Source organism: Sinohyriopsis cumingii, chromosome 2 (genome assembly GCF_028554795.1).
Source record: "Sinohyriopsis cumingii isolate HCF-2022 chromosome 2, ASM2855479v2, whole genome shotgun sequence".
Taxonomy (NCBI): domain Eukaryota; kingdom Metazoa; phylum Mollusca; class Bivalvia; order Unionida; family Unionidae; genus Sinohyriopsis; species Sinohyriopsis cumingii.
This window is the reverse complement of record NC_142962.1, coordinates 145,243,420-145,387,598: the sequence shown is the minus strand read 5'-3', so window position 1 is coordinate 145,387,598 and position 144,179 is coordinate 145,243,420. Positions and strand designations below refer to the sequence as shown.

The window sequence follows — 144,179 nt, the reverse complement described above, 5'->3', positions numbered from 1 at the left end:
AAAAGAATACTATTTCGCCAATATGTTTCTATATTTCAAATTTTAGTTTATAATTAGAGAGAGAACAATACAAGACATAACTGTTATCTTGTCCCATTAATGTTTGAGTCCATAACTGTGGCACCCTTCATCCGCTACTTCTTCTTCTCGGTATATAAATAAAACTGTTAACCCTTGTTTAGGTCAAGGGCAATGATCCTATACAAATTTTCCTATGATAATTTTGTGCCCGTTTTGTATAGTAAACCAGTTGCTTTAGATGGAGAAATCAATAAACGATATTGTTGGCGCTGCAAATACTAAATCCATCTAATGATAATTACTTTGAGTTGAAATAGATCAACATAATTAAATCCTGGTCATCTGCAATACAGAACGTCCGTGTATTATTAAGGGAACTTAATTTGTGTTAAATTAATTTCATTGTTCTCTTTCAGTTTATTTTTTATGTTCCAAATAACCAAAATAATTAAATTTCACGAATTGCAATGTCGGTGCTTGTGACAATATAAATTTATTACCTCGAACTTATTTTGGTTATCCTGTCTAAAACACTGACAGCAAAATGTAAATGTTATAGCATTATTTCTTTTGAATTCAACATATTTATTATACTGAAATTGAATGCTCCAAAATAAGGACTGCATTCTTGAATTAAATAATAGAGACATTAGGCTGTCCCGAACAGTGTACAAGGTTAAAATAAATCATATTAGAGGGACGAAAAGCCAAAAGTACCCAGGATTATATTTTATTCATTCTTGGGATGGGAATGTGGGAGATTGGGTAAAAGGGGAAGAGTACCACGATCTTAAAAACACCTTTTTATGTCCATTCTCTGCCCCTTATATAAACTGAAACAAGAATTAGAGACTTGATAAATGTTTCCCCAAAGATACTCGATGAGTACAATTTCAAGAAATTTGTTCTCACGTAGATTCTATGATATTAAATGTAATGTCGTCAATATCTGGCCCCTTTAGAGATGCCAAGTGATTTTGATTAGTTTTTACTCCGCTTATCAGCGAGGAACTGGATTAATTTCCCCAGAGGTCTAACTACAGTAATGGGCGGAGACATCTCCCAATCTGGAGCTATTGGTAAAAACACATGACCTTGACAGCATTAATTATACCCATTTAATTTCTCTATCCCGTTTGAGTTTCGTTCTGTTGGGAGCTTGGTAAAACTAATCTCCAGATACCAGTAAGGAAAAGTAGAAAACAGACCACTACAGACCATGATTCACCTTTATCATGGAGTCTGATTTAGTTTTAATATACTAAGACCACATTTCCCAACGAATGAAGTACAGTTTAGGGTCTCTCAGCTTCTTAAATTCTTCTTTTTACTCTTCTCTCTCTCTCTCTCTCTCTCTCTCTCTCTCTCTCTACAAATATTACCTTTCTCATTTAAATTTATGTAAATTCTTTTTTCCTAAGATTCTACTTACTTTATGTAGAAATTTAAAATTCATTGACGGGTCTTCAAACTAGTGTTTCATGTCCATATTTATGAATCGTGGCATGTTGCAGTACGAGTAGTTGATGAATAAATCACACAGCAATACTTACCATACATTAAATGACACCTTGACTGACATCTTGAAACTATTATACAATTGCATTCTTTTGATTGTAAGCTTTGTTCAAGTTAAAATCCTTAGATTAAATGTGTCCTAGAATGGAGTAGGATTTGATAACATTTTGAGTAAGAAATGAACTACTAAATTAGCATACCATAGCCTCATTTCAGTCTGAAACAGTACAAATAAGAACAGGCGGAAATAATTTGCAGTATGTCCAACTGTTAGAGAAAGTAATTAAATAGTAATATTGTGTTTTCGCTTAGCTCCGATTAAGCGTTTGCCAAAGTATAACCATCTTCGATCAATACTTTTTGGAAGGAAGATTTTTTTATGGCATTTAAGGTGTAGATCATTCAACAATCAGGATTGAATAGACTTTAGTCAGACTATTTTATAATTAAATTTTAATTCAAATGCCTTACATGACCGCATTGACATACACTTTAGACATGCACATCATTGCAATACACTTTATACATGCGTATCATTGACATACACTTTAGACATGCGTATCATTGACATACATTTTAGACACGCGTATCATTGATACACACTTTAGACATGCGTATCATTGACATACACTTTAGACATGTGTATCATTGACGTACACTTCAGACATGCGTATCATTTACATACATTTTAGACATGCGTATCATTGACATACACTTTAGGGGGCGCTCACCAGTAATTATGTACTCTTGAGAGAGTGACGTATGTAAGGTGAAGTTGTTTGCATTTAAAACATGCACAATGGAGAGAATGTTGGCATGCCTCTATGCTACATTAATGTAATGTGGATGATATTTCTTTGGATATTGTACCTTTGGAAATTGTACATGATCTAAGCACACTGCTAACTATAATGACTGCTCCCTTGTGCTAAAAAATCAGTCTGAATTTGTCTGAAGTACGCTATCCATAGCAGCTATTAAAATAGGGAAAATGAATTTTGCCAGACTAGACAATACCAGCTTCTGAAAGTACAATAAATGAATTACCAAATATATAAAATGTAAAAAAGGATATCGGCTCTTTTTTCTACAATTTACCTCTGGAGCTCAGGAAGTGAAAATAACCAAGTGGAGCTTGCACTTTTTTGTAAGGTGTACATCTGGAGTAAGGCCGAGCTGTATACTCTATAACCCATATTACACCCATCGATCATACACCAAAATAAAGGGAATTAAAGGTTCTTTGAATTATATCTATGATATACAAGGTCTTTTTTAAATAGCCAGTATAACCAGTGAGGAAAACCGGGGAAATTATTTTTGTTTATAATTTCAACCCTATGCAAAATGCGAAACTGTAGAGCGCCACCTTAATACAAATATAAAAATGTTTTCAATTATTTGTTTAATTTTCATATCATTATGAATGATGTTCTAAATAAAATGGTACATTAATATTGATGTTAAGCATGAAAATAAGCTAGTTATGCTCATTTTGCACTTGCTTACATAATTTGCCATGAGGCGTGTGAGTAGTGACCTTGATTATGGGGAAATTAGAAGTCTTAGAATATAGGAATAGAGTCAACTTAAATTTAAAATTGTTGCAATAAGTAAAAGAAATATATAGTGAAAATATTTCTTTCCATTTATTTGCAATGAAATGTATTTTTTAAAAAAAAACGATGAGAAAGCATATTCACTTCTTCCATATTAAACAGTAGGCAAATATTTTACACTTTGACCTTTATAAACCTGATCTGTTCCATCCCTTTTCATACTGTAAAATTTATTGTTGATATCTCAGAAATAATTCTGGCCAGTTTCATGTTCCTATCATTCAGCATAACATTGGTTGCTATGTTGACAAAATGCAATGTGCATTTTTAAAATAGCTCACTTCTTATCATGGGGGGTGCTGGACTTGTTAGAGACTATGACACTCATAAATACTGTTCTATGGGAGGAATTACAGGAGAATTATTCAAAATGACTGTTTTGATGCTTGCGACTTAAATGTTTCAGCCATACAATCAAAATTAACTCATAATAATAATATCTGTGTTCTCACTAGTTACTATGTACTTTTGAGATAGTGACGTATGTAAGGTGAAGTTGTTTGCATTTAAAACATGCACAATGGAGAGAATGTTTGCATACCTATATGCTACATAAATGTAATGTGGATGATATTTCTTTGGATATTGTACTTTTGGTAATTGTACATGATCTAAGCACACTGCTAACTAAAATGACTGCTCCCTTGTGCTAAAAAATCAGTCTGAATTTGTCTAAAATACACTATCCATAGCAGCTATTAAAATAGGGAAAATGAATTTTGCAAGACTAGACAATACTAGCTTCAGAAAGTGCAATGAATGAATTATCAAATATATAAAATATTACAAATGTTATCGGCTCTTTTTATACAATTTACTTTTGAAGTTCAGGAAGTGAAAATAACCAAATGGAAGTAGTGAATGGGGATACTTTAGCGACAATGGGACTTTAATGTTAAAATAGGGGGGTTGTACCCTGGCGACAATGGAAAATTTAACATTAGAGTAAAAAGTTTGTACCCTGGCGACAAGGGGAATTTAACATGGGGAATAAATCGTGGGACTGTTGAGCGCCAAGGGGAATTGAACATGGGGAATAGAGTTTGGGACTGTTGAGTGACAAGGGAAAATGGAACAGGGTCGGGACCCTATTTTAAAAAAATAAAAAAAAATAAAAAAAGGGGTAGGCAATTGAAAGACTATCTCTTTTCGAGAGATTGGAGTGGCCCTGAAAAGGGCATTTGGTTTTATGTTAATGTATCCATTAACATAAGGGGCACCGCATTGGTCTTCTTCTTGTCCTTAGGCTGCGTCTCACTGTAGGACCGTAAATCAGGACTCTTTTGAGGCATCCTTGTCTTTCTACGTAGATGCTACGTATCCACAGACTGGTGTCTGTCCTATGGACAACTGTCCAGTTGGATCGGACATACATGGGTATGTCCGTCCGGAACATCATCGTTGACACAAAGGTGGAAGAGTGTACGTCGGTCCACATGTTGAGGCGCCGAGAACAGGTGAATCAATGCAGTGAACTGCGCTTATTTATAGGTAGAGGTAGGATTGAAACGGATTGAGTTTGTTGACCAATCCAAACACGCGTTACAAAATTCAGTCAGCCCGCATCCAATCCGAAGAGAGCAGTCTGTGACGTCATGTGGTCTATATAGATTCCCTAGCGCCTGTGTGCAGTCAATCTATTCGACAGTTATTCAACATGACGGAAACTCAGAAAACGATCAATTGGGGTGCACCAGCAGTGGAGACCACCCAAGGGAACCCGGACTTACTTTCAGAAAAGGTGAATTGGGATTTTGTGGATTTTCTTATCTCGCAAGAATTTGTTCCGGAACCTTCGTCTCCTTCATTACCGCACGTGGAGAATTTTAGACAGAGACAGAAAGAAGAATTGGAGAAATGTATGCAACAGCAAAAGGAAGCGGAACAAGCTTTTCTCCTACAGCAACAACAGCAAGAAGAAGAGGTAAGAAAAAAACAAGAAGAAGAAGAAGAAGCAGCAAAGAAACGAGGGTGTGAAAATCAAACGGTCACGGTATTGTTAGACATTTTAGCGGAGTTAAGAAGTCTGAAACAAATGTATCAGACTTCTTTATTACGACCGAAGAGAATACGACCTTCCCGAGCTAAACACGCCAACCCTGTGACTTTCTTCCCTTCTTCTTTTCTTCTCCTGTTTCTTTTTCTTTACCTGGCTGCTTTCTTCCTCTGAAGAATCCCTCTCTTCTTCTGAAGAATCCCTCTTTTCTTCTGACTCCTCTTGTTTCTTTTTTGGGCAATCTGGAGACCAATGTCCTTTTTCTTGACAATAATAACAGGTATCTTGACTTTTGTCTTTTCTAGCCCATTTTTTTTCTTTTTAGACGGTCGGGACACTCTGAAGACCAATGCCCTTTCTTCTGACAGATATAGCAAGTATCTTGACTTTTATCTCGCAAGGAAGGAGAGTAGTCCGTCGGCTGGTCTGAAGAGAATTTTCTAATGACCCCTCGCAAAGCTCTGATGAAATGTTAGATTTGTGTAGTATCTTCCATCGTTGTGCTCTGTTTGAGAGTGAAATGAATAGTGAAAGGACAAGACACACACCCTTTTATATACGCTGGTCTGCCATGACTATAAATTAGTCTATGGTGTTTAAACTTTAGTCATTTGACGTTTTGCACTCAAGATGAAACGATCTAATTCATTTGAGAAGAAAGAAGAAGAAAGTAAGAGGCAGAAACGTGACCTATCGCCTCGTACCAGGGCTGAAGTCTTGACACAAATTCATGCCAGTGATTTTGAACAGGACATGAGTGAACCAGAATCCAAACCCTCTAAACAAAGTTCACCACCCTTAGTCAACCCTGAAAAGTACTATTCCATTCGAGAGACGGAAAAGCGCTCCTCTAGAAAATGTAGAACCACGGCTTACAAATACACGGTGAAGTTTAAAGATTTCAAGGCTGAAGTACCGTTAGAGAAAGCAGAAGGGTTCATCACCAGGGTGTGGGATTCTTTGCTCACCACACTCAAGCGACAATGTCAACCCAAAGAAGACAATCGCTTGAGACTTTCCATACAACACGACGGTTTGAAATCCCCTGTTTGGATCGAGTTTAGCACCCCTGCAGAATTGACTGTTTCCAAAGTCATGGACAAGATTCAACACGTACAACAATCCAATGACCAGTTTGACATCACCGATGGAAAAGCCACACTGGACATGACCCACGTCTCTCCTCCTCAAGGGACTGGCCGCAAAAAAGTCTTATTGGTGAACGACCTTCGCAGCACCAAAAAGAGTCTCGTCCGAATTCACAACCCTCAAGACCAGATGTGTTTAGCCCGTGCCATCGTGGTGGGACGAACCTATGCCAACAAGAACGACACGGTAGAATGGAAAAGAACCTGGAAAACTATTCAACGATACGATCGAGCCAAACAACGAAGTAAAGCAGAACTCCTGTTGCAACAAGCCGGCCTGTCCACAGACACAGCCTGTGGCATTCCTGAGATGCAAACATTGCAAGATATTTTAGCTCCACGCTACACCTTGAAAGTGCACCCTCAAGAAATGCGTGGGCCTCTGTTGTTTCGAGGGAAAGACTTTAAGGACTGAAAATACATTCATGTCTATCATCACGATGACCATTTCGATACCATTACCAGTATCACCGGATTCCTGGGATACGGTTATTACTGTGAGAAATGTGACTATGGCTATAACAATCGAGAGCAACACAAGTATTGTGGCTCGAAATGCTCAAGATGTTTGGCCTCTCCACCCTGTCTGAGCGAAGGGCAAGAACCAGTGCATTGTTCAACTTGTCAGCGCACGTTTGTCAGCCCTGCCTGTTACCAACAACATTTGAAGGCGCAAGGTTCACAGAAGAAATGCGCTTGTCAACTGCTTAGATTGTGCCCCGCGTGTGGACAAGGCATACGTGCCAATAGTGCCAAGGCACAGGCATGTTCAGGAAAGAAAAAATGTCACATTTGTCACCACATCGTGGACTTGGAACATCAATGCTACGTGCAAAAATACGAACCCCAACCAGAGAAAGAGTATGGACACAAGAAGAAAGACAATTTCATCTTTTTCGATTTCGAATGCATGCAAGAGACCGGCATTCACATTCCTAATTTCTGCGTGGCTCATCGAGCGTGCGAAAAGTGCATTCAAGAACCTATCGTGAGTCATTGCCCTTACTGCAGCAAGATTCCTGGAGGGCGTGAAAAAATCTTTCGGAGACCGAACACGCTAGCCGATTTCGCCCGATGGGTCTTAGACCCCATCGACAAGACGTGGAGCCAAGAGGACATCGAACGTTACGGAGATTGTCATCGTCATGCCACGGGGATGGCTCACAATTTCTCCGGATACGATGGACAGTTTCTTTTGAGATACTATACGGAACATGGCACCGAATGTCCTAAAATCACTTTGAACGGAGCCAAAATCATTTTCATGCAAGTGGGACAAGTACAGTTTAAAGATTCGATGAGTTACTTGGCCATGCCTTTGAGTCGAATGCCTAAAACGTTTGGAATGACAGAAATGGCTAAAGGGTACTTTCCGCACTTTTTCAATACGGAAGCCAATCAACACGCCGTTCTACCCCATTTGCCTGAGGCTCACTATTACGACCCCGACAACATGCGTACCGAACAACGAGACGCTTTCTACGCTTGGTACCAGACCCATGCCTCGAACCCTTTTGACTTTCAGGAAGAAATGCTAAAGTGTTGTCGTTCCGACGTGGACATTTTACGGCGTTGCTGTGGAAAATTTCGAGAATTGTTCATGGAACACGGAGGGGTCGATCCTTTGAAAGAAGCTTGCACCATTGCCAAAGCGTGTTCTTTAGTGTACCGACAACGATTCATGCCTGAAAACACCGTGGCTGTCATCAGTCCTCAAACGACCAACTATGTCAAACGTCAATACTCGGTCAAAGCCCTACGCTGGTTACATTACTTGTGTGACAAGGAAGACAAATGGATTCAGCATGCCCGCAACGGAGGGGACGAAAAGACCATCGGAACGCATCCGGTCGATGGCTGGGACTTAGAAAACCCCAAGATCGTGTACGAGTTTAACGGTTGCTTATTTCACGGATGTCCCGTCTGTTACCCTGACCGTGGCACTAAAAATCAGTTTTTACAACGAACCATGGAAGACTTGTACCAGGACACTTGTCAGCGACGCCTAAAGTTAGAACAGGAAGGATACCAAGTGGTGGAAATGTGGGAACACGAATACGATCACCGTTTGAAAACTGATCCCGAATTTAAACGCCTCGTGGAAAGTTACCAGTTCATGGACCCCCTGAACCCGAGGGATAGTTTGTACGGAGGAAGGACCAATGCCACCTGTTTGCTATACCAAGCCGACGAAGAGAAAGGAGAAGAAATCAAATACTTGGACGTGTGTTCGCTGTATCCCTACGTGTGCAAATATTGTCACATTCCTGCAGGACACCCGCAATTGCTAACAGAACACATCGACCTGAAAAACATTCGACAATACGAAGGCTTGATCAAGTTCAAAGTTTTGCCTCCCACGGACTTGTACCATCCCGTGTTACCTCACCATTGTCAAGGCAAACTGATGTTTCCTTTGTGCCGTACTTGTGCCGAAACGTGCAACCAAGATCAGCCTTGTCATCACACCCAGGAAGAACGAGCCTTGACGGGGACGTGGGTCAGCGTAGAATTGTTCAAAGCTCTGGACATGGGATACCAACTGTTAGAAGTGTACGAAATTGTCACTTTCCCAAGACAGAACAATACCACAAGGGTGACCCCACGCAGAAAGGCATTTTCGCAGACTACGTGGATGCCTTTTTGAAACTGAAGCAAGAAGCCAGCGGCTATCCGTCCTGGTGTCACACTCCCGAAGACCAAAAGACATTCAAAGAGAAATACTATGAACAAGAAGGCATCCCTTTAGATCACATCGAGAAAAACGGAGGCAGGCGATCGTTTGCCAAAGTGATGTTAAATTGCTTGTGGGGTAAAATGGCACAACAACCGTGTTTACCCAAGACGGAATATTTGACCGAACCTTCCCTCTACTTCCAGATGATTCACGACAAAACCAAATTCATGAAACACGTGGACGTCGTTCGCGAGGATTTGATCTTAGTGAATTACAAAGAAGATCTGGACTTTGTACAAGACGACACCTTTAGAAATGTCATCATTGCGGCTTACGTGACAGCTCATGCTCGCTTAAAATTGCACGAAGCTTTAGAACTGTTAGGGGAACGTGTTCTGTACTTTCACACGGACAGTTACATTTACATCGATCACCCGAGTCAACAGCACCCTGACATCGAAGGAGACCGTTTAGGAGCCTGGACAGACGAGCACCCCGACGACAAGATTCTAAGTTTCGCCAGTGGTGGTCCTAAAAATTACGGTTACGAATACTGGGACAAACAAGGAGAAGTGCACACGACGTGTAAAGTGAAAGGATTGACTCTGAATTATCGTACCAGTCGAGTGGTGAACTTTGGCGTATTGAAAGAAGCTTTGCAGGCTAGGGAAGATGAACACTTTAAAGTGACCACCTATCAACCCAACAAGATTGTACGTTTACCCACTCACCACATCGTCAGTCGACCCTTGGAAAAAGTCTATCAAATCGTGTACCAGAAGGGAGATCGACTGCCCGACCACTTTACTTTGCCGGATGGACATGTTGGTATAAAACATTGGTTGTAAGAGGATAGCCACCCACCAGAAGGATGACTTCCCCACAGCAAGAATAGAGTGAGAAACTCGATGAGAACTCCAAGTTCAAACCCTACCATTTTCCGGTTTTCTTGCCTGACTATCGTGATTGTGCCTGTCGATTGGACACGTTTCAAGCATGGCCTACGGATAGGAAAGGATTGCCTTCTTCGCATGTTTTAGCTAGAACAGGATTTGTCTACTTGGGACCTGAGTCAGCATTGGGATACGAAGTACAGTGTTTCGCTTGCGGACTGAAGTTACGAATGGATCTATGTATCCATATAGATTCAGCTATTCTGGAACATACTCGATTGTCTCCGCACTGCCCTTACCTTTCTATAGCCTTTCCACCCATGACATTACGGTACAATGATGACGGTACCTTAGAAACGGTACCTTTCAAAACAAGACATAAAAAAGGAACGATGTACAAGCTTGAGACTGCATTGCGACTAGTATAAAAAGGGGCTATGGTCAAGATCGATAGTTTATTGTGACTACCAAGACCAAGCGAACAAGATGAATACTTTCAGAGAAACACAAAAAACAAGTTCAGACAGGCACAATTCAAGTTTGGGGCCTCTGAAGTGGAATGCGATTGTGAGCCTTGCGATGGGAACGATGCTGTACGCTGTGACCTTAGCGATGCCGTAAAGCATCATGGGAACTTTGTTTTCACTATCCCTATCATGGAAAGTGATGCTGTGCGTGCCAAACCTGAGGGATGCGAAAGCGATGCCGCTCGTCCTCTTGGACACTTTACTGGGATTCATTTTAAAGGTGGATGTTCACCTTCACGTCTACCCCCCCTACGGATGTCATCCAGCCCTGAGCAAACTCCTGCCCATGTCACCCAACCCTCATCGAAACGAACCTGTGAAAGACGAATATTCGTTTCCTGTGCGTTTGCCGGAATACTGCGACTTTGAAAATCGTCTTCAATCGTTCAAAGGAAAATGGCCTAAGTATCTGGGAGGACAAACCCCCGAAGAATTAGCCAGAGCCGGATTGTTCTACTTGGGCGAAGGGGATAAAGTCAAGTGCTTCAGTTGCGGTGTGTCAATTCACCACTGGGAACCGCAAGATTCGGCCTACGTAGAACATGCTCGATGGTCACCGAATTGTCATTACTTACCCTTAGTGGGACCGAGACATTGAAGTAACTTACCATAACCTGTTTATGGATACTTTACAAGAGAACATTCGTGCTTTGCCTGTAGAGTTGAGAGAAAGGATTTACCGAGAGCTGGTCAAAATACAAGTCAAACGTAAAGAACAATTGCATCCGTTACGTCACCGGTGTTTGAACCACTGGTACCTGAATGCTATACAAGGACTGATTCAGTTGAAAGTGTTCCATTGGACAGACATTGATCAACGATCCCCTAGTTTTAAAAAGGATTGGTTTGCTATTGATGATTCTATCTACTACATTGTAAACTTACTGCATCGAATTCCACAGGAAGAGTTAACGAATTACCAACATCTTGTACACAATGTCAACTTAGTGAAAGAGGAAACTTCTGAACGAATTGTAATGTGTAAATTAGTAACTAAACGATTTAAATTCGACACTGAAGTAAAACCATGTCTGTGCAAACGGTACATTTCTTGTGTCAGACAAAAGAGGATTTAGTATGACCTATTCATGGATACTTTACAAGAGAACATTCGTGCTTTGCCTGTGGAGTTGAGAGAACGCATTTACCGAGAGATGGTCAAAATACAAGTCAAACGTAAAGAACAGCTGCATCCGTTACGTCACAAGATCTTTAACCACTGGTATACGAATGGTATAAGAGAACTGATTCGTCAGAAATTGTTTCAGTGGTCAGACCTTGTTCAATACTTCCAGGCTCCCGATGATCCACGTGTTGATCATTTTGGTTACTTTGAGATTCACCTAGTGCAACGCATTGAGGAAGACAAGTTAAAGGATTACCAACATATTTTACGTGGAATCTACTTAGTGGAAGAGTAAACTTCTAAACAAACTCTGACGTTTAGGTTACAGTATGCAACATTTAGATTCCCCACTGGAGAACGAAGATTTCTGGGTAGAAAGTACGTGTATTGTTTCCGAAACAAAGAGAGTATAAAAACAAGCTGCCATGCCACAACTTTTATCACATGTAATTGAATAGATTCCGTGGAAGGAACTCAATGACCATATTCAAACCATCGATCATTACCATCAGTTATTACAAGAACTGTATCCATTCAATTTGGGTCGACAAGTGGTGTGTGTCTTAGTGACTTGTTTTCTGGGATTTCGTTTACCAGCCGATTCCTTGTGGACTCTTTACGAACAGTACTTACCACCCCAATGGCCTTAAATGGTCACGAAAGCCTCCTTTTGCTCAAAGCCTTGCGTTTTCATCTGGATACTTCTCGACCTCAATAGGAAAAAAAGATTCGTCAACTTTTAGCTACCCAAGACGTGTATGACGATGTGTGTGTAGCTTGTGACTTACACCCCCATTAGACAGATGTCCGTGACTGGAAAAAAGGGGGTTTTGAGGCTTGGACCCAAGAAGTGGCCCAGTATGCACGAGAGTTGTTCAAGAAAAAAAGTTACTTTTCAACCTGTGTTAGTGACAGTGCCAGAAGAACCCGTCACCCAGGACAGGACTGTCGTGGACATGCCTGAAAGACCCTTTAGGGAGGACACTTGTGTGACCTTACCCCCTATAAAACTGGTCAGAACATTACCCAAAACATGTTGTACAGACACTTGTGTTTATTCCACGTTAATGGTTATCATGTGCCTTTTATCGTTGTACTTAAGCCTTTGGCTTTTATGTATTTTTGTCTTTCGTATTCATGTTTAAAACATTCAATAAACGTGTCCTGAAAAAAGTATATAAACTCTTGTCTTGTTTGTTTTCGTGTCACAAGTGACATTCCTGACACTATGGCTACCTCTGCTGTCTCTGCTCCCTCTTCCTCCACTGTCAAAGTCATCGACGAACACTTAGATCGTGCCAATTGGGAGGCTTTGTATCTTCGCCATCCCGTTAACATGGTCATTGCTGGACCTAGCGGTTCAGGCAAAACTGAATTCGTCAAACGCTTGATCGAACATAAACATCATTTGATCGATCGACCACCTCAGCGCATCGTGTGGTGTTACAAAGAGTGGCAATCGGCGTACAGCCTCTTGCAAGAAAGTCAAGGCGATTCCATCGTGTTTGTGGAAGGCATTCCTAAAGAAGACGACGGCATCGTCTCTGACTCCCGTCAAACCCATTTGGTCATTTTCGACGACATGTTAGGAGAAGACGAAGAAGAAATTAAACTGTGGTTCACGCGCAAAGGGCATCATCGTAATGCCAGTGTCGTTTACATCACTCAAAATTTGTTTCAACAAAGTAAAGCCTATCGCACCATCAGTCTCAATGCGCATTACGTGGTCTTGTTTAAAAGCCCTCGAGATAAATCGCAAGTGCAAGTCTTAGCCAAACAGTTAGGAACGCCTTGGCTGACTCAGGCATACAACGATGCCACTCAAACTCCACACGCCTATTTACTCGTCGATTTGAAACCTACGACCCCCGATGATTTGCGATTTCGTACCCACTTGTTCCACCACTGGTGCCAAGACGGAGGGCCTGTCCTGTACACGTCCCCGTGCTCGACTTAACTTCATTCCACAAAAAAAATCTATAAAAACCTCAGACATTTTTCGTCTGTCTCACACAACGTCAACATGACGTCCCTTCAGTCGCATCTTCCCGTCAAATTGATTCGCGCCTTGTATGGCATCAGTCGAGAAAAAAATCCACAAACACGAGCTCGTGTCTTAGAAGCTAGTCTCAAAGAAGTCTTACGATGGTTCACGGTGACAGCACGTCAATTACTCCAAGGGATCATTCAGATTCCTCATCAAACCAAACGCTTTTTTGATCGAAACAAAGTCGCTTTGACCCATCTGGCCGATCCCCGCATCGACACTCAAACCAAAAAACAAATCATTTTGAAACCTGGAGGGAGCGGTACTCTAGGAGGGATTATCATTCGCTCTCTCTTAAGATGGGATCCTAATGCCCCCAAAGAAAAGGAAAGGACTGCCACCACGTTTAGTCAAACATGGGGACATGTTATTTGTCCTGTCCAAAGCTTCTCCACCTCTACGAAAAAAACTCATTCAATCAGCTTCCAAAGAGGTCATCGATACCGTGTGCGAATGTTGTTTGAACGTCTTGAAAGGTACGATCCCTTTGTCCAAACACCAGAAACAATGCTTAAGCAAACATCGTCACGTTCTTCGCCAAATGGTTCAAAAGAAAATTCCCCTTCGTCAAAAGAAGAAGATGTTGGTCCAACGTGGAGGCATTTTACCCCTCTTGTTAGGCCCATTGCTGAAAGGAGTCTTGGGAACCATGTTGGGAGGAATGATGGGAGAAAGATAAAAAGGCCCTCGGAAGTCCCAAGATCTCAGAATAGACCCTTGACAACCCCATGGAAGGACGAAAACTAGCTTTAGTGCCTTACAAACGATGGATGGAATACCATCGTTGGCAAGAACAACGCACCTCGCATTTACCTCCTAATCCCCGTTTGAGCGAAATGTCAAAGTTACAAGACGAATTGCAGTCCTTCATGGATCGGCAAGATTTGTCCGAAACAGAAAAATCGCGAGAGTACGGTCAACTCTTGCAACGACTACAACTCTTTCACCAGAAAGCTTTAGACGAAACAGCTCTACCCACTCTGAAAGATTTTAAGACCTTGATGAAAAGTCCAGCACCATCACCAGTACCACCACCACCACTACCAGTGACCAAGACAGAAAAAGAAGAAGAAGAAGAAGGGTTTCAAACTCCACCAGAAAAAGTACGCAAGTTAACAACACCACCTACCTCCAGAATTGGATGGATTAAAAAGATGATGACCACCCTTCTTCATCACAAGAGAAAAAGAAAGTGAAGACAGAAGTGAAGACAGAAGTGAAACAAGAACCGATATCCCCTGTTCCGACATCCTCCTCTGCGACACCTATTGCTGGTCGCACACGCAAAGCATTGCAATTCAAGAAAGTACCGAAAGAGAAAAAGAGTGGGTGCCTTATTAACACACAAACACAAAATGGAAAAAGTGTTAGCCAGCATTTACTACGATCCCTCCCATCCTGCAGCTTACGCAGGAGTTCAAAAATTGTATCGTGCTGCCAAAATGCGAATGAAAAGTCTCCGTTTACCTCAAGTGCAACGATGGTTACAAGAACAAGCTACCTACACTTTACACAAACCCATTCGACGCAAGTTTGCCAGAAGTCGCACCAGTGTGGAAGGCATCGATCATCAATGGCAAGCCGATTTAGCCGATGTCTCTCATTTGGCCAGCTACAATCGTGGCTACAAATATTTGTTTTGAGTCATCGACGTCTTTTCCAAATTTGCCTGGGTCGTACCCTTGACTTCCAAATCCAGCAGCGAGTTAGTGCGAGCCCTGCAACGGGTGTTGACACAAAGCGGTCGTCACCCTCTTCGATGGCAAACGGACAAAGGCACCGAATTTCTGAACCAAGCTTTCCAAAAAGAATTAAAGAAACGTGACATTCATTTTTTTACCAATGAGAATCCCGAAACCAAAGCCAGCATCGTGGAACGTTTTCAACGCACTTTGAAAGAACGTATGTGGAAATATTTTACGCATCACCACACTCTGAAGTACATCGACATCTTACCGCACCTGGTGCAAGCGTACAACCAATCTTACCATCGAAGCATCGGACGTGCCCCGCAAGAAGTGACTCCCGACAACGAATTGTTGGTGTTTGAGCGCCTGTTTGGTACGTCCCCGACGAGGGCTGTCCCCAAGAAAAGTGGAGAGTTGACCGTAGGAGATTGGGTGCGCATTGGCAAAACCAAACGCACTTTCGACAAAGGTTACTTACCTAACTGGACGACCGAATTGTTTCGTGTCACTGGACGAGTGCATGGCCGTCATCCTGCCGTCTATAAATTGGAAGACATGAACGGAGAAGTGCTCAAAGGAACGTTTTATTTGCCCGAGTTACAACGTGTCACCAAAAAAGAAGACGACGTGTACGACATCGAAAGCATTCTCGAACGCAGAACCCGTAAAGTGGGTAAACGACGTGTCAAAGAAGTCAAAGTACGTTGGAAAGGATATCCACCCAGTTTTGATTCTCGGATCGACGCTTCGCAAGTCATCGACTATAAAAAGAAGTGACCATCATGCCCTTTCACACAGACGCAGCTACGTTGACCACTCCTTCACCTAGTTCTTCTCTGCAAGATTTACAGAAACAACCCTTGTGGGTGTGGTATGGAGAACGTGTGCCTAAAACGCAAATCGTGTTTTTCTGCCAAATCTTTGTGGTATATTGTGTCATCGGTGCAGCCATTGCCAATTTGAGTTTGCAACAAGGAGACAAACAATTGTGGACCATTTTATTGAGCAGTTGCATCGGGTACCTGCTTCCCAATCCCTCCCTGAAATTCTCTTCCAACGGGAACCACGGGAACCTTGTGTCCAGTGCCAGTGTCAGTCACCACTCCAATAACAACAACAACCCTATTTTGGGCGGAGACACGCCTCTGACGTCCAGTAACCCCTCGGACAGCCACAGAACTCTGGAATTATGAGTCACCAAAACCAATTTTACTTAACCTTACCCAGTGACAGTTCCATGGAGGTGTTTCCCAAGAACACGTTGTGCTGTTACACGGCCAAATTGCCTCAGACCATCCCATTAGATCACGAAGCCCATTGGGAAGTGGCTTTAGTAGAAATCATTCACCCGACCCAAGTCCTCAATGTCCTTCCCAATCAAAACTTTTTTGATGTGGAAGTTCATGACGAACAATTGCAACAGTACTTGGATACCCATGGCAAATATGACAAGAAAACCCCTGGCACAAAAAATCAAAAGTACACCACCTATCACTTGTTCGTTCCCCCAGGCTATTATTTTAGTGGTCAACATTTGGTGAGCACCATAGCCTCCAGGTTTAATGTCGTGTTCTGAAAGCTTTGGAAAGTGTCAAAAAAAAGTGTCACCATGGAATACCACAAAGCAGCTCGTCGCTTCTTGATGAAATGTTGGGCGGAGACATGGACATGAGAATGGCCATGATGAAGAAAAACGAATTGCCAGTCATTTACGACAACGATTCTTTTAGCAAGTTATTTCGTGCCCCGGTAGAACTGAACCAAGGACTGAATTTGATCTTTGTGTACTCCGATGTGGTGGAGTATAACGGGGTGGGACACACCTCTGTGCCGTTACTGCGTGTCATTCCTTTCAAAGTGGATTCTGCCACGGTCACTGACGAGGAAGGTGGAAACACTTACCACGTTCACCGCGAATTTGTATATCCTCACAATTTACCTGTCAGCAAGTCGTATTTAGACACGGTCAACATTGCTATAAAAGGAGATCTGGAACAAAATATTCCATTCACCAAAGGAAAAGTCACGGTGAAACTCCATTTTCGAAAACGGTTCTCTCACGATTCGTAAGTCATGTATCCAGTGTACCGAGGGGTTGCTCGACAGCGAGGACACGGTTTAGGAGATATGTTAAAATCGGCCTTTCGTTCGGTGGCCCCGGTGTTGAAACCGATGGTGACACGCGGATTGCACGCCTTGAAAGATGAGGCACTGTTACAAGGCAAAGAATTTCTCCAAAATGTCATCATCGACAAACAAAATCCTAAAGAAGCCTTCATGAGGGCAGGCAAAAATGTTTTGCTGCAAACGGGCAAAGACCTTTTGGGCCGACGAGACACACCTATAAATGCACTGCACGCTACCGAGTCAAGCATTCAGCAAGGACAAGGCAGAAAGAGACGACGAAGAAAACACCCTTTCACCAGACTTCACACGTCTAAAGCTAGAAAGGCAAAGAAAAGAAGAACCGTTCGAGACTTAGACGTTTTCGATTATTGAGAAAGAGAAACAAATGATGCACCGAGAGTCTTGCGCTTGTTCCAAGTCGGAACTGGATCTGTTTGCCATGCCCCCCACCATGATGACCATGCAAGAATCCCAATGGGTGGAATTTCATCCCGTCTCCTCTTTGACTGATTCCGCTCCCATCGAGTTTGAAATCAAAGGACAGCCCGAAGATTACATCGATCTGAATAGCAGTTACCTGTACTTGAAAGTGAAAGTGATCAAAACGGACAACACCAATCCAGGAGGCGATGCTAGAGTAGCTCCTGTCAACAATTTCATGCATTCCTTGTTCAGCGAAGTGGACTTGTACTTGAATAACAAACTGGTCAGCAGCAACATGGATACTTGCCCATATCGTGCCTACCTGGAAAATCTCTTGACGTACGGAAAAGAAGCCAAGAATACTCATCTGGATGCTTGCGTGGTATGGAAACCTGACACGGCAGGTGTAGACACGTTTAACGACACAGACCTAACAGAAGATGAAAATCCTCACAATGTGGGGTTTAACGACCGTCGTAAGAAAATTCTGCAAGGGCGAAGTTTAGAACTGATGGATCGTTTGCATTTGGACATGTGGTTACAAGAAAAGTATTTGCTGAACGGGGTGGATATCCGTCTGAGACTGAATCGTAGCAGTGCCGCTTTCCATTTGATGGCCCATGCCAATGAATACAAAACTATCATTCAAGAAGCCCGACTTTACGTGCGTCGTGTGGAAGTGTTACCTAAAGTGGGAAACGACGTCAGTCAGACGTTGAGCAGAACGACCGCCAAGTATCCAATACGAAGCGTAGAAGTGAAAACGTTCACCATTCCCGCTGGACAGCGATCTAAGATCGAAGATCATCTGTTCCAAGGACAGTTACCCAAGCGTTTGATTGTTAGTATCGTCAGGAATTCAGCCTTCAACGAAACCCACGATCAAAATCCGTTTGAGTTTCAACATTACAATGTGTCCAAGATCGAAGTCAGTCGCGACGGCAAGACCTTGTGTACCCGACCCTTTGAGTCCAACTTTGGTGTCGCGAAGAATTATTTGAGATCGTACTTGTCCCTGTACGAAGCCACCGGACAGTTAGGAACCAACACCAGTCAGGTATTTCGTACGACGATTATGCAGGAGGCTATGCTTTGTGGGGTTTTGATTTCACTCCAGAACCAAGGCAGCGACGAGGGACATTTCCACCCTATAAAATCGGGTCAGATTCGTGTGGAACTTCAGTTTGCAAATCCACCTCCAGATCACACAGTGAACGTCCTCCTGTATGCAGAATTTGACAATACCATAGAAATCAACAGTTTGAGAGAAGTCATTCTAGATTATTAGAAGCCATGGAAGACTGTTATCCCTCTTTACCTAGTGGATAAACTTTAAGATGGAATGTGAGGAGACCGTGGAAGAAGAAGAAGAATCCCAAGACGAAGAAGTTATCATGATGAAGTTAAGATGGCCAGAACAAGAAGCCCATTTAGTCTCCTGTTTTGCTACAGTCCTGGCAGATATAATGAAAGAATTGATCAAGGAAGAGTGCTATGGATGTCATAACGATCATCCCAGTCAAATTCAACACGACAAATGTCTGATGTTAAGTCAAGAAGAAAAATTGGTCGAATATCTGGACAAAGCTTAGGATCACATCGAGATAGAATTCGTGTTGAACGAGTGGTATAAAGGCTTGGATAAACATTCTTCTCCTCCATTAACGTCTCTGGAATGCCGTTGCATCGAATCTCTCTTGGACCAGAGTAGGAAGTCGGATCTAAACGCCTTTTACTTGTCAGACATTTTCAAGCGAAAAGTCAGGATCGAATTGATCACTTATCATTACCTGTGAAGAAGAAAACCACACAAATCAATGGATACCTGGGAACTTTATCACCTTTTGAACCACAGCTCGTACACGGCGTCTTGGAATCCTGTCGTCTGTGCTAAAGATGAATTCCCTCATCGTAAATCTCAAGACCATCTAGCTTATGTGATCAACACGGACGACAGTCATCTCCCAGGAACCCAATGGGTAGCCGTCTACTTTCCTGAAGAAGGATGTGTGGAATATTTCGATTCGTATGGATTGTCTCCTTTGGAAGACGATATCATTGACTTTATGAGAAGAAATGCTCAGACCACCCGATTCAATAATGTGAAATTACAAGGCACAGATTCCTTGGTGTGGACAATATTGTGTGTATTTTCTGCATCATCGCAGCCTGGGCTATACTTTAGAACATTTAGTGACTCATTTTGATCATCGCTCTTCTTCTAGAAACGACGTGAAAGTAGATCAATGGTTTTGTGACCATTATGCTTATCTTTTGTCTCAAGCTAGGAAACGTAGTGTCCATCAATGGCCTAATGACTTCCAACAGTGGAAATCACAATTTCATTCACAACGTTGTCAGCCCTGTCCAAAATAATGTGTTAGTTGGAAAAAAATGTTTGTGATTTGAAAAAATGTTTATATTGTTAAAAATGTTAGAGTTGTTTGTTAGTGTTAAGTGATTTTGAATAACAAATGTTGTGTTTTGAAGAAAAAATGTCTTTGTGGTTTGTTTGACTATAGGAATCTTGATTCATGCTCTTTGACTTCTTACTATCCCTCTCATGACACTCATTGAACGTTCCGGCTCGAAAACCGTGAAGGGATGTTTTCCTTCACGTCCGCGCTTTGACTTTAAAAACCGGGACAGTTTCCAGTCCAACCATCCATTGCCGACTCATCCTCCTACGAAGATGTGCTCCAAACTAGCTAAGCTAAACGAAGCCTACGTGAATTTGCATAGGGTCAGACACAATCTGATACCGAAGCCTGAAGAGACAGAGAATGTGAGAATGTTAAAAGTCACTGAAGACCTGATAGAAGAGCTCTTCAGAGAAGAAGTGAACAGGGAGAAAGAAGAATGGACAGAGAAGTACAGACTTCAGAAACAGCAGAGAGAGCAGCAACAACAGCAGCAACAGAAACTTGAACCTGACAGAGGCTTTGTCGACTGTCGTATCGACACCAAAGAGTTCTTCTTCTCTTTCCGAAGAAGCAGACCTATCGTCAGAAAGTCTATCGTCAGAGGACGTCGCATTCTTAGAAACTAAAAGATTGCCATAGCAAACAAATAAACGGCCCTTTTCAGGGCTACCCAATACTCTAGAAAAGAAATAGTAATCCATTTGCCAATGTGTGTATGTAGTGTGAATATAAATAATGACTCTTTTTTATAGTGTGAGTGTATGTGTTTGTGTATATGATTGTGTGTTTGTAAGTGCTCACGTACGTTTGTGTGGAAGTAGATTAAGATCATGTTTTTTTGCTGTTTGACGTGTGGGGAGAGTAGATTTGGGGTTTGATTTGATTGCTTTGCGTATGTGGATAGTATATTATTGGTTTAATAAATTTTTTAGAATAGTAATGGGTAGTATAAAAAAGTGAGTGAGTGTTTCTTTTAGGTCCGCGCGTTGTTTAGTCATGATCTAGGTAATATCAATTTTGTTTTAGGGGGATGTTTTCCATCACGTCCGCGCTTTTAGTATAAATTGAAACTCGCTTGGCAGTCTAGCTACCCTGTTCATTCGTTAACAAGACAATGTTTACCAGAATAAGCAAACTTCTTGAACTCCAGATACATCTGGAATATGTCAGGCGCCTGTTAAATGAACTGGCAGCGGAGGCCATAGTAGAAGAGGGAAGAATAAAGAAGGAAGAGGAGGAGAGAAGACAGAGGGAAGAGGAGGAAAAGAAAATAGGAGAGATGACGGCTTACAAGATACCAGAGACAGAGGACTGGGGTGCTGAAGCCAATCATCCTCCCTCTGCGCTCTCAAGAAAAAAAGTAAAAGGAGACTGGGGAAGAAGATGTGTGTGTGGAACCAGACCTGGAAGTTGCCATCATTAACCAGGTGTCACTGGAGTTCAAAAACAAACAGCCCTTTTCTGGGCTACCCCAATCTCTAGAAAAGAAATAGTAATCCATTTGCCAATGTGTGTATGTAGAGTAGTGTGAATATAAACACTGACTCTTATGTGGTGTGAGTGTATGTGTTTGTAAGAGCTGACGTACGTTTGTGTGGATAGTAGATTATTGGGCTTTGTAAGTGATCACGTATGTTTGTGTGGATAGTAAATTTGGGGTTTGATTTTAATGCTTTGCGTGTGTGGATAGTATATTTTGGGTTTGTTTATTGTTGCTTCAGGTATGTGGATAGTAGATCATATGAAATGAGAAAAGTACGGGATGTTTTCCTTCACGTCCGCACGTTTTAAGTGATGATCTAGGTAATATAACTTTTGGGCTTTCGGGGGATGTTTTCCATCACGTTCGCGCTTTTGGTATAAGAACCCACAGTATTCGTCGTTCAAACCATTCTACAGAGAATAAAAAAGAAGATGGCTTCAAACCAACTTGATAAAATGAAAACACTGCAAGACGTCCTGGACAATTTGGGTATGATGGAGCAAATGTTAGTTAGGTTAAACGAGGATCACTATTCTTATAGTCCCCATCGAGTGAAGATGGAGATAACAATTTAAGAAAAGTAAAGGACATGATCAGTGCTCTGATGAAAGAAATAAAGGAGGAGAAGGAGGATGAAGAGGAAAGGATAAGGATGAGAGAATGGAACGAAAAAATTGAAAAAGAAGAAGAAAATGAGAAGAGGAAGAAAGAAGAGGAGGAGAAGCAGAAAGAAGAGAAAAAGAAGTAAAAGGAGGAAGAAAAAAGAATTGAAGAGAAAAAGTGTAGGACAGAAAATAAGAAGCTGGTGGAGAAATAGAAGAAATTAGAAGAAGAAGAAGAAAACCAAAGGCCCTTTTCAGGGCCACTCCAATCTCTCGAAAAGAGATAGACTTTCAATTGCCTACCCCTTTTTTTATTTTTTATTTTTTTAAAATAGGGTCCCGACCCTGTTCCATTTTCCCTTGTCACTCAACAGTCCCAAACTCTATTCCCCATGTTCAATTCCCCTTGGCGCTCAACAGTCCCACGATTTATTCCCCATGTTAAATTCCCCTTGTCGCCAGGGTACAAACGTTTTTCTCTAATGTTAAATTTTCCATTGTCGCCAGGGTACAACCCCCCTATTTTAACATTAAAGTCCCATTGTCGCTAAAGTATCCCCATTCACTACTAATGGAGCTAGCACTTTTTTTGAATGGTGCACATCTGGAGTAAGGCCAAGCTGTATACTCTGTAACCCATATTGCATCCATCAATCATACACCAAAATAAAAAGAAATTAAAGGTTCTTTGAATTATACCTAACATATACAAATGTCCTTTTTAAATAGCAAGTATAACCAGTGAAGAATACCGGGGAAATTCTTTTTCTTAAACATTCTAACCCTATGCAAAATGCGAAACTGTAGATCGCCACCTTATAAATGTGTTTCATTGACATACACTTTAGACATGCGTATCATTTACATACATTGCAGACATGCGTATCATTTACATACATTTAACACATTTTGTATCATTGCCATACACTGTAGAGATGCGTATCATCGACATACACTTTAGACATGCATATCATTAACATATAATTTAGACATGCGTATCATTGACATATACTTTGGACATGCATATAATTGTCATACACCTTAGAAATCCCTATCAGTGACAGACACTATAGACATGCATATCATTGACATGCACTTTCTGGGTCTTGTGGCATTATCTCCTGGACTCGACGCATCTTCAAAAGCACTGCTATGTACTTGCGCTAATATTTCACTATTTCTCTGTCACACCAAATGTCGTAGTCTCTTGGTTTCTTCTTCAGGCTCTGTGCAATCGTTTAATCATGATTCCAAAATGTGATTTAACTTTTGTTCTCTCTCTCACACACACATATACATATAAACACACATACATACATACATACATACATACATACATACATACATACATACATACATACATACATACATACATACATACATATTCAAAGAGAGAGATTGGTAGAGACAATGAGACAGACATACAGAGACAGAGAGAGAACGCATCTCCAATTAAGAGTATATATTAATTCAGCTTTGACACTGAGAAGAAGATGGCACAGTCAAAAGAGATCGCCCTTCTCGTAAGAAATCAACAGTCATTCGAAGGTATTCCCCTTCAGATATGACTACGCACTACTCCGTTTGAGGGAATAGTCAAGATACTTGATATATCTGTCACGAGAAATGCCATTAGGCTGCATAATGCCCACAAGGTCAAAGAAAAGGAAAGACATGATAAAAGAGAGACAAGGGTATAAATTTAGCTGTCATTGTCAGGAAAGAGGATATTTGTCATCATAGTACCCTTTGAAAAAAGAAAACAAGCAAAACGATGAACAGGACGAGGAGCATTCTTCAGAATAAGAAGAACCCATACCCGTCAAGAAATTCAAGAATGCCAGAAAACTAGAAGACACTCAACCTATACCAGTCAAGAAATTTAAAAAAATATAGTCTGTAAAAGAAAGAAACAAATTAAAATGAAATGGTCGTTTGTGATTTCGTATGAAATTTTTATTGTGATTCCGATTCAACGAGAATATACAATATAAAAAATTTCAGTGTCTCTGTGATGATTTGTTCAGTTCATATGGATAAAATTTGGCAATCATTGAGTAGAATCTAATTTCTACGAGATAGAAAACATCGTTTTTTTTTAGTCACAAAGATGTTATGGACTTAACACCTTCAGCTTTAGTTATCTTAATTATTTTCCACAGCAAATGCCTACTCGTGTTGCCGCATTTGCTGGTTTGGTAGTGGATATAACTGCTGTTGCTAGCATCTCAGTGGCGGATGAATTTGATGCACCGATTGAAGGCTTAGAAATCTTGGCACGTGAAGACATTGTTCTCTTGGGTTGAGATAAGAAGTCTGATATATTTATCTTAGGTATTTTAACTCTTTTAATATATCCTGCAACTCACCTTTTCGTTTTCACTCCCAATTTTCTGTTCACTGTTTAAAGTTTTTCCTCTTCTCGTCTTTTTTTGTTTTTTGCTTTCTCATTTCCTCTCATTCTTGTTGTCAATCAAATGCTTCTTCTGCTTCTTTCTGATGCTGGAAAATAAAACCCATATTCTTCCTAATGTTTTGTATCAGAAAGCATCCAATATGGTAATGATGCAAGGACGTTTATTCCTCGATGAGTGTACTGCCCTTGTTAGGTAGAGTGTAAAATTTTAGGATAAAAAGTCAACAATTACACAATTATTTGTGATTAAGTCAGTAACTTCTTTGGAAATTTATAACTTGTAAATATTCCTCTGTACCTCTCTGTGTTTGCTACTTTGACAATTGGCAGCCGTCATAGGGCCGCCGTCAACCCCATCGTGCATACTTAAAGCCACTTTGCCACCTCCCCCACCCCCCTTCTCTCGGGGTGTCAGTTTTGGTTCACTATGGGACAATACCCCCAAGAATCCAAAATCCAAAATTGCTAAATTCCGGGTGCCGTAGTGAGGTTGGAGTACTGTGATAATACTCTTTCTTCATACCCCTCCTGACCACTACTCACATTTAAAGACAGTAATGGGGTATAAAAGGAGGATTAACTCAGCTAATCTTTACTCCCAGACGGTGGAGGTTAAAGGATCACAAATATGGCACCTGATTCTTCAGTTATGTTTCTGATCGCTTTGAAAATCAGGCTTGGACCCTCTACCTCTAGCGTCGATTTTTTCCGATTTTTTTGTCCTATTTTCAGCTTTCAGTACATGAATATTCTATCACGTGTACTAACAATGATTTTCTTTATGTTTAGTCTAATCTTTCGGGTTATTTTTCATTAATTTTATTATTTGCTGTTCTTTCGAAAATTGAAACCATGGTGTTTCATCATTTGTGAGCGCATCAGTGCGATTACTTTTCAGAACTAGTTTACTCATGCAGCAAAATCGCTGGTTATGGAACAATTGTAATAAATGTTATCCCGATTAAATGGCAACAAGTCAATTACTTTTACGATCATATTTACGTAAATGCCTATAGATTCATTTATCTAAGATAAAATGTTGACTTCTGGATTGCAATATTGACTTTATGTCTTTAGAAACAGAAAAGAAAATTAGTTTTTGTTGTTTTGATCGGTCTTGAATGACATACCATTCGTTTGAATAAGAATTATCCTGTGCAATGCACCTTGCTGTCAGTTTAGTAATAGTTTAGTGCAGAAGAAGAAAAAACATTTATTCATCCAAGTAACTTGACACATCTTTAACACCCTGACTTTTAGAATCTTTAGACTATGTTAAAATTGATTTAAATTGACAGTAAATGTGTCTAGAGTCTGGAATCTGAGTAGTAACTGCGGTGTTTTTAAATTAAACCATTTTAACACTTCTTTCGGATTAATTTTGTAAAAATTCAACGTATTTGTGGATTGTCATTATAGCGATATGTTCCATGCAGTGCACGAATAATTCGGTAGGAAAATGGTGCTAAAAGGAAGTCAAGGTGAATGATGTTAGAAAGACAAATTAAAAAGTGAATGATGTATTTTTTTTAGATTTAAATGCATGGACATCTTTCTTGTCACTAATCGCGAAACAAATCCATACGAAATCTCAAATAATCAGAAGAGGTATTATTTTTAAATCATTCCGATCTTAGTCTTTAAGCAACGCAAAATAATGGGTATTGAAACTGACGGTGTGTCGGGCTTTACATTGTTAAAATATATTGAAACTGATGGTGTGTTGGGCTTTACGTTGTTGAAATATGGGCATTGAAACTGATGATGTGTTGGGCTTTACTTTGTTTCAATCTATTGATACTAATGGTGTGTTGGGCTTTACGTTGTTGAAATATGGGCATTTAAACTGACAGTGTTTAGGGCTTTACATTGTTGAAATATATTGAAACTGATGGTGTGTTGGGCTTTACGTTGTTGAAATATGGGCATTGAAACTGATGGTGTGTTGGGCTTTACTTTGTTTCAATCTATTGATACTAATGGTGTGTTGGGCTTTACGTTGTTGAAATATGGGCATTTAAACTGACAGTGTTTAGGGCTTTACATTGTTGAAATATATTGAAATTGATGGTGTGTTGGGCTTTACGTTGTTGAAATATTATGAAACTGGCTTTGTGTTGGGCTTTACGTTGTTGAAACATGGGCATTTAAACTGACAGTGCTTAGGGCTTTACATTGTTGAAATATATTGAAACTGATGGTGTGTTGGGCTTTACGTTGTTGAAATATGGGCATTGAAACTGATGGTGTGTTGGGCTTTACTTTGTTTCAATCTATTGATACTATTGGTGTGTTGGGCTTTACGTTGTTGAAATATGGGCATTTAAACTGACAGTGTTTAGGGCTTTACATTGTTGAAATATATTGAAACTGATGGTGTGTTGGGTTTTACGTGGTTGAAATATGGGCATTGAACCTGATGGTGTGTCGGGCTTTACGTTGTTGAAATATGGGCATCGTGACTGATGGTGTGTTGGGCTTTACATTGTTGAAATATATTGAAAGTGGCGGTGTGTTGGGCTTTACGTTGTTGAAATATGGGCATTTAAACTGACGGTGCGTTTGGCTTTACTTTGTTGAAATATATTGAAACTGACGGTGTGTTGGACTTTACGTTGTAGAAATATATTGAAACTGATGTTGTGTTTGGCTTTACGTTGTTGGAATATATTGTGTTGGCCTTTACGTTGTTAAATATATTGAAATTGGTGATGTGTTTGGCTTTACGTTGTTGAAATATGGACATTGAAACTGATGATGTGTCGGGCTTTACGTTGTTGAAATATGGGCATCGAAACTGATGGTGTGTTGGTCTTTATGTTGTTGAAATATATTGAAACCGATGGTGTGCTGGACTTTACTTTGTTGATATATGGGCATTGAAAATGATGGTGTGTTGGGCTTTACGTTTTTGAAATATATTGGAACTAATAGTGTATTGAGCTTTATGTTGTTGAAATATGGGCATTGAAACTGATGATTAGTTAGGCTTTACGTTGTTAAAATATATTGAAAGTGACGGTGTGTTGGGCTTTACGTTGTTGAAATATATTGAAACTGATGTTGTGTTGGGCTTTACTTTGTTGAAATATGGGCATTGAATATGATGGTGTGTTGGGCTTTACGTTTTTGAAATATATTGAAACTAATGGTGTGTTGGGCTTTACGTTGTTGAAATATATTGAAATTGGTGGTGTGCTGGGCGTTACGTTGTTGAAATATAGGCATTGAAACTAAAGATGGTTCGGGCTTGACGTTGTTGAAATATGGACATCGAAACTGATGGTGTGTTGGGCTTTACGTTGCTGAAAAGTATTGAAACTGATGGTGTGTTGAGCTTTGCGTTGTTAAAATATACTGAAATTAATGGTGTGCCGGGTTTTAAATATGGGCATTGAAACTGATGGTGTATTGGGCTTTACGTTGTTGAAATATATTGAAGCTGACGATGTGTTGGGCTTTACGTTGTTGAAATATGGGCATTTAAACTGACAGTGTGTTGGGATTTACGTTGTTGAAATATATTGAAACTGACAGTGTGTCGGGCTTTACGTTGTTGAAATATATTGAAACTGATGTTGTGTTGGACTTTACGTTGGTGAAATATGGGCATTGAAACTGGTGGTGTGTTGGGGTTTACGTTTTTGAAATATATTGAAACTGACGGTGTGTTGGCCTTCACGTTGTTAAATATATTGAAATTGGTGGTGTGTTTGGGCTTTACGTTGTTGAAATACGGACATTGAAACTGATGATGTGTCGGGCTTTATGTTGTTGAAATATGGGAATCAGAACTGATGGTGTGTTGGGCTTTACGTTCTTGAAATATATAGAAACTGATGGTGTGTTGGGCTTTACGTTGTTGATATATATTGAAAGTGATGGTGTGTTGGGCTTTACGTTGTTGAAATATATTGAAAATGATGGTGTTTTGGGCTATACGTTGTTGAAATATGGACATTGAAACTGATGTGTGTTGGACTTTACGTTGTTGAAATATATTGAAATTGGTGGTGTGTTGGGCTTTACGTTGTTGAAATACGGACATTAAAACTGATGATGGTTCGGGCTTTACGTTGTTGAAATATGGGCATCAAAACTGATGGTGTGTTGGGCTTTACGTTCTTGAAATATATAGAAACTGATGTTGTGTTGGGCTTTACGTTGTTAAAATATATTGATGGTGTGTTGGGCTTTACGTTGTTGAAATATGGGCATTGAAACTGATGATGGGTTGGGCTTTACGTTGTTGAAATATGGGCATCGAAACAGTGGTGTGTTGGGCTTTACGTCGTTGAAATATGGTCATTGAAACTGATGGTGTGTTGGGCTTTTCGTGGTTGAAATATATTTTGGGATATGAAAAAAAAATCACTGGCAATACGATGAGGTTTATGTCGTGTACGGCAAAATATAATTTCTTTTAGGTCTCCTCCTAACATGTCGTCCGCAATGATGAGATGTGCTTGACTGAAGTCACATGCAGCCTTCCAGTCGTAAATAAATTGGTTTACATCACAAGCCACACTCGTCTTGGTAAGCAGCGAATTTGTTCGTCACACATTCACACAGATGTAGAGACGTATTAATCATAAATCGCAGCACTTTTAACACAATAAGTGTCGCGTTGACATATAAAGTTTTGGTGGTCATGTCTTTGCCTGTATTTTGCATACATCTGCCATATAGAATCCGCTGATAAACTAACTCCAAGAAATCCAAGAAAGGTCGCGCCCAACATACCACTGGTCGTAAAAAATTTCAAAGGAATCGTCTTGTCTTATAGTATCAATTAATTTATACTCAACAGGAAACGTGTCTTCCTTTTTTGCGTTATAATACTCGATGAGGTTGTTCAGGCAGTGTCCAACGTGATTTGTGAGTACATGGATGACATCCATACAGAGGTACACAAACGGTATCACTTTCGATAGCTGAACGGCAAGGTCATGCTTCATAGTTACTTTGGAGGATACGATCGGTTATTAGAAAAACCAAAATACGCTCAAACACCGAACTAAACAATTATTTATATCCACTGGGTGTATATAATGTGTACACCAATATATTATGAATTTAAATGTTTTAATAATAATAATAATAATAATAATAAGCAAATCAAACAATCTGCATATTATTGTCTCTACCCTCTCATAATCACTTTTATTTTTCTATATTTTGTATGACCGTGCTTTTGATCATTCTAAAGTGCTAACAGTGAATGTTCCAAAGAAGCGTACTGATGCAGAAGAAACAGGTCTTAATCTGTAGCTTGGTTTTTTACTAGGCGCTTCCTTTAGCTGGGTAAACGTGTATAATTGTCTTTACGTTTAAAATTTGTCATTATTGATGCCTTTTGCAGGACTTGACGGATTAGAATACATCACTGCATATCGCATAGTGTCCATTCTTTTTTACAAAATATAGTTTGTAGTTATTAATTGTAGAAAGCAAAAAAGTAGTGAGGTCGTACAAATTTTGTTAATGTTTAGACCTGATATAGTTTTCGTCCTAGGATAAAGTTGCACTGATTTTGGCAAAACTTACAACTAGAGTACAGGATGCTTTTAAACGTAAATCACTATAATTCACAAGTAACGTTTCAAAGTTTCAAATATTAATGTATATTCTTCAGTGGCATATGCAGCAAAACAATATAGACAAATGTGAATAAGATTTTTAGATTGATATGTTTACAGTTATAAAAATGACCCTGATTATCTCTGGAGTTATGTTCATCCATCTTGTGTGAAGTAAACTTCTAAACCGTCAGTATTATCGATACGGTTTGTAACACGAATTTTGCTGATGATGTTTGTTGACGAACTTTTCGGGTTCAGGATTTTATTTACCTACATGGAGGAAAAAAGAAAACAAAAATTCAATTGAATGTCCATTGTGGCAATTCCTTGTTTTGAAATTAAGTGCTGTAGAAACTTTTAAATCAGTTTGCATACGTTAGGCATATACATATCAGCATGTTGATATGCAGACGTTGTGGGACATTGTGTAACTTCAGATGGTCATTGTTTTGAATTGATATTAAAGGTATTAAATGAAATTTTTAGGACCAGTAGGCTGAATTTAGCAACACATGAATAAAATGTCTTACGATTTGATGAAAAACGGCACTTGCGACGGTCCCACTGCAAAAAGGAGATGGGGTATTGGAAATGATTTCACCGCCGCTAGTAGAAAAAAGCTTGAGACACTGTAAAAAAAATACCATCAGAATAGATGACAAATGTATGTTGTCAAGGACCACAAACGGTCTAGTTATTGCTTGCCTCTTGTAAAGGGAAACATGCTAAATGAGAACTGCATATATTTTGATCTCTAATAATCGAAAATTATCTGGATATGACCTTAGTAACAATGTTTAGCTTGTCTTATTTGCTATCATATAATTAATACAATTCATTATTATATGTACATTGACAAGACAAATAGCCTGCTATACGACTATGGGAGGCATATTTTAGAATTAAATGTTCATAGTTAGGTAGTTATCGATTTGTAAACTTTACCTAATCACTCACAAAATATATAAACTCCGAATGACTTTATGTTAACTTTGTGAGTGATTAGGTAACAATTTTCATATCGATAAATACCCAACCATGATCATATAATCCTTATAATTCCAGTATACTTTTTTATGTAATCGTAGCAGCAGATTTCATTAACAAAGTGTTCACTTTTAGGTAGCTCGAAGTTTTCTTTCCTTAGCCTCTTCACTGGGTTAGCCAATAACGGTCGATTTTTACGTAGTAATATAGGGTACAATGTCATGCCAGTTATCTAAGGAGCTTGTCATGACCATTATTTTAATTTTAAACAATGGTTGACGCTTCTTAAATCAGGTTATTCCTGTTTTAACATTACGCTTGCATATGGCACGTGTTGTTATAGCATTCGTTGTTCTAGCTTTCTCCGCATTCGGATCTTTCAAGAGCAAACTCGTGTCCAGTTTAGTGAGATCCCTTGCTAGTCATATGACCCTGACCTTTCATAACAGCTGCTAGAACGTGTTGTCGAAGCGAAATGCAATACTTTCTGAAGATTTGCTTGTAAAGCCTGCCATCTGCCTTTTTCGGCTAGAGGGATAAGTGTTGGATGCAAGAAGGTCTGTGGAATTACATTGTTTTCACTTATAATGGGCTGGTTTAAGCTGAAGTTTGTAAATTTGGATCGAAAATCACAAGCGGGGGGATGGGATTGTTGTTGTTGTTATTATTATGGTGCCAGGCGTCGATATGGATAAAATTTCACGTAAAATGACCTCGAAACAGTGAACTAAAAGTAGTCCGCAGAATTTATCTATGAATTAAAAATTCCATATCAGTATCATGGGACTGTTTACATCCAATCAACTTGTAGAAAACGCGGTCAATTCATAAAAATTGGAATTACATATCTGTAACGACCAAGTAAGGTTCCAAAATTACAGAACACAAAAAAGCACAATGAAAACATAAAGGTTGCGTTGTGATTTAACGGTACATGGCACATTGAACGAAAAATTCGTATGTACGGGTCTTTTGAGAAGTATGAGAAACGCAGTTGAATCAATGCATGGAATTCAAACAGCTCCTTCTGAAATCTGTATCAAAAACAGCTTGTAAGAGAAGTCAGAATTAAGTTGACAATAGGTTATAATCATCTGCTATTGGACGTTTCTAGTTGGAAAATAAATAATATGTACCGTTACTAGAGACGAATAACTCTTACTGGCGTATGGGTCAGGCCGTATTGCAAGAAAAAGAAGATGCTTATTTTCCTGCAGTCTCCCACACTTATTTGTTACTACAAAATGTCGTTGCAGAATAAAGATGCAAGGTTTCGATTTAAATTCGTGTTATTTTTAAACAAAAAATTAAATCCCTTTCTCATGAAAAATTAAAATTAGTCCAAAAACTGAAAACAATTGTGTGGACTCATTTTTATTCAATATTTGCGAAGTAATATTACTAAAGTATTTCATTGAATATTTGTACATAATTTTTTCATTAGTCGCCGCGTAATCTATTTTAACTCATAATCTTCCAAATAGTATGTATTATGTTTGATTAAGGTTTTCAAAGTGTTTAAACCTCAAACCGTAAAAAATTTACTCCATGGTTTACAAAGAAATGCACGTGTTCATACTTATACTGCTCTCTTAATCTAGGTATTACAAACCGTCAACTAAATGATACTATGTTTATTTCATTATTATTACAATCAAATGATCATTAAAACTAAACGATGATCTGTGTTTTATTTCATCATTATTATAATCCGATAATCATTAAAACTAAACGATGATCCGTGTTCTATTTCATCATTATTCCAATAATACTAAATACGGCAAAACTGAACACAGTGTTAAATATGCGACATTAAATCTTACAAGTAGCCAACAAATTTAGCCATGCTCTTCCCAAGATAAAATGAAAACGCATGCGCTGTTCAGGTCCAACAATATCTCGATATCTACTTCGCACTTTATCAGAAATATTGTGGAAAGTCCCATATGTAAAGTAAAAAAAAAAGAAAATTTCAACGATAAAGTATCACTTATTGACAGAAACAGCTTTACAATTCTCCTCTAATGCAAATCTTTTTCAAATATCTAAAGTTGGGGAAAATATTCTTCAAATTGTACCATCAGCCTACTCTGGAATCAGTTTAAATCGAAATGCCCACGCTCATTAAAAATAATAAATTGAAAGCAAAGTTAGTCGACAAGATCTTTAATAACATTTCAGACTAAATTGAAATTTGCATTGTTCATGGAGATTGTGGTCACAAAACTGAAGATAGAAATTGCGAAACCAAGATTAATGGTAATGATAACGCTATGAGCCTCTTATCAAGATGAGATATCAATTTGCAACAGAAAGAATATTTTAAAGAGGTGAAGATATGTGGTGGCTGGAATAATAAAAATGTTTTCAGTCCATCAGAAAGAGAATGATATGGCCTAAATGTACAACATACAACAGGAACAATTTAAAGCGAAATTTGCTTGGTATTTGCCATTACAAATCACGTCGGAAGGATCTAGTATGATTGTATTGGGACGTTTCGAACATATAAGCATGACCTTTTGATTCCAATAACGTGATAGATTTTGCTTAAAATTAATGCACGCAGCACACAAATTATTATCTTCTCGTAACAGCCATGATCTGATTCAGCCTATTCTATTTACATGTGTCATTAATGATCGTAATTATAGTAGATAAAAGCAAAACAGCTTTTAAAGAGATTTGTGTTATTCTAAAAAAGCAGCTTCAAACTTCTTTAGCAAAAACACATTTTGATTCGTAATAGCTGAACTAAGTTTCAAAAGACTCGAAAAGAACTGTTACACTTGCTGATTAGTGTGGTGAAGTGGCCTTTCGGATTCCTTTGTCATTAGTGCTTTTAACGTTATAGGGTGTTCTTGTGCATCTTACATACGTAAAATTAATATTTATTCGTTTCTGTATTGGCATGGGAAAATATGAACGTTTATTTGTTGACCGATACTGCACGTACAAAAAGGAACTTTTCACATTAGTGCCGCCATGAGGTTAGCGCGTGTCACTAACAGTAACGCTCTTCGTAACTGAACATTATATGATCTGACGTCTGAATGTTGCGTCAAAATGAGTCTTAATGTACATAATACTTGCAGACTCTAAAGTGAGACATCTGTTATGAAAGATAAGTACATGGTGTCCTCTAGCGTTGTATAGTGTGAAGAAAAAAAAACATTTGTTAGGTTAGTTTTTGCAAAATAATCGGAAATCTTTATTGGATTGTGTACAAATCTCTGTCTCTTTCATAAACTTAAAACAATCACGATTATTATATTCTATACGAAAATTCTTAACAGTCATATATATATAGATAGATTACTGTGTATATATGTTTATGGAGTAACAAAAATGCAACTATGCTGCAGGATGTTCGCGGCGTGAGTGCTGCGCATGAGGTGAGTGTAGATTTGGAGAAAGCAATAAGAGGCTTTATTTCTACGAATGAAATAAGTGTGGTTCTTATGAAATCGATAAATATTCGCAGCTTGAGTGCTGGTTGCAAATCAAATGAATGCAGCAGTTACTAAACCGGTCAATGAAAGATATGTAAAAGTTTAAAACTAAAACTCGGCTTACTTTTAATATAATTTTATTTCACAAAGTCAGTTACTGAAGAATGGAACTGTATAATGTTTTGCATAGGTAATCATGATTATCATTATTAAAATTGCATTGCAAATCGTATCTATCTTCAACTGATAAAAGCAGTGACATAAAGCTAAAAGGATAAAAAATATAATTAAACCAAAAACCACGCTATATACCATTAAAAATATAATATCGAAAATAAACTGTCTTATATAAAGAGATGTATACCTTCCTAAAAGCCTTAAAATAACTGATCATACAAAATACAGTTTCTTACGCGTGCTTTGCGGTGCCAATTAAGACAGTTATTATACATTCGAGTTTGATAATACTCGTCAGTCATGCTTTGAATTCTGAAGTTTTCCATTTGTAGTATTTATCTCGTTGTGTTTTGGTATTTGCCTTGACATTTTTGGTCTTTGATAGAAGTCCTTGCATTTGAGAAATTATAAAATCTAGTGTTGGTCTTTTCTCTGGACAGCAATTCATGCATTCATTACCTAGGAATAATAACAAGGGTACAGCCTTCTCCGCAATCTTTTTGTAGCAGTATCCTAAACTGTAAATCTCTGATTTTACAGTTGTAAGTTGAGAACGACAAACCTCAGGTGCTAGATATTCGTACTGTTTGAGATAACCATTAGGCGCACAAAATCTGAACCCTTTCTGATAGGTGGACAAGCCGAAGTCAATATATTTTATAGGAGTGTCATTCTTCAAGAAATCAACAATGATGTTGTCTGTTTTTATGTCGTTGTGTAAAATGTGTTTTGAGTGGATTGCCTTCAAACCCAGCGCCATCTGTTGACATATTGAAAGCCAGCGTCGACTTGGAAGACGGGTGCAGTTACCCTTGATCAATGAATGCAACGTTACACCGTTGGCAACGAATTCTTGGACGAGACTAAGAGTTTCTCCTCTGATTAGCCCAAACAGTTTTGGCACAAAGCCAGTGTCTTCTAAGTGAAGTAAAATTCTTGCTTCTTTAAGGACTTCAGTCTCTACCTGAAATTCGGATTCGAATTCCTTGACCACAACTAACCGTCCACTCACCGTCATTTCGGCTACATAAACAGTCCCATATGTTCCTTTGCCAAGAACTCTTTCTGACCCATATTCATCAGGCAAGAAGCAGACACTTCGGACCGAAAGCTCTGGGATTCCGATATTATGGAAGTCTTCGTCCATTTCCATCCCTTCAGTATTTACTTCCGGGTCTTTTTGATTTACAGTGTTGATTGCATGACCTTTATCTTTTATATCATGTATTTGAACGTCAATCAGAACCTTCTGTCTGTTGGATACGTCAGAATGGTAATTGAAGCATGTGTACTTGTTAGAATTCCAACGACAACAAAAGTCTCCCTTTGACCAATCGACATATTTTCGGACACAATCATTCCTCTTGGTTATTACTGTTTCAATTTTTGTGCCGACGTCTCTGCGTATAACTGTTCCATCCTGCAAGGATCCATTTACAGGCGCACTTTTTGTTATTGTTAGACCACTATGTTTTTGGTCATGTCTAGTTTCTTGACAGAACATGTTTTGGTCAAACCCTTCACGACTTTCACTCACTTTGATACATAAGTTGAGAGAATTGCTTTCAATCACAGCGTCTCTTGCATTCATAATGTTTTCATTTCTGATCTGTGAATCACATTTTTTGCCGTTACCAGTTTGTAAATATACTGGTCTGCCTCTGTCTGTACCATAAAGTTTTGACAAATATTCTTGTTGGGCTGGTGTATTACTTTCAACGTCCATTTGTAAGTCTTCATAATTAATTCTGCTATTGCAAAGATAAGTTGCTGCCAGATTCCTTTTCAATACACACTTTGCTGGATGTAGTCCATCTGCAGATACGTTCATTTCATCACTACGTTTTGATCTCTCTTCATCGCCACTGCTAATATAAAAACTAATAACCCTATCAAGTCGTGTCTCTGAATTTATTGATAATGATTCCTTTCTGGAAGACGTGCTGCTATTGACCCTGCTTCGTATATCTTCATCGTCACTGCTGCTAGTGCAAGATGTGTTTATATACTCATTGACTGTGGGTGAATTCGTCGCTGCCAGCGGTTTCAAGAAAGATATTTTAGTTTCATTGCCAGCTGACACATCTTCATCATCACCACTCCTGAAGTAAAAACTAATGCCTCCCATATCTGTTGTGATGGAACCTGATGTCGAATAATTTAATGACCTCCAAGATGATCCTGGACAAAAGGAACAGCATTTGCACATTCTGTTTGCCTTGTCTACTGATGAACTGTCCAGGTGTTTGTATTCTGTGCTAGAAACGCAACTTTGAAGGAAAGATGTTTTATCGCCGTTGCCAGAATATGAAGACAACTTTGCGTTTTCCCTACAATGAGAGACGTTAAAATCTGATGCTTTAATTTCTCCACTGTGAAGATCTTGCCTTTCTTCTGTATGATTACTGTTTGAATCGTTTCGGTCTCCCTCTCGATTTTCAAAAATGTTCTCGATATTTGTTTCTGCTTCTGTCTCATTGGATGCAACAGAAGAAAACATTGAAGACACTTGTTGAGAACTGCATTCGTAACAAACAATCTTGGAACTGGGTTTATAAGAAAATAAACTTGAATATCCGAGAGCATACAATAACTTGTCAATTTTCGTGCATGTTGTATTTAGTATATTTTCGTATTTCAGATACTTTTGGTCGTGAAGCACGTTTTTCTCACACTCTATTTCCAAGTAATTTACTTCAATCTTTCGTTCTCCATCCTTATTCTCTTGATTAGTATACATCGATGCTGAATGAAATCCGGTAGAATTGCAGTCATCGGTCGATTTCTCTGTCTTTGGATTCATGGCACTTTGCACTGCTTCATTCGTTTGTGAATCATCGTCAGATAAATGATTTCCAGGAACAACTGCGGAGAGACATGCAACAATGCTATTTCTACTGATGTCTTCCAAAAATATACGAAATCCAGAAAACGTCTCTCTATGCAGACTTTTACTTTGATGACTGATATCGCCCCTTCGACTCTTCGAACTACTTTGTCTTTGTAAACTGGGTGATAACTTTTCGGTAACTAGATAAATAGCAGATTTATTTGCCCCATAGTGCGAAAACAATGATTTACTCATCTTTTGAAGAGTGGAGCCAAACAGAAGATACGTGGGAAGACTGATATTGTCAGAACCCAATTCTTCTGTGCATAATCGGGTTGTTCCTAGTTTGCCTCCCTGATTTCTATAAACCAAAGATGTGACTTCTCTCTCTTTATCAGCCTTAATATATGCGTGAAGAAATGTTTGGCCTTTTCTGCCAGTACTTAAAACAAATTGAGTGTCAATGCTATGACTGCGTACCAGTTCTCTGAAGCGTCTTAAGGAGTCATCGAGAATAACACCTCCTATTCGAGACCAGGGATCGGCCTCTTCCTTCCACTTTTGGGTTTCTGATAACACATTTGCACCATAAACAATGGGAACATGATTGTAAATCATTAGTCGTGTATATTTATTGTGAAGATGATTTGTTAGCACAGATGAATGTTGCTTATTTTGGTAAACTGTTCTTGCTGCAGGCATAACATGTTTTACCTCTATTCTATTCACTTCTTCAAGACTGGCATGCAAGGACAGTCCCTTTTTTCTTTGGCTATGATACAATTCTAAGACACTATACTTATTATTAAAAGTATTATTATTAAAAGTATTACAACCCCTGCTCCTTGCAAACAACTCTGACAAAACTCGAAGACCTGGGTACCGCACACTGATGGACCTTGGCTGGTTCTCTGCCTTCAATATGTCAAACACCGTTCTACCATCAATAAACTGTACCATAATGTGTTGCCAATTTCCTGAAAACAAATACAGAGATTGACTCATTAGTCGAAATACGGTTTTTGAAAATAAATTCTGACACAAATATAAGTCCAGCAACAAAGAGTTATATGGAGAGTTTTACATATTAGTGTTGGAGCCCTGAGTGGCCAAGTGGTCTAAAGCGCTCTTCGTTACGGATCACTGCCATCTCACCTCTCTCTGCGGCGGTTCGAGTCTAAGATTCAGCCAATGTAGGCATGTGAGAAAGCTTGCCATTAGCTTATCGTGGGTCGGTGGTTCTTTCCGGGGTTTTCCCGGGTTCTTCCTCCACCATTAATACTGGCCGCCATGTATAGCCTATCGTGTGCTGAAAAATGGCGTTAAACCCCACAACAACAACAACAACATATTGGTGTTACAGTTCGTGTTGAAACTCGACTTTGCCAGTGGCATCGTACAAACGACCTCTACCAGATCAATAGCACCAATGTATTTTGTAATAATTATTATTACAATCGGGAAACAATGAATGTTGTGAGAATTTAAATTAATTGCTTCCAAGAACTATAACTGAAAATTGAATTTTAGTTTGATTTGTGATATTTACGGTGTCCACTATTTCTTACTAGAAAGTTCATATTTATTTCAGTGGTTCGTGCCTTCCTTTGTTCCATTCATCCAATGCTTGAATCACACTATGTGATGAGAAAATGGTCCAAATTTTGGAAGGTGTTGCTTGTACAGCTGACGATTATTCATTGACTAACAAAATTTCATTTGTCAGTAAGTCTTTCTCTCATCAAACGTTTGGTACCAATGCACATCAGTCTCATACGATTACTTCCCAATCTCAATCTAGCACAACTTATAGGAATCAAACCTTCTGAATCTATATTTTATTTAAACACCGTATCGCTCTGAAAAGCCATTTTTCATTCCAGGGAAACACATAAACTTTAAGCATTATAAATATATGTTATAATAAAACAGTCACTTATTATGCCATTCTTTAAAGACATGAGCCGACGTCTAAGTCATCTGCCTCTGTCAAAGTCCAAACTGTGCCGCATCAAACATGAGTCGGCGTTTGTTGACCTATATTTCATAACCAAGGATTCATAGAACTGTGTGACAAGACACATTTTGCTACCTTAATTGAAAATCAATTAAATATTTGATAATGTTTTAACTTTTAAATCACATACACAACAAATATAGAAAGTTAATCAGAAACTTTCGTCCTTGTACTAAGGACTTCATCAGCAGACTGATTTAGTCTCTACTGACTGTTAACATCACCCGAGGAAATAGTGAGCAATGTTAACATATTGTCCCAGATATGCAGCAAGTTGTAACGAACCCCGTTCCTGTTTAGCGTCGGTCTGTGCGCAAGAATCTAGGCATATTCTTTAACCCAGCCCCACCACCGCCCAAACCAGGGTGGTTCTTGATCTAAGATTTTTACTGAGTCCCAATATACAGTATGGCCAGTGCAAACATTGTGGATGTGCCGTGATACCTCAGACGAGCTTGAACTTGGTCTTCTGTGTTCATTAAATCTCGCTTTCAATATCCTTTCCGTTTGCCCGTTATAGTCGTGATGGCACTGCCTTTCTTCATGTCCTTCATATTTAATATGATTAATAGGTCCACAAAAAACTTTCATATCAATCTATTTTTGTGGTGAACTAGCATATTCATATAGTCCATTATGGTTTTAAGCACATTAATTTCGTGTCTTTGAAACACGCACTTCAACCTTTTGTAAATCCCTTTCACATATGGTAGGATGATGCAACCTCTCGAGTATATTTTCCAAGTTACTGTCTGACTCTTCCTTGTAATGTGTTCAGCCTGTTGGAAACCGTCTTAGAGGAATATTCCGGATAATGACATCTCTTGAGGTCAGCAATGACATGATCGAGTTCTTGCTTTAAATCTATGGGGTAAAATGCATCGATTTTGTCTCTATCACGTAATGTTCTGATATCCCAAGTTTCAGATCTAATTGATGATGCGAGTGAAAATCATGGTCCTGGTCAGAATGCGTAGGTTCATGATCAGTAGTAATTTGCAACGTGCCGTCGATGTTTCTGACGGTGTGTATGTTCAAAATTGCTAATCCACCCTATTTCTCCTTCTCTATGGTAAAAGTAGTATTTGGACCAATGCTTCTAGTGAAAGTGTTCAAAGTCAAAGCACCTGTGACTGTCGGAACAACGATTTCTTTAACCACCGAGGGTATTCATTTATTAATAGACAAAGACTTAGCTGGAGATACGGTTGTGGTTAATTCACAAGGAATGCTCTTGGGAATGATGTTGATCAGGGACTAGTTCCTTAGTAACTGACATATGTATGGGTCAGTCTTTTGATGGGTCACATTTGCTCCTCGTATTGATCATATTAAACCTTATTTAACTATATATACTCTGTAATCTAATTATAGTGGCAAAAGACAGTCACTCATTTTCTAATAGGAGCAAGATCCCGAGATCTCCTGTTTGGTTCAAATATGTTAACGGAGTAGTTTGATAGAGACAGCAATATTAATTATTCAACCAATTCAGTTAAACCTATCCCACACATTCATAATGCAAACGATGTAATGCAGTCTGACTTCAGAATCTCTGGTTCAACAAAGCTATGGAATACAGAAATATTAAACAGTCTGCACCAGAAACTTTCACATCTACAACAATAAGAAAGGAGTAAACTCACACAGCGGTGCTATGAATATGAGCACTTGTTTCTTAATATTCCAACACGAACAAATATAATTTACCGAACCATGAAATTATAGGCTCTACACATTTGAAACATCATTCTTATAAAAAGAATCCTCTCAAGGGAGACTATTTGATAGAGAAATTAAATATTTGATGCAGGATGTTTTCATTGAACCCATGAAATTAAAGGAAATTCACCATGCATTCCTGTGGCGAAACACGATAGTACTTTCGGCATTAGGAATTGACTCTGGAAAAAAACAAAGTTTCACCAAAATCGAATCATTTCAAATTCCGAGAATCGATGACTGTATTGACAAAATTGAATATACAGAATAGGTCACCAAGTTTGAACTTTTCTAAGGGTCCTGGAAAATTCCACTCAATGATAGAGCAAAAAACATTGGCATTCATAACTTCAGATCGACTTTATCAATATAAAGGTTTCCCGTTTAATATGAAGGTTCCCCTCAACTTTCCAGCATTTAATTAAGATGATAACAAATGGAATAGTTAATTTGTGACGCTTACATCGACGACGTCATCATTTACAAAGATACATTGAAAGATCACTTGGAAACCATTTGAAAATTCGTTGATAGACTCAGTGATGCAAATTGGACAACTATTTTAGGTAAAGGTGAGGGTTTTTAATGTCTGTGTTACATTTTAGGACACATTATGGGAAACGGTCAACTGAAAACTATGGAAGGTAATGTCAACGTTATCGCTGTATTTCCTGTACCAATTAATAAAAAGCAACTGATGCGATTTGTGGGCATGGTTGACATTGTCTGAAATGTTGCTCAAATCGTTCCATAATTTCTGAAGCTCTGACAAATATGCTGAGTAAGAAGACCACGTTTCATCGGTCTGACAAATGTCAGCCGGCTTTTGAGACCATAGGATCGTAACAATATCAAAAGTCTGAATAGTCACATTGCTCCCTCTATTACTATTCTGTATATACTTGAAAAGACACCCTGTAATATGACAAGTTAGCCAAGAATATACTATAAAAATATGGGTCATATAAAGGTCAACAATTCTTTAAGTATCAAGCAACCAGAATTTTTTAAACTATTGTCGGACATTCGTTTTGTCACCTGTAGTCAATCCGCAAACCAGAACCAGCCCCACACGCAAAACTATCACAACACCTTGGAAATTTAACTCCAATATACTTCTACGTTTTCCCTTTTATTGAAATTTTGAAGTCATTACACATCCGCGGAATTACAAATATGCTTGAAATCTGACACTATACTTTTATTTTATTAAAGTCAGTAATGCAACTGTCACATTTGTTTACAAAGGTAATACATGGACCACTTGGAATACGTACGGAAAACAATTAATTAAAGTTGTAGTGATCGATAATTTGTTGTTACAATAACGATCGCTTCTCTGTGTTTGCTGTTCATTAGTACAAAACGTAGCTAACAGCGTGTATTTCAGTTTGTGAAGGGATTAATTCACTTTTTCTTTTCCAAGCCTTTTTGAAAATGGCTCAACTGTTGGCAATTCCTCTTTACCCTTGAAACCGAATCGCCTACTCCAAAACATGATTAGGTGGGGAACTAGTTCCCAGGTAGGTGGCTTTGGTAGAGAATTACGTTAATCTGTTTACAGACGCCACAAGACCATTTCACGACTATTGCAAAGTACGTGTTACATTACGATGATGTCGATACGTGTGTATGGATTTCAGTGAAAGTAATTATTTATCTGATCTGGATGGGAGTTTTCTTGTGGTTTAGAAACAATCCCAATGTCTCATTTTGATTGTAAACAAATCACTTTCCGCGGGCGTTGTTGAGATCTTTTCCGTATTCAACTGAAGAGATGATGGAATTTATATAATTTACAGGCCATCGTCAGTATTAGTGGAAGGTTGGTACTCCGTTTGAAACAAAACAGGGAAAATATAACCTAAATTGATTTGATTGTCGCCTAAATCTTCGATTAGTTTATTCAAGATCACTACAGTTTCATTGAGTTAGGTTTAGATAACTAATTTCACATAGTTTATAACGCAGTATAACCACAATAAACCGCGGGTTTTGTATACTTTTAATACAACTGTTCCTTTTATTTTGTCAATGTGGACTTAAGTTTTTGATGATTTTAGCCTCGAGAGAAAGTTAAACGCGAAAACAGATAAATCAGGTTTTATATAAGCCATAAATTTAAAGCATCAATTGCTGTTTTAGTTTCAGCAGCATAAATGTCTTACATGTATGAAACTAAATTGTTATGTCCATTGCGTGTAGCATGTTACCGCTGTGAAGTAATCGACCTTGTCACATCACGGATAAGCACGAATTGCGGCCGACATTGACAGTAATAATACGAAACTTTCTAGCAATTCATTTTGTGGAAATGCAACACTTTCTCAGCCTAATGTAGAGATTTTATAAAGCATGTATCATACAATACTCCATGTAATAAATAAAATGCAACATCGACAGTTAGATTATTTATCTTCATGTCCGATAATTATTACGAGTCACCTTATTCGTGTGGCCTAGTGTAAACAATGAAACTAAAAATTCCTCAGATCTTGGAAAGGTCTATCTTTAGCGCATGGGTGCAGTTTCTTGGGCCTCACAAAATTCTTAGAATGGTACATTTAAGTGGTTTTAACGAGAATTAACATTGCCCGGTAGGTTTACATAGCGGGACCGTACAGTGTAGGATTGCAATGTTCCACGAATCCGAATACGTATAACATATTTCAGTCATTGCGTGTGGTCCTCCCTCTAATTAAAAAAGAGTGGTCTCAAGGTTTTGTCAGCGGTTGTACTACCTTCACCCCCTTCTCTAGAATACCCAGTGGGCTCAAGGTTTTGTCAGTGGTAGTACTACCTTCACCCCCTTTTCTAGCATAACCAGCGAATGATGATTTCAGAAAGGAACGGAAGGATGAGAGATTTTAGCTCTTTTTAAAACTTTAGAAAGAAGAAGAGCAAAAATGTGTTCAACAGCAACAGCAATAACAAGAGGAAAAAAGAAAGCAAGAAGATAAGGGAAAAGGAAAACTACCTAAAATGTCTTAAGAAACTTTCCAGCGAAGGCTTACATATACACGATGACATTTAAACAGTTCCGCCAGAGACAATAGCGGGTTTCACTACAGCTTTACGGGAATCCTTATTAGACACAATGAAACGACAGTTCCAATCTAAAGATGACGATAGTTTGCGACTCTCCATGACTCATAAAAATTTAAATCTCCTGCGTTGATCGAATCGAGTTTAGTATATCTGCAAAATTAAATTCTTCCAAAAGCTTGGACAAAATTAAACATGTCAAACAACTGAACCATCAGTTGGACATGACCCATGGAAACGCTACTATTCACATCAAGCACGTTTTACCTGGCAGCAGCAGCAGACGTCGCCTTGTTTTACTGGTGAATGAACGTCGCAGTACCAAATGAAGCCTCGTCCAAATTGGCAACCATCCAGATCAGATGTGTTAACTCGTGCTATTGTGGTTGCTTAATGATACAGAGGAAAAGATTATGTGAGAACATGATTAGCCAATCGGACAGAGCAAATCAACGGAGAGATACAGAACTCCGTTTGCAGCGAGCGGTTCTTTCCAAAAATACCATGTACGTAGTTCTAAAATGTAAAACTCAAGACGTGTTGATACGTCGTTGTACTTTGAAGGTATACCCTCAAGTCACTCGTTGAGCTCTCGTGTTTCGAAAACTTCCTAGACCAAAAAATACATTCACGCTTATCATCATCAAGATTATTTCGGTATTATTACAATAATCACACGATTACTCAGATACCTAAGGGTACCTATTTAGAACAGAAAACCATAAACAGGATAATAACTGGAAAAACTAAACTAGCAAGCAGTTTTGGAAGGTTTCTAGGACCCAAACCAGCAACCATTAACTTCTTTAACTGCCACACCACCGAAGATCTACACCACATATTCAATATATGCCCAAAATATCAACCCGCTCGGAAAATGTTTATCAAAAACCAAAAAGAGATTGGATCACCACACACATACCCAGAGTTACTTATGGACTCTAATAAAAATAAACAATCAGCATATAAAATATAAATAAATTCATAGACTCAGCAGGACTTAGGAACAAAATATAATTACTATCCCCACAAAACCAAAAGACCCAGTAACTAGCTAAATAAATTTAGAAGCCACCACATAAAAACCCATGACATATTCAATTTTATAAAAGTATTAATAAATAATTCACTTACGAAGCACCTATAAAAAAACTAAGGAAACCGCAAAATCGGATGACCTACATGTCCTTAACTAACCGAGTAATCAGCTAGGATTCCGGTCCTAGATGTCCTTAACGAACCGTGTAATCGGCCAGGGCTCCGGTCTCTTGCTAAATAAAGTATAAATAACATTCAATCTCAAAAAACATTAATTAATAAATAACTTAAAGAGGTCATATCTAAAAACTTATAAATAACATAACGTAGGAAGCACACCCTAAACACCTCGACTAGTAATACCATAATAACCTTGAAAATCTCTCTTCATACATGATTTCTACTAAGAACCTCTATCAACAGCATAGGACATCCCCCCCCCTTTTAGAACATTTTGAAGAAGAAAAAAAATCGAAAAAAATAATCGCAAGAAACACCAGGCAAATGCAACAAGAAACCAGCTATGTAAAGCAAGCAGGATCGTTCCCGAGCTCTCCTTCCCACTAATGACAGCCAACCATTCAACTGTAAGGGACCTTTATGCACCCACAGATTGAGGCCAAACTATCAGGGTTCCTTGAATCCATAAATGCCTGGGGAAGGTGGCACCATTCCCTTCCCCAGGAACAACTAACAGGCTGCGGTGCAGTCAGAAAAAAGTGGCACATGCACAATTGTGCGCACGCCACTATAATTAAACTCAACAACAACAACCGATATTATTACAAGAAATGTGACCACGTATTTACCAGTCCAGAACAACATATCCATTATGTACAGAAACAAGTATTTACCAGTAGGAAACAACATATTTGTTGTGGACAGAAATGATTCCAAGAAGAGAAAAGTGTACGTAAATTATTAAATGTGTTCCACTTGTGGACTTCGTGTTCGAACAATAACCAAAAATCACTCATTTGTCCAGAAAAGAAAAGTTATTGCGTTTGGGACCAAATTGTCGACTTCGTCATCCATATTACTTTACATTCAAAGATATGGCAATGAACTCAAAAAGCATAAAAGGCAGACAAAACAAGAAAAATACCAAACGTGTGGATTTTATAGTTTTTTCACTCTGTTCTAAAGAGGCTGGATTTCACATACTTAATTTTTGAGGAGCTAATCGTGCTGTAAACAAATGAATTCAGTAACCTCTATTCTTTTCACTGTACAAATTGTAGTGTTATTCCATGAGGAATAGAAAAGATGTTTCTTGGACCCCATACACAATCTTACTGATTTTGCAGAATGGATTTTAGACACCGCCAACAACCCTTGGAGCGAAGAGGAGAACCAGCATTCCAAGAACTGCCTTCGACATGCTACAGTCAAAGCCCACAATTTTCCCGTTGGTGATTGACAATTTATTTTGAAATATTATTCACAACAAGGCACAGAATTTGCAGCAATGACAATGATCGCATTTAAAATCGAACAATTAAAAGAATTAATGCGTTATTTGGTTATTTCTTTGAGTAGAATACTCAAAACGTTTGGCATGACAGCGACATCTCAAGTCTATCTTGCAAACGCTTTGATACCGAAGCCAATCAGTACATCGTGCTCCCACATTTGCCTGAAATTCACTACTTAGACCCGACGGTATGCACACAGAACAATGAGAAGCTTTCTACACCTGGTACCAATTGCACTCTTTAGATCATCTCGATCTTCGATCCCTTGAGGGAAGCTTCAACCATTGGTAGAGCGTGTGGATTATGCTACCGAAAGAAGTTATTGTCAGAGTACATTCTAGAAAGCATACCACCTTAATCGTATCTATATCTTACGCCGATATTCCACAAAAGCATTACTTGTGTGAAACCGTATACAACTGGATACAACATGCGTGAAACAGTGGAGAAAGAAAACTGAATCCTTTTTCGTGGATGGTGGTATTTAGGAAACCGACACGTAATCTATGAATGTTAGAGATGTTTATTTCACGGATGCCACGCTTCTTTTCCTTGACGATATATGAAAATTCCACTCTCACAGTTCATCATGGAAGAATTGTACGACCCAGATATATCAACGATGCCACAGTTTGGAAAGGCAATGATACCAAGAGATAGAAGTGTGTGAACATGACAATGATCGATGTTTGACAACTGATCAAGAATTAAAACGTATTTCGAAGAGAAGATTGAGACGTGGCGACATTTTCATTGGAGGTCGAACCAGTACTAACACGTACTGTACGACGTGGACGAATCTCAAAGAAACCAAATCAATTACACCAAGCTTGTTCCTTTCATCACTGGGTGTACTAATATGCATGACTCCTTACCGGTCCACCTGAAATGTTGACAGAACACATCAACGCAGAACACGTTCGTCAGTACAACGATTAATACTATCCTGTTGTATCATATCATTGCCATGGAAAACTGATATTACATTTATGAAGCATGTGTGCTGAAACGTGTAATCAAGATCAACCCTATCGCCACGATGATTAAGAACGAACCTTGAGAGGAACGTTGAGTGTGAACATGTTTCATGGTCTCGATCGCAGATACCGCTTGTTAAAATTATAAGAAATTGGCACTTTCCTACCGGAGACAAATATAAACAAGATGATTACGATGACTTCAGTGAAAGGATTTTTGTCATGACACCTTAAAGAATTTATACGCTTGAAGCAAAAAGCTAGTGGCTATCTTTGTATCAAACTCCAAAGGACAAAGTGGCCTTCGAACAATCTCTAGAAGGCATTACCTTGGAACTCGTGGAATAGGACGAGAAAAGAAGATTAAATGCAATAATCATGTTGAAATGTTTGTGGGGAAAATGACTCAAGGTCTGACATTTGCCAAAATTGGAGCACTTAATTGATTCAAGTTGTTACATTCAACGCATTGAGGATCAAAGAAAACTTTAAACAGGTAGAAAACATACTTGATGAATTACGAAGAACCCACAGAGTTTGCACCCCTCCTTTGTATGAGTCGGATAATATCATCATTGTAGATTATGTGATAATAGACATCCGCTTAGAATTGCTTGGATATGTTAAAGACACTATTTAGAGTGTTGACAGTGGTGGAACAAAATCTTGCCGTCACCTCACCTGAGGAAAAGAAGTGCAACTTCATAAAACAAATTAAAAAGTGAAAGGATGGGCTTTAAACTATCGTTCTAGTCAAGTGGTGAACTCAGGACAAGATTAAGACTAACGCGTGGAAACGTTAGGTTCTTAGACAATTCACAACATCACCAAATCGTCACCAAATCGTCATTCGACCCTGGAAAAGCATATAATATAATTTACCAGAAACGAGTGCGACCACCGGATTACACCACCCTACCTTACGAACACGCCGTTCTTTAGTATAAAAATAATGGAGTTCCATGACAGAATGTCATTGCGAGTAGAAGTGGTGACCTAGAATGATGAATTCGACACCACAATATGGACTCCAGTTCAAAAACCTCAAGTGCGATGCTGTGCCTACCTACCAGGGTGATTATATTACCTTGCCGCTCTCCTATGGAAAGCAATACAGCACGACAATAGGGCAGGTTAGAAATTAGGCGGATACGACGCCACGCGTACTGACCTCATACGAAAAACAAAACTCCACGTGGGCAGTGTCTTAACCCTAAGGGAAAAACTTTGTAACATGGTTGCTAAGTTTCAATAGGTAGCGGTAACTGGAGCGAAATTACCTAACATCCCAATAGTAAGTGCTATTTTGCACACATTGATATGAACATCGTACAGCATACGCATCCCAATTTGTACACTCCTGTCTTGTTCTGTTTCTCCGTAAGCAATATCGCGGTGCGCGTCAGGTCTTGTGGCTAAATTATATGCATAGCAACAAGGCGAACTCGTAACCTTCCCGATTCCGCTTTACTGCAGAACGCGGTGCATCACGATTTTGCCGCCCTACTACCCATGGGTGTCATCCGTGCATACTTATGCCACTCTAGATACCACTAGATCATTGAGATTTGCAAATCGAAATAGAAAATAAATTTCCTGTTGTTTTGCTAGTCTACTGTGCCTTCGGAAGTCGGTTGAGGACGTTCAAACAATAAGTTAATTGTATGGATGGATTACTACTTGCAACACTTTAGCCAGAACTGTACTTGTCTAATAGGTACGGAGAGATAAAACAGTGTTTCAGTGATGGTTCTAAGATCCACCCATGGGAATATAAAGATTCAGCTTTCCTGGCACAGGCCAGATATTCTCCGTGTTGTCAATACTTTCTTGGTAGGCCATGATTATTATCCTCATGGATATTTTAGAAAAAAGAATTCGTAGTTTACCTCCTGATCTGCGAGAACGCATTTGGTGTTACGAAGAATAGGCAATAGGTTTACATATTACCGAAAGAAAGTCAAGGAAAATACATTTCGTGTGCAGAATGAATTCCTCGCGAAGACAATGTGATCGTGTCTGACTTTAGTCCAACATATCTTGTCAACTTGAATGACATATTAGGAGAAGACGAAGAAGAAATTCAGTTTGCACGAAATGGAACCTATTATGATAAATCACTCAAACTCTATTTCAATAACGCAAAGCGCTGAGACCCATCAGTCTCCATGCACATTATGTGGTGTCGTTTAGCAATCCAACAGACAAATATCAAGTATAAGTGTTAACCAAAACGTTAGGAACGCCTCAGATAAATTATGTGTAAGCTGATATCAATCAATCACCACAATGCGTATGTACTCCTCAATTGAAAACTGAACATACCCGATTATTTGCGATACGTAATTAAAATGTGCTATGTGTGCACATTTTTAACCCCTGTTTCAGGGTATATTAACATACATGGCTGAAAAGCCGCACACATCGTTAAATCAAGCTCAGTCAGTTATTTAGTTTTGTCATTCATCATCGACTCGTTCAAAAAGAGGAATGACTAGCTAGCATTGCAGAATTGGAAAATTGATGTGAGCTATCAGTTTGATGGAGAGCGTGGAGCACCTTTAGCTTTTGGATCAGGTTGGGTAAATGGGGGTGTTGTCCCCACAAGAGACATCTTGAGGGTGAGAAGACCTCACTGAAAATATTAAAGAGGTTCGTTAGAGAGGTCAGGAAGATGAAAGCAGTCGGTGCTGGAAATAAGAAAGCTACAGAAGTACGAGTGGCACTTTGAGCACCCAAATGCGATTCTGATGATGATGCAAGAGGGAATAAGACCGGGGGCTGAAAAAGATTAGAGGAGCTACCGCATCAGCAGCTATAACAAGAAAACTCATCCACAAGTGATTCCACATATGGAAGATTGGGAGATGAAGCTGATGAGACTGATTTTAGGTTCAATCTCTGCGTCATCCTCACAAGGAGTACTTGGACGAGATGTGGCTTTGTTGCCGAGATGGCGTGAGAGGTATCGATGTCCTGAATATAAATAAACATCTTTGAAATAGGACAAAACTCAACGGCCCTTTCAGAACTTTTGAAAAGCTGAAATCTACTAATGCATTGATACTCTATGTGTTTTATGTTATGTGTTTGTGCATGTCTATGTCGATGTTCACAACCAAACAAAAACTAAAAAATTCACTCTTGTGTTTCATAGCATACGTGTGGGTATATTGTGTCTATCGACACTCCTACCTTTGTTTGTATGTCTGTGTGTGCATGTGAAATTCATGTCAGACCCGATAACTCTCTCATGTTTGATTCTTATTCGACCATACGATTTTTCCCATGGTAAATTTCCGTTTGAGCCTATAGTGTCTCCGCAATGTAAACCTATGAACAATTTTAAAATAGGATTTCCCATATGATCCTAGAGTGTCCCCCCTCCACAACGTAAACCTCCAGTGTAATGTTAATTTCCTTTATGACACCCAAGTGCCTAATGTTGCAACTCACATACATAGACGGTAAAGCAATGTATCGTCTGCATCCACTTTTTGCAATGTCTAACTTCAATAAGTCTCGAAACAATTAACACAAATAAAAGAACAATCTGTATAACTTTTATATTCATGGGTTCAGTTGGGTGTAATTTCCAAAGTTACGGAATTATTCGATAACGATGAACTACATTACATGTGTTGTCAAAAATAGCAAACTCGCCCACGCAAACAAACTCATGTTGGTTTGAAGCTCGAACAACATGAAAGTATTAGGAATCCTCCGGCGACAATCAGGCTAGAAATTATAAATTATTAAATGAAATTACAATGTTTTGTGCAATTTGTTTTACAACATTGAGGATTTTCATTTTAAAATCGGTGGAATTGGGTGTGGTACAAGCTTTCTTATACATGTATGGTGTGGGAAGGCGTGAACTATATAAAATATTTTTTTCAGTGCCACTTTTGCTTCCAGCGTGGTTTGAGTTACATGCATGCCTTGTTACAAAAGTTTATTCCTTGTATTTTGTTGATTTTCACGCACAGGATGATAAGTGTGTCTTGGTAACACATTCAATGATGTTAATACTTAAAAATTCTTGCATTTTATAATTTGAATTCCTTATCTTTTCTTACCCGAAGATATTAATTGAAGCTCTTTGTGTCTCATCATTCTTAAGCGAAGAACAATTATCATTATTTCTGTCATAATCAGTATGATTAAGTACCTTCATCATTTGCAGGTGAGCGTCAATTTAGATGGATATATTACATCTTAAACATTCGGTACACTGATTTCAATCCATCTTTTAGACCAGTATTCCATACATTGCTGTCTCATTGAGGGATGTTTGAGAATTTGTGCCTATCATTGTTTTATTTAATATATGGTGCTAAATTTCCACCAATTTTAGTAGAGAATAGCTCCTTAAAATAACAATCCGCCACCCTAGTCCATACTGTTCAAAAATACAGTACGGTTCCAGGTAACATGGTCTATATACAAATAATTGCTAATTATAATCAAAATATAAGAGCATTACTACTTCCATTTATGGCGTTATATTTGTCTTCTTGGCTTCATGGATACGATTGCTGTTCCACTTCCATTACTCTAAAAGAATACATTTATTTAACATGCTACCATTTAAAATCACTACAGACCGACTCCAAGAAATATGTAAGACCGTCCCACTCCAAGAAATATGTAACACCGTCCACCTCCCAGAAATATGCAACATAACATGTAAACAAGAGTAATTGTGTTTAAATGGAGATAACTCTTTTTTCATAATTTATACAGTGATTTGAAGGGATAGTATATATACTTTTCAAAATGATGGCGAAAGTCACATCTGATTGGTTGCTGGATCTAACCATGAAATTCGAAATGCTGACAGGAAGTAGGGTTGTGTTAATCCGCATGGACTACGAGTTGTAAGACATGGGACTTTTGATGTGTGTACCAATCAACGTCTATGTTCACTGTTTCATTGTTTACGGATGGGGTAAGGGTGAGTGTGGGTGCAACAAACGAAAAGTTAAGTAAACGTACTGTAAATAAAACACTGTGTGTTGTGAAAACGGATACCTGCAATGTAGCACTTTTAATGTGTAAATAATCTGTTGTTAGTTGACAAATATAACAGAACACCTCTTTGTTTTCTTCCCGAACGCTAGTTCTTGTATCCTGTATCTTCCAGAGCTGCATGCCTTTTATTAACACATTCCTTCAGTACAATATTTAAAACACGAACCAATGCAACACTTGATTTAAAGTTTAACTTTTTATTTTCTGTAATAAATTTATTTGATCCATACAATTTCTTTTGTATCAGCATTGTCATTTTAAAAAAGCTATTTTGTTCATATTAGATACAGTGACTATAGAAATGTTGCTTTAGGAAAGGTCAAGGATGACAAATGTTCATTCTTGTCGCAACATTACCCAAAAGTATGACAATTAACCAATCTACCTCGGTTGTAGATAGTGGCAATTTCATCATCAGTAAAAGCGTATGCATTAGTCTGAGGCTGTTGAAACTTACTAATTTCTTCAATTCGTCTTAGTCATTCAAAAGTTCCCGGAATCAGATTAAAAATTTAAAGGACATATATTTCAATTATTGTACAAACATCGTGAAATGTTATTTCCAACGACCATCGTTTATTATGGGGATCTATTAAGGTTAATGAAAAGTGTGAAGGTATTTTTATAAAACTAGAGTGTAATCTTATGGCAGTTAACATGTCCACCTTGTACGTACGATATATTTTTCTAGCATAAGACGGAAAAGACCGAAGCTTTTCTGATTTTTTCACACCAGAGCTTCAAACAAAAGACAATGCTACACGAAAGGCGCTCTGGCTTTTCTCGAATCGCTACTACCACCATAAGTTGATATCTGCAACTTTCATACCGAAACGAGTGCTCTTGCTTTTACCTATTTTATGAGGGTTCCCGGACTAGTACACATAAAATCTGTATTGAGCCATATAGAAAACACTGTTGTTGGTAAAGTCTAATATTTTAATAGCTAAGCGAGGCTGACACGACAGGCAGTGGAATTGTTTAGGTGGCCCTCTACAATTCCGTGTTATCCCTAGGGTTGCTTTTTGAAGAAAATGAAAGGTGAGTAGTTCGCTCAAAATAATGTACGAATAACTTCTGAGCCTCATTCTGAGACGAGTGTGTCAAAAAGTAGACTTTGTGAAATGGTCCGATTATGTAGGCGAAAATTTCGACGAATAAAGGAAGAAATAAAAAAGAGAGAATCTGAATAATTGCAAATGGTATGAGAAAGTCTAGGTAGCTCACCATATTTGGTCTTTGAGAATGGTTCCAAACTCATTTACGAGGTAAAATCACTTATTAAAATAGTTTATTTGGGATTGAACTTTGGATAGAATACACTTATAGAGTAGTCATTTTTTCTTAGGCTTAATGAGTTTTCTTGATCCGTACTCCCATATTTCAATTCATATTCGCCATCTTTCTTTTTTTTCCCTCCGTACAAAAGCTACCTGTACCAATTATGTGCGATACGTATGCAAAATTGTGAGTGTTGTGTTCTGAGTCGGTGGAAAGAACGAGGCGGTATACTAAATTTCCAACAAAACACCAATGCAATATTGTATTCGTACCCTCACCACCAATTTATAACTTGACTATCGCCAAGGGGTGTACACTGTTAACTTCTTAGAGTTTCAAAGCAAACTGAAGCTCCAAGGAAACGAGGCGGCAGACTGCTCACTATCCTTTTCTGGCTTCTAGGATAGCCCATTTCAGTAGAAACTGTGTTGTCTATGCCCAATGTATGCAATGTCTAGTTTTAATATTTCAAAACAAACTAAACAAATAAAAAGGAGGAACTCCAACTCCAAATTTTAAGGGAATATTAAGATCATCAAAGACGGCGAACATCACACCTGTTACTTGAAAACAGAGACTGGCCCATGCAAATATGGCGACCATGTTACTAAAGGAATTCCCGTTGGATTCAAAACACCAACAAGTTGACTATTTGGGACCCACTGGTGACAATCGGGTTCGAGCTTATGACTTATGAATGAATTGGCTAAGCTTTGTGCATTTTTATGTATCGAAACCCTTTGTTTTAAAATTGGTAAGCGGGGTACAAGCAAACGGGATGGTATACGAATAATTAATGGTCTTTACTAAGAAACGGCACTAAGCGACTACATTTCAGAGCATGAGGTACACAAATTCGAAAGAAAAAAAAAGAATTAAGGCCCCCCTAATGAAATAAATTGATTGAATTCTCTTTCACTTTTTGTATTCATTTTGAAGATAAATCAAAATCTGTTAAGTTCTGTATGAAAAACAAACTTTTTTCAAGTCCAACTAAGAGAGTATAAACCATGAACACCTATATAGTACAAGTCACATGGGTCATGTATGCGCATTTACTCATTTTAAATTAAATATAAATTGTTCTTTTAAAATTTAACACTGATTTTCATTAACCAAAGTCTATTCAATCTTGATTATTGAAAATGCTCTGCACCTTTACTGTCACCAAGAAATTTCCAGACGAAAATTATCTACCGTTATGGACTTGTACAATGGTAGCCATGAACTAAACTTGGATCAAAATAAGATCGCGTCGAGTAGAATCGCCACAATCGAGGGTAGTACTAATTTGTTTATCAATATGCGTAGCTTTCATTGTGACATCACAGCGCGCGTCATTCAATCCAGATTGTACTGTATCACACCTTTAGGTTCATTTCGTCCCAAAATGTCTTTAACATTTAAAATTGATTTTGCCGTATGCTCCTATCGAGGCGTCTAAATGATGACCTTCGAAAGGAATATGGATGTATACAAATCCAAATGAAGTGAATATTTGCCACTTAAAGGTATGTAGAATCAAATTCGAAATAAAAATGACACCCATTACTGAAATAGTCGGTGTTGAATGCCTACATGACCCATGTGACTTGTACTATAGCTGAAGTCACACAGGTCCTGTACGCATTCAGCACCGACCATTTCAGTAATAGATGTCACTTTTTAGAATTTGATTCTATATACCTTTAGTTGTACCAGTGTACAGAAAATGTACCAATGAATCCCATTCAGACTTTTTTCCTATATAAAACATCATATTAACTCATCGCTTAAAATTTGGCTAGTAGAAGAATATGGAAACGGGATGTGAGATATATTTAGCAGACAGAGGAATATTGAAATGGGTTATAAGAGAAATTTGCAGTGTACAATGTAAAATATTGAGAGACTGTGCATTTTACCAGAAAGTCTATGGATACTTTGATATCACGAAAAGACTTTTATGAGGGCCCAAATATACCCCCGTTTTGTATTAGTTTTTAAATCTAAACTGCTAAGTATTTGTGAAGTCTTTTGCCTAACCCGCACACGGTAATCAATAATGATTGCAATAAATAGTTGGGTTTTTTTTAAAGTCCGAACAATTTAGTCACAAACAGTCTGCCACTCCTCGGGAATACAGAAAACGGCTTTCTTTACATAAAGAAACTGCTGGTACTAACCTTGTCTTATTCCACGTCCTCCTGAAGGTCCACCTCTGTAAATAAAGATGGAGTCATGTATTTTTCTAAACACTCCTCCAGTTTTATATGGAAACTGTTTAGCAACGCCAGAAAACTACAACGTCAGCATGTGTATCTATGTGACGTCATAACTTAGTAAATTGTGTACAAACTCGTGATTCCAACCCCTGCATTACTTGGCTCTTAAACATAGGGACTAGTTAATCGATAGTAATTACAAGAAATCCAATATTTCAATTGGTATAAAATATGTTAATGTATAGTAACAACAAATCACATAATCCAGAACAGATAAAATTCGACGAATACTTTGAACCATTTAAGAATGTTGCATTTTTTTCTTTTTTTTGGGGGGGGGGCTTAATTTTGTTGATATACATCTGATTGGGAATATACAGATGATGAGTTTTTAACTTGTGGTGTGAAGCAACAACGAAAACCTAGAAAATTACAACGCCACATTCAACGCCACGAATGTGGATTCAAAATATTTCATCTGGAACAGGCTGAAGTTCAACAAATATCTATATTCGGAACTGATATAAATTTCGAAAGAACTACTTATCGACCAGAAAAGGATATCATCGCATGCAATTCAGTGTTGTTTATCAAAGAGATACATACTGAATTTTGTTGTGACAAAGGAGCGAATGTAGGCGTTGTAGCACCAGGTCAAGCTTGAAGTCCCTCGCCAAGTGGAATGTCCGTATTTAAAATGTCCCGTATTGTTTCCTCTACAGTTGACAACTGCAACTTCATTCTTCCACACAGTTCGTTTAATGCTTCATTAAGTTTATCTCGCTTCTCGGTTTTAGTTTTGTGTTCTAATCCAAGATGTTCTCGGTGAACTGAGGACATTGTTTCTAAATTTGTTTTTAAAGATCTTTTACTTCTTCTTTGATTTGATAAGCTTTTCAGACTTGCGTTTAAATGGCCTCACTCAAGGTTCATAATTGCCTATCTGCTACAAATTAAATTGGGTGAGGCTATTTCTAGTACTTCATAACAGTTTCCATTTCGTTAATACTCATATTTAATTTTTGAAATTCCACTTCTCATATTATGGTCATTACTATTTCTTATGGAATTTCTTCCAGTAGCTCTGTTGCATATTTTAGCCCATTTGGTTATGGTCTTCTAACTTATGAATTCCTGATATCGATGTAGGCCCCAAATAGTCTCAAAAATAATAATTTTTTTTGGTGCCATGTCCAGTTTCTATTTATTTTAACCACAAGAGTTTCATCATTTTTAATGTAAAACGAGTTATAGTTTCATTCATTTCTCCTAATATCCATTTCTTTTTTTAAAAGGAACATAAACTGAGTTACTTTTTTCCTTGTCTTTGCAGGGGTATCGCATTGGATTTTGATATTCCTTTTTATCAAGCTGCACTCTCAGGTACATTATCCTATGATCTAACCTTTAATAATTACGGTCGGATCGTGAAAAAACTCAAGCGTCACAGTGAGATACGTCATTACCGGCCTAACTCTAGAATTATATGTCGTAATCCACCCCAGCTGGCTCGGAATATTCGTAATTACTACATAAACAATGTTATTATGTTTTATACTTGAATTGTAAGGCATCGAAGTCTCGTTCGGAACAAAAGCGACACCGTATGGAATATATATAATAACTTACCAGCGTGCAGCACAGCAGATATTGTCATTCTGTTAGAAGACATTACCGCAAATAATAATTATGAAAGACATATTATTATACAATAAAAAACAAGGTTGTAGTTACAATGGAAGGTGTACCTGATCAGATATAGGCGCGGAGATTGTCACTTTACCAACAGTGAGAGGGACCTTGTAAGATAATATTTGCAGACTGACTGTGAGAGTAACTTACATCATTGATCGACGTAGGCCAGTTTTATCGCTCACAGTGCACTAAGGTCCTTGACATGCGAACGACCCAAAACCACAGTCGACATCGGTCGGGTAGATGAATAAGAAACACCCGCAAGGGTATTAATCTTCTAGTTTAAAAATCAGCAGACGATACCGGCTCATTGAATGCATGCACATATCTGCTCGTGGATATGCTGGGGAAGCGAACTTTTGTATTTTTATGTTTTCCGGGTTGTTCCCTTTTCCTGTGATAAAATGTTAGGACGATATAATGAAATGTGAAATGATGTAGTGACGTGCGAGTATAGGAAGAAAGGATAGAAAAAAGAAAGAAACGTATGATTTAATGAATGGTGAAATGGAGAATAAATTAACTAACGGGGATGAAAGAAGAAAGATGTTAGAGAGCGGAACGAAGAAAGAAAGATGAATTAAAGAACGATTTTGTAACGGTTTAATGCCATTTTCGTCACAAAATAGGCTATACATGGTATACTTGGTGTAAGAAGAATCCGAGAGAACCCAGAGAAGAACCACCAACCCAAGGGAACTACTGGCAAGCTTTTTACATACCCACATTGACCAAGACCGAGACTCGAACCCACGAGGATGTGAGATTGCAGCAATCTTGTAAAGGTGAGCGAAAGAGAAAGTAAGAAAGAGAAAGAAAGAAAGAGAAAAAACGAAAATAAGAATAGATGATCTGAGATAAGTTGAATTGTCTGTTTTGCATTTGTTTTCATTTTTCTGACACCAACTTGAAGAAACGAGTGCGAGTATTCTGTGGGAATATCTCGTGCAAATATAACAACATTGCTTATCTGTCACCTTATAATCTAATTGTCTCTGATCGCAATTGCAATATAACTTTCACCTTTCGCCGTGATCCCTAGGCTCCAGCACCCTATATGGACCTATTCTGTTGGATCACTCTAACTAAACGCATGACAGTCGCTAATGACCCAAATTCTCCCGATTACCAACTGGATCTTGTAACAGAGTTGCAGACTATACTTACAACTTTTGCCGTTGATCCATTTCGATCCGACCTAGGACATACTCGTTGAATTACGCTATGTTTAATTGCTGGTGATTTCAAATAGTCTCCGGAACCATAACTGAACCTACTCATGAGATCACTTCTTCTCAACTCATACCAGCCATTCTTGATCCAATGGCCACCAGACTCGGATCTCGACCTATACTTTAACCTCAGTAATACCCTATGTCTATGCATCACCATATTATCTTCTCGGTCATGAAGATATATCATACCCCATACGACTGAGGTTGGGGGCCTCACGTCACCTTGATGCAGCATACAGAACAAGTATAAGATGCATCAACATATTATCTTCTCGGTCATGAAAATATATCATACCCCATACGACTGAGGTTGGGGGCCTCACGTCACCTTGATGCAGCATACAGAACAAGTATAAGATGCATCAACATATTATCTTCTCGTTCATGAAAATATATCATACCCCATACGACTGAGGTTGGGGGCCTCACGTCACCTTGATGCAGCATACAGAACAAGTATAAGATGCATCAACATATTATCTTCTCGGTCATGAAAATATATCATACCCCATACGTCTGAGGTTGGGGGCCTCACGTCACCTTGATGCAGCATACAGAACAAGTATAAGATGCATCAACATATTATCTTCTCGGTCATGAAAATATATCATACCCCATACGACTGAGGTTGGGGGCCTCACGTCACCTTGATGCAGCATACAGAACAAGTATAAGATGCATCAACATATTATCTTCTCGGTCATGAAAATATATCATACCCCATACGACTGAGGTTGGGGGCCTCACGTCACCTTGATGCAGCATATCAAACAACTATCAGAAGCCGAATGGTCAATATTCGTTCGATAAATGTTTGGACACTGATAATTCCATTTCCTTTATAAATGGAGTAAATCGGAAATATTCAGGTTTAGGGGTGATGAGACTCATGCGGATCAGAATTATAAAATGCCTTTTAAAAATTAAGTTAAAGCATTCTCATATAATTCGAAAGCTGACCAAATTACACAGGATCATGTGTTACTTCATAACTTCTCCATAAAATGAATGTAATGTCAACGCAGTTTCACAGCATGTCATAACCAAAGACTATTTTCCTCATCACCCAAACTCTACACTGTTTGACTGGAAGCTTGTTATAATCAGGGTTCAATTAAGAAGTTAAAAAAAATGTTATGTAACACCAAATCTTATTAAATGTTAAAAAATAATTTAAAACCTTAATAAAACGTTACCAAAAGAACAGTTCCTTGAGTAAATTAACATACTATTTACACATGGCGGACGTTATCACGTTACAGTTTCTATCTTATCTAAATTACATGCACACAAATTTAATTCACATTTGTGCATAATTTGACCGCTAAACTTGCATTGATCAATACAGAATTCTTATGCTATATTTTAAACACTGAATTACCATTAATTCAATGTGCAGAACCAGCATCGGTTATTATAAAATAATGCTAACTACTGCAGAAACCTTTGAAATTGTACATTCAATTAGAGAGACCGGCAAAGACTAATGACACTACATATTCAATCAGAGAGACCGACAAAGTTTAATGCTACATTCAGAAACTCTCAGTGTTATTTCAGATCTTACATGACATGATAAGTAAATTCAGACATGTTTCCAGCAATTCACACGAACAGATTAGTTGAATCAATTGAAGTATTATTCTAATATCCTGTCGAGAATCAACTAAAATGCTATAATTATTGTATTGTAATTTTCATTTAATGAATTACATCTATCTTCACTAAGAAATTTAGAAATTTACAGCATTTATTTATAAAAGTGGTTAAATCGGCAGTGAATTCATATTTTCAAGCAACATACAACTGTACAGTTATTTACGAAATGAATTAGCTCAATAAACTGACTTCCATGCTACAAGGTGGTGCAATCGGATTAAAGTACACGTGAGAACCGCCACACTGAATAAATGGAAAAATTGCACCTTTTTGGGGTTGCATCAATTACACAACGTGCTTACATAAGCTTTTTTGACAGATAACGCCACTTTATGTTATTAGTACTTCAGGAAAACGTTTGGTACAAATAAAAAATATAATTCCACCTACTAACCACAGAAATAGTACAAACCATATCACCACTGCACTTAATCAAATGGTGAGAAACAAATATTTACACAGTTGTCATCGGTCATGAACCTGCGCATAACTGCTCTACGGAAATTTAAGATATACATGGAAGTTACACGTTTCACAGAGAGCAAGTCTAAAATGTTCTTTACAATATAAATGGGAGAGAATTCGCTTGGCAAAGACTTCGCATTATAAATTAACTAAAGTCACCGTCGTTGGCGATTTAACGTCGTTGGCGATTTAAACAATTTCGTTATGCAGCAACTTTGCCAAACCATAAATAATGTATTGCTATTCCACATTTTGTCTACTATAAAATAATGGATGCCGTGGTCTATTTAAAAACGATATATGTTATTCAACATTACTCCTATATAAAATTATTGAAGTTATGCAGCAACGTAACCTATTTTAATACGATATAAGCATTGCATCAGTTCGTCTATCATGCACTCAGTAATTGTTGAGTCGCATTTTTGCGCAAATTATTTTCATCTATGAACTGTGTGTTCACTATGAAGTGATTATAATAAATATAATAAAAAATATTGCATTGCATTCTGGAAACTTTGAATTAGTCTCGAACTATTTAAGTTAAGCAATTTAAGAAATCAATTGCTGCATGAAAATCCTAGTATAACTCTAAAAAGTTTCCTGACCATAGTTCATTCACAATAATCAAAGTTACCCAAATAAAATTTAAAACATTATTTTCCATATTTATTATAGTTAGTGGTAATAAATTCATTACTTGAATATACAACAATATGAAAGATCTGCATGCCTAAAATTGCTATTCAGCAATGCAGTATGAAATGCCTTTTGGCAGTGATGACTATGTTATTTAGCAGCTAAGCGATTTATTTAGAATTCCGAACAGTTTCTACTTACAACAAGGACGTGCTATTTTGAGATCAATTGTTAGTTCCATTCACATTTCATGAAATACAAAGATCTGCTTATTCCTTATTAAAATCGAACATGAAAGCAAGGACAAATACTGTAAATAATAAAGTATACGTGATAATTATTGGCTTGAATTAAGACAAATTATTAACAAAGCGTGCCAAAACTCATCTCATATTGCCTAAAACTGCTCGATTTTCATACCCAAAGACTATGGCTATATTTATATACTCACTTCTTTATTTCCTTTGTTGAAATAAATTGAGCTTCGTAATGTTGCTAAGTATAAAAATATAATCTTGTTTGTATTGCAAGTGCAGAACTATATATAATCAGTTTTGTGATAGTTTATACTCGTGTCAAACTTTCTCTCGTTCTGATCATAATCCACTAAAATTCACTTCCAGCTGATAAATAAACATCACAAATTCCAGCAATAGACATTTTTAGCACTCTAATAACTCATCTTTCAAAGTAAAATATATCCAATGAACAACTGAACGAAGTCTGGCTTCTTCAGCAGCATGTCAGTTAATGTGTTTTGTTCTCATTCAGCCTGATTTCTTGACAGGCATATCAATAAGATGTGTCAAGTGAGTCAGCCTGGTTTCTTGGCAGTCATGTCAGTAACACGTGTCTAGTTGTCGCTCAGCCTGGTTTCTTGGCAGGCATGTCAGCAACATGTGTCTAGTTTTCAGTCAGCCTGGTGTCTTAGCAGGCATGTCAGTAACACGTGTCTAGTCAAATTAGTTTATTGGCAGGCATATCAGTAACATGTGTCTAGTCAAATTAGTTTATTGGCAGGCATATCAGTAACATGTGTCTACTTGTCAATCAGCCTGGTTTCTTGGCAGACATGTCAATTAGATGTGTCTAGTTGTCAAACAGTCTGGTTTCTTGGATACTTTTCAATAGGAGGTGTCTAGTTTTCAATCAGTGGCGTACTAAAAGCATATGGCGCCAGGGACGATGATGATGGCCTGTCAACCATTTTCCTGCAATTTAATGTTTAACAGCTTTTTCGGCGCCCCCAGACTTCAGGCGTTAAGAGCAACCGCCCCCACCCCCACCCCCACCCCCACCCCGTAAATACGCTTCTGTTCTTAATCAAATAAATATCACTACTATTAGCAATTATCACATTGCTCACTGCCTCCTTCTGACTCCTTTACAAACCCTTGCCTCAATAGACTTATACAACACAGTAATAAAAAAATACGCAAATAAATCATATCAGTAGATTCTTCTTTCAAAAAGGGCGATCAAAATATAAAAACTCTAGATAAAAACTACCGCTTGTGTACCATAAATGTTTATTATTCTTGCAGTTCAAAAGATTTATTATTTTCCAAGATCTGTAAACAAAGTTACCTCAGAATCCACTAGTATCGAGAGGTTTTCTTCTTTACTGGTTAACATAGGTGTAATTGTTATCGTTCATGTCCCTGTGGGACGTTTAAGCTAATCTCATCTCTTAATGAGTCTTAACATTATTGGTGTCACTTGCATGTGTGTATGGTACCTGCAATACAACGTAAAAGGCTGTACATGTCTAGTTTTCCTTGAAACATGCATCTCTTCAGCATGAACCAGAGCTCAAAATCAATAAATTTTGTTTTTCTTAGAATCGATATACACGCGGATGGTGAGTTCATTTTTGGAGATATATCATTAGTAGACAGGCACATAATGCAGAGCTGACAACATTGGAATGAGGCAGATGCTGTTCAAGCTTCATAACATCATAACGCTTTTCATGCAATTCTAGAATTGGAGAAATCCTTGCATTCAGGAAACTTCAAAATGGATGCTAAACAATTCTCAAAGTTCACATGCAATAGAATATTCTTCACTGAAACTTAAACACCATCCATGATTTATGTTTGGCTCTAGGTCTTAAATGATGTAACAGAAAAAATGTGAAAAACAACAGTTTTAGTAAAATTAACAAGCAATTTATTAATACAATACAAACTGTAAATTCTTCAGACACAGTATTGTGAATTAAATCCCAAATAATCCTGAGTGTCCTATCACAAGTCCAAACGTATAGAATGTTCCTAACCAATAATCTTGAATGTCCTGATATATCACAATGATGTGATCCATGTCTTTGAATAAGATCACACAAGTCCGAAGTAATGTGCTCATTAATTTTTGGATTAATACATTACTTCAGATTTTTGTGATCTTATTCAAAGACATTCTGGATTATATCATTGAGCACTTTAATAATTCCAAAGAATATTTTAAATAAATAATTCCTCTCACGGAACATAAATTGAATATGCATAACACTGAGTACCGTCGGGTTCGATTGCAGCCATAGGCATGTAACAAGCTTGCTGACTGTTATGTATATTTGATTTAATTATATCTGATTTAATATATATTTATTTCAATTTAATTGTTTATCAGTTTTAATCATTTTTTATTTTTCATTACATGATATTGTAATGTAAATTTATTCACTAGAGATGATACTTTTTTAGAAAATAGTTTGACCTTGACTGTTAGTTTATAAACACCAGTGTTGATCTAAATCCTGACCTTGTTTTATAATTTGTAGCAACCTTCGTAAACAAGTTCTATTTTATTTTAAAATTATTGGTTGTTTCCATGGTCATGATGGGATCTTGTCTTTAAGATGTGAACAATTTTTTTTTCTTAGAGTAAAAATGATTGGTATTCGTCAGGGTTACACTGGGTAAATGTGATTTGTAACAAGTATTTACTTCTACAAACTTCTAGATGATCACGTGACCTTTGTTTACGTTTCAGAAAGCCTATATAACCCATGTTTTGGAGAATTAATCTCAGTAGAAGTTGGGCCGTTAAACTGTTCGTTTTATGTTGTGATGTTTGGAGTTATTTAAAATTACTTGGATTCAAAAATATTGATTCTGTTATTTTTCTGGAAAATATGTGTGCTCATGTAATGTTGTGGAACAAGGACAGTTTTTTTATATAATTTATTCAGCTATCAGAAACCGGAGTGATAGTTCTTATTTCTACAAGGAACTGTAGACTTCAACACTACACATTGTAGCATACGTCATCGTCTTCCATCTTGGATTCTTTGTCGGGATTTGAACGTGAAATCAGTAGAACATTTTGTTATTAGGACTACTAAAATTTTATTCTCAAATTATTTTTGGATCACTTTTGGATTTGATTCTACAAAATCGTAAGTTCATATTTTATTTTTATTTTTACAGAATATTTCCAGGGAAATAAATTATTGTATTTTTAAAAGCTTGTTGTTTTCACTCTTTCTTGTGTTACTGTTTATTCGAACCTAAACAAGTGACATAAGACTGACATAATGCTCATTCATAAAGCCTGATCAATAGATATGTTATTAAAATGGATGATCAAGTCTTTATACTCAGCCTCACTGAACAGTTTCTTGCTTCAAATTCAAATTGGTTGGAATTTATGACAATGTAGAAAATCGTAACTGAAAATACATGATTCTTTTCAATGACCTTGCTAAGTCTCAGTCCATCCAAGTTAAATGATTTTGGAGGCCAGAACAACAGAACATGATTCGAGTTAGATTCCTTAGTCACATCTAATATATGGAATATCTTCATCTTTTGATTAAGACCAGACCACAGGACATCAAAGCTGGATGGAAGAAGGGAATCTTTACAACAGTAGCAGGTAAATATTACATAGTTAAAATTAGTTTTAACTCCCCCTAACCCCCATGTTAATATCAGTATCACATTACCTAACGGTAGGTCAATATGATTCCAGTGCACTATTAGCTGCAAAAAAAATGCAGTTTTGTGTGTGGATGTCTACAACACTCTTTTGTTTTGTCACCATGACCTATATTTTTTTTATTTACTTGTGTCGAATTTGCATGTTAAAGCCAAACCAGCCTGTTGCTAGAAAGGACTTGGTACCTAAAACTAAATCAATTATGGCTTGTTGATCAGCTGTAACTTAGTTACCTACCCACATAAAATAAGCTAGAAATAGGAAAACACCTATTGTCAATCTGATGGTGTACTAAATAAGTATGCTGATTTGCCTTCCTTAATATCTAATTAACACTGACAGGATATGAATAAGATCGTAAGCTCACTTGTCAGTCATCATGTCTCATGGTTTGAAATATCAAATAACCAGTCACATAGTTTGAAATATCAAATAACCAGTAAGATAGTTTGAAATATCACATAACCAGTCAGATTATGATAATGAGCATGGTCATGTGAAGGAAAGGGGGATCCCTTTTTTGCATACTGAGACCTCATTCTTCTTCAGACTATGAACACATTTCTAGTTTATATTTTTTTTCAATTGTTAATTTTGCTTATAATAAAATATATTTATAACTATAGAACATTAAGCTATATTGGAATAAATAAAAGAAGACATATATACAAGAGGCAGTTATAAGCAATTTAAAAAATGTTCAATTTCAAACTAGCTGCAAAATGAAATGGTGAAATAACATCAAAATATTGCATAATAATTGGAAATAAGACAAGGAGACAAACATAACTTAAGAGTATTTTATTTATGATATTTAATATCATTCATAAATGCTCTAATGTAGTCTAAAGATTTGTTTAAAAATGGAATATTACTATTTTCTTCTTGCTGATGTTGTATATACTATTAAAAGAACTTGCAGTACGTGTAAGAATCTGTAACAAAATAGTTTTGCTAAATATTCCCTTCATTCAGTTGAAACATCTCCAACTGTAATTACAAATCTACATTTATTTTCATATCTGCTGATTTCTCAACCATAAAAATTGACAACTTCTGCATTAATTCAAAAACTATAATCTTACACTTAACTGTTACATAATATTTGTTTAAAAAACTATTAAAATGTCAGAATATCATTTAATTCTTTTCTTAATGTTAGCTATTGATTAAGGATAAATGCAAAATATACAATAATAAGCAAAACTTTGATGACATGACCAGCTTTGTACAAGCTCAAATACATGTCAAAACACAGCTTTTCATGGTTTTCAAATTTTCATTTTTTTGTCAAGTTGTGCTGTTTTAGTGATGTTTTGACATGCTCATGATAGTGGTTCCTTGTGTTTTGTCATGTTCATTAACAATTATTATTTGTTTTGTCATGTTCATTAACCTGTATTAATGTGTTTTGTCATGTTCATGAACTCTTATTGTTTTGTCATGTTCATTAACCTGTATTGTGTTTTGTCATGTTCATTAACCCTTATTGTTTTGTCATGTTCTTTAACCTGTATTAATGTGTTTTGTCATGTTCATTAACCCTTATTGTTTTGACATGTTCATTAGCCTGTATTAATGTTTTGTCATGTTCATGAACCCTTATTGTTTTGTCATGTTCATGAACTTTTATTTGTTTTGTCATATTCATTAGCCAGTATTATTGTTCTTTGTCATGTTCATGAACCCTTATTATATGTTTTGTCATATTCATTAGCCTGTATTATTGTGTTTTGTCATGTTCATGAATCCATATTTGTCATGTTCATGAACTGTTATTATATGTTTGGTCATGTTCATGAACCCATATTAGTCATGTGTATGAACCTTTTTTGTGCTTTTTCATGTTCATAAACTAACATTATTTTGTTCTGTGACATGTGTGTCACATTCATAAACACATATTATTTTGTTCTGTGACATGTTTGTCACATTCATAAACACATTATTTTTTTCTGTGATTGTCAAATTCATAAACCTGCATTAAATCTGTTTCATGTTCATGAACCTGGTTTGTGTTTTGTCATATTCATGAATTCATGAGCCTGTTTTGTTTTGTCATATGAATTCATGAGCCTGTTTTGTTTTGTCATATTCATGAATTCATGAGCCTGTTTTATTGTTTTGTCATATTCATGAATTCACAAGCCTGTTTTATTGTGTTTTGTTATATTCATGAATTGATGAGACTGTTTTATTGTGTTTTGTCATATTCATGAATTCATGAGCCTGTTTTGTCATATTCATGAATTCATGAGCCTGGTTTATTGTTTTGTCATATTCATGAATTCATGAGCCTGTTTTGTCATATTCATGAATTCATGAGCCTGTTTTATTGTTTTGTGATATTCATGAATTCATGAGCCTGTTTTATTGTTTTGTGATATTCATGAATTCATGAGCCTGTTTTATTGTTTTGTGATATTCATGAATTCATGAGCCTGTTTTATTTTGTCATATTCATGAATTCATGAGCCTGTTTTATTGTTTTGACATATTCATGAATTCATGAGCCTGTTTTATTGTGTTTTGTCATATTCATGAATTCATGAGACTGTTTTATTTTGTTTTGTCATATTCATGAATTCATGAGCCTGTTTTATTGTATTTTGTATTGTGCATAAACCTGTATTATTTTGTTTTGTCACATTTATAAACCTGCTTTTGTTTTGTTACGTTTGTGAACCTGTTTTTTGCTTTGTCATGTTCATTAACCTGTTTTATTAGGTTCTATTCTGTTTATAAACTTGTATTATTTTGTTTCATCATGTTCATAAATGTATTTTATGTTTAGTCACATTCATGAACCTGTTTTGACATTTTCATATACCTGTATTACTTTGTTTTGTCATGTTCGTGAACCTGTTTTGCTTGAATCGAATGCTGGTACCCCTGGTTTTGGTTGCTTGTCTTATAGACTGGTACCCCACTAATAAGGCCATGTTTTTATACCCTGCTTTAACATTATACCTGGACTGGTTGCTTGTCTTATAGACTGGTACCCCACTAATACGTCATGTTTTTATACCCTGTTTTAACATTATACCTGGATTGGTTGCTTGTCTTATAGACTGGTACACCACTAATAAGCCATGTTTTTATACCCTGCTTGAGCATTATACATGTACCTAGATTTGGTTGTTTGTCTTATAGAATGATGACCACCATTACTTATACTGTATATATTCCAAACTGTAATTTCTGGGGAGGAATTATGAAAATACATGACATGTTAAGAAAACTTTTATGTACCATAGAACTACAAAGACATGGTTTCAAGTGAGGTTAATTACCAATTAAAATTATCCTTTATGTCATAAAAACCTAGAATATCATAAAATTATAAATTATGAAGGATAACGTATGTGAATATCACAGAATATGAAACAAAAAATGTTTAACTTTATGTTAACATAAATAAAGTTACAAAAATAAATACTGTATATATTTGCTTATAAGCAGTATTTTTTTATACAAAAAATATGATTCATGTATATTAGGGGTCATTTTATAAGGTGTGACATAAGCAAAATTGGATAATCCTAGATGTAATGTAGGAAACTAAATATTTTTGTAAAAGGTACAAAAATACAGCCAATTCAAATATTTTTATGTTTCATGCAACTATTCCCATTCATAAATACATATGTGGTATGTACTATGTTTATTCATTTCATTACAGTATTCATTACACAATACTTATATCTACATCTATTAAATCTACATTAATAATTTTAAAATATAAAATTAGTAAATATTACTCACTGCAAAGTGAAGTGTCCAACAGTGTTTACTGCAAGTGTTTACAAGTATATTGGTTCAATTTTCATGCAAGTGTGAACAACCCATATTTGTATGTTTTGTGGTTTTGTTTATATATTTTTCTGTATAAACATGATTTGCATCTGATGCAATAAAAGTTCTGTTTAGATTCATATTTGCCTTTTTCATAAGCTTGATTTAATTCCCATGTAATATTCCCAAAAAGTATCTGCCATCACACATGGGGTCAATATATTTGTTTTCCCAATTGACAATTATCTCAGCAAGCTGCAATTCTGATACTATTTCAGTGCCAACTAGAGTCTTACAACTCCCTGTGTGCATCTGACTATTCCTTAGCTTGTAATGGTAGCACTTACATTGTTTTCCAACTTGACAACTCTTTTATCAAGCCATGATTTATTTTCAGCCCCAAGTCGAGTCATATATGTACAGTTAGCGGAAGTTGCTTTTTTGAACTCCCTGTGATCATTCTGTACAACTGACACCCCTTTAGTTATGGCAAAATTAGCTAAATTTCACCAAGGCATGATGGAAGTGTCACTTACAGAGCTCTAGCTCAGTTCCCACACAAGCACCCATAGATGACAGTAAAGATAAGAATTGGAGTTGGACAATGTTTATGATGACCAGGATTAACCATCAGGCTTGTATCAGATGACAGTGACATTTTTCGGATATTGTGAATCACCTAAGTACGAACTTTACTTTCAATATTTGTAAGTAAGATGGATAGAATTGATGTATTATAGAATACTGTGCATTGGATCATTCTGGTCTATGGTATTCATTTTGTATTAGTATGTGACCTATTACAGAATTCATTGATAGCATTGATTAATAATATAGGTGGTTTTTAAATGTAAAGCATTATTGATTTCCATGGATCTTAATACATGCAAATGGACAAAATGTAAAATTTTATTTTTTATTTTTCCTATCTATTCATCCATCTATCTAGTTTTGCTTACTTTTCTTCCAAAGTGCAAGTCAGTCTCACTTTAATGGCAATGTCACCCATTATTGAAAAATCAAATCTATAAAATATACCCTGACTTAAAGTCATCTTATAAACAAGTATATACAGTGCATATAAATGATGATCAAACAGTGAACATATAAATTATACAAAAATACAAAGAAAAAAAAACTGACCATCTGACTGATAGAAAACAGTGACAAAGAATAACACCTGTGCAATGTATTAAAAACAATGACAAACAATAACAACTGTACATTGTAATAAAAACAATGACAAACAATAACACCTGTGCATTGTATTAAAACAATGACAAATAATAACAACTGTGCATTGTCTTAAAATAATGACAAACAATAACACCTGCTCACTGTATTAAAAACAATGACAAACAATAACACCTGTTCACTGTATTAAAAACAATGACAAATAATAATACCTGTGCTTTGTATTAAAACAATGACAAACAATTACACCTGTGCATTGTATTAAAAACAATGACAAATAATAACACCTGTGCATTGTATTAAAGCAATGACAAATAATAACACCTGTGCATTGTATTAAAACAATGACAAATAATAACACCTGTGGATTGTATTAAAACAATGACAAATAATAAACACCTGTGCATTGTATTAAAAACAATGACAAATAATAACACATGTGCATTGTATTAATAACAAATAATAACACCTGTGCACTGTATTAAAAACAAAAATGCTTATCACTACCATATATATTTACTTATAAATCAGGTCCAAATACAAACTGCATGGACAAATTGCATAGATACAGATCTGCCAGCACATGATGCAACAGCAGATCTTGGTCTATTCAAATGTTGTTAGTAGTAATCAACAAAACCAGCAACATAGACCTGATTTGTTAATGAGTATACCAGGTATATATACAGCACTTAATAAATGCAGGAGGTAATATTTCACAAAAATGCCCTTGCCATTGCTAAATGAAAGAAAAACAAGAACTCTTGTCATAATTTGTAGTAAATATGTTGAACAGAAAAAGAGGAGGTGTCAAATTTGGTATCCACTACTGCAACTATTGGGAGAAGTTCAAAGGCCAGATTCACAAAATATGTGATTGCAATATATATATATATATATATATATATATATATATATATATATATATATATATATAAATTTCAAACCAAGCTTTGTATATGAAGTCAAGCAGAAAAATACATCATATATGTATGCGATGGATCTGGCATCACCCTTGGTTAATGCCTTGGGGTAGAAGTGAGTTTTCTTTATTAAGTTTTCTAACTGATGTTCAAACAGAAAAAACGTCCAAATCTTGAGATGTAGAATTTTTTTTCACAAAAAATTATACTTCCTGCTTTGGACCTGCCTCCTCACCTGAATTTTTCAGAATCCAACAGTTTTGAGCAAAATAATTTTCTTCAATAATCTGAAGACTGCTGTGCCACTTTAAAAGCTCCTCAACCCAAATACAGTATCAGTCTAACAGCTTAACATAATTAATAAAGAATGCCTTAATATCCTAAATGTTAAAATTTACTACTCTTTATTTAAATGAAAAATTTTCCAAAGTACGACACACCTATATTCACTTAGCAACTCTGGTTTTTCTTTCCATTTAGTGCAAACAGTATTTCTGATTAAGCATAAATACAGTATTTCTGATTTAAGCATGAATACAGTATTTTGGATTTAAGTATGAATACAGTATTTTGGAATTAAGTATAAATACAGTATTTTGGATTTAAGTATAAATACAGTATTTGGATTTAAGAATAAATACCAGCTTTCAATCAGTGTGAAAATGAGGCTTGGCAGTGCTGTAAAAAGTCTGATAGCCAGACACTCAGGACACTACAATTCCATATCAGACCTCTCTTATATTTTAAGGGACATGTCCATCAGTCTTGTCAAAAATAAATTTGCCTGAGAAAACTTTGATCATGCTGATGAAATGCGAATTATTTTTGAACTGTTGAAAGGCTAATTATTTACATTTATTCCCATGTATGCCACTTAGCCTTAAGAAGATTGCATACTTATCATATAAAAGTTCTATCGAATGCTGTAAGCTTTGCATACAAAGTGAAGTATGTGAGCTGTGAATGGGGAAAGAATTGCCTGATTCCTCTTACTAGTACTCACATGACTTTAACATACATTTGAGTCTAAAATACCATTTTGGATATTTATGTACAGTACCAAACTAGCCAAAACCAGTCTAGTAGGTACCAGAACTGTTCCAGTAATCATTCCAACCAGTGTGATGATGCATGGCCACATAATGGGATTAAGGTTTGTGTGTATACAGGACAGTCAAGCTGTTAATTGATTACTTTACTGTTGTAATCTGGAGAGTTTATGCCAAATGTAAGATGTTTTTTGCAGTATTATTAGCATTAAAGGGTTCAAATGTGGTCATGTTGGCTTCTGAGTATTTGAATAAAACTTAACCATCTTTCATCAGAGGTAAGATAAGATGGAAAGAAAGACCAAAAAATCATTTTGGTAAAAACACAAGTATTTTGATTTATCTTTTTAATGGTCTTGTTTAACTGCTAATGAATTGTTCAAGTTAAATGAATAATAATTCAGGTGACCCTTGTTCAACCTTACACTAGTTTAATGATCAACACTGGTTAAACATATTAAGGGGCACATATAAACATAAACTGTATAAATCAAGACACACTTTGGATGCTAATGAACATAAACACTCTTGATCCACTAAGCAAGAATGACATTGTTAAAGCAATCAGAGAATGGCTGACCTCAGGACCTAAAGGAAAAGATTGCTTTACATGAAATTTTTTGAGCTCCAAATAAGCATACAAGTCAATTTAAAATGATATGGTTTTAGTCCTTTCACATCTGAAGTGTAGCAACTGCAGTGGGACAAATAATATCAAAAAAGGAGCAATTTTGGGCATAAGGAAATTCAAGGCATCTGGGCTTGTAAAATTTGAGTACAGGTTGATAATTATTTTAAAACTCACAAACTCACCAGCTCTAGGCTCATACTTAAAACATTTTTCTCCAAGCACTGCTTAGTATGAGTGTTGCTTAGTTTGGGTGTTGGAACAGTTGGGCACATCAAATAGTTATAAGATTTGTATAACAAAAATCAAATACAATAACAATAACAATACCAATAACAAAGAGAGGAAAGAGAAAAAAAGATGATGAATGAGAATAACAACAGTAACAAATGACTACTAATCTACCAGCGTGACTTTCCTATACATTCCTTGTGTCACAATGCATCGGTATGAAAAACTTTGGATCAACAACAATTAATCAATAAGAAATGGTCAGAAAAATCTGTAAACAAATGGCAGCCATGAAAATTGTACAAAATATTGAGTGAAACCCAAAAAGCCAAAAGTTTCTTCATTTACTGTGTCAACTCTAAGCAATGATGATTAACATGATGAGCTTTAAGCATCTAGTATTCCTTTCATGATTATCATGTTGAACATCCTGTTAGAGTTGCAAAAACATGGACTATAAAACATAAATGGACTATTTGGCACTGTTGCAACTTTTAAAACCAATTTATTAAATGTTATTATAGCTTTTAAGCATTAATGGACTTATTCTGTTCGCAGATGACCATCCTGAAAGTTACAATAAGACTTCTTTTTCTAAGTACAATACTCTAAAATCAAATATCTGTTCAATGTTTATTGAAAACTATATGGTCCAGAAAGGTATGTAAATAAATATGTATCAAGCTGAATCTATCCATGACAACATTACCTCCCTTTCAAACTTTATTTCTTTTTTGTTTGAATCCCAAAACTGTTAATATAAACAAGTTTTAATCTTCTTTATTTTATTTTAAACATATTTGCTGCATATATTAGAAAACCAAATGGGCAGGCACAAGTTCTTCCGACCCAGAATAGCCATTCCCACTAAAAATACAAAACACATTGCATCGGATGATATTTGAAAAAGTGTAAGAACTAAAATCATCGAAAGCCATCACTGTTTGTGGTGCAAATCATAAAGGAATAAATAAAGGTGAAGTACCATTAGAGAATGAATCATAAACACATAAATTCATGTACATAAAATATATGAAACAGTTCTTATATTACTGAACTTCTCACTTGCATTTCTAATTTTACTCCTATTTGAATTGTATAAATGCTTGGAATACATGTAAACTTATATGCATATAGATAAACAGACATATAAACACATAGATAGTCATGCATATACCTACACACACAGCTAAGTCAATAAACATATAAGCATACAGAAAAACAGACATATAAACACAGTCATGCATATACCTACACACACAGCTAAGTCAATAAACATATATGCATACAGATAAAGACATATAAACACATAGATACCTACACACACAGCTAAGTCAATAACATATATGCATACAGAAAAACAGACATATAAACACACAGATAGTCATGCATATACCTACACACACAGCTAAGTGAAATGATGCTCAGAGAAGACACAATCAAAGAAATCTTTTGCAGAAAATAATGGTAACAATAGTGTTCAAGACTTAAAAACCATGACAAGGAGATCTTAAAAAATACCCACAAATTTGGACTTAACTTTCTTGAACCCTATTGTTAGATTGATAGGCTCAAAAAATGTTTAGTACATTTGATATAAAGATGTAAATACATAAAAACTTCATTATTAATGGAGTCATCAAGAGTACTGTCACCAAAATAAGGAATCTCTACATCAGTATGAACTGAAACTCTCAGTAGGTTATTCAGTCCAAAGCATGTCTAAGTCAGTATAAATTGGAAGTCAAAATTAGGTTACTCAAACCAAAGCAGTATCAAATGGAAGGCTGAATAGGTTATTCAAAGCAAAGCATGTCTAAGTCAGTATGATCTGGAAATCTGAATAGGTTATTCAAATCAAAGCATGTCTAAGTCAGTATGATCTGGAAGTCTGAATAGGTCATTCAAACCAAAGCATGTCTAAGTCAGTATGATTTGGAAGTCTGAATAGGTCGTTCAAACCAAAGCATGTCTAAGTCAGTATGAACTGGAAATCTGAATAGATCATTCAAACCAAAGCATGTCTAAGTCAGTATGATCTGGAAATCTGAATAGGTTATTCAAACCAAAGCATGTCTAAGTCAGTATGATTTGGAAGTCTGAATAGGTCGTTCAAACCAAAGCATGTCTAAGTCAGTATGAACTGGAAATCTGAATAGGTCATTCAAACCAAAGCATGTCTTAAGTCAGTATGATCTGGAAATCTGAATAGGTTATTCAAACCAAAGCATGTCTAAGTCAGTATGAACTGGAAGTCTGAATAGGTCATTCAAACCAAAGCATGTCTAGGTCAGTATGATCTGGAAATCTGAACAGGTTATTCAAACCAAAGCATGTCTAAGTATGAACTGTAAGTCTGAATAGGTCATTCAAACCAAAGTATGTCTAAGTAACTATGAACTGGAAGTCTAAGTAGCTATTTATTAAGAGGATTCTAGAATTATTATGTAGTTTCCAGTCAAAGAAATAAAGGGAGGCTGTTTCATATGATTTAGAGCAACTACACAACGTACAGCAATAATGTGTTTCAAATAAAGATCCACTTTAAGTAATGAACAGTTTATCCTCTGTATAGCAAGTATGAGATACATGATTCTTTCTCCCATAAAGTATTAGAATGGCCCTTGCTTGTTTAAATGTAATTACTTTTAGAAGACAGATATGGAATTGGAGTTTCTTACATGATGAGGTAAAACTGTCATAAAATACGGTTGTCAGTGTAAAACAAATTACTCTTTTGTTAGCTGTATTAACAAAATTGACAAAATATTACTTCAAAATTTAAACCATTTCTCAATGACTATCTCTGACCCCTATGCTGAGCAACTGTTAGTAGTATAATTAGTAAGTGTGGTGATAAATTACTAACCATTTTATAAAACATTTTAAAATTTTGGAAACCAAATTCATATTTTGTGATGAGTCAGGGGAAAGAACTCATCTGATATGACATATGAATATGTCTCTGAGAGCCCTGACATATCAATCAACCATATCAAACTTATTCATTCCGCTGACTGACAGCCCTGACATATCCCTCAACCATACCAAACTTATTCATTCCACTGACACAGCCCTGACATATCCCTCAACTATATCAAACTTATTCATTCCTCTGACACAGCCCTGACATATCCCTCAACCATATCAAACTTATTCATTCTGCTGACTGACAGCCCTGACATATTCCTCAACCATATCAAACTTATTCATTCTGCTGACTGACAGCCCTGACATATCTCTCAACCATATCAGACTTATTCGTTCTGCTGACTAACAGCCCTGACATATCCCTAAACCATATAAAACTTATTTATTATGCTGACACAGAACAAAACCAATATGCAGTTTTGTGTATAAATAAAGACTATGGAAGAAAAAATCCCAACCATAAAAGTTAGAACAAAACTGAATGTTTCAAAAATGCAATTACAATTTACGGATGACATTGATTGTTCAATGAATGCTAACATTCATTAAAGAAGGTACAGTATCTTCCATAAATAGGACTAGATGAAAAATATCACAAATAGTTCTTGAACTATGGAAGAAATCCTATGCACCTGGGTGAATCTTGAACAGCAGAAGTCGGGTTGCTTGTGACCCTGTGAATACAGCAACATATTTAGAGTCACATGTGAAATTAATTTTCTGCACTTCAGAATCAACTCGTAAACTAAACTGCTCCTTTGCAGATGCTGAGTCCCACAACTTCAGTGTGTTGTTACGGCAAGCTGATACTACCCACCTGCTATCTGGGGAAATGCCTATCTGCATCACCTGGAAATAAACAGGATCAATTTCATTAATGTTTAGCATATCATCTGTATTCATACTGCTTTCATACTGCATTCATACTGCTTTTACATACAATGTCATGGCACAACAAAGAATGTATAGACTTTTTACAAAGTTATGATTCAACTGTTTGCTCCTTATACTTTATCTTATGCATTATCTATTCTTGCCTTGGCAAATACAACCCCCCCCCCCCCAACTCTTTAGTCAAAACTCTATAAAACAAATGTCTGTGGCATGATGACCCAGAGCTAGACATCACTTTAAACTGCCACACTGCAGACATCATAGAAATATGACTGGAAAATTGTTAAAGCTACATTAAAAATCCAAATTACAGACAGACACACACACCAATTGCCCTAACAAAAAGTCATTCATGTGTTTCACAATTGTAGTTAAGTTGTCAATTAGTAATTTCATTTAGGAGAAATTTCTACTAATAATTAGATAAAGTGTTTGCATGTGCATGAGAGAGAGATACATATAAATGAGTGCATGTACAAAGTTGAACTTTTCATGACTTTACTTGACCTCTGAACTAAATATACGTATACTAATGCTATAAATAATAATAATAATAATAATAATAATACATGCAAAATAATAATAATGAAACTACTAATAACAATGCCAATGATATTCAGTTCATAGTACATCAATTTGCCACAAACCAAGTTTGAAAGCTGAACCTGCCTTCGGAGTTGACCTGTCTACAAAGGCTAATTTTGCATTTTCCCATGTTGACAGGTTCCACTGTATGTAATGAACAGTTCATTGTGTGTGTGCTGTGTTGTTAGGATTTGTTACATTACTGAAGCTGACCTCTAAGCTCATCAGCTTACATGAAATAACAATTCAAGGACCCTTGATATCAGACAGTACACATACAATAACCTTGATATCAGACAGTATACATACAATAACCCTGATAACAGAGAGTACACATACAATAACCTTGATATCAGACAGTATACACACAATAACTCTGATATCAGATAGTACATACACAATAATCCTGATATCAGACACTACACATAAAATAACCTTGATATCAAACAGAACACATACAATAACCTAAAAATAAAGGATATAGACAAATGTAATCATTTTAAATTTGATGAATTTCATGCATTCAAAATGTATGTAGACTTTACAACTATTTATCTATATTCTTTTTTCACATACCTCAGCAGTATGACAGCTATATGGTTTCATGTGTCCTAATGGAAGCCCTGTTGTTGTGTTATACAGGAACATATACCCATCCTGTGATCCAACAGCCAAAAACTCCGTATTGGGCGATTGCACAATTGCTCGACTGGTGCCTTGACATTCTTGCCCAAGCCAGTCTGGCCGATAGAACATCCCCTTTTTTCTGTCCACCTTGCTGGGCTTCTGGTCACATTTGCCAGTTGGAATATCCCAGAATACAACCCATCTGAAAAGAGACAAAAATTGAGCTATTTTCTAAGACCACACATGCAGTGCACATTAACTGTAGTGGTCAATCACTGCAGCAAATCATATTGGGTCTATATGAAGTATTTTTATTACCAAGTATTCCTTTTTATGGAATATTTTATAGTTAAACTTGACTCCAACATTGGTATTTCATTATAGTGGATAATTTTGTAATAGCAAAGTTCATTATGACAGGTTATCACTGTATTTAATGTATGACTACACTATGCACAAGGACCATGTGAAATGTATGACTACACAATGCACAGGGGCCACATCAAATGTATGATCACACAATGTACAGGGACCATGTAAAATGTATGACAGTACAGCACACTGGGACCACATAAAATGTATAACCACACAATGCACAGGAACCACATAAAATGTTTGACCACAAAATGAACTGGGACCACATAAAATGTATGACTACACAATCAACAGAGACCACATAAAATGTATGACTACACAATGCACAGGGACCACATAACATGTATGACTACACAATGCACAGGGACCACATAATATGTATGATTACACAATGCACAGGGACCACATAAAATGTATGACTACACAATGCACAGGGACCATATAAAATGTATGACTACACAATGCACAGGGACCACATAAATTGTATGATTACACAATGCACAGGGACCACATAAAATGTATGACTACACAATCAACAGAGACCACATAAAATGTATGACAACACAATGCACAGGGACCACATAAATTGTATGATTACACAATGCACAGGGACCACATAAAATGTATGACTACACAATGCACAGGGACCACATAAAATGTATGACTATACAATGCACAGGGACCACATAAAATGTATGACTACACAATGCACAGGAACCACATAAAATGTATGATTACACAATGCACAGGGACCACATAAAATGTATGACTACACAATACTTAGATGGACTTTACCAACCACTGCTTCACTGAAACTGACTTAATAATGTCAAGTGCTTCTGGGAAGCTTTGTTTTTCAGTCTCAGAGGATTTGGATACCAGTCTGCATGAATTTCATGGTCATTACAAACCCCAAACCCCACCAAGATGAAATTGAGATGTAAGCAGTCAAAAAATTGGAATCTGAACATAAAAAGGAACACTTCTAATCTGTATCCAACAGTTTATGTTAAGCAGTAAATGTTAATCATAAAAATTCAAACATGCCTCCCACAACTTTCTGTTATACTATGTGTTGTGCTGAAGTCTACAGACAAAAAGCTGCAAAGGCATTGTATTCATCTAGCATATATTCCTTGTGTATCCCATTTTTAATGTATGTGGCACACATTTTTATCTCTTTGTCAAAATATAATCTGCATGTATCCATCACTTTTGGTTCAAGATCCTTCATTGATGTTTTCAGGTGAATTATAGCACAATACTGCTATGACTTCAGGTGAATTATAGCACAATATTGCTATGACTTCTGATTGGTCAATATTCAGTTGCTTTTGTGATGCAAGTGCTTAGGTTTGTTTTACTAAAGAATTGCAGTCAGACAAAATACAAACAGTTCATTAATCTAGACATACAGAAGTTTAAGAGGCAGATCACCTACATAAAATAATATCTGACCAGAAAATCAGAATCTGACAGAATCATGTTAAAACAATGTATCTGTATTTATTCTTAGTGCAAGCATCAAGTTTTGCTTTTACAAAAATGGTTTAAAAAGTAGTTTTTGATAGATAAAGCTAATTTTAATGATGAAATACTTACCTGTCACTTAGCTTATATTTCTGGGACAGAAACAACCTTGTTGATACATAAAAATTCCATCATCCTGTTAGATGGAAGTTCTAGAAAGTTTAGAACTAGACTTAAGACAGATCCATTTGCTCCCCACATAATACTAGGCCCAAACGCAGTAGTCATCCTCCTTTTTAGGGACACATACTTGTGGGACATCTGGCAATAGGAACAGGTAAGTATTACACTGTTAAAATTAGTTTTACATTGCCAAAAACTAGATTCTGATATCATATTGTTACCTTCATTAATGGCTTGCTGAATTTGCCAGTGCAGAAAGAGGCTGATGGCCTCAAAACTGATATATAAATAAATATACTCAAATTATGGTAGGAATGTTTGCTACTGTAAGTTGGTATTAGCTTGGGTCAATTCTTACCTTGTGACCATGGGCCCTAAAGAAAATATAAAGTAAGGTATGGTGCATCGAAGAGCAAAGGTAAATGGAAAAGAAGGTGGTCTGTGACTGCAAAAACAGCTTTTGTAGCATGTTCCAATGATGAATGAGTTAGACAGACCCATGATGTAGCAAACACATGAACCTTGATGGGCTTTAATGTTATGAAAAAAATGTCCCTCTTAGTGAGCCAAGAAACATCCCCATGAGGTGGAGTAGCTTTGTTGACAGAACCATGATAAAGACAAGGCATGCCTAGATGTTTTGGCACAAGTTCTGTAGCATGGCTGGATATATAGATTGCTCCGACTGACGATGACTGCTGAGACAAGATCTGTATGCAAGGCTATTGTGACAAGGCACCTAGTCTTAAGTTCCAATGCCTCCAGCATCTTAGTTGTAATGGGGGACCAAGTCACCATTGAAATGCCCACTTCTTATGGCCCTGCATCGTAGAAAGGGGGGTATGTCTTAAGGGGCCATGCAGGGGTGCATACCCTGTAACTAGCCACATGAACTCTTTGTTTTCTAGGCATTTGGGCTTGGGATGCAAATTCTGGGAAAGATGTGGTAATCTTCATTTACCGCCTTATCAAAAGACCAGATGTCTTCATCCTCTACCAACCCATCCACCAAGCATCATCTCAGCTTGTTCTTCAGTAAACTCTGTGGAGTTCACTAACACTTACAGGATATTATTGTCCTGTTCTCCCTTCTAGAAGGCAAGACTTTACAACTCTGTGTCTTTCTAATGCATGGGAACCTGGGTGAAGGGAAGCATCAAACTCCTCGTGTGGAGCAAGAGGATGGTTCCAAGTGGCAGACTTGATTGGAGGACAAGATTGCCCTGCCCCTCATCCTTCCTTGACAGTCTGTTGAAAGAAGACTGGCCCCTCATTCCTTTTTGTCTAAATACTGATGATGTCACGCCGTAACCAACAACATCAAATCTGCTTTGAGGCCAAGGCCTTGATGTTCACTGCTGCATAAATGGAATGGACAAATGAATTCCTTGAAGAGGATGTCCCCACATCATGTAGTCATTAAAAGTGATTATAAAGAAGCTGGGATGCTGATCTGATCCCTGTACCTAATATGGCACATGTATGCCTACTCCATTTTCCAATATGGGTTCACTGATAGCCTGGCAAGAGGGGAGGTGGTGACTAGTATTTGTATACCATGACCAGTGAATGCTCACCAGTGACGAGTGACCAGTGGCTCAGAACTGTAGAAGGATCTTGGTCATAGGTCTCTCCTTTAAGGGTGGCTCAATCTGCTTTTCCTGCACCATGGACACTATACAATCACTATGCAGTGAATATGGAGAGGGTATTGCTCCTCCCTCATGGAGGCATGACTCACTCTCTTCACTAGAAAAAATGTCCTTCCATTGGAGGATCCCTTGAATTAAACTTAACAGGTGCGTTTAAGTCAAATGCAATCTATATTCAGCAAAACATTACCTGACCCTATAGAATTAATGATGAGTGATGTGAGACCTGTATCAAACACAATGCAAGATCAGCAATAATTAACCTGCATATTGATCACAATGAATGTTGTGAAACCCGCAAAAACACAATATTATTATAATCAATAACAAGAGTGGAATTGGATCCCAACTCATTAATTAGATGATTATGAGTGGTGTGCAACCTCTGGTCAAGATTGATGTAACATCAGAAATACTTAACCTGAGTAGCGATGACAATGAATATTTTGAAACCAAAAAATTAAATATAAATGAATGGCATGCAACCACCTGAACACATAACAGAAGTTAATGCTGATGGGCAACCCATTAAAGTGACTCTAAATATCAACATACATAGTCATTAAATCATCATTAGGCAAATGATCTCATATTGAATGTAGACTAAAATGGAGGTCACAAGCAAAAGTGGAAATGACTAGTAAGATTGTGCCACACTTAGAGTCTGTGAAAAAACATCTATAACTGAATTACTGGTATGATAAAAAAAGCAGAATTAAGATTACCCAATCACTGAATGGGAAAGGGTAATACATCGGCCTGCTGACAAATGAAACGCAATGTCCTAAAACCCTAAAAGAGGTCAACAACTACAACTGTGTATGTAGTGGACTTGAGGGTATAATACTTTATAAATATGAAAACCCACATCTGGAAGCCAGGAACACAGGCAAGACATAGGTGAATGCAAAATTTCTTTTGAGCTTGAAAATTCCAATCAATCCAATATGATATCCATAAATGCAGGATGTCCATTGTGCACGAGTCTATGATGTATAGAGCAGACTGTATTAATTCTAGTTAGGAACTTTCTGGAACTTTTTATCTAATGGGAGAATGGAATTTATCAAAACAGACCAGAGCATTTTCCATCCTGGAAATGAAAAAGTGACAGATAATGTATAACTTAATCAAATTTCTCTTCACACATCGTGAAAAGATTAAAAATGTTGTAGTCTAATTAAAATTGAAAGTCTTACCTGCGAGTTGTGATTAGCATTACATTTCCTGAAAATGGTATGCATTTCTCTCCCAGGGTGGGAATCTTGGACAGCTGTCGTAGACAAGGCATCAGGCCCCCAGTTCCTTGGGTCAGGTCAACTGCTGTAAACCGATAGCGATGATGCTGGGGTTGAAAAGATCCTGTCTTCTTCCACATGGCTACAATAGTTTCATACTCCTCATTTGTGATCTGTGTCCGCAACACGACGAATCTCTCTGAGGTAGAAAGAACAGCATCGATACTCAAAAACCTTTCAATACCTTTCTTAAGGTTTAGGGATTTGGTGATTTTTCTTAGCTTAAGATCTATAACTTCCACAGCTAAGCTTCCTTCCATTTGAGAGTTAACAGTGTAGATCTTATCTCGGTCATTATTGACAACAAATGCCAGGACATTTGGTGAGGTTTTCAGAATTTGTTTTCCATAGTCTTGGTCCAGTATTTCCAGTCGCTGTTTTGATTTCTCAAAAACTGCAATGCAACGGTCAGCCAGACACTGGACCGTGTCCACCACAAGGTCCACTTTGAACTCACGCTGAAGCTCCTGATTTGCAACTGACCAGATCCTGACAAAGTTCTCTTCTGTGCATGTAATTAGGTCCTTTCCATCCAAAGAAAGGTCTGCTGCTGAACTGGACTTCTGCTCCAAAAGTGAGGGAAGAGTCAATTGCTTCTCCTTCTTAGCTTTCTTTTCCCTCTGCATATCATCATATATTCCCCTGAAGGACCATATTTTGGTCTCTAACTTTTCGCCCATTGAGACCATATGCTCCTCTAGAACGACAATTCTTTTCACAGATACTGCATGAGCAAAGAAAGACCCAAGGTTTTTATTCAATTTGATGTCATAAACAGTTATGTAACCTTGTGAATCTCCAAGCAGAACTGTGTTTTCCTCCCATTTTACCCCCAATTGTGTAACAGGATTGTTCAATTTGATCTCTGACAGGATTTTTGTGTTGGATCCTTCTGCAATAAAAACCATTCCTTGTTCTGACAACACAGCTAGCCTTGATGATAATGATAAAGTTTCAGCAGAAATCTGAACTATTTTTTGTGGGAAGATTATTGCTGGCTCAATTGGATTCAACGATTTTGTTTCATACCTCATTAATTGTGATCCTCCATTGGCAGATTCTAATGAATTTTCAGTACCAATAACAATCATCTCCTCTTTATGAAGAAAACTACTGAGCTCTGGCTTGAGTGATGCATCAAGAATGAGTGTTTTAACTGGATTTTCTTTTCCAACATGAAACTGAGCCAGAAAAGATTGGCTACATGGGACTTTGTCTGTTTTAGCTATTTCCCCAACCACTATGATAACTGGACTGGTCTCATCATTAGTACAATGTACTCTGGATACTTTATAGTTTTTGGATTCTTCAAAAGAAAATATGCCCATTTTTTTTAATGTCATCAAATCATAAAGCAATAATTTCTCATCAGAAAGATGGATCACTCCAAACTTTCTGTCATCATTTACTACAAATGCCAATGGTTGAGAAGGAGTTTCAAAACCAACTTTCTTAAATTTCCAGTCTTCATAATAAAGGCAAACTAAACTGGACTTTGTGGTAAAGAAAATTTCCTTGCCAGACTTAGAGATCTTAGGAATGTTGCAAAAGTTTGCAAGTGTTACTTGTTGGAGATCTTCAGTCAGTGTGTTGACAACAGCAAACCTGTCTCTCTGATCTTCATCATCAATGGCATGAAGTGTCTTCAGAAGGACATATTCACTGTTCTCTGTGACAATATTTGAGAACCCCTTTAGAGTTGCATCTAAAGCTTCTGAGATATCTCTCCTGGGAGCCAGACAGGAGAAAGCCGGTAGAAGAAGTGGTGACTTATTGGTGATGAGATACTCCCTTGCCTGATCTAACAACTCCTTTAGGTGGAAATGGCCTTCTTCACAGTTGATGTAGGCCAGAAGACATACAGCCAGACGAACAGGTAGGCGCAAATTATCTTTGGAAGTCGAGAGAAAATTTCTCAGAAGTAGGAGCTCTTCATCTTCAAACTTTTCTAAATAGCTGCTCAAGTCATCAGTAACATGTGAAACAGAGAAAGCAGCAATTTTGGTCTGAAGAAATTTGAAGTTGCAGAACACTAAAGATTTGGTATTGCTTGGTTCAATGAGAGACTTTGCATTCACCACATGGTAGGCTAGACATGATAACTTCCTCTTGTTGGTGACAGTACATGGCTGTGGTGTAATTTGCCGATCAGCATTTGGGATCTTCAAATTTTTCCTCTGAGACAAAGTGATGTCTCTCCGAAGACCATCCTCATGTAAAAAGACATCAACAAGGATTTTGTGGAGGTATGAAGCTTTCTCATCAGATGCATATCTTTTAGTGGCAGCAGCAATAAACTGTCGATGGTACCAATGTAGGGTGGTCTTGCCATGAGACATTCTTTCAACAATGTACTCTTGTATGTCATGGCGGATTCTTGCCCAGAGTACAGGAGGGATGCGTACAATGCCAGTTACTGGAGGATCATGGAACCTGTACACTTCATCTAGAACCTTGTCATCACATGATAGAGCATCTTCAATTTCAATATCTGTAATACCATTCAATCCTACTGAGATAAAACCCAAAGCACTGCTTATCAATTGTAGACCATACTTCTTCTCTAGCTGTTGAAACAAGGTGTTAATTGATTCTACAACAGTATTGGTGAGATGCAGCTCCGATACCTGTGTGAAGGAATGCCATTTCTCTGCCCTATCTAGTAGCAGCTTCAAGAACAATGGGCTTGGATCATTCTTTAGGATCGATAAAAGAAATTTCACTTGTTCCTCTGTGAGGGTACGATTTTTTAATCCCAGGTATTTCTTGATGATCTCTCTTCCTGTTGTTTCTGGTAGAATTGGTACAGCAACCATACAATTCTTTGGCAGGAGTTTCTGAAGGTTCTCCCTAATGTTATGTTCTTCTGGAAGAGTTGAAAGGATTAGCTTAATGTTGGGTGGAAGTAGAGTTGGAACCCACTCCATAGCATAAGCGTTATTAGCAGGTGACAACTGATCAAGGGAATCAAGAAGAATCACCACTGGTATTTTGAGAGCATTAGAAACTACCCGCAAAAACTGTGGGAAGTACTCAATCAAATTTTTCATGTTCTTGTATCTGACAGGTTCCATAATCAACTCAGCTGCATCTGCTAGCTGCCCAAGGACAGTGAACAAGACATCGTAAATGTTAATGCTGTCAGGGCTGGTTCCAAGAAATCTGATGACCTTGAGGTGATTTTCTCCTTTGAACCATTTACCTACACTGCTCATAATCATGGCCATTATGGAGGTTTTGCCGGCTCCTGAGGGGGCATGGATCACAAGAGGTGACCTGTTGTCCTTATCCAGAATGTAGGACCTGGCTTTCTCCAGAGTCTGCAAATAATGTGAGGAATAGAAGAATTAAACACAATTCATACAATATGATCACATGTAACTAATGCATTTAAAAGAGGCACACTGAACAGCCTATTCTAATATAGGCCCTTCCCACCTTTATCCACAAAATAAAGAAGTTCCTACCATATCAAGGCTTACAGATCTGTACATATTCATTATGTTATGTCCATATAATTAAAACAGAACATGAGTAATCTAACAACTGTTAGAAAAATCAAAACAACTTAATTTACAAACATTTTCAGTCAAACAGTGATGTATGTTATAAAAAATATCAACACAGACACCAATAACAAACAGTACATGTGCGTAATAAATTTTAAACAGTTCCACTTCCAAGACATCACAGATATCCACTTCACGTAACTAATATAGTCTGTTTTACTTCTATTATTGTTAATACTGATTGAGTTAGTACTGTCACAATCATTCTCCAATCCAGAATATGTCCTCGTCAATTTTGTTAGCATTGGCAGATATGGTCTCTAGGGCCTGTTTACCCACTGTGATCTCATCAGCATTCAATCCCTCAAACAGATCCTCTACATTGATGAAACAAGTAGTCCTTTGTACCATCAAGTGCATTAATTGACTTGCAACTGATATAATAATAATAATAATAATAATGAGGACTTTGTATAGTGCCTAATCTTTAGAAGCTCTAAGCACTTTACAACATTAGACAACACCTATAACATAAAAAATATATATAATGATATCATTACAAAAACAAACACCATGAAAAAAGATGCTGAAACATTTAAGGTAGGAAATATTATTAGGCTTTAAGTTTGTTCTTGCAGTCGAAATAAGTGAGTTTTGAGAGCCCTCTTGAATGTGATCACTGTGTCTTTGTGTGTAAGTTCAGTGGGCAATTCATTCCACGTTGCTGGGCCCTGGTATGCAAAAGAACGCTGTCCATATGACTTTGTTTTCATAGTGGGAATAATGAGTATACGATTGTCAGAAGAGGAGCGTAAGTATCTTGCTGGCATGTACGCATGGGTGAGGTCGGATAGGTATGTTGGACTGGAGTCCATCAGTGAAATGTAGCACAGAGAACAAATTTTGTGTTTGATTCTGGATCGAATGGATAGCCAGTGTTGGATACAGAGCAGCGGGGAGGTGTGCTCTGATCGTGGTACTCTAAGTATGACCCAAGCAGCTGTGTTTTGAACTTTTTGAAGTTTCTGGAGTAGATACTGAGATGAACCAGACAGAATTGAGTTACAATAGTCCAGTCTTGAAAGTACTAATGAACACACAAGTGTTTTAGTGGCATTAACTGAAAGATATTTGCGAATGGAGCTGATACATCTCAGCTCAAGATATCCAGCCTTGCATATGTTCATGACATGTTGGTGCAATGTGAGAGTACTGTCCAGAGTAACACCTAGGTTTTGTACTGATTGTGTGAATTTAATGTTAGTGTTGCTGATTGTTTGAGGTAAAGGATGTGAATGAGAAAGTCTTTGTGTAATTGTGATCGGAATGGCCTCAGTTTTATCATCATTCATCTGCAGCTTGTTATATGTCATCCATGATTTCACATCAGAAATGCACCTCTCTACACCTTGGATGGTAGCATCAACTTCAGTTGGGTGGCTAGATTTGTATATTTGGGTGTCATCAGCGTACATCAGGTGAAATGCATTCCCAAGCTTATTTAATCCATAGCAACAACACTACTTTTGACAAGCATTTCCACTTTCTACCTTTTGTACATTCAACAGGGTCTGAAAAAACCCATTCATCATAAAGTTCTGTGAATTTTACTTTAAATGGTTTATTCCAAGACAAGCCTGCAGGATGCATATTTGATGTGCAGCCCCTCCCCTCCTCCAGATAACACCTAGATTCATATTATAACAGTTCTTACTTGTTCCGTTGAATCATCCCCAGTGAGTGCATTTCATATGTCCTTGTACATGCAGTAACCATGAATCGAGCCATTGAATTTATATTCCATAGCGCAAAACACCTACCGAGTCCAGTCTACATGACAGGTCAGTCTAATGTAAACGCATGTCATCACTGACACCGAGTGGAAAGTTACAGCACTGGATCAGCTGTTACACTCGTCATTAAATATAACTGGTATGTTGCTAGCTTGTTGTTGGTGTCCAAGTCTATTTTTAGACTGTTTTCTGCAGGAGTTTTATAGTACTAATAAATGCATATTCCTCCCTTTGGAAACTGTACCACCCCTGGAGTGTCTATGAGAAATAACTATGGTATATAATAAAACATGCTTTGGCATGCAAAAGTTACTTATTGTACCCTATCTTCATTAGTCTTTGAGCCTTAAATTCGTAAAGTTTTTTTATTTGAGCCTAACTGAACATGACACTTTGCAAAGAATAGACACATTATAATGCTTATGAGTCACTCATAACAAAACTCAAACAAAAATTGGGGAGACATTAGCCTATTTACCACGGTCATAAATACCATCTCTTGAGTGATAAGCAGTTCATCCAATCAAATGCATAATTACCTCATAGATCTCGCTCATTACAGAATGTGTCCAAGATCTTCATGATAAAATTTTCTAAGTCTGATTGAACTCAAACCAGAAATTTGGCCTCCATAGTGGTAATGTTCAACTGTTGATGAACAGAGAAATAACATCTTTATACCTGGAATTTTTTCAATCAATGAATCCATTCATGTTACGCTGCCGCACTTATGTACTCTATCATCTATACTCATAAAATTCAGATTCACATAGTCAATGAACAGCTGTATCTTGTATCTATGAGTGCATCACATATGGCTGAACCCTCTCTAATTTATTTTACAGGACCTTAAACAGAAGAACTTCAGTTGGAAACCAAAGTTTGAAGAAGATGGACAACAAGTGGCCATAACCATTCTTAATGATAATGTGGAATGCTAAAACTCCATCTCATTTTAGATCTCAACAAAATAAAAATGTAACTATGACCAAAAAACAATATTACAAGTAAAGTTATGCTGCAGATGGCAGAGTTAGAAGGATGGATAATCAGGGGCCATAACTCTTCCAAAACATAATCTAGAACACTTGAAATTAAACTTAGGGGGCGCTCACCAGTTTTTATGTACTTTTGAAAGAGTGACTTATGTAAGGTGAAGTTGTTTACATTTAAAACATGCACAGTGGAGACAATGTTGGCATACCCCTATGCTACTTTAATGTAATGTGGCTGACATTTCTTTGGATATTGTACTTTTGGAAACTGTACATGATCTAAGCACAAGCTAACTAAAATGACTGCTCCCTTGTGCTCAAAAAATCAGCCTGAATTAGTCTAAAGTACACTATCCGTAGTAGCTACCAAAATAGGGAAAATGAATTTTGCCAGACTAGACAATGCCAGCTTCTGAAACTGCAATGAATGAATCACCAAATATATAAAATGTAAAAAAAGTTATCAGCTCTCTTTTACACAATTTACCTCTGAAGTTCAGGAAATGAAAATGACCAAGTGGAGCTAGCACATTTTTGAAAGGTGCTCATCTGGAGAAAGGCCAAGCTGTATACTCTATAACCCATATTACACCCATCAATCATACTCCAAACTAAAGGGAACGAAAGGTTCTTTGAACTATACCTAAGATATACAAAGTCTTTTTTAAATAGCCAGTATAACCAGTGAGGAAAGCCAGGGAAATTCTTTTTCTTTAAAATTCTAACCCTATGCAAAATAAAAAACTGTAGGGTGCCACCTTAATCAATATAAAATTACATGCCAAATTTGGTGAAATGCCAAATGACTTACTAAAATTATGTTGTGGAAGTCAGGAAGGCAGGCAATCTGGGGCAATAACTCCCTGTAAATGATGTTGTGGAATGCTGGAAATCAATCTCACACATACTGTGATGTATCTTAAGCCATCTGACATATTAGTTAAAAGCAAACTAAGTTCAGTGAAGTTATCATGTAGACGCCAATAGACAGGGGAGCAAAATTTCAGGGGGCAATGACTCTTCTAAACATGACTAAACCCCAAAAAGTGACATGAAATTTTATGAAACAATATTCATATCAAATTGCATCAGAATATGTTGAATTTTCTTGAGCCATGCATGTTAGAAGCATCATTCCAGCTGAAAATATTAAGCTGATTGTCAAGGACCCTAACTCCACCTCAAGAAACCAAACTCAGTTAGTTATGTCAAGGTCATCTTTGAACTCAGAGGACAAACAAAACTGCTACAAAATATAAATAAATTGACAAAGTGGAGAAAAGAATATTCTGGTAGTCTTAGTCAGTGTAAAATTTTCTTGATCGATTTGGCAATGAGAGATAAAATCTGTGCATGATATAATAATACTGATAATCTATAAGAGTAGCAAATATGTTTTGTCATGCTAAAATACCATATTGATGGTAAATGTCCAGTTTTCATTTTAATAATTTAGTTTAAGTTTTCAATTCATCATTCAGTTGGGAAAATGATTTTAAGTTTTGCCTGAAAGCTTCTGTCACCTTTCATCCTTTATAGTCACTGGATCAGTAGAAAACTCTTTCTTATCCCTCTTTCTCCTTACATTTACCCAAATCAGAAATATCTGTGAAATTGTCTAAGTAATAAATTGATCAGTTTTAACAGTCGTTACATCCACATGTTACAATGCAGCACCCATGTAGTCTGTTTCACCTATACCCATATGTAAGCTGATGGACATTATCTCCAGTAAGACAAAAACCTTGAACAAGATCACACTGTGTAATTATGAAATAAAATACTGTTTTAAAATATGTAATAGAAACAAATGAAAAAGGTTTGATGAGCATTAATGACTCATATGTGCATACATGTATATATAGTACCTTGTCAAGTGTTTCAGCAACTTTTTTGGTGATAGTAGAAGAATACTGTATATAATCGCATAACCTCTGCGGTCAGAATTAACTTGATGGCTATTGACAGCAATGAGATACCCTGATGGATTGCAGGATTGTCTGTTGCCTTTTTGCTTGTATAAGTGGACAATAGATGCATCCCTATACTCCTGGTGCATACTTCATAGAGTCCACATTGATTGGAAGAGTTTAGTAAGTTTCTGTGCCATGTGTGAGCCTCAGGTTTTGTAAATTTCTGCTGGTATAGCATCTGCTCCAGGTGCTTGCCATCTGACAGCAGGTCAATAGCTTGCCATCTGATAGCAGGTCAATAGCTTGCCATCTGACAGCAGGTCAATAGCTTGCCATCTGATAGCAGGTCAATAGCTTGCCATCTGATAGCAGGTCAATAGCTTGCCATCGGACAGCAGGTCAATAGCTTGGACAGTTTCAGTCAGCTTTGGGGGTTCATCAAGTGTTATGTTGGTTTCCACTTGGGGCAGTCAATAAAATGCCTCCTCACTAAAGAAGACTGTTGACTGAGGATGATATTGAAATATTCTGCCCATCTTTGAAACATGTTTTCTTTGCCAATGAGTAACGTGGCACTGTCTGCACTCAGTACTGGAGATATTCCTAATAACTGTGGCCCATAAATAGTATTCAAATTAGCATCATAGAAGTTCATCATGTTGTTCCTGTCTACAAAGGACTGAATCTCATCTGCCTTACTGCTCAGCCATGAGTCTTGCAACTCTCTGAGATTGCATTGGACAGTCCTCTTAATGTTGTTAAAAGCCGTCCACATAAACGATAAAAAGCTGTCTACTAAGCCAACTGTTTTTAGCTGATGTTTCTCATTCAGAAGTCTTTGTATGGCATTATTATTCTCATCAAACACATCTTGTAGCAGTTAATTACATACTGGCCATTGTAACTCATTCCAGTCTTTAAGATCAACCAGTGGCATCATTTCCCACTGTAAAAATAACCCAAGTATGTAGCATAACTTTGCCATTATATCCATTTTAATTAATAAAGCTTAATAAAACAGTTAACCAACTTAGCCTCTTTTTAAAATGACCTTCATTTCATGTTGGCTTGCTCACAAAATACGTTTGTATAATTATTAATCGTCAGAACTGTTTAACTATCAAAACATGCATATTCCTAAAATGTTTAATCCTTTCCATTCCAATTATATAAATAATTTCTTCTATCTTATAAAACAGTACACTTTCTAATTTTTTGTACATGCACTGCCTCACTGTGTGAATGTCCTGAGGCATATTTTGTGAGAATTTACTTATAGGTGCCAATGATGTACAGACAAAATTGCAGCCCATTCAGTTTGGTTATATGGCATTGAATAAGTAGGAGCAAATGAAGTTGAAAGCACAACCATAATACAGGAATATATTCGATAGTGAATCAGCATACATATGCAGAATATATTGTTAGATTTGGTTCTGCAGAAATGGACAAAATTTTAAAGAATCTACCTAAAATTACACATATTTTGAAGGGAATCTAAATACATATAAGTAAACATTACCTCCACTTGTCCACATAACAAAAAATTACCTCCTCTTAGCCACATATAAAAAAATTACCTCCTCTTAGCCACATAACTCAAAATTACCTCCTCTTGTCCACAGAAGGTCTGGCACTTAATGTTACAGAACTGAAGATGATGTATAACTTCACTGTATCTACTGTAATATTCCCCTTGTCGTATCTGGTTCCTCCGCTTTGACAAACCAGCTTCGATCAATCGCTGACAGTCTGCAACAAAGGTTTCACAAAATTGGGTCAGATATGTCTTGTGCTCAAGGTGTGCTTCTGGGTCAAGACCACCTGGTTTCCATGGCACCGAGAAAGATCTGATATTAGAGGCTGGTAGCACCTTTGCTATTCTTGCTGATAGTTCCTTTCTCAGCTTCACAATTTCCTGATTGATTTCAGGCTGTAAAACAACACAGAAAATGTGAAAAGAAATCGAACATGTGACTAGAATAAGACATCAGTGAAATATTCCAAGGATTGTTGTTTCTTTCTCTTAACCCTTTACCTCACAGAGTGTATGGCTTTTTAGCCCTCCAATACACATGTAGCTAAGTTACCCAGTGCAGTGCGCTATAAACACCTGTTACCTATTTGACTCCATACACATAGGCCTACCTGTTAACTGTTAAGCAGTGTAGTGTATGATACGTTTAACAGCAATTTTAATCATTTTACATTTTTGGTACATATCTATTATGTATGAAAAAATTTAAGAGTAATGTCCGATCATTATAGCTGTGTAATTATTTTTCACGGAAGAATTTTTTATGTGCTTTAAAATCTTGAGAGAACTTGTTCACCGTCAAGTCAGTGAAGCCGCATGACCAACCGTAGCAGCCATTTCATATACTTGAAATTTACAAGTTCTTTGTCTGCGTCTACATTATTAAGTCATTTGAATTTGATAATTTATAAAAACTAATTGCTACCTACATCAATATCAGAGCCTTTACCTAAGTTATTGAAGCTTTCATAGTTGTGATTCTAATCATGAAAAGTACTGAACGAAATCCGTGACCTCCATTTTGGAGAGTGGAGAATATGACCCAGTTACTTTAAATAGCAGGTTTCTACCAGAGCATAAACAGCAACTACATGATCTGACATAATGGTAATTCACAGCAATGAATGAGATATCTAATAGGGGTTTTCCCCAAAGGTGGTTCTACGAAAAGCTGCTAAAAATGGCCGATGTTTACAGCAGACATCAAAAGGTGCTTCCATGCGAAATGGAGTAGAAACGTCAAAAGGCACTTCCATGCGAATGGAGTAGAGGCGTCCAAAGGTGCTTACATGAGGTAAAGGGTTAAACATTATCATAATACAAAGGTCAGCAATCACTGATTCATTGTCCAAGGTTTTTACAATTCATTCAGGCATAAAACATTACTTAATAGTTTGATTAATAAGCCCTGATCTGTAAATCTTTCCCCAGATGTAAAAATTCAGTGTTTTGATTGGTCCAAATTCATCACTGATTGGTCCAAATGTGCAACTGCATGATTGACTGATCCAAATGTTCAAATTCAGTGTTTTGATTTGTATGGATGTCTTATAATAAGATCTGGAGTCAAGCAAAGTTTTATCATGGCATGACCTGGATATCATCAACTACAAGTCTACTTACAACTACCACATGTGACTTCAATGGAATGGAAAACTAATTAACCAAAACTGCTAGTCAATAGTTTAAATTCAAAACTCTATCAAATGGTGCCAATCTGTGACAAAAGGTAGTTGCAAATTCTACATAGTTGTACCATTCAGTACAGGTAAGTTATAAACTATATTGGATTTCTGATGATGTCAGGTGAGTGCTCCATGCAGACAAGTGTTTGATATAAATGTCATGTTGTTAAGGTTTGATCCTTGCATATTTAACACTTACATGAATCTAATGTGGAACTTTACATTTTCATTACAACTAAGAAAGCACATTTGAGGACCTCTTTTTGTCCAAATTCATTGTCTCCAAGTTATACAAATCAAGAAAAAGAACATCATTGGATGCAGTAACTACCTTGACATTGAATTTATACTGTATGGACTGGTTCCCAGTTCAAAACAATCCTTTAGACTTCCCTAGTAACTGATACTTTTAAAACTGTTAACTGTCAGTGCATGATTTTTAGTGACACTTTAAACACATTATTGGCTATATTATACAGAGAAAATGGGAGTTAAGTGACTTTATTAATGATTTGCCATGGAAGCCAACCCAGGCTGGTCTGGGCAGGAATCAAACCTGTGATGCTTGGATTTTGAGTCCAATGTTCTACCACCAGATATATTGTGGTATGTGGGTAACACCCAATGAATTTATTCTTATTTTCTAGGAAAAATATTTTAAAGAAACAAGTATGTTGTGTATGTTGGATGGGTTATGTAAAAAAGCACTAAAAACTGTGAACCTTAGGCAGCTAAACCCTCACAGGCCTGTATTTTAAATATCTGTGAAATCATTTGCAGTTACATTCATGTCACTTCTATTATTATTTGTGCTTTTTCAGAACTGTACTCGGTGGTAGACTCCTGATGCTAACTAGCAATTTAGTATATAACTCAAATACAAAGTTCACAATGTAAATTCCACAGCCTTAATATATAATTCAAGTATAAAGTTCACAATATAAATTCAACTGTTTTTCCAGAAAGTGTCAATGCTATAGAAGTCTACAGGATGTTTTAGAAAGTAAACTTATTCATGTACTGTTATTTGTAGCTAATAGTGTATTTCTATCAGATATACAAGTGCTCAGACCTGCCCTTTCCAATAATGTACCATGTCATTAATTTCAATTCCAGTAATGGAAAAGTATATATATAGGTGTGTGTGTGCGTGTGTGTGTGTGTGTGTGTGTGTGTGTGAAGTGTCGAATTTTGAATTGCTGTTAACTTTAAAGTTGAATGCATTGAGCATTAAAATTTTATTGCATTTAAGCAAGAAAAGTAATTGTGAAGGATCAGTGTAAACTTCAAAGGGGCAGCATTCCAACTTAACGAAATTGATTGGGGTATCTTAACATGCTCCTTAGAAAGTAAACATTTGAGCTACCAACCCTAACCACTTGGTAGAAACCTATGTTCACTTATCATTTTTTTCAAAGGGAAATTGTTATGCATGGTCGTTCACAGATTCTGAGCTGTCTAAACCTGATGAAATGAATTATTTCTTTGGGAAAAATTAGGGACCTCTGCCTACGATTGGGCAGAATAAATTAAGGCATAAACTTTAGAGCAATCAGGCTTTAAAGTGACGACCTTAGCCGAAATTCTTTAGTCTGAATATTTCTGGAAGAGGAAATGTAGTTGACTCCATGGAAAGCCTAAGGATAATAGTGCTTTCCTTGTTAAGCAAGAAAGGGACTAGATGGCCATCTTGTAACAAGAAAGACAGGTTTTAGTGCTAAGACAAACAAGTTCTGTAAGAGAACAACAATAAGCTTTCTGAGAGTGAGATGGGACAGTCTGAAGACAGAAGTCCGTGGAAAAGAAAGACGAGGTCAGAATAAAAGGACCAGGAAGTCCATGAAAGGGCAAAGCATAGAGCTTAGGAATGATGAACTAGGAGACATTGATATACGGTTAAAAGGAAGGAAGGTGATGCACATCAATCATGGACATTGCGCTCTTTTCACCTCTTGTTATGATGATGAAATAAATCCAAATTGAACACACATGTTAAGTTCTACTGATATAATCTAACTTGAATTGGAACAGCCGTTATTAATTTGTTCTGATTAAATTTGTTATTTTCTTGTCAAAGGGCCTCATATTGCTTTATCCAGTATTCTCGCTCAGTTCTCTGTTGAAATTCTATTCTTCTTCCACTTCCATGTGGCTATAATATCGAGGAGGGTCATCCTCTAGATAATGCCAGCCAAATCCAATTAACCATCCCTCTTACTAAGAGGGCGACATTACAAAGTGGGGTCTATCATCCGGTGTGAGTAACCAAGGCTGAGTAGGATATTGGATAGAAATTAGAGTACCATAGCAGTGATAAATTTGCTTATTGTTTAAGCAAGGAATTAGGAGAGTGGATCGAGTCAGTATCTATGCATTTTGTAGTTAGTGCATACCATTTTTTGATATTTCTTTAATGTATGTTATGACATTGTTGAAATTAAGATTCTGTACCTGAATTGCTGTGATAGCATGGTCGTTGTCTGAATTAAAGTAATTGAGAAAAAAATATTGCCTTTAGTTACTCTTGTGAGAATAGATAATTAAGGAGGTCCCAAGGGAGCAATTGCACATTGTTGGTGCGAGCAAGCTGAATTTAGAGAGAAATTCAGAATTTTGTACTGCCAAATGCTATTAGGTTGCATTACAGTAATTTAAGTAAGTCCGTAGGTTAAGACTTATTGGATTAGAATATGGGTAAGTATTCTTAATGAAGCTGTTTCTTGTAAGGCAGTAAGTGTTAGTAGATACTTAAGATAAGTAAATTGGTTGGTGATACAGTCAAGTATACTATAATGGCAACTGATAGGGAGTTGGTCAAAGAGTTTAAATCTATTGGTAGAGATGAATTAGGTTATGAAGGGACCCAATTAGCAGAATTTGTAGAGAATACAGAGAACAACGGGTGGCTGAAAGGGAAAGAATCAGACAATCCAAGGAGAAAGAAAGAATCAGACAAGCCGAGGACAGAAAAAGAATCAGACAAGCCAAGGAGAGACAAAGAATCAGACAAACTGAGGAGAGAGAAAGAATAGAGTTAGCCAGATTGCAGGCAGAAGAAAGAGCCAGGGAGAGAGAACATACATTAGCCATGGAGAGACTAAGGATCGAAGCAGAATCTAGGAGGGGTAAAGGACTGAACAAACATTCAGGACCCATAAGCGAAAGATCAGAGGATATGCGCATTGTCCAGATAACAATGCCAATGTTTAACGACAGAGACGAAATCATCGATAACTTTTTTTTAACTCAATTTGAAAAGTTAGCTTTAATCCATCATATACCCAAAGACAGCAGATCTGGGTCTGTGCAGTTTGCAGTAGGACTCATCTTATAAGCAAGTACACAGGGTATATGCTAAAGTATTAGTGTGATGCATTTAAGTCTAAGGTGTTTGATAATTACCTTTCCTGATTGAGTGATCACATCAATGTGCCTTTCGGCATTTTTTTCCACAAGGTTTGCATCTGTCAGGCCTTGAAATGTCCTATCATATAAAACTGCATGAAGCTGAGGGTCCTTTGCTTTCAGAATGCCTTTATCAATCTCAAATTCAGTAACTAGGAACAAAACAAAACAATTCATAAAGAAAAATTATATATTAACAAATTTGTTCCTTATTTTCATAAAAAGGAATTAAAAAAATTATTGCTTATTTATAAAAGTATGTATTGCTATTTCTTGCTACTCTTTCACCCTAGAAAACTTTCATACCAGACAATCCTTATACCAGCTTCTTACAGATCCAAGATCCTGGATTCCTGATGTAATCTAATCTAAGTTACTGACAGATCCAAAATCCAGGATTCCTATAGCATTTTGATATAGGTTTCTCACAGATCTAGGTTCCTGTATTCCTGAAGCAATTTATTGTTATGATTACATGAGTTTTACAGGAATTGGACATAGATTCTATCTTAATCCACTACTAAATAAAAAATATCAAATTTTACATACAAATATTACCTACATAAGATACATATTACCCCACTGCAGACAAAAATGTTTTGAAGCTTTGAAAATATAAAACCCTGGCTTCTCTGTAAAGCTCACTGACTTATCCCTTTATTAATGGTCAGAAAAATCATTTCTCCAAATTTTGTGACTCTGATTAAAGCCCAGTAGAAATGACTATCATCAACTAAATAGTGTATTCTAAGGACAATGACAAAATGAATCAAAGACATGTTGGCACTGGACTCTTCACTGACCAGAATTTGTAAAAAGTCAATGTACTCAGCTCTTGAATAGTCAAAATACAGTAAAACGTACCTCGAAAGACCCTCCCTTCTGCCTTGTGAATTTCTTGGGCTTTGTATCCGCTGATATTAGTGTGAATCACAAAAGTATTGACTTTACTTTGTTTATTACAATACTTTTTGTTATAAATACATTATGTGATATTATGAATCTCATCATTCTCAATTACCATTTTTATACCCATATTTGACATATAAATTCAATGCATTTATTTATTATATAAATGAATCACAAATATTAAGCATCATGGATTTCATATGATGATGGACTTTATTGTGTACAAATTCAGCACAATAACACAAATCTATTTATTCTACATATGTGTGTGTGTGTGATATTTGAATTTTTAAAGTAGATTAAACAATTTTTCAATCAAATCACTCTGATGTCTGCAGTGTGGCCATTTTTAGTGATGTCTAATACTGGGGAATCATGTCATAGACATATAGCATCATGTTCCACCCAGTCACATTATCCTGACACCAGGCCAACCAGACTTAACACTAACCTCTTAATGCTGAGTGCCAAGCAAGGCAGATGCCAGTACCATTTTGTATGACTTAGCTAGGGTTTGAACCCATAACCTCCTGCATTGGTGGCAGACGCTCTAACCACTTAGGCCACCTAAGTGGTATAGTTATACTACATTGGTTTTGTTTTTATGTGTCCTATTTCTATGTATATCCGTCTATCCAGTTTGACTTGTTTATTTTTCTGCAATTGCAACTCCAACTCACTGACCACGAGTCACCTCTTGCATATGGATTTGACTTGCAAAAAAACACCTCAACTTATAGGAAGTCAAAGAGAAGTATGCATTTTGCAGTCCTAAAATGGATGAATCGACTTCTAAGTGAGTATATATGGTAAATGGCATCTATAGGGACATAAATATTGTGAATATTTCAACTTTGAAACTGAAGGAATATAGTATGTATTTTAATGGTTTCTATTACCTATGTCATTTATTATTGTTTTCTCTCTTTGACAAAAACTTCAGCTAAATAAGGGCAGTAAGGTTCAAAATAGCATGAGGAAGGACTGAAATCTCTATTATATATATTTTTATTTTGTTCATAAGGTTCAGGAAGAAAAATGTGATGGAATACATAAGCCTCCTTCACTCTCTCTTCAAAACAAAACTGGAAAACACATTTTAGCATCGGTAATGCATTTTCCCAATTGCTGGTAATCTGAAATAGCATACAGTGATACCATTAATATTCATGAAACCAGAAGTTACTGGAATTTAATTCTATACAAAATCAAAATATTATCCTATTTTGAACTAAATTTTCAGGCCAGCATCATTAAATGTACCTAAAAGTAATTCCTTTAAAATACTTCATACGAAATGAACTAGGTACTTTTAGTACATTTAATGATGCTGACCTGAACACTTACTGAGTTACAGATAGGATAAAATTAGAAATGCTGTGTGGAATGAACTATAGTGTAAAAGACAAAGCCAAAGTATTGATCTAGCTTTGTCTTATACACAGCATCAATTTATATATGGAGATGAAGGTTGGAAAATGTACAAAATTAGCAAATTTGATTTATACTCTGCATTGACTTATATGACAGTAAATATGGCAAATGTGAATACACATGTAAATCAGAAAAAAACTCAATCATCCAGAAATAAAATATGGTGATTAGTAACATATACCAATGGTGATTAGTGACATATACCAATGATGAGAAGTGACATATACCAATGGTGAGTAGTGACATATACCAATAGTGAGTAGTGACATATATCATAGTGAGTAGTGACATATACCAATAGTGAGTAGTGACATATACCATAGTGAGTAGTGACATATACCAATGGTGAGTAGTGACATATACCATAGTGAGTAGTGACATATACCAATGGTGAGTAGTGACATATATCATAATGAGTAGTGACATATACCAATAGTGAGTAGTGACATATACCATAGTGAGTAGTGACATATATCATAATGAGTAGTGACATATATCATAGTGAGTAGTGACATATATCATAGTGAGTAGTGACATATATCATAATGAGTAGTGACATATACCAATAGTGAGTAGTGACATATACCATAGTGAGTAGTGACATATACCAATGGTGAATAGTGATATATACCAATGATGAGTAGTGACATATGCCAATGGTGATTAGTGATATATACCAATGGTGATTAGTGACATATACCAATGGCAATTAGTGACATATACCATGGTCAATAGTGACATATACCAATGGGGAGTAGTGACATATACCAATGGTGAGTGTAGTCAGAACAATCTGTACACCCTTTGAAGATGTTCCTTAGTGATTGTAATTACAAATGATTGAACAAATGTCAGTAGTGTTTACATCTGGTTTTGCAACAGTAGTAGTGAAACACATATTTTGCCTAAAAAATCAGGACTTCTGGTTGCATTCAACAAGTGGTTCTCACAACAGTGCATTTATGAAATAAACTGATCCAAGCTTGATGAATTGGGGGATATATGACTGGTGGTTGTTCACAGCAGTGGTTACCCAAATCACATTTTAGTGTACCAACCTGACTTGTGGAAATCATGATATCTCTCATCAGAAATTTTCTCCTTTTTCAGCAATGAATGAGCTGCAGTCTGAAGCAGTTTCTTTAAAGCCTGAAATGTTTTCCACCAGTTTGCTGTATCTCTTGCTCTGGGTTCATCACACCCAGGGGAGTAGTCTCCAAAAAAAGGAAACATGGATCGAACTGTCTAAAAGAGTAATAAAAGATGAATGGTAAACTTTACTGATGCTGCCAAAGGCATACAAAATATTATTTTGCAAATGGAATACAAGGAACTATAAAATTTCAACCTATTTTATTATCAGTCGGTAAAACCTCTATATTGGGAAACCACCCACCCCGTCTGCAAACAAAAAACTGGTCTCAAGATGAAGGTTTCTCATTAGAGATCAACCAATATAAAACAGAATAATCTGATTTCTACATGAAAAGTGTTATGATCTGCCTAGTTCCTGCACACAGATTTTGATTTGAAAGTTGGGATTTCCCTGTCTCATACAAATGCATACGATGGATTTTTCTTTTGTCTCACAAATATGGATACAGCTTAGAAATGCAGAGAAATCATTAGAAAGAGCATAAAAATGTTTAATTTACAAAAAAATATATTGTAAACAAGAGTTCCTCTTTATGAGCCTTACAAATGTCTCTTTTTAATATTTCAAAGATTTTGGTGGCATCATAAGCATAAGCATAATAATGACACATAGAGTGTTACTGATTAGACTCATGTGAGACAGATATATCTCCTATGACTTTCTCAATGACTGCACTCATATGGCATAGACATATCCCATTTGGCTTTCTCAATGATTGCATTCATGTGGGATGGACATATTCCATATGGCTTTCTCACTGATTGCACTCATGTGGGATGAATAGAATCTATGTGGGGGTTCGCACTGGACAAGAAAATCCCAGTCATGGGGTTACATTATTTGTCTCCCCACAAGGTATATATACAGTTACAGTAAAAAAGATGGCATGTAAAGTAGCTGCAGTAACAAACTAAAGGTAGATTAACAACCAACTGTCAGGTTTTATGATTAACTGAAATTTAATTATAATTTCAGGTTCTTGTCAGCAATACCAAGTGATTCTGTAACTAACATGGTATGAAATTGCTTAATTAGGTGTTTGTTTACCAAAAAAGGTTCCACTGAAAGTCTGATTATACTAACTCCATAGAAAGCATCATTTCTTTCAAAATGATGATAGCATCAAGGTAAATGCTCATGTTTAGATCTGGTGGAGCAAATTATTCAGAGGTATATCTCTCATTAGCGATCCATGAATAATAAGTATTCTATCAACCACTCATGCAATATGAAACAAAGTTTTTAATCTCGTCAATACAGTACTACCCATTTATCTTGACATCCTCTGGACCAAAGTAATATTGTCAATATAAGTGGATGTTGCGATAAGTGTTGGGGGGAAGGGCTGAACCTTATTTTTTGCATAAAAGTGAAATGTGTAGGAGGTGACCTGTCATTAGTGGGTATCATTTACACTGACAGAAAATAATCAATGGAAATTGTGATATATATATATAAAATGGTAGCCCTTGTTTGATCTATATCTCATTGTTGCCAGTAGGATGTGAATGTATATGTAATTAAATTGGCCTAGATTTTGGTCTGCCTGAGGCAACTGTCTTCTTGCTGAGACTAAAAAATGGGATGAGGCTATTCATGAGGAAATGAAAATATGTGAACAAAATTTAAAACAAATTCACAAACATCTTTGCGAAATGTCCCACTTCAAATTAACTTAACAGCCAGATACATGTATTTAGTTTCAAAGATTGCTAATTTAGATTACATTTTACACTGCCCCTGGTAGCCATCATATGTATACAGTTGCTCTTTTCCGGTCAAAAAGAAACTTTCACAGTACAATAAACGTTTTCCAATCACTTTGGAAAATGCAAAAATCTATCATATTCCTTTGCTTTTATTCAAGTTTGGCATGGACTTGTTTTGATGATGGGTGCATTCTTTTATTGAACATTGTAGCCAGCCAATGCTTTGGTGAAGGGTGTAATTGTTATTGAAGTCACTGCAAAAGGCCAACTTTAGAGAACCAAACAAATGCCCATTTGTTATTGCAGTGGCAACATCAAACAAATGTGGAACAAAGTATGGGTTGGAACTGGCAGCTTGCTAACATAAACATTTAGAAAACAATGGATTTGTTCAATTTTAGGGACCTAGGGCTTGGTAGTAACAACAGACCATGGGCCCAGGACTTTGCGTTTGCATCAACAAAGCCAGTTTGTCAACATAAGTAATGTCAATGTAAGTGGGTAGGACTGCAATAATTGTCAGAAGCACATAATTGTTGAAGTGATGTCTCTCTGGCTAAACGGATCACAATTAATCATTGACGTATGACAAATTCACAAAATTACATGTAAAATCCAAGTCATAAAAAACAAAAGTTCATCTCTCAGCGTTATAAACTCCAAGTCATGGAATAAGGAAAGCTCATCCGCCCCAGCATCATAAATCCCAAGTCATGAAAGGAGGAAAGTTCATCCCCCAACATTATAAAATCCAAGGTACAAAATAAGAAAGTTAATCGCACAGCATTGTAAAATCCAAGTCATGGAATAAAAAAAGTTAATCCCTCAGCATTATAAAATCCAAGTCATGGAATAAGGACAGTTAATCCCTCAGCATTGTAAAATCCAAGTCATGGAATAGGGAAAGTTAATCCCTCAGCATTGTAAATTCCAAGTCATGGAATAAGGAAAGCTAACCCCTCAGCACTGTAAAATCCAAGTCATGGAATAAGGGAAGTTAATCCCTCAGCACTGTAAAATCCAAATCATGGAATAAAGGAAGTTAATCCCTCAGCATTGTAAAATCCAAGTCACGGAATAAGGGAAGTTAACCCCTCAGCATTATAAAATCCAAGGAATGGAACAAGGAAAATTCACACCTCAGTATTATAAAATCCAAGTCATGGAATAAGGAAAGATGATGCCTCTGCATTATAAAATCCAATTCATGACTTAAAGAAAGTTAATCCCTCAGCATTATAAAATCAAAAGTCATGGAATAAGGAAAGTCTTTTCTTTTCAAACAGAGTGAGTGTGTTTCTTTTTATTGTGGGGAATCTCAATAGTTCTGAAGTTATGATCCAGAGGCTAAATCCCAGGATCAATGCCATTTGCATGTATAAATTTATCTTTTCATGCCCAGTAACTGCATATATTGAGATGGGGGATGGAACATCAAATGTTTATATTTTGTGGCCCAGAGAAAAAGTTTTTGTGGGCAGGGAAAAACTCAGGGGCATCAGCCAAGGGTCCCAGTCTAATGTCTTGACATTTGGGTCACCGATGACATATATTTATTCTCAGGCATGCAATGTGCACAGGAGTTATTTGATATGTATTTGACATGATCCAAATTTCAAGTGTTGGCACAATCTACACCAATATGATTGTCAGTTACCCAAGTTTCATGTGTGTGGCTTTTATGGTGTAGGAGCTTAAGAATATTATACACATAAAACTTTACCCAGGTATGGACTGTATCAGTGTAGAAAAGGGATAATAATTACTGATATTTATTTCAAGGTAAATTCATTGAGACATACACCTCACCCTCAATAACTCATGCACAATGGGGTCCAAAAACATAGACCACCCTATAAGCAAGGGCACGAGTTATTGAGTGACCTCCATAACAATATAAAATGATGCCATCCTTGCTCAATATAGAGCGATGGGGGGGGGGGAACTGGTATGTTTAATGGCTGAATATTCATTTTAAAATTGCATTGGGAATAATTGTCAATAAAGCACTTTTTCTAACCAAGTTATTCATTTTTATGTAAAAATGACCTTTATTTTCAAGATGCCCAACCAATGAGAGATTCTTAACATTATGCCAAATGGTTTCAACAACCATCACGTGTATGCAAAAACTTTGTGTATTACATCACTGCTTTATGCTGTTGTTGAGTAGTCTGGTTCCCTGATCTATATGCTCCCTGCTTTGCTCTCTGCTATAGGGGACGCTCACCAGTTATTATGTACTTTGGAGAGAGTGACGTATGTAAGGTGAAGTTGTTTGCATTTAAAACATGCACAATGGAGAGAATGGTGGCATACCTCTATGCTACATTAATGTAATGTGGATGATATTTCTTTGGATATTGTACTTTTGGAAATTGTTCATGATTTAAACAGACTGCTAACTAAAATGAATGCTCCCTTGTGCTAAAAAATCAGCCTGAATTAGTCTAAAGTAGACTATCCATAGCAGCTATTAAAATAGGGAAAATGAATTTTGCCAGACTAGACTATACCAGCTTCTGAAAGTGAAATGAATGAATTACCAAATATATAAAATGTTAAAAAAAGTTATCGACTCTTTTTTATACAATTTACCTCTTAAGTTCAGGAAGTGAAAATGACCAAGTAGAGCTAGCACTTTTTTGAAAGGTGCACATCTGGAGTAAGGCCAAGCTGTATACTCTATAACCCATATTACGCCCATCAATCATATACCAAAATAAAGAGAATTAAAGGTTCTTTGAATTATACCTAAGATATACAAGGTGTTTTTTAAATAGCCAGTATAACCAGTGAGGAAAGCCAGGGAAATTCTTTTTCTTTAAAATCCCAACCCTATGCAAAATACAAAACTGTAGAGCGCCACCATAGTGGAATGCAATGCAAGGAGCATACTAATCAGGGAACTAGACTACTTATCAATTCAAATTCACAATCAAACAAGATTTCTATTATATAAAAAAATATAAAAAATGGAACACTTGGTTCCTGAAACAGCCACCATCATCGAAAGTAAAAAAATGTAAAATATTGATGCATGATATCACTGCTAGTAACAGTGAAACTTCTCATCAATGAGAAAATCACCAAATGCAAATTCAATAATTACAAATTAGCTACAAACTCTTAAACTAGCTTCTCATTAAAAATATGTATCTGTGAAATGGAATTTTATGTCATTGAGTATTCATTTCGCTTTGTTGTCTTTCTATCTTTGACATTTGTAAATATGTATGCTAATTTAAGGTAGTTTAATTATATTACATTCAATACACCAAAATTTTTTAACAGTGTTTGATTGATCACTTGAAATGAATTGACTTGTCACTTGACAGGGGATGCTAGTTTTGACGTATGTAGGATTTACATGCTTTTTAACTTTTAATTTATTCCCTCCCCTTTTCTTGATACAAAAGACTAATTACCGTGGTAATACAAGGAGGTAAACTTTAATTCAATGCAGTAATACAACAAAATACTTACTCAAAATTAGGTATCAAAACATCCTCAGCACATAATTAGGTTCTCTCAGAAAGACTCACAGTCATAGCTGTTATGGTAGATTGACATATTTCATGTTTGAATACAACTGGAACCATTATATTTATGACCATTACACTTAAACCAAACTAAAAGATCTAACTAAAACACACATTTCACTTGATAAAAACTTATTTAATTGGTATTTATTTATTATAGTGCTGCCTCAAGCAGGTGTTAGTGACATTTTCATTGACTGAAATTTTCTTGCATACTGTTATTTACGGTGTACCAAGAATGTTATTTGGAAATAAATTTTAACAAAATACATGATTTCTTATTAAAAGTTGATAATTTCATAATGTTGATTCAAATTTCTAGGACATATCAACTGTTTTAGATGATAAAACAAGCAATATATGAAGGTTTCTTTTATTAGTTTTGATCACGATATTCTTCATTTTCAACAAGGGGTTAAATTATTGGTACTTTCTAATAAACAAAAAATTTGGGATCCACTAGTGACCCCACATTATAAGCGGGTTCATGAGTTTTTATCAGGGAATGAGTTATCGAGGGAATGGTGTATGTACAATAGCCAAAATAGTCAAAATGTCAATAAAAATGTAATGTATCTTAAAAACCGGTTAAAAGAGGCAAATAATATTATCAATAATTTCATCTCTCACAGTCATAAATATTAATAATATATATGTTTATCAGTGTAAATTTGTTACCTGGAGAATGTACACAGGTTGGATGGCATTATCATCCCGTTTATACCATGTGTCCAACAGATCTTTGTTTTCAAGGTTCATCTCTTGAATTTCTTTCCTGATCATTGAGAATTCATCCACACTCAGTTCTGTAGTGATTGGCTGAAACCCATACCTGTCTCCAGTGATCAACTGAAAGTATCATTCCACAATATTATACCCTATCTATTACCATATAGGCTCATTTATAAAGTTCAGACAAACTGCAAACAACAAATATCCTGACCCGCTGTAGCATAATGTGCCTGCCAATCAGGGTTCATATTGTTTGTTCTACTGATTACTCCTTTACAGACCAAAATCTGCCAGTGCATTATGCAACAGCAGATCTGGGTCTGTGCAGTTTGCAATTGGACTTGTCTTATAAGTGAGCAGATATGGTATTAGACCCAGTCAGACACTGTCCACACTATTGTTATACCCTGACAGACACTGTTCACATTATTATACCCTGTCCACACCAATATACCCAGTCAGACACAGTCCACACTATCATATCCAGTCAGACACTGTCCACATTATCATACCCTATAAAATACCATCAACACTATTATATCATTTCAGACACTGTCAACACTATTATACTATCAGATACTGTCAACACTATTATAATCTGTCACTCTCTATACTATCATACCCTGTCAGACACTGTCATTACAATCATATCCTGTCAGACATGATCCACTGTATCATACCCTGCCAGACTCTGTCAACACTATTATAACCTGTCAGAAACTATCATTACTATCATACCCTGTCCACACTGTTTATACCCTGTCAGACACTGTCCAATTATCATACCCTGTCAGACACTGTCCATACTATCATACCCTGTAAAACACTGTCAACACTATTATACCCTGTCAGACACTGTTCACATTACGATACCATGTCAGACACTTTTCACACTATTATACCATATCACTGTCCACACTATTATATCCTGTCAGACTGTTAACACTATTATACCCTCTCACTCTCCACAGTGTCATACCCTGTCAGACACTGTTGTTACTATCATACCATCAGACACTGTTGTAACTATCACACCCTGTCAGACACTGTCCACACTATCAATACTAATCAGACACTATCAACAATATCATACCCTGTCAGGCACTGTCAACACTCATACCCTATCAGACACTGTTCATACCTTGTTAGACACTGTTCATGATATCATACCCTGTCAGACACTAATTATCTACTACACTACTGACTACATACTGTACAACATACATGAACACAATATAGAGTAACTGAAATGCAAACAAGTTTCTTAATGTTAGCTTGGAAAAAAATCCAGTTTAAAACAAAGGCTTGAAGTTTCCACTGCTTTCTGGTAGACGATATTACTAATGCTAATTAGTAACTGAAATTCAAACATGTTTAACATCTATGGAGTATAGCATGTATATATACATATTTACTATAATTCTTACCTATCTTCAGTGATTAGCTGTAAAGATACATCATATTATTGTTGATATTTGCTGTGGAAATGGGAAATGTCTGTCTTGCAGTTATAATCTGGTAACCCTAATGTTCTGGCTGCAAAACTCTAGCTGTCTTATATTGGGAATTCTCCTCCCAACAACTTTATATACAAATCTTACATAGCTTATCCTAGTTAATGGAAATATGTACACAAATGAAAATAATATACAATTAATGAAGGCATTTTTTGTTGTGACCTATTATGTAAATTTCTTCACCACCAGAGAAAAAGTATTTGTAAATTTGTGCATTGTCTGTGTAGGTAAGTGCAAAAAACTTCAGAGGCAAATCTCACTACAACAAATATATTGTCCAGGTAACCATCTGGTGGTCTAGTGTTTAGAACACCTGCCGCATCCGCAGGTTTGAACCCCAGCTGAGCCATACTGAAGACTTATAAAAATAGTACTAACAGCTACCTCGCTATGTGCACAGCATTAAGAGGTTAGTGTTAGGACTGGTTGGCCTGGTGTCAGGATAATGTGACTGTGTCTGCAGCATGATGCCCCAGTGCTAGACATCACTATAAACTGCCACATTGTATTCATCACAGTGATATGATTGAAAAATAGTTAAAGCTACATTAAAAATCCAGATCACTCACTCACTAATTCAATCACTTGTCCAGGTGCAGCAATACATTTTTAAATATCTCCATTGCAATCCATGATAAAGAAATCACAGCTTTTTTATTAACAGAAGAATTTCTGTACCTATCATTTACATATAACAGAATATTAATATTTTCTTGACTATCACCATAAAATTTGGCCCCAAGGAATCTTTCTGGCAGTTTTCCACTTCCAGCAAACATAGCTTCTCCACTGAGTGGTCATTCTGACTGTCATCAGTAACTCCCCATCTCATGTCCACTACTTGAAACTCAAGGTCTTGGTCAGCACAAATCTTCTGTAACCGTGGATACACCACCCTAGCAAGCATGTTCCTTTCTTCTCTCATATCTGTGTATAACATAAAAACACATGAAACTTACTAATGAAAAAAAGAAACACAATGACTAAATTTTGTATTTACCTATCCACTTTTGCAAATTGTTGTATGTTATCTACATTACAATCATCATAAATTAATGGATAAACACATATGAGATCGTGACTGCTGTAACCTTATAAAAACCTGGACAACAATATTTATAGTATAAGAATCTACTACGTTTTCTATGGAAGAAAAAAAACTTGGTTCTTAGTTTTATTTCTCATTTTAAATCCCAGTATTTGATTGATAGATTTGTGACTATACAGTCATCAATGCTTCACTGATTCAGTGTGTTCTTTTCAAGGTAATCAATGAAAGCTTTGACGTGGAAAACATAATAACAATTCTTTGTCCAGGTAAATGTGCAATTTATTTACTTTTCTTCAGAAAATAAACTTGGTTCTTTGTTTTATTTCTCATCTTAAATCACAGTATTTGATACTTCTATGTTACAATACAGTGATCATTATTTAAATGACATCGGAGGTATTTCTGAAGGTAATCAGTACTGGCTAAAGCTTTGATGTGCCAAACATAAATTATCATGAATTGCCTTCGTAAATCCTAACTTGGACACTAAGCTATATTTCAGAGGTGTCATGGTAGTGCAAATACCGGTAAGTATAAATATTGGACCTGAACAGCATCTTGTGTTTGATCTTGAATCTAAACTAATGTAGCCAAAGTATCAACATGGTCCCTGTAAAAAAACTTGTACACACCGATAGACAAGGAAAGAAAATCATTGCCTACACATATGAACTTATTGAAAGACCCACTAGGAAGGATTTAAATGTAGGAATTTTCTCTTTGAGAGTTGAGAAGAATGACAGACAAGGATATACAGTGACCTTTTGAGAGTGACAACAACAAAGGAATTTTATAAATTTGATGCAACCGACTTAACTCCATCAACAAGGTAAACCTTAAAATGACCATTATAATGGACAATCTTAAAACTGGTAAGATATACTTCCAATATTGACACTTCTTCAATCATTCTATTATGTGATAAGAAAATATTATGGGTCATGATGGTGCTACATTCTGACAGGAAAGATCAAAGATACAGCCAAGCACTGGTTTCATGTAAACAATTCAAATGCTGTGTAACAAATGAGTTCAAATTTATATTATATCACATGCATGTTATATACCACAACTAAATTTTTAATTCATTTTTGGTCAAAAATCTGGGTGCATGTTAAAAACATAAAAATATGATATGTGATCATGAACTCAACCCAAAAGTTTAAATCAAGATATTAAAATGTTAAATGAAGATCCAGTGACCCTGGTTCTAAAAGAAATGTATGCAATCATCTAGTTTAACAATTCAGCACTGAATGTTTAAAACACAAAGTGTAACCAAAGATTTTAAGCATGAAGTGAAGGTTACACTGACTTCTTGTCGTAAGGTTGAGGTACTAATAGGGGTGCATTTCTTCTTCTAGTCTGATGCTTCTAACATAATCAGATCTTGAGAAATAAACTTTAAACAATCAATTTAACCAAAGCCAGTGAAACCTGAAATATGGATCAAGGTGATATTTTTGTGATTGTGTAATATTCATCAAGATAGATTTCCTCACCAAGTTTTATTAATCTAGGTATACCAGTCTATATACAGGAGACAAATGACCTATTTGGTCATTAGCTCAATTCAGGAACATAAACTAAAGCCAGTAAAATGTGAGACAATAGGTCACCTTGACCTTTTCAATGAAAATATGGTCAAACTGACATAAGGTTTTCACCAAATGACTTCTTATCATGTCTGTTGGTTCTTAAACGAAGAGGGTTCTGACTGGACAATCCAATATGGCCACCACAGTGTCAATCTTGTTACTGCTACTCAACCTGAATGGATTATCATATCAACATGGATTTTTCACTAAAAGACTTCTTATGATGACCTCACATCCAATATGGCCACCACAGTATACTGAATCTTGTTATTGATACTCCTCATGAATCTAAAGTCATATCATCACAGTTTTCACTTGAAGACTTCTAACAATGTCTTAAATAATACCTGTGCTGATCTGATACCCAATATGTCTGCCAGAGTGGCCATATTTAAAATCTTATTACTACTCCTCCAGATGGAAAGTCATGTAAACATTGGAATTTCACCAGAAGACTTCTTATGATGTCTACTTCAAACTAACTGAAAATGGTGCCTATCTGACATCCAGTATGGCTACCATGGCCACCATTTTGAATCTTTTTTTGTTGTTATTATTCTTTTCCTAAATAGAAAGTCATATCAGAATGAGGCTTTGACCAGAAGACAGACAGATGATCTTGAATGAAAATAGTGCAAATCTGACCTCAAATATGGCTGCCACAAGAAACATACTGAAAATCACTATTTCTCCTTGACAGATGGTCATATCAAAATGGAGTTTTCACCAAGTGACTTCTAACAGTGTCTACTTAGTTCTAAATGAAAATTGTGTCAATCTTGCATCCAATATGGCTGCAACAGTACCTATCTTAAAAATCTTACAGCTTCAGAATATTAGAGATGGTTTCTTCTTATCTTTAAATTCATGGAAATTTTGAGGGACAGTAAAATGACAGTTCCTTTGCAGGAATCTTTTTTTATTGAACTATACCTGTAAATGTGGAGCTCAGGAACACTTTGACAATGGACTTGGGCAGGGGAGGTAAATCTACAAGGTCTCCCTTAATCATAGCATCAAATTTATCTTCTGCTTCTTTGTCAAATTGAGGCTTTTCTGAAAAAGAAATCATATCAAATTAAATGAATTCACATCAAACACTATATTACCATAAAAACAAAAGCCAGATGCAAGACTCATCATGGCAAATTCTCATGCCTTTTATTACATAAGTATTTTGTAAATATTTCAGCTGGCTACTTGCCATGCAGGACAAGTGACTTGAAACTTTACTTGTCCTGCATCAGTTTTACTCATCCAACACTGTACATGATACTGAACGTGCCTAAAATGTGACTTGTCCAATTGGATGAGCATTCTGAAAAAGTGAATTGTACCTTCATCTTATTTAAATACAAATGGATGTATAGATTTTGTTAGCGCTTTTAATAGTTGCCTCTCTCCTATGGTACATGAAGAGGAATGGAAGATAATTAAATAAACACTGTTAAAAATGTATTTTTGCTATGACTACACATACAAAGATTGGTTATAAAAATGTTATGTCACTTTAATTACAATATTTGTGTATTTGACCTAAAAAAAGATCATTTATAACCAAAAAAAAGGATCTAATGTACTTTTTACCAATATTACATGAAACAATAAAGACATTAAATCAACATGCTTCACAAGACATGCAAACATGGTGTAAGACATTAATACAATGAGACAAATCACATAGCTCACAACTTAACATATAAGTGAGAAAGCGAGTACTTTAATAAAGGCAGTATTTAAAAGTGAATTTAATGTTTATGTAACTAAACCAAGCATATGATAGAACTTGAAGAAGTTGATAAAGCTCTAAACAAATTTAGTGAAGTCAATAAATCAATAGGAAGTAACAGTTAGTAGCATTCTTATAACTGCAGAAACAGCAGCTAAGGGACAGTAGCTTAATAAGTTGGTAAGGATAGAGGTAAGTAAAAGAGTCAGTTTGTTAATTTTTGTTAACTTTTGACCAATATATTTTAAGACAGGAGTCTCAAAGCTTTCCAACAAAGATCTTTTATATGTTTATTGAATTGAAGTTGGTAGTCAATATCAATTCCAAGCAGTCTGACTTTTTTCACACTTTAAGACATCACTGTTAAGTAGATGTTTGATACTGAATGTCTTTATACCCACAGTTAGTGCTTGAAACTTCTTTTCAAGGCTGGCTTGCATTTTGTTTATAGTAAACCAGTTTATCATATCAACAGACTCTTTTTTTGCAAGTGTGTCAATCTGAATTGACAATCCAGGAAGGAAAAGGACAACGTGCTGCTATCAGCAATGTTATACAGAGAACCATATTTAATAACTAAAATAATTTAACATAATTTATAAATCATTAAGAAGGAAAGTTCCAAAGACTGACCCCTGTGGAACTCCTTTCAGCTACTAAAGACACCCTTGGTCTTAATTTGCTGTTTACAATTCGATAGATAACTCAGCATAAGACTTTACCTAAGTTATCTGACAAACTGACACCTCTAGGCTTGCAGATGACAAGCCTTAGATAAGTCCATCAGAACTGCAACTCCATATCTGTTTCATCAAGAGACCTTTTCTGTTCTTTGAGTAAATGTTAAAAAATGGTATGGCATCTATGAACCTTTCAAAAGCACGCAAATATCTTTCAGAAATATTCTCAAAAACTGTGTCAACTGGGTATCAATTAATTTCTGAAATGGTCTGGATATGATGGGTAAAGTGATAACTGGTCTGTGGTTACTTTTATAAGAGGATTGTTCTTTCTGAAACCTGGAATTACTTGTGCTTCCTTAAAATGATCAAGACAAATATTAGCCTGTAGTGTTTCGTTACTGTAATTAGAAGATTAACATGGCCAACAAGGATTAGTGCCTCAGTTATTAACAGATTAACAAGCATTTGATTCCCTGTAGATTTTCTTGAATTCAGATATCTTATCATTTTATAAACAACACTCTTAACCTGTTTAAATTTAACACATTAACTATGTTATAATTGTCCTTAACAGCCATAATGAGTTAAAAGTTGGAATTTAGGAACATCTTTAACAATGACACATTCAAATGAAGTATTTTGTAAATCATTCACAAATTCATTTAATATAAAAAAAATTGAAACTTCTGTGAGATTTTTTCTGGCTGTAGCATGTGCAGTGTCTCTCAGCACAACACAAATCATATGAAAATCACATATTCCAGTAGATAGATTCAAAGTATACATTATAATACTGATTTTGTCCACTTATAAGCATTAGATCAAAACCAGATTAATTACAACCATTATTAAAACATGTAGATTCTTTAAATAAGCACGTACGGTAAGAATACATCACAAATGTCACTTAGGCAACAAGATCTGGGACAGTCCTGCGAATCGAAATTTGTGTCAAAACTGATAATAAGGCCAGCTTTCCCATTTAACCAGTCTATTGTCAAATACTGTTAGAAAATTTATTGAAATGAGGTTTTCATTTTTTGATGAAGGCCTTTATAGACAAATAATTCATTTCCAATACAACTTAATGTAATATGCATTAAAAAATAAAAATGATTTATGCATTAGATTGGCATAAAAACCACAAATGCTTCCATTCATCAGAGTTATAAACAAACTGTCATCTGAAAAACAGGTGTTTCATGGCTTTTTTTAGCCTTGAGTTGTTAATTATGGGTACTCCCTGATCAGTACCTAATAACATAGCCTTGCATCAAGATCTCATACGCTATGCTGTCAGCAGTAATGTAATAGTACAGTGCCAGGATATGAAAATAAAAACAAATATTTTGTTCTTCAATAAACACACTAAATGAAGTTTATGAAATGAATAATGGAATTAATTTATATCCATTTACTAGCGAGCACATCTCAAATATTTAGCACAAGTACTATGTTTTTTTATTCCCCCACAAGTAAACTAATTCTCTGGCTGTAAAATAATTAGTGGTCTGATAACTATACTGAACATAAATTTTGTAGATTTGTGTGTATTGACAACTTTACACACCATGTACTACTAATCTGGCAATATTCTCAGTGAAAATAATTAATACTTATGAAATACTAACAGATGATAATGCACCTTGCATTTCAAGAAATGTTTATTGTGCTCACACACTAGAAGTATACCTTGAACACATGCAATGATTTGTCTCACATATATTTTACTATCCAGTGTGTTGGCTATTTAGATGTACATGTATGAAATATGCATCTATGAAGAGATATCAAATGACCCAATCCTGTTTCTTCAATTTTATGTGTAAAAATTATATCTGAAATGCCTAAAATGTTTCTAATATGAGTTTTTGTTTATTTGATTCATATATTGAGGCTTTGTGGCAGATAAAAGGTTCATTCAGCTTTGCATCACTGGCCACTTCAGAAATTCATGAATGCAGAGGTCTGGAACCTAAACAGCTAAAAGTGTGCTTAGCTACACTCTCACTGATTCTAACTCCACTTCACTCAAAAATATAACATAAATTATGCAGAAATATAACTCTAAACAGTACAAAAGAGATACTGCAGTCACACTTAGAAATTCATATCATAAACTACAGTGACAAAAATGACAAAAGTAAAGACTAGAACCAATAGTTTTAGGTTTTTTAATAGGAGACATTTTCAGTTCAAACTAGGAAAACAAATTTCTTAGCAAGGATGTGGCAAATGAGAAAAATGGTAAAATACAATCTTGTTACAAACAATAACAGATTCTCTGTCTGGTCCTAAAATAGAGGAATAAGTTCAATACAAGTTCCCAAGGCTGATTAATATCAACTATTTTTAGGCTGATCTGCATGCTGGTGACTCCAAACAAAGGAGGTAGAGAGAAATTCAACGTTATTCTATCTTACAAAACAGAATTAGCATTATGTTTGTCTGTTACTTGCATGTATTGATTCATGAAGCAGAGTAATCTCAGCCAAAAATTTAAAATATAGATGACATGATATATCCACAAAAATTAAATTTTTTTATGAAAGACTGAGTTCTTCACACAGTTCCTAATTATAATACAAATGTAAAAAATACATGTACCATTTAAATGTTAAAGTTCAACTGGGATGAGCACCTCATTCTCAAACAATTGAATGGGAGAGACAACCTATTCACTCCGACAAATACCAAAGACATTTAAAAAACACCTTGCAAAATAACATATGACAAACGTTAAACTATAAGTGACAAAAACTGTAAAACATTCATAAATTTCATGTCAGGTGCAATGAGAAGAGTAAATGCAGAAAAGATATGGCAAAGATCTGAGATGAAAAAAAGTGAATTTGTTGTGAGGTAACAGACAAAACATTATAGACATTCAATGTGATGATATGTATACACCATTCCAACCCAGCCAATTCATTTAGAAAAGGTAACTCAAAATAACAAGGTGGTTAATGTGGTGACCAAAACCATAGTCTATAGTCAATTTCACACATCTCGGGAAGTGGCTGACTATTCCTCTGCAGAGCAAATGTAACTGTTGAAATGGATATTTGTGATGAAAAATCATGGTCAATAGAGGGTCTGTTAGAAAAGGAATTTAACCCTGCAAACTTACATCAAGTTTCAGTCATTGTTTCTTATAATACATTTTGTGGTTTAGTACATGGCTATATATCCGATTCATTTGTTGTGGGACAATCTTGAAACAGAAACTGTTATTGACTACACATTCTAATCTGAAATGTTCTTTAGTTCCGGGGCCCCGAGTGGCCGAGTGGTCTAAAGCTCTCTCCGTTACGGATCACTGCCATCTCACCTCTGCCTGCGTGGGTTTGAGTCCAGGATTCGGCCAATGTGGGTATGTGAGAAAGCTTGCCAGTAGCTTCTCGTGGGTCAGTGGTTCTTTCCGGGTTTTCCCAGGTTCTTCCTCCACCATTAATACTGGCCACCATGTATAGTCTATCGTGTGCTGAAAAATGGTGTTAAACCCTACAACAAGAACAACAACAATCTTTAGTTCCATTCAGTAATGGCCATAAGTGAACCTAGAAAAAACTGAATTTTGCCCTGGAAAAACCTGGAATTTTTCCTTAAAAGGCATGGGAACCATGTACTAAAATCAGGATCAGTTGTCACTGCCCTGTTTGGTCACCACATTAAACACCTTGTTATTTTGAGTTACAGGCATTATCAAAATACAGTTTCGATAACTTTAGATATCAAAACATAAACTGATGAATATAAACTGTATTATTTGCCTCTCAAACTTACTGAGATCACACATCACATACATGTTGGCTTGTTGTGACACTAGACTGGTCTTCATAAATAAGAAAAGATAACAATATGGAATTGTCTGTGGACTAATAGTCTATTAAACAAATCTAATCAACTGAGCTTTTGGATTGATCATGCAAATATGCTCACAGCAAGCATCCAAATGATCCATACTTCAACCTACAACTGTTCTGGTTGTTACTGTCATCATGTGGTGGCAGAAAATTCCTAGTTTTTTCCTGACTTTCATCAATATTTACAAAATTCACAATATTTACAAAATTCAAGGACTTTTCCTAGCTGGAGAAATAATATATCATTTCTCTCAACTTTTTCACAATTTCCTGGTAGTATGGGAATCCTAGTACAGTAGTAGCTACTGGGCAGCAGTAAAGCCTCACAAGTCTTTTTTTCCATACTTAATCACATTTTCACTTGTATTTGTTCTAAAAGACCAGAAAAATAATCAAATGTATTGCAATTTCTCATCATCTAATGACTCTAAAATGAATGCAGAGGTGCACATAGTTGTCATGGATACACACACTACCCCAACACCAACTAATTCATTTCCATAGAACTTTATGCCAACATATTAAAAAATAACAATAATTCTGCATTAGACTGGCATACAAACCACACTTTTTTCCATTGATTAGAGTTAGAAAGAAAAACAAATTCAGCCTGGAAAAACAGCTGTTCCTGAGTAACTTTTTGAGCCTCATGCTGTTAAACAGGATTACTCCCTGGTCTGCACCTAATAACATAGCCTCACACCTAAAGTTAATATGCTATTTTGTCAGTAGGCAATTAAATACAGGATACCAAAATAAAAGTCAATATTTTGTTGTCAACAACAGTACACAGACTGAAGTTATTGAAATGAATAAGGGAAGATTACTTAATTCATTTCCTAGCCAATGGCCAATGGGTGCATCTCAAAATGAGTACTCTGGTTTTTATTCCCTCACTAGTAGACTGGTTCTCTGGCTGTGTTCCTGGATCTGACTAATTCTTTAATTCTATTTGCTGGGATATCTGAATGACTGAAAGCTATAATCCCACTATCACAGGCATAGTGTGATCCCATATCTCAGTCTGCTTTCCAGTGTGGTGAGGAAATCAACAATTGTATTAGCCAGAAATTCATGAACTTCTGTAACCTTGTATCTCACATAATTTTATGCTAATATGGGCAAATGTGTTAAGTTTTGGGGATGTTTGTTATGAGTATCTAAAAAAAGAAAAACACATCCTTTTGGGTCACTAAATCCAGAAGTACAGTATGCTGTGTAGGTAAGGGAAAACTACTTATGTTGATACTGTTGCAACAATAGAGAAGTAAAAGTCTCCTGAAAAAAAAGAATCTTTAAAAACCTATGTGCCCCTGCTGAGGACTCCCTGGAGAATGGACCAAAATTGATACCACTTTTCACAGCTTGTTGCCTATCAACCAAGTTTGGTGAATTTCAACCCTAGTGTTTTGGAGGTGTGTTAGCATCCGTTAGTCTCAAGAGACGATGGAACTACGCCCATGAGAGATGTCCCGGTTGGTGGTTGTGCAGCGTCTGCTGTGGCTAAGTAGTCCAATGTGGGAGTGGCAGTCCCTGCTGTACTTGCTGCACTTGAAGTTTGCGTCTGGTGTTGGTTGGAGCTGCTTCTTCTTCCTCTGCAATCGTCTTTCATCAGCTAGCAAGCGATGCTTGTCCTCTCCGGCTTTCAGACCAGTGATCAGAGCATGTCGCCAGCTTGATCTGTCTAGAGCGAGCTCTTCCCAGGTGTTGACATCGATATCAAGGGCTTTCATGTCGTGCTTACAGACATCCTTGAGCAGAGATGTGGCCATCCGATTGACCTTTTGCCAGAGGCGAGTTCCGAATAAAGGATGTCTTTGGGGTTCCATCTGTCATCCATCCAACGTACATGGCCCAGCCATCTGATGCGGCGTTGGCGGAGGAGTGTGATCATGCTGGGAATCTTGGCACGCTCGAGCACCTCATTGTTTGTTACTCGATCGCTCCAGTGATCCTGAGTATGCGTTGGAGGCATTGCATGTGAAAGGCACTCAGTCTTTTCTCTTGTGAGGCATACAGAGTCCAGGTTTCAATGGCGTACATGAGAGTGCTTAGCACGCATGCACAGTACACGGTGATCTTAGTGTTCATGGTCAGCATGCTGTTGTTCCACACTCTCTGCGACAACCTGAAGAGAGTTGTTGATGCCTTTCCGATCCGCTTGTTGAGCTCAGCATCAAGCGAGAGGTTGTTGGTGATGGTAGAGCCGAGGTACATGAACTGACTCACCACCTCAAGTTCGTAGTTGTTGATGATGATGCTTGGGGGGTCCGCATCCTGAACCATCATGTTTGTTTTCTTTAGGCTAATGGTTAACCCAAACTCATCGCATGCTTTAGCAAAGCTGGCCATCAGGCACTGAAGCTCAGCTTCTGTGTGGGTGGCTAGACCAGCATCATCTGTGAAAAGCATGTCCCTGATGGTTACTTCACGCACTTTGCTCTTTGCCTTCAGTTGTGCCAGGTTGAACAGTCTGCCATCTTATCATGTGTGCTTGATAATTCCTTTCTGTGGACGTCCCAAAGGCGTGCTTGAGCAGGACTGCGAAGAAGATGCCAAAGAGCATGGGGGCAATAACACAGCCCTGTTTAACTCCACTGCGGATGTCAAAGGGGTCGGATGTTGAGCCATCATACTGCACTGTGCCTTTCATGTCATCATGGAAGGACTGGATCATGCTTAGCAGCTTTGAAGGGCAACCAATTTTCGCCAAGATTGTGAAGAGTCCATCTCTGCTGACCAGATCGAATGCCTTGGTGAGGTCTATAAAGGCCAGGAAGAGGGGTCTGAGTTGTTCTCTGCATTTTTCCTGCAGCTGCCTGACAGAGAAGATCATGTCGATTGTGGACCACTCTGCACGGAACCCGCACTGCGACTCTGGGTAAACTCTATCAGCAAGCGTCTGCAGTCTGTTCAGGATGACATGTGCGAAAACTTTACCCACGATGCTGAGAAGTGATATGCCCCTGTAGTTGTTGCAGTCGCTTCTGTCACCCTTGTTCTTGTACAGGGTTATGATGTTAGCATCTCTCATGTCCTGAGGCACTGCAGCCTCATCCCAGCACTGGCAGAGGAGGTCGTGCAGGTGTGTGAGCAGCACGCTACATCCGCACTTGATGAGTTCTGCTGTGATGCCATCCTTCCCTGGGGCTTTACCTAAGGACAGTTTCTCTAAGGCCTTCTTTAGTTCGTCTACAGTAGGTTTCTCGTCCAGTTCAGCCATGAGAGGGAGGTTTTCAATGGTGTTGAGGGCATCATTGGTCCCATCTTTCTTTGGCACTGCCGTTGGGGGGATCTGAATCAAATGTCTTGGAAAGAGCATAGGTGAATTCCTCAGCCTTGTCTTGATACGATGTCTTACTCACATCAATGCGTGGTTGACCCTCTTGCCTAGAGTGGTGGATCTTCTTCAGCTGAAGCTTCATTTTGCAGCACACCAGCGAGTAGTCAGTGTTGCAGTCAGCACTGTGGAAGGTACGGGTAAGAAGCACACCCTTCATGGCTGACCGTCTTGTAATGATCAAGTCCAGCTGGTGCCAGTGTTTAGACCGGGGATGCCTCCAAGACACTTTGTGCTGTGGCTTTGTCTGAAAGAATGAATTGGTGATGCTGAGGTCGTGGTATGAGCACATCTCTAGAAGGTGCAGCCCATTCTCATTCATCTTCCCAATGCCAAACTTGTCAAGACAGGAGGGCCAAGAGTCATGGCTGGCACCCACCCTAGCATTGAAGTCACCCAGCAAAATCAAGTTCTCTTCCTTGGGAATTTTGTCGATGAGCGAGTTTAACTCATCGTAAAACTCATCCTTGGTATCTGTGGAGGATCTTAGTGTGGGAGCATAAACACTGATCAGGTTGACAGGCCTGTTTGTGGTGTGGAGGCAGAGGGATAGCAGTCTTCCATTTCCTTGTTGGCAGGGTTCTATCATCCCCAGCAGAGTGTTTCTGACAGCGAATCCAACACCAAACTCTCTGGCTTCATCAGCGCTCTTTCCTTGCCAGAAAAATGTGTAGTTCTTTTCTCTGAGGGAGCCAGAATCTGGTAGTCATGTCTCCTGTAGTGAGGCGATGTCGACCTGGAGCCTTGCAAGTTCGTTGTTGATGACTGAAGTCTTTCGAACATCACTGATTGTCTGGAGATCATCTGAAAGCCCAGTCAGCATGGTCTGGACATTCCAGGTACACCACTCCCTCGATAACTCACGTACATAGGGGTCCAGAAACCTAATTAAGTGCCAGAAACATCAACCGCACTATAAGTGAGGCGCGGGTTATCGAGGGACCTATAAACTAAGCCCAAAACCAATATAGTGATTGACGACATAACGAAGAAATAAGGGGGGGGGGGTAGGCAGATTATACTGTTGAATACTCACTTTATAATCGTTCTGAGACTAACTGTTAATAAATATCTCTTCATAATGGTGTACTTTATTATTTCCTCATAGGACAACATTAATTTCAGGATAAATTACAGTATATTAAGGTGATCATCGAAAACGTTATTCCACGTGGTTTCCATTCGCTTAACATGTGTACCACTTCACACATTGTGTACTACGTCACTAATTTTTAAGTTGAATTGGATACATTCTAGTTTTATTGTTTGATCCAAATTAGACGTTTTTTTATATACAAAAGATCGACTCTTTTCGAGAAACAGTGTCGATCGAACGATAGATAGATAGATAGATTTGAATGTGATAGAAGTAAAATGGAAACCAAAAAAAACAAGGGTTAATCAGTACTAACATGTTTAATTAGTCTACAAATTTAAAACAACATAAATTAGAACAAGTTCATACTTGCCGTTTGTGCCACGCTTGACAAATATCAATTCACTTTTTGAAAAAATCAGTTATTTTTTATGTGTGTGTGTTACTCCTTGGTTTCTCTGCCGCCGAGCAAAATCCCTCAGATTTCGCAACTGCATTAGCTTTATGTAATCAACAATTTGGATCTCCAGCCACCTTATGGCAATATCAAAATATTTGATTGCTTCCTGTGCAGAGGGGTGGGGGTGCAACATCTGCGTCTGCATCACTTTCAACACTTGTGTTACTCCAGTTAGAATCGTCTTCTGCTGCAAATTTGTTCGCTACAGAAATAATTATAATTTCATCTGACATGTATTCGGCTGTGGGGCAATCATTGTCAGCACAAATCCACTCCTCCATATCATCAAAAGAAACGCCCATCTCAGCACCATGAGTCTGTATGAATTTCTCCCAAACAGCCTCGACATTAATGACATCAGTTTCACTGAAACATTCGAAGTCACTATCATCGTCGTTGTCTCTGTTACTGTTTTGCTTTACATCAAAGGCAGCTCCAAGACCCTTAATCCAGCACCCGAGGTCTCTTGTAATCGATTTTTTTTATTGCAACAAACACTTCCCCAAGTTGTTGATCAAAACAAAGCCGGCATGTACATGTAATTAGGTTCTCACAGAAGTACTCACGGGTTTCGATGTGACGGTCGATTGACTCTTTTCATGTTTTCAATGAACAGAATATGTTGTGATTATAATGTTTACACTGAAACGGAATTAAAGGATTAGAACGTGACTTTCACACAGGAAGACGTTTAATTGGTGTTTATTTCATTCTCTGTTGCCACCTGTTAGCATTTACCAGAAGTTTTCATTGATCGCTATTTCACCAGACTGTTTATTTACAGTATACTGACAACTATTTATCATAAAAAGTTACATAATATATGATATCTTTAAACAGAGGTCTCGCTAGGATTTTAAAACTGGGTCTTTCTGCCTCTGAATTCAATCACTAAATATCAGTACATTTTCTCACTCGGTCGCCAGTCAAAGCCTTTGAACTAGCCGCCTAGCTGTCGCATCATGTTCTTCTTTTTTTTAATGTACTCATAAAATGGCAACAGTACATCAAAGAGTCTTTCAGTCACCTATTACATGCGTACGGAGGACTCCCACCTCAGTGATTTTCTGCGTCCCAGATCAAAAATTGGCGTCCAAATATGCGTAATTAAGCATTTTCGAGATCTCTGCAATTAATTCTTCTTTAGAACTTGCAAATTTCAAAATATGGATTATATTTTTATGGGCATTAATCACCATTTTCGATGATAAAACGAGCAATGTATCAAGGTTTAATTTATCAATTCTTATCGTAATTTTTTCATGTTCAGCATATTTGAAAGATATTTTAAATACATTTTCTCTGGAAAAAATCGGGAACCAAGACGGACACCGCGTTATAAGCGGGATCGCGAGTTATCCGGGCACAAGTTATCGAGGGAGCGGTGTACCTAGCTTGAGGATTGAAGTCTTCTTTTTTATTTTTATTTTGTTCTTTCTTGGTGCAGTAGTTGCAGTCCACTTGTCAGGTATTTGTGTACCTTAAGCCTTACGCACCCAGTAAGGCAGGCAAACTGTGGCGGAATGGTACCTTACTGGCTGGGGGCTGCCTAGTTTGAGGCGGGCAGTAGCTGTCCAGTGAAACATGTTGGTCTCTCCCACCATCAGAAGCAACCCCTGGCGTCTGGCTCTACGCCAGTCGAGCAGTGACTTATAACCAGTAAACTGCTGCTTCCCGTGTTGTGTCTACGCTGTGGAGCAAAGCTGGAGTGTCCTCTTCAGGGCACAAGCCTGGGCAGGGTGATATGGAGAATCAACTGTTGCCCATGCAGCTGATCCCCCATCTCCACGCAGCTGATGGATCCAAGGGAAAGGACAAGCCAATACGTCATGGCACCAGCTGTGTCACAGGAGTTGCCGAGATAACACTGAAATCAATGCCAAGTCACCTTAGTGACTCCGTCTCCGGATTTTCTGTTGGGGCTTACTCCCTTAGCCTTTCCCATGAGAGGGTATAGTTGCAAGGCAGCGAAGGTTTGAAATCGGAGTTTACCGTCTCCTAGATGGGTGACCACCCAAGGTTAACGAGCCCCATCTGCCCAAAGCATCTGGTTTTGAGGCTCCAGAAACTCGCCTGTCATCCCTTCTCCAGTCAGTTTAAACAGGTCCCACCACTCATGAAGGCCTGGAGCTGGATTTGGTTGTCAGAGGCTCTATCAAAAGCAAGCTATTGGGAGATTTCCAAAGGAAGTGGGTGCTTATCTCCCACATCTGCCCCCGGCGATGACAACCCTTGAAACCCTGTTTAGGAGGAGGGTAGAGGTAACAAGTCATGGACATAGGCATAAGGAAAGAATGGATGAAGTGGGATTCACTATATCCCTGATAATAAAGCATGAAGATAATAAAATGAAAATGCACCCTAATAAGAAAAATACACTAGTGTATACATATGTATATATATGTTATGTATGTACTCATACACACAAAATACACATAAGCACAAATAAAAACAGTACAATATCATAAGCTTGGACACCATTGGCTTAACAGATGGCCAAGGTTGTATTTTTACTAACTTGCAAAAAGTACATACAAACTTTAATATCAAGGTCAATCTGGGGTGTAGACATGAATGGATGTGCACAAGAGCATAAAAATGATTAATGTAATGAGATTCACTCAAAAATCATTATACTGAAGTTGATCAACTCCTACTATGTGTCTGTCAAAGGTTTTAGAGACCATTTTTACTCACCCCTCTGTGTGTCCCTAAGTGTGAGTGTAAATCTATGTATCTCTCAAAATGAGGTTTACACACCATGTGTGTGTCCCTATGTATGAATGTAAATCTATGTATTGCTCAAACTGAGGTTTTAGATTCTATTCTCACTATACTTTTTGTTTGTTTGATGTTTTAAAGCGTATCATATGCATGAAGGTTATTTAGTGCTGAGACAACACAGGAAACAATAAATAAAATATAAATAGCCTTTAATTCTAACAGTTATGATAATTAGTCAATGAAAATGGTATGAAAAGTATCATGTTTTCATTTTTTCAATAAGAAAACATTTCCTTTACAAGCTACAACAAGCAGCCATCTGGACTGAAAAAAAAACAAAGCTTGATGTAGCAACACAGGTTAGTGATAAACTTTACTTGGCAAGAAAAAAATTATATTAACTGCAGAAGATTTTATTCAAGTATTGCGAAAAGTTTGGATTTTACTGCAATTTTATAAAAGTGTTAGCTATGGTCAACAAGCAAACTGATTTATTACTTTTGCACCCCTGATGGCATGTGACTGTTAATCTGAATAAATGCTAACAATAATACAACTTGCGAGGTAAATTATTTATTATATTTACCCTTTTTTGCTCCCTTGGGATCCGTCAATAATGGTTTAGTGATCACTGCTTGTTTCTTTGTCATGGTACTCCTGAATATACATGCAAAATATACAATATTTACCGCAACAACAAAAAAAAGAGATAGAATCTGAAGAAAGATCTTTACAGATATACACCACTCCCTCGATAACTTGCACCCTGACAACATATGAACCCGCTTATAACATGGGGTCAGGCGTGAATTCCATTTTTTAAACCAGAAAATACCAAAAAAATTTATCCCTATTTCATGAACCTGAAGAAAATCAAGATCAAAATTGGTAACTGAAACATTGATATATTGCTCATTTTATGGTCGAAAACAGTAGATAGGATCTGGACATTTTAATCAACATTTTGAAAATATCAACTTTCAATTAGAAGTCATATAATTGGTTATATTTTCCTTCCAAACAACATTCTTAGTGCACCCTAATTAAAGACATTCAAGGAAATTTCTGTCAATGAAAATGTCACTTATGCCTTTTGCAAGCTGTACATTAATTTTTAAATGCCAATTAAATAATTTTTATTAAGTGAAATTTGTGTTTTAATTCTATCTTTTTGTTTCTCTTAAATGTAATCATTATAAATGCAACGTGTATTGAAACGTAAAATGTGTCAATCTACCATAACAACTATGTCTGCAAGTGTTTCTCTGAGAACCTAATTAAGTGCCAACCATGTTTTGATAACTGACTTGGGGAAGTATTTGTCGTATTGATGCAGATATAGAAGCAAGCCTCCTTTGCATTACCATGTTAACTGCATCTTTCAAATCAAATAAAGAAGGTGGAATAAAAGAAAAGTTAAAAGGCATGCAAACCCTACATACTTAAAATCAAGCGGCCACGGTTGTGTATCGGGTGAACTCATTTCAGTTGATCAATCGAGCACTGTTACAAATGTTACTGTGTATGTAACATAATTAAACTAGACTCATTCATAACTGTGATCAAAGATAGCAAGGCAACCAAGCGAAATGAATACTCTGGAAAATAAAGAGCTTGGATGCACAGATACGGCCATTATGGGCCACCAAGTTTCAGAGAACTCCTGAACTGGCAATTAGAGATAGCCTCGAGGGTTATAAGAACTTTCACTATTACTTCCAATGAAATCGTGACATCAATATTGTACTAATTGAACAATGCAAAAATTGAGTTTTGACGTGGACAATTGTCTCATTAAATAAATGTTGTTAGATTTTTTTAAAAAAGATACTTGTTTGGCAGTGTATCAACGGTTAGTCTAATTCCATGCTACTTTGACTCCCAACTTGGCACTATATGATTAAATACCACTCCGGGACCCAGACTAATAAAAAAAACAAAAAGCAGTGATGTAATACACTGATGTTTTTGTGTACATGTGATAGTTGTTGAAACCAGGTGAAATGATCTTTCACATGTTGGATATTTTGAAACTAAATGTTATTTATACAGAATAACGAACAACTTCATTAGAAAAAGCACGTTATTAATAATTATTATTGATGGGATTGTACATTTTTGGATGTCTCTCAATAACTCACACCCTCACTTAAAGTGTGGTTTATGTTTGTGGACCTCGTTGTGCACAAGTTATTGAGGGAGAGGTGTGTATGTCATGATTTCCTTTAAAATGACGAATATATTTTATATAGGTAGCCATTGTAGACATGAAAGCAACATCTGACCACCCTTTTCCTGTCTTTTTTGCTGAAAAACTGGGATTGTTGGTCTTTAAATACAACAAGTCATCCCTGCTCAAAAGTGAATCCCTGCAGAAAATATCCTAGACCTGCCACTATTTATCTATCAAACGGTAACAAAATATTAAATTTTGTTCCTTAAATATCCTAATAATAATCATTTATTCAAAGATCTTATACAAAAAGGGAAAACAACTTATTATGACAGTACATGTATTACTGGAAATGCTACAAAACTGACTTTCAATTTGGTAAATCAAAATGACCATGGCAGTTTGCATGCCAAACAAAATCAAAACATAAAAAGTTGCTAACTTTATTGGTCACATGCATGTGCCTACACAAAAATCTTAAACTAATAAGAAAATGAGAGCTACAACTTGGTGAAATGTATTAAACAAGACTGCTCCAGTGGCCTAGTGGTTACAGCATCCGCCTTAGATGCGGGAGGTTGCAGGTTCAAACTCCAGCCGAGTCATACCAAAGACTTATGTGTCTGCGGCATGATGCCCCAGTGCTATACATCACTATAAACTGCCATGTGTGTGCAGACATCGTAGCAATATGACTGAAATTTTTTTAAAAGCTACGTTAACTATGCACAAGAATGGGTCTGAAAAGAGCAACAAGGATAAAAATGACAGCAATACAAACCATGTAAATGTTGTAGAAACAAAACAATGTAAATTTCTGTAGAAATACTTATGTCTCCTTGAATGCCCAAAAGAGTAATTGCAATCCTGTTAAAGTTATGAATTTAAACATTTCAGGAAAAGATGTCAATATAGGTCATATAAATATTCAAGGCCATCTGAGGGATAACAGATCAAGTTAAACTCATCTTAATCGTTCCAAATAATGATGTACATTTGCTTGACATCTCAGAAACAAAACTGACTGAAAGTCAAACTGACAATTTTCTCTGCGCTGATAGATATGACAAAACAGTTCACAGAGACAGGATTCGGCAGGGGGGGTCTCATAGCTTATGTCAAGAATGGTCTTGAATCTGAAAATGTTGAATCTATGGATTCAGATCACCCCAGAAAAAGCCAAATTCTTTCTAGTATTGGAATGAAGAATTTGAATTCAAATAAAAAAAATTATAAATGAAAATGAAAAATATCACATATTAAGTGACATAAATATGGATCTCCTAATTGAACAAATAAAAAAAACATTAGTTGGATTTTGTTCAACCTTTGGAGATTTTGCAATTAGTCAATGAAGCCACTAGATTAATATCCAATTCAACAACACTTACAGACAATACAAATATTTAAAAAATATTTCAAGAATTTCTGTTCCAGAAATTGGTTTAAGCGATCATTTTGCAATTTATCTCAAAAGAAACGTAACATAAATGTGCGAGAAAAGAATCTTCATAAATCTATCACATACAGGACTTTTAAAGCTTTCAATAATGATAATTTCTTATAGGGTTCAGAGCAAATCCCTTGGGATACTACCAAACTTTTGATGACACTGGATATATTTTAAGCATTTGGTTGGATCTGTTTTTGGAAGTTCTTAATAAACATGTACCTTTCAAGGCACATAGAGTAAGATCAACAACCTGGCTGGGTCACCACATAAATTTTATATACTATGAAAAGATGAGACAATTAAAATCTGTAGGTAATGAAGATGAATACAAAATCTGGAGAAATAGAGTATGCAAACAAAGAGAAACAACTACCAAAGAATTCTTGATAACAAAAAAAAAAAACCAACCTTAAAAGTATCTGGAAAATTTTTAAAACATTTAGAACAGGAAGTACAAACATAAGGCAGTCATATCATCCTTAATGAATGATGGTAATCATGTTTATGACATTGCAAATATTTTCAATGAATTCTTTGAAATCGTTGCCTTCATATTACAGAACAAAAGTTAGACTCTGATCATTCCAAACTAAAAAGATTTTGTTCACAAAGAAATTTTAAATCTGGAAAAAACATGGATGCTTCTAAATCTGCAGGACTCGACATTATAGGTTCAAGACTTCTTAAAATAGCTGCATCTGCTATTGCTGATAGTACTACCTTTCTAAGTAATCACAGGCTAAGAACAAATCAATTTCCCCAATCTTGGAAAACTGCCAAAGTAACACCAGTAAATAAAGCTGGACCAAAACAGGATGCAAACAACTTTAGACCAGTATCAATTCTTCCATCCCTTTCCAAATTACTAGAAAAGCATGTATACAGTTCTTTTATGAACTATCTCAATAATCACACTCTACTTCATCAAAATCAGCATGGCTTTCAAAAAGATCATTCTTGTGAAACTGCAGTTATCTCTATGACTGAAAAGTGGATAAAAGCCTTAGATGAAGGAAAGTTAGTTGGTACTGTAATGATTGATTTTTAAAAGGCTTTTAACCTACTAGATCATAAAATTTTTCTTGAAACATTAAAAATCTGTCAATGTAGTCAAAATACTCTTAAGTAGTTCATGTCCTACTTGAGCAATAGGTCTCAACAGGTAACATTAAATGGACACCTACCTGAATCTAAAATAATAAGTTACTGAGTGCCACAAGGTTCTATCTTGAGGCCCTTGTTATTTGTTCTATTCATAAATATTTGTGCAAGGAAAATGGTATGATCCTCAATACAGACAAAACATAAGTCTTACTGATAACTACATGACAGAAAAGAACAAGACTGCAAACTGATATGCTGCATGTTCTCTATGATAACACTCATCTGAAAATGACATGTTTAGATAGAATTCTTGGAATATTAGTTGTCATTAACTTGTAATGGTCCCATTATATAAATTATATTTTAAAGAAAATAAATTCTTATCTCTGACTCCTAGAGAAAATCTAGGCCTTCATTCCATTATATAACAGAATTACTTTGTACAAAAGTTACATTCAACTGCATCTTCACTGTAATATTATTGGGGGAACATAACTGCTGCAAATATGTGAACTTTTTCAAGACTCTAGAAAAGGGTATGTAAAATAACTCTTGATCAGCAAACAGAAAATGTTCAAACTGCAATGCTAACATTCAAAGAATTACCAATACATGAAAGAATATTTTTAAGAAAGGCCAAAATAATATTTGCCTATATACCATTTTCCAGAAAAGAGAATCTACTGGTACATCAAATCTAAGGGCAAAATATTAAAGTACTCACTAACCAAAAAAGAAGATATTCAAAAATAACTTTCAATTTTCAGGTGCTCTTGTTTGGAATAACATTCCACATGTTATGAAATCAGCTCCATGCATCTCTTCCTTCCACAGTAAGTGTATTAGATGGAAGATATTATAAAAAATATCAAACATTTTGTACTTATTAAAGTAATGGTGTACTTAATAAAGTACATGTTACACCACCCACCTCCTGTGCTTCATTTTCATTTCTGCAGCTATGTATCATTTGTGTGAATAATTGTTGGTATACTGTTTATTTGCTTATATTTGTATGTGTGTCTGTATGTGTGAACATAATATTTTCTTGTATTTTATAGGTACATAATAGGACCTCAAGTTAGATTATTTCTCATTTGTAACTAAGTCACCCTCTGAAAATAAAGTCTTTATTATTATTATTATTATTATTAATATTACTGCAAAAATGTAGGAAACAATGATGAAACCCTTACTATTACATATTGTGATGGACACCTGTCACATACAAAAATCTGGACAGAAATACCAATCTAAGAAATGTCTGCATAGATATGCTGGAGAAAAAGTGTGGACAGATAGGTACAGTGATGATAACTGAATGCTTCTGCTGTTATATAAATTTGATTTAATTTATATTTGACTTAATTTGATTGTAAGTTTTACAATCTTTTTATTTTTATTTCATTACATGTTCAGTAATGTAATTTTGTTTACTGGAATTTGATACTTTCCAGAAATTAGTTTGAAATGATTGTTTAGTCGAAAACACCTAAAAATAGAACTTTTTACTTTTTTGCTGACCTAGTTCCTAACCTTGATTGAGAATTAAGTAAACAACACCTTTTTTAAATTCATTCTTAATGTGTGAATGATAATAGTGAAATCAAGGCTGACTGGGACTATGTGACTTTAGATGTAAATACTTTGACAATGTTCTCGAAATTCTGGAGGGTTGACCCTCATCTGAGAATCTGTTTTGCACCTCAGGTTACTGTATAACCTTTGTCTATAGAGAAATTAGTCAGATGGGCCTCTAAACACTGGGACGTAAGGTGTCCGCTTTGTTGTGACCAGTTTAGTTTGGAGTTAATATTTTAATTTTCATGCAAATTATTTGGATTCTAAAAGATTGATTCTTTTCCCTGGAAATATTTGAGTGCTCATATAAAATTCATGGACAAAGACACATCTTTAAATTTTATTTGGAAATTCAAACACTGGAATATTGTTTGTGAATCAACAAAGAACTGTAGACACATCTGTAATATAAAAGGCTTCAGTATAAGTCATCTCCTTCCATTTAGGATTTTTCATAGGGACTCGAACTTGAATTCATTAGAACATTTCATTACTAGGACTTCTAAAATTTAATTTGTGGATTATTCTTGGATTTTTTTTGGACTTGATTCTTAAAAACTAAGTTCTTTTTTTTTATTTTCACAGTGTTTTTCCAGGGAAATAAATTATTTGTTATATTTTTCAAAGCTTGTTGTTTTCACCCTTTCTTTGTTACTTTTTTTTTAGAGCCTAAACACATAACACTGCACAGCAATATACATTTTCCAATTTAAGAAAATTAACAGCCAGTGCATACAATAAGCATTTCTGGATGTACATGTTAAACATCACTAAATGATATCTGTGTGGTATAAAAGTTGCTAAGTGGTACTTTTCTTCATGTCACTAAGAAATTTTCATCCTATATCAATACTCACCCTACAGACTTCTTTGGTGCTTTTAAATTCGTGGATTTTGTCTCTTTTGATGGTGTTGATAAGTTAATCTGTTGAAACAATACAAACAAATTTGATATCCGTTACAGCAGGGTAATTTAATTTAAATTGCTGATTGTTGAATATTCTTCATAGGGTAACAATTATCGGAGATTACCACAAACAAGAATCTAAATCCCATATATACTTGCTTATAAGTTCAAAGGCAAACTGCACAGACCCAGATCTGCCATAATATAATGTATTGGCTGGCTCTGGGTCTATCCAATTTTTAGGAGTAATCAACAAAACAAACAATATTAACCCTGATCTGCAGGCAAATTATGTGATAGCAGATCAGAGTTTATTTTATTTGCAGTTGGACTTAGGAGTCTATAGAGTACCTATCAAGCATTGATCCTTGTGTGAAAACAACCTATTCACAAATTTACATACAGACACAAAGATATGTTTCAGAAAACCATGATGAAAATAAGTAGTTTGTAATGAAAAAATTCTGAATTCTTAAAACAAATGATTTGTCTAAAATTTCCCAGCTACATCACCTTATCAATTAAGAGTGCATGTCTGTATTTGGTGACCTTCCTACCCAGACAAGAAATTAATTAGTTAAGCTTCCTTTTTTAATTTTTTAATATTATTACTGAAAAACTCTAATTATTTTATTGCTGTTTTTACCATTTGTATGCATGAAATTTGATTATTTTAGAATAACCATGTTTCATACCATAATTTTTCTCTGCTGTAAATTATACATAGCATGCATGGTTTGCTACGTGAAGACTTTATACATATTATGCATGGTTTGCTATGTGAAGACTTTATACATATTATGCATGGTTTGCTATGTGAAGACTTTATACATATTATGCATGGTTTGCTACGTGAAGACTTTATACATATTATGCATGGTTTGCTACATGAAGACTTTATACATACATGTATTATGCATGGTTTGCTAAGTGAAGACTTTATACATATTATGCATGGTTTGCTATGTGAAGACTTTATACATAGTATGCATGGTTTGCTACATTAAGACATTATACATATTATGCATGGTTTGCCATGTGAAGACTTTATACATATTATGCATGGTTTGCTACGTGAAGACTTTATACATATTATGCATGGTTTGCTACATGAAGACTTTATACATACATGTATTATGCATGGTTTGCTAAGTGAAGACTTTATACATATTATGCATGGTTTGCCATGTGAAGACTTTATACATATTATGCATGGTTTGCTACATGAAGCCTTTATACATACATGTATTATGCATGGTTTGCTAAGTGAAGACTTTATACATATTATGCATGGTTTGCTAAGTGAAGACTTTATACATATTATGCATGGTTTGCTACATGAAGCCTTTATACATACATGTATTATGCATGGTTTGCTAAGTGAAGACTTTATACATATTATGCATGGTTTGCTATGTGAAGACTTTATACATAGCATGCATGGTTTGCTACATGAAGACATTATACATATTATGCATGGTTTGCTATGTGAAGACTTTATACATATTATGCATGGTTTGCTACATGAAGCCTTTATACATACATGTATTATGCATGGTTTGCTACATGAAGACTTTATACATACATGTATTATGCATGGTTTGCTAAGTGAAGACTTTATACATATTATGCATGGCTTGCTATGTGAAGACTTTATACATATTATGCATGGTTTGCTACATTAAGACATTATACATATTATGCATGGTTTGTTACATGAAGACTTTATACATACATGTATTATGCATGGTTTGCTACGTGAAGACTTTATACATAAATGTATTATGCATGGTTTGCTAAGTGAAGACTTTATACATATTATGCATGGTTTGCTACGTGAAGACTTTATACATATTATGAATGGTTTGCTACGTGAAGACTTTATATATATAATGCATGGTTTGCTATGTGAAGACTTTATACGTATTATGCATGGTCTGTTACATGAAGACTTTTGCTGGGAAGAGTTCTAGCCTTAGTTTAATAGTCAATAGAGATGTAGATTGGAAAAAGAGTGACAAGGAATCCCTCTGTACCCCTCCATGTCCAATTAGTTCAGAAGCAAAAGACGAAATCCTTCTAGGAAGAATTGGCTTCATCTGTTCTGGACCAAGATCTGAAAGAAGTAAATGCATCAGTAATAAAACTTACCAAAAACACTGAATTATTAAAGCAAATGAATTTTTTCAACTTATTACACTTTTCCACAATGTAGGAATAACATGCAAATCAAACCTGTACAAAAAGTCACATACATGTGTGCATGGACAAAGAGAAACATTTCTATACACAATATCAATTTCATCTAAACCTTGATAAGTGTTCAGGCACTGTTACAACTACATGACGATGTAAACAGTTTATATACATAGTGTGCATTTTTCATTAATAACGATTTTCCATTATTTCAGTTATTTGCATAAAAACATGACAACCAAAGATCTTCCTGAGCATGAGCATTATGAATTTGAATAGAGTACTTTATAAAGAACATACATGTCATGCAATTAAAACCACAATCAAGCAACTCATTTTCAGTGTCATTTATTGTAACTGAAATTCAACTTTCTCTGTAGAGGGTCTTACCTTGCTTGACCTTCTGGTTGGCTTTGGATGCCATCTTTCTTGACTAGATTATTTCCTCCAGTAACAGAATTACTACTTATAGGTCCCCAGAATAATCCAGGTTGCCTTGAAAATATGAAAGGAAGCCATTTTGATAAAACCTTTTAATGCTGATTTCATACAATATTTGTATTCATCTCTCATGTATTGCTAACATTACTTTTCACATATGTTTAATAACTGATTAATAACTGGAACCAACATAGCTAATCAGAGACAGGTAAAACTCAACCTCGATACTGAGTATATTACCTTTATTAATATTTATGTCTGCACGTTTTGGTCATCATGCTATGTATTTGGACCATATGCTTTCAAATAAACATGAAACTGTATATTTTTAATTTTCTTAAACAGCTAGTTGTATCTTCTTACATTATTATAATTGCCAATAAAAATGTAGGTAACTGATATTTGATAACTGCTACTAGAACAATTTATTTGTTTGTCAGTTTCTAAAACTTTTCAAAATTTGAGTAAACAATTTTGGAATAAAATATGCTTGTTTGATAATACATACCTGAAAGTAATATTTTAGAGGACAACAACTACTTCACAAATCCAGCATTCACAGGTGTTATGTATATTTGATTTAATTTATATTTGATTTAATTTAATTGTTTGTTTGTTACTTTTTTTAAAATTATTCCATTACATGCTATTATAATGTAAAATATTTACTGGATTTAATATTGTTCAGTTCTGTTTTTTTGTAAACAACTAAAAATAGAAACTTTGTATCTAATGCTGACCTAGTTCCTGACCTTGATTCAGAACCAGTAAGAGTTGTGGTACACAACTTTTTTTTATTTTTATTTTTATTCTTTCTCAGAGTAAGATTCATAAGTGAAATCGAGGCCATACTTGGAGTACGTCACAAATAACATGTATCAATTAGGTTTTTCCAGAGGACTGACCCACATCCAGGCATCTGTTTTACACTGTAGCTAGATTTATTATTGATGTTTTGAGAAAGAATAGTCATTACTTGCCTTAACACTTGAGAAGTTAAAGTGTTTTATGTTATGACCCATTTTTGGGCTAATTATTTTGTTTTCTTCAAATTATTTGGATTCCAACTGATTATTTTTTCCTGGAAATACTTGTGCTCTAAATTAATTCTTGGACAAGGACAGCTATTGAAATTTACACATAATTCAAACACTGGAATATTATCTTCTGTGATTCAACAAGGAACTGTTTACACAGTATGACCACAGCATACATCATCGCCTTCCATTTTGGATTTCATTGGGATTCAAACTCAATTTCATTAGGACTTTTTATTACTAGGACATCTATTTCTTAATTCTTTGATTATTCTTGGATTATTTTTGGATTTGATTCGTAAAATCAAAACTTCTTTTTCTCATTTTTACCTTGTTTTTCTAGAGAAAAAAATCGTTTGTTAACTTTTACAAAGCTTATCATCTTCACTCTTTTCTTGTTACTGTTTGAAAGAGCCTAAACACGTAACACAGGGTAAAATGTGTAGCTATGAAAGTTAAAAGTTATCTTCCCACATGTGGCTGTCAGACAGAGTGACCTCCTCTTGATACAGGACCTGGCACCACATTCCACTAATACAGCAATTACTATTGAGAAGAATACATGCTCTCTTAGTAAGATGTAACTACAGGGAGACCAGCTGGTGTATCTGTATTATGACTGGGTATGTGTTATCATAGAAACAGATTTTACTCCAAAATTTGGTTTCTTCTTCTTCAAGTACATTTCCTGATCATAAATGCCTTAGAGAAATAGGTAATGCTTAGTAGGGGATAGTTTCATAAATTGGCCACTATTAAATTCCTGAGCTTAAAGGCTATGATGTGACTTTTTCAGCAATTATTGTTTAAAAATGAACAATATGAATATATTTGTGAATTAGGTGTTTCGGGCTTGTGTTGGTTCTAGAGGTATGTACACCTCCCATAGTTACTTTGCAGTATGAATACAGTGAAAAATACCAATAGTATAGTAAAAAGAGCAGGTCACTCAGCAGTAGACATGTGCGTTCATGGCAAGTAGAATATCTCAAAAATAGTTTGGATGGCAACTATTTTGAATTGCATCAAGCGGTCTAGTACACGATGTTTTTCAAAATTATCACCTAGGAAAAGGGCTTGTGTTTGCACTCTGAACATCACTTGGTGTCAAATATGAAATTCAGACATGAAAAATGTAGATATAAATTTGGAGTTGGGGTGCATAAACTTCTTTTGCTATGAACTGCAATTGACTTCTTAGGTCAAATGAACAATATTCTTATGTTTTTTTTAAAAATATAGCTAACCCAAAATATGGACCTTTTGGACCTCATTTCTGCATTTAATTTTTTATGATTTTTTATATTAGGCAGGTGGATGCGGCACTGACTTTGTGCATAAAAATGATCCTTTGCACCCTAAGAGGTGGAGGAAGCTAAATCTCCTTTGTGGTTTTACTGGAGTTTAAATGTCCATCAGCAAATGATGTATCATTTTGTGAATACAATAAGAAGTTTTTATCTCATCTTATAATCTTATTCTTGTAATGATCATTTATTTCTCTTCTTTATTATTTTCATTTATCTATTAATTCATATCTTTCGTAATTCTATATATGTCTCTCTTTTTGTACATTCCTTGTTCATTTGTTCATTCTTTCAATCAGTCGTTCTTATATTTGCTCTTTCACTTATCCACTTATCTGCATCTAAAATACCTCTGTTTGTTCATCTTGTTCTTTAGGTGCATTCATTTTATTTATGAGACTGACTGCTGAATTATCTACAATAGATGAATTAGATTAATAAAGCAGTCCAAATAATATCTATCTTAAAACACAAATGGCAGACAGTTTTAAAGAAACTGATACAGCCATCAAAAAAAATTGTGAAGATTATTTAAATTATGGGGTGTGGAAAAATGCTCAAGAAATTAGAGGCTCTCAAACCGTTTGGGCAAAACAAGAAAATATGTCTTTCCTATTGTACTCATTGTAAAATCAAAATATGCAGGGTTTGGTTAGTTTGACGGATGGGGTTGGGTTTTTTTAACAACATATATATCTTTTTTTAATAAATTTAACCACTGGGAAAAAGTGCTAGGGTCAGCAAGGAGAAACAAGGACTGTCAGCAGACTAGAAACATATTTTTTTTCTTTGGCCATATTAAAAGTAGTTTTGCACATAACTCTCTCTCTCTCTACTCTCTCTCTCATAGACAATGTCTATCCTGGCCAAATATGACTAATTATTTATCAATGAGAAAATGAGATGATTGAGATATGTTTTTTAAAAAAATACTTTTTCTCTAGACGAGATTTGCTGTTAGCAACTAGAGAAAAATTTTCATAGAGAAATTACACATTAATACAAAATTAATTATTATATGTAGAGTGTTATTCTAATATATGGTATACTTCCATGATCAATCAAATATTTTCTTCTAAAACCTTGGAAGGCAATAGGTAAATCTTTCCAAACAGGTATATTTTGATAAAATAATAGTGATCATAACTTAAGCATCATTTATTACAACTTTCATTGTAATTGATACTGATCATCCAATACTGTGTCGACGATTTTTCCAAAACTTTCTATGACTAACACGATAAACAATTATTTAGCTCACTTCGTTAAAATTATGTATGTGAAAGCATACAAATCTTGATTATGTTTAAAGTGATAAAATAAATGTCACTTTGATCCCAGAAATGTAATTTAAAATGATATGCGGCTTACACAACCGCCTACGACAATAGTACCTGTATTTGTTTGCAGGTTTATTTACTAAGACAATAAACTGATATCATATCTGTATTGCAGCGAAATGTTTACCTCTAGTGTGCAAGCCAGGACTTCATGCGATTTCTCGAAGCATGTCAGTCCCCATTATTTCTACCGTCAAAATCGTTTAACATTTAAAACTGTATTTTGTTTATCTTATGCTAAATCTATTGGCAACAGTGCGAACCTGCAAGAGTCACCAAAGGGAGACAACTTCAAAGCAAATTCTTTTGGTGTTTTGAGCACACTCCACTTAAACGTAAAACAGTCGCGACGAAGACTCGAACATTCCATTGATGAAACAAACGGTGAAGACGTTGCGTAACACTTAATATTCGCACGATTTAAACAACTTTCTTACTGGCATGTTGTCAGTAGCAACATAACGGTCCCAGGAGCGATGCCCCTTATTGTCACCGCTACTGAAACGCACAGGGGCTATGTTCTTTTGTGGCGCCCATACTTTGCTATAGAAAACAGTTATGTCAGTTGCCAACACCTCCATCCCCCACCTCCAATAGGTTTTGTGATGAACTGCCTCCGTAGCACTAAGACGAAGGTGCGATACTTTGACAATATCAGCTCCCCCCCCCCCAAAAAAAAAGAAAAAAAAATTGCCCCATTCCCCCTCCCGCCACCACTGAATATCTTGTCACTCAACCATGCTTTCTGAATCATGCGACATTGTTCTGCCTCCCCCCCCCCCCCCCCGCAGTTACAAAGCCAATAACTAATTTCGTGACTACTAGTGCAAATTTCCGGGTAAAGTCGCTCGTGCACTGGGTCTCTTTAATTCGTTTTGTTACATGTCACGTGCTGGTAAATGCTCTTATTTGTCCTGGAAGTAATAAATATCACAAAACACTATCTCTTATTTACAAAATTCATTTTCAGAGAAGTAGAATTAAAATACTACTAATATATGCACAGAGGTAGGTGTGTGTGTGTGTGTGTGTGTGTGTGTGTGAATGCACAATATTCGTCCTCCCTAGACCTCAGTTCTATGTTTGGCCAAGTTGGGGGGTGGGGGGTGGGCGGCAATAATTATCCCAACTGTTTTTACATATATCCATCAAGCGAAGAGTAATTAAGCTAAGTTCTTTAATTAATATAATGCTTGTTTGGCCCTAACTAGAACAATTGTCAACAATCCTTTTCGAGTCGGGTTAGTGCCATTTACTATAGCGCATTGGTTCGGGGTGGGTGGGGGTAAATGATCAATTCTAGATCAGACGGTTTGCATACTACCTCGGCTGCACACCAACATTTTGATGGTCCAAGCAAGATGGAAGTAACACATGCAACCAGCTACGCGAGAATGCGCATGTGAATGCGTACCTAGTGTCCGAATTCTCCTGGATCGACTACCTCTTTAGTCATGTGACTGTCTCCTCTAGAGCCTTCTAAGCTTTGTCGACGATATCAAAGTTTTTGGTTATATGTGCTTCGGCGATAGAGTAGTAGAAAGGAGTTGAGTTTTTTCACCGCCAGAAAGTTCCGAGACACTTATTTCACACAGGCAGTGGAGTAAAAGGCGCTTACACCAGTGTTCGCATAGTCACATGGATCGAATAGAACTCGTGGTTGCATGCGCACACTGCTTCGGACATTCCCGAAGTGACCAATTTGCACTTTGCTCTATTTGTGACCATGTCCGGCGTATCCACCCTCCCTAATGGGGGGGGGGGGGGTCACAGACAACACTGCTCAGTTTGGGCGCTAGCTCCTGGACAACGGATATGGTTTCTACTATATCGACTATACGAGGTACTTCTCTGGCGTGTTTAACCAATGGTACCTTGTCGAGTATCTTGTACTGTGTGAGTGTATAGATATAGATCAGCCTACAATCGTCGCTAACACAAACAGTATGGAAAACCACATGTGTAATTATATCGTGATGCCTCGCGAAGACTACACCTTACACATCAAGGTTTATAACAAAGTCATCCCAAACCTCGAGACCGGCGAGAGTTTTGAAGTGCACTTTGCCGATAACGCTGATTGGATGAACAAGCATCTGGCCAAGATTTTCGAGCAACCCGATTTGTAGTCATTAGTATGTACCCGCATCAAAGTCTCCCTGTGTGTTTGCCGCCCGTGCGTGGAACTTTCTACCGATACAGCCAACGTGGTTATGAAACAGATACTTGCATAGGGTTACCCCAGGGGCTGCCAGTGTCCTTTTCTACGAGCAACAGATGCAGAGTAGGGCTAGTTTGCTGTGAAGTGAAAGAATTTGGTAAAAGAGCGCTGTTTAGTTCTTGCACACAAGCCACAAGGCACCATCTACGTTGCCGGGTACGCTCATATCACCACAAAGCGGAGTGCTGACATTTGCTTGTACTTTAAAAAATGCATTTTGAGAGCCCTACGAATGCAGGGAACCGGCTCTGCGGTTATCTATCTCTAGAGTTTACTTCCGTGCCTGTCCAATGTTTTTACGCAGACATACTGCGGTCCTAAGAAAATCTCAGCGATCTGTGGACCATTTGCTGCTACGTTGGCTACTGAGGGAGGTCAAGACGAACCATCACTTGTACATACAGTCGACCAGTAGATCAAGAAAACCGGCTGATGGTGATTACAGACACAAAGGCGGAAAAAGGGTGGCGTAGGTGGGTGGAACAGATGCACCAGGTCGCAGTAGACAGGCGAGAAGCCGAGAACACTCGCCTGGAACAGATACTCTAGAGAGAATAGTTCGTGAAGAGGGTTTTGTCTCGAACGGACATGCCACACTGGCCAATCGGTGTTCTTGGGTATCGCCACTATGTTCCTGACAAAGGGTTCAGTAACCACATTCGATATGTCTTTCGCTGCTTGGACAGCTGTTTTTGTATTATAATGCCGTCATAAACATTATTTTGGCAAGAACGAGCATAGAGGCAGTTCTCGAATGTTGCGAGAACGACTTTATTATAGAGTACGACGTGTACATTAGGACATTGTGATACCTGGTAGAATTACAAACCGTCCATCCATGCACTTCGGTACAGGCCAACAAAGAAGGCCGTGCCGTGTGTTGGAAATATGACTAGTGTCCAGTAAGTCCACAAGCCAGAGCACCAGACACATATCAAGAAGCTGCTGAAAGCGGCTGTCCAGGCTACAGTGGATAATGTGATTCAGGACAATGGTGCTCACATTGGAGTTATCGTGACGGCCCTGAGGCTGCTGTAGGTCTCCACAGATATTTCCAAGGACTCAAGTAAACACTAGACCTGTGAAGTACTTCTTCATGCGTTATGCTACCATAACTTTCATTGGGAGGGTTAAAGTCCTCCTCCTGCAATATTGCAACGATTGAGGGTGTGGAATGGGATGGCAGACCTGCGACAAAGACATACCAGTCCAAAGTCTCTTCATGGAATATGCAATCAGACATGTAGCCTTGGTCCAGTAGGATGTCCGGCTGCGAGACGAACTTAATCATACTCAACAATAAATGGGCCGGATGGAAGCCGTCAGTAGTGAATGGGGGCACTTTACGTACAATGGGAATTAGCATTACAGACCCCCCCTGGGTTAGATTACGTACAATGGAAATTTAACATGGCGAAAAATCGTGGGTCAGATTACGTACAAGGGGAATTAACATGGCGATAAATCGTGGGTCACTCTACGTACAAGGGGAATTTAACATGGCGATAAATCGTGGGTCACTCTACGTACAAGGGGAATTTAACATGGGGAATAGAGTTTGGGTTTGTTTAGGGACAAGGGGAATGGAACATGGGATTTTTTTTTTTCTTTTTTTTTAAAAAAAATTTTTTTAAAAAAGGGGTAGGCAATTCAAAGAAATTCTTTTCGAGAAATATGGCTGGCCCTGAAAAGGGCCTTTGGGTTTTCTTCTTCTGCTTCTAATTTCTTCTTTTCCTCCACCAACTTCTTATTTTATCTCCAACACTCTTTCTCTTCTTCCCTTTCTTTTTTTCTCCTCCTCTTCTTCTTTCTTCTCTTCCTCCTCTTCTTCTTTCTTCCTCTTCTCATTTTCTTCTTCTTTTTCAATTTTTTCGTTCCATGTTCTTTTTCTTATCTTTTCCTCTTCATCCTCCTTCTCCTCCTTTATTTCCTTCATCACACCACTGATCATGTCCTTTGCTTTTCTTAAGTTGTTAATTTCCATTTTTACTCTATGCGGACTATAAGA

The 144,179-nt window shown here is 36.6% G+C and overlaps 1 protein-coding gene and 1 long non-coding RNA gene across 2 annotated transcripts; both read right to left on the bottom strand.

The window, feature by feature from the left end:
- Positions 1 to 66,980: 66,980 nt before the first annotated feature.
- Positions 66,981 to 122,935, bottom strand: LOC149806018 (uncharacterized). Its single transcript, XM_089934996.1, has 11 exons — positions 122,888 to 122,935; positions 118,712 to 118,760; positions 113,447 to 113,569; positions 110,589 to 110,791; positions 108,294 to 108,464; positions 102,267 to 102,453; positions 98,863 to 99,017; positions 93,848 to 94,171; positions 83,930 to 87,348; positions 79,000 to 79,252; positions 66,981 to 77,793 (listed from the first exon to the last, which is right to left on the bottom strand). The coding sequence occupies exons 1-11, from the start codon at positions 122,933 to 122,935 to the stop codon at positions 77,569 to 77,571; spliced, it is 5,157 nt and encodes a 1,718-aa protein (XP_089791122.1). The 3' UTR covers positions 66,981 to 77,568.
- A 3,690-nt stretch (positions 122,936 to 126,625) lies between these two features.
- Positions 126,626 to 140,193, bottom strand: LOC149806017 (uncharacterized). Its single transcript, XR_016419840.1, has 5 exons — positions 140,078 to 140,193; positions 136,216 to 136,320; positions 135,666 to 135,745; positions 133,580 to 133,647; positions 126,626 to 127,068 (listed from the first exon to the last, which is right to left on the bottom strand). It is a non-coding gene; the product is annotated as an uncharacterized LOC149806017 (long non-coding RNA).
- Positions 140,194 to 144,179: the final 3,986 nt, after the last annotated feature.

Excerpts from the sequence above, each read along its gene's own strand:
- LOC149806018 (XM_089934996.1), bottom strand. The coding sequence starts at position 122,935 with ATGATCTCCAGACAATCAGTGATGTTCGAAAGACTTCAGTCATCAACA. Across the intron at positions 102,454-108,293 it reads AACCTGTGTACATTCTCCAG|ACAGTTCGATCCATGTTTCC; the intron begins GTAACAAATTTA and ends TTACTCTTTTAG. Across the intron at positions 99,018-102,266 it reads TCATGATTTCCACAAGTCAG|TTACTGAATTTGAGATTGAT; the intron begins GTTGGTACACTA and ends TTTTGTTCCTAG.